This window comes from Salvelinus fontinalis, chromosome 34 (genome assembly GCF_029448725.1).
Source record: "Salvelinus fontinalis isolate EN_2023a chromosome 34, ASM2944872v1, whole genome shotgun sequence".
NCBI classification, from domain to species: domain Eukaryota; kingdom Metazoa; phylum Chordata; class Actinopteri; order Salmoniformes; family Salmonidae; genus Salvelinus; species Salvelinus fontinalis.
Genome location: NC_074698.1, coordinates 13,048,851 through 13,170,746, shown reverse-complemented (window position 1 = coordinate 13,170,746; position 121,896 = coordinate 13,048,851). Strand labels below are relative to the sequence as shown.

Genomic DNA, 121,896 nt, shown 5'->3' with positions numbered 1-121,896 from the left:
TAGTGTACTCTGCGCGCCCAACACATGTAAAATTCCGGATCTCTGGCAGCGTTTGGAATTGCCGATCTGCGGTCAAGAACACTGAGTTCATCTCAACCTATGCTGCCCTTCTTTCCCCCCCTTGCCTCTTTTGACCTCACCCTTTCCCAATCCCCTCCAACTCACAAGGCAGGCAATATGCTTGACTTCATCTTTACTAGAGGCCACTCGCCTACTAATCTCACTGCAACCCCCCTCCAGGTCTCTGATCACTACTTTGTTTCCTTTTCTGTCACCCTTTTCTTCAACCCTAACCACTCAGCCCCTACCCAGATGGTCATGCACCATCGCAATCTTCGTTCTCTCTCTCTGCCACTACTCTGTCCTCTTCTAACCTATCATCTCTCCCTTCTGCTAAATCCTTCTCCCTCCTGTCTCCTGATTCTGCCTCTTTGACCATACTTTCTTGCCTTTCCGCATCCTATGACTCGCACTGTCTCCTTTTCTCCCGGCCGGCTCTGCCCTCCCCTCCTGCTCTGTGGCTGAGTGACCCATTGCAAGCTTACAGAACAGGGCTGCGGACAGCTGAGCAAAAATGGAGAAAAACTAAACTTCCGGAGGACCTGATTCAGATGACCATCCTACCCATGCTAGATTACGGAGACGTAATTTATAGATCGGCAGGTAAGGGTGCTCTCGAGCGGCTAGATGTCTTTTACCATTCGGACATCAGATTTGCCACCAATGCTCCTTATAGGACACATCACTGCACTCTATACTCTTCTGTAAACTGGTCATCTCTGAATACCCGTCGCAAGACCCACTGGTTGATGCTTATTTATAAAACCCTCTTAGGCCTCACTCCCCCCTATCTGAGATATCTACCGCAGCCCTCATCCTCCACATACAACATCTGTTCTGCCAGTCACATTCTGTTAAAGGTCCCCAAAACACACACATCCCTGGGTTGCTCCTCTTTTCAGTTCGTTGCAGCTAGCGACTGGAACGAGCTGCAGCAAACAGTCAAACTGGACTCTCAATTTCTTTATTCAAAGACTCAATCATGGACACTCTTACTGACAGTTGTGGCTGCTTTGCGTGATGTATTGTTGTCTCTACCTTTTTGCCCTTTGTGCTGTTGTCTGTGCCAAATAATGCTTGTACCATGTTAGGTGCTGCTACCATGTTGTGCTGCTGCCATGTTATGTTGCTACTATGTTGTTGTCATGTTGTGTTGCTACCATGCTGTGTTGTCATGTGCTGCTGTCATGCTATGTTGTTGTCTTAGGTCTCTCTTTATGTCGTGTTGTGTTCTCTTGTCGTGTTTTGTCCTATATTTTTATAAAATGTATTTAAATGTTTCATCCCAGCCCCTGTCCCCGCAGGAGGCCTTTTGGTAGGCAGTCATTGTAAATAAGAATTTGTTCCTAACTGACTTGCCTAGTTAAATAAAGGTTAAATAAAATAAATAAAAATCATCCTTTCACTCCCTCCTCTCTACGTTCACTTCCTCTGTATCCGCTGCTAAAGCCACTTTCTACCCCTCTAATTTTCAAGCTTCTGCCTCTAACCCTAGGAAACTCCACATCCTCTCCCTCCTAAATCCTCCACCCCCTCCTCCCTCCCTCTCTGTGGACAGCTTTGTCAAACACTTTGAAAAAAAGGTTGACGACATCCGCTACTCATTCACTCAGCCTATTGAGTCCCCTGGTCTCACTCACACAGAAACTATGCCTTGACCTCGTTCTCCCCTATCTCTCCAGATAACATCCTGCGACTAGTGAGGTCTGGCCCCCCGACAACCTGCCAGCTCAACCCCATCCCCTCCTTCTTTTTCCAGACCATCTCTGGAGACCTTCTTCCATTCCTCACTTCCTTCATCAACTCATCCCTGACCCCTCTGACTTCAAAACGGCCCGAGTTGCTCCCTTCCTCAAGGAACCAACACTCGACTCATCTGACGTCAACAGCTATAGACCTCTATTCCTTCTTTCTTTTCTTTCCAAAACACCAGCATGCTGTCTCTGAACTTTCTCGTTATCTCTCTCAGAACGATTTTCTTGGCCCTAACCAGTCAGGCTTCAAGACAGGTCACTCAACTGAGACTGCTCTTCTCTGTGTCACGGAGTCTCTCCGCACTGCCAAAGCTGACTCTCCTCTGCTTTCATCCTCCTAGATCTATCCACTGCCTTTGACACCGTGAACTATCAGATCCTCCTCTCCATCATCTCATCATGGCCGCGTGTCTCAGGCTCCGCATCCTACCTTGCGCGTCGCTTCTACCAGGTGGACGTGGAGAGGATCTGTGTCTGCACCACGTACTCTCACTACTGTTTCCCACAGGGCTCGATTCTAGGCCCTCTCCTTTTCTCTCTATACACCAAGTCACTAGGCTCCATCATATCCTCTTATGGTCTCTCCAATCATTGCTATGCGGATAACACTCAACTACTTTTCTCCTTCCCCCCTTCTGACACCCAGGTGGCGACATGCATTTCTGCGTGCCTGGCAGATATTTCAAACCTCGACAAGACGGAACTGCCCGCTCAAAGAACTCTCCATCATGGTTGACAGCTCCAGTGTTGCCCTCCCAGAGTGCAAAGAACCTTGGTGTGACCCTGGACAACCCTCTGTCGTTCTCTGCAAACATCAAAGCAGTGACCTGCTCCTTCAGGTTAATGCTCTACAACATCCGTAGAGTACGACCCTACCTCACACAGGAAGCGGCGCAGGTCCTAATCCAGGCACTTGTCCTCTCCCGTCTGGATTACTGCAACTCGCTGTTTGCTGGGCTCCCCGTGTGTGCCATTAAACCGCTGCAACTTATCCAGAACGCTGCAGCCCACCTGGTTTTCAACCTTCCCATGTTCTCTCATGTTACCCCGCTCCTCCACACACTCCACTGGCTTCCAGTTTAAGCTCGCATCCACTACAAAACCCTGTAAGAGGAACTGCCCTTCCCTACCTCCAGGCTATGCTCAAACCCTACACCCTAACACGAGGACTCCGTTCTGCCACCTCTGGTCTCTTGCAGTTCCCGCTTAGCCCACTCCAAACTCTTCTCTGACCTGGCACCCCAATGGCGGAACCTGCTTCCCCCTGAAGCTAGGACAGCAGAGTCCCTGCCCATCTCCTGGAAACATCTGAAACACTACCTCTTCAAACAGCATCTTAAATAATCCTCCTCTTCACCTCGACCCCCCCCCCCCCCCCAAAAGAAAATCTTTACATTTAAAATTAACCAGCACTTTTACTTGACCTCCCTTTTAGTTCTCTACTGATAGCTACATTATTGAGGAAAAGTGTACTTTCTATGCCTGTGCTGTGATATGTGGTTGTCCCTTCTAGCTATCTGAAGATCAATGCACTAACTGTTAGTTGCTCTGGATAAGAGCGTCTGCTGAATGACTAAAACGTAAGTACTTCCCTCTGGACAGTGGCCCTGCCAGTAGCCTACATTTACAATCACCTGCTTCAGGGTCCTGGTAAATTGGTAACCCTTCACTCTCACTCACATTTTGCCCTCAATGCCACAGCGATGGCTCAGTAATGTATGCCAAGAATCTTGAAGTTGAAGTGTGTTGGCCTACTGAAAACAACACACAATGACAGCCTCCCAAGAGACTCACACAAAATAGTGCTTCATACAGACTCAAAGCACTGACAGAAATCACCAGTGAGACGTGTTTAGTGTCTAACAATATTGCAATCAAATATGACTTGTTTGTCATGTTCGCATGTCAACTGATTATTTTGTCAACATCAAGTTAGGCAAAAGCTAATCAGAATAACAAAACAGAATAACAATTTCCCTCTTTAAATGTGGGTTTGTTCCAGTCTCATTAGACAGGGAACCATTATCCAAAATATAGTCACAATCTGGATGGACTCTTGTGAATTTCTACCTCCCCAAAAGCATACTTATTTTCACACATTTTATATATTTTCCCTAGGAACATAAGTACACTTCTACTAACTTAAACTCAGTGCTTAATTTGTAAATTGGGAGGTTCCTGGACAAAAACTGAGCCCGAGAGCCAGGTGACTTGGGGGACGGAGGTACCGGAACGCATGAAAAGAAAAATCACTTTTATAATAAATCATTGCATGCATTATCATTTGCGTAATGGCATAGAGCAGTAGAGTAGAGAGAGGCGATTGCAGAAGTTACACACTATAAAGGCAAAAGAATTGCCTTTATAAACGCATTTCATACAATTCTACATAATTTTAAATGACGAGACTTTAGCAGAATCTTTTTTAATACCTCACAAATGCTCGAAATGACAGGCTGTACTTTGACACTGACAAACTGAGAATCTGAAATCAATGACAACAACCTTGTCTCGAATCCATAAATAGCCCAGGCCTAGGTGTGTGGAGACACACATATTGTACAAAAAAAATTGTCCTAAAAAAGCTTTCGTTTCACTGACTCACTCAATGATGCGCAGCTCACTCACCGGCAATGGCGGGTGTGCTCGTTCCAAAAGCTTATCTCTCTTGTTTTACTTTGTAATGCTGTTCGCTCAATAGGTCTATTTGGAAGTTGATAACTTGCTAGCCTTGCTACAGTACCTTCTCCACTATGCAATCTGGTTTCCGAGCTGGTCACTGTGTTAACTAACCTACAGACGAGCTTCAATGCCATTACAACTCTCCTTCCGGAGCCTCCAACTGCTCTTAAATAACAAGTAAACTAAATGCATGCTCTTCAACCGATCACTGCCCGCACCAGCCCGCCCGTCCAGCATCACTGGATGGTTCTGACTTAGAATATGTGGACAACTACAAATACCTAGGTGTCTGGTTAGACTGTAAACTCTCCTTCCAGACTTCCATTAAGCATCTCCAATCCAAAATTAAATCTAGAATCGACTTCCTATTTCGCAACAAAGCATCCTTCACTCATGATGCCAAACATACCTTCGTAAAACTGACTATCCTACCGATCCTTGACTTCGGCGATGTCTTTTACAAAATAGCCTCCGACACTCTACACAGCAAATTGGATGCAGTCTATCACAGTGTCATCCGTTTTGTCACCAAAGCCCCATTTACTACCCACCACTGCGACCTGTATTCTCTCGTTGGCTGGCCCTCGCTTCATATTCGTTGCCAAACCTACTGGCTCCAGGTAATCTATAAGTCTTTGCTAGGTAAAGCCCCGCCTTATCTCAGCTCACTGGTCACCATAGCAGCACCCACCCGTAGCACGCGCTCTAGCAGGTATATTTCACTGGTCACCCCCAAAGCCAATTCCTCCTTTGGCTGCCTTTCCTTCCAGTTCTCTGTTGCCAATGACTGGAACCAAATGCAAAAATCACTGAAGCTGGAGACTCATATATCCCTCACTAACTTTAAGCATCAGCTGTCAGAGCAGCTTACAGATCATTGTACCTGTACATACTGTACATAGCCCATCTGTAAATAGCCCATTCAACTACCTCATCCCCATATTAAAACATTTTTTCCCCCTCCTTTGCACCCCAGTATCTCTACTAGCGCATTCATCTTCTGCACATCTATCACTCCAGTGTTTAATATCACTCCAGTGTTTAATTGCTAAATTGTAATTACTTCGCCACTATGTCCTATTTATTGCCTTACCTCCCTAATCTTACCTCATTTGCACACACTGTATATAGACTTTTCTATTGTGTTATTGACAGTACGTTTGTTTATTCCATGTAACTCTGTGTTGTTTGTGTCGCACTGCTTTGCTTTATCTTGGCCAGGTCGCAGTTGTAAATGAGAACTTGCTCTCAACTGGCCTACCTGGTTAAATAAAGGTGAAAAAAAAGCACTGCTTAAGCTCAGTAGAAAACATTGGTTAATAGGGCTTAATGGTTAGTTCATACATCAGTGAAAGCAAACAACAAAGCCACCTAGCCCTGTTGTTGTAGCTCCAGAGTTGACACACACTCCCACATGCTGATGTGTGACCTGTTGACTGTAAAGAGAAGAGTTGTAGATGTAACCCTACTCCATTTTTTATTTTGTTCTGTCAGAGCAGTGTAGGCAGACTGAGATGCAGCCTTACATGGGTCTGTGTTGTTCCAGATAAGCCCACTAGGTGGCAACATCAATGCATTCCAAGTACAAGTGTAGTTCTACATTACAGTACTATGTCATTACATACTCAAACAAGAGTAGGGAAGAGATGTCCTTCAGTTACCACATGGGTAGGTTAGGTGGGGATTTCATAGTATTGCTGTCACATACTCAGTTGTATTGGAGTGTTGGTGACCTACAGTAGGAGACGAGGCAAGGATAGGGAGCCATTTATGAGTATTGGGACACAGCGTTGGACACCTTAGGCTGCGTTTAGACAGGCAGCCCAATACTGATATTTTTTTCACTAATTGGTATTTTGACCAATCACATCAGATTTTTTCTCATCAGATCTTTTACAGAGCTAATCTAATTGGTTGATCTAATTGGTCAAAATACCAATTAGATCAGCTCTAAAAAAAAATCTGATGAGAAAAGAGCTGATGAGAGTTGTTAAAATACCAGTTAGTGGAAAAAGCATTGGATTTGGCCAGGGATAATATAGGGTATGTGCATAGTAATGGTCATTGGCATCCAAGGAAAGGAGGCCTCTCTAAAAAGCCTACTCACTCTGAATGTATTTATCCCTCTTCTGTCTGAAAGAGCCATAGCTTTTGTACTTGCATGCGGGCCCTGCTTGAGAAATTGTATGACCGGCGTGCTACTTGTCCATGTTTATTGAGTATGTTAACAACCTGGTAATATTCACGCAATGCCTTGTTTACAACTAGATTATTGTGGTATTAGTAGGCTATGTATTATTATCCCACCTAAGTGCACACTTTAATATTCTGTTCACACTCAACAGTTCACATTGCTTTCCAACTGGTGAGCTTCCCTCTGTGTATGTTGGAATACACTTTCACAGTCTTATGGCAGGCATTTATGAGGATTGCTAAAGCCCTTGGAAAAGTTGCAAAAGTCACTAAGCTTTTAATGTCATTTCATATCAATTTCCTTGACCTTCAAAAAATAGGACCTCTGTTTATTATTCCCCTGTCAAGGCCCTGCCCCCTGCCCCGTGTCAGCTAAAGCAGAAAAGAACAGAGCGTATTGCACTGCCCGCCTCATGACGGGAGATGAACAAACCATTCAGCAGCAGAGACAGCAGACAGCAGAGAAGGGAGGATGACGCGCTGCTTTTTAGCTGGAATTGTGAAGAGTGCTGCGATTAGCACGTCGTCTACCGTGTGACCCATTTTCATGCTGTTTCATAAGGATTTTTGTGCTACTCCTCTTTTCTGGAAAGATGACTCGGCAGAAGCTCTCATCAAACATGAGTGATTAGCACCTGTGGGTGGCCGTCTGCTGCATTAGGAGCAATGTGTTCCTGCAGATAAGCTCCCCCTCTGACTGCTCCTCTCCCCTGCTTCCACACAGCCTCTATGTGAAGCTCATGTGACAGGTGGTAGACAGCTAGTTTAAGTCTCCTGGCAGTGTTAGTGAGGGCTATATCAGGTGCTGGGACTTGAGCTATCTATCTCCACGGTGCAAGCTCTTACACACACACACAGGCGTACACACACTCATGTACACACACACTGCCCTCTATGTTTACAGTAGGCTAGAGGGTGATACACACATTTAAATACATGTTGTATGTTACAGTGACAGGAGGGGATACACAAAGAGTCACTGGCCCTCTGTCTGTCTGTCTGTCGGTCTGTTTGTGTTTTACAGAGGCAGGCTGAGCACCTTCATCAGTGTCTGTGTCAAGGATTGTAAGCATATGGCAACACACACCGGTCTTCCCAGGAATCAAAGCCTTGGCACATGCTCTCACTGGCTGAGAAGACACTGACTGGAACTTCCCTGGCTGGAATCCTTCGTGTGAGGGGAATGGGGTCAGTATATCGCACAAAGTCAACAGTAAGGTGTGTGTGGCACTAGGCTAATGTGGCCTGCAATCACTTGGCCACACAACGCTAAGCCGCTCCTTCCACTTCGTCCCGGAAACCTGCTAAGATGAGGCCTCGGTCTGTGTCAGGGTGCTCACGTTAACCCTGGAATGGCCTGACACGCTAAACCTGGAATGGAGGAAATGTGCGTGTCTGTGGTGGATAGTGACTGATGACGATAATATACCTACTGGGGGTGTTTTACATATCTATTCTCAAGCTTTGAGTGATATGCTACTACTGTGTTATATCACAAGTAACTGATGAGAATTTGTGAGATGTGTCAAACAGACATGAATAAACCCCCTTTCCTATAACCACTATGCTATTACCCTTCCTTGACTAAATCTGCACACAATCCAACCCCCTATTACTGAGTTTATCATCAGACAAAAAGGGAATACTTGACTTGTGAGGACACTGTTGTAAACCTATTTTATAAGACAGTGAAACCTCTTTCAGTTTATCTGTATTGCTTTTGTCTCTGTGATTTAATTTCCTATGGAAGAGATTAGGTAGGTATAGCCTAGATTTAGATGGTCAGCTGTCTTTGTCTTTGGCTTAATCCAGACTTCTTTCTACAGTGCCACTCATTTCTACAGTGCCAGGATGGCAGGCTGCCAGGCAATTTTAGTCTGTTGCAACTTGATGTTAAGATGGATTAATTTGTTTTGCTGTAGTCATTATCTACATTTGTATCCTACCCACTATTTCATGTAGTTCACAATGCAACATTATGCAATATTGCTAAAGATAGTCACCACAGTCAACATCACCGATAAGCGTATAGCTCCTGTCTGGAGCTCTTAAATTACCTCAATAAAACAGTTATTATTATTAAGTTAATATAAGTTTTGATGACTCTTGTCCTCTATCGTAATAATTACCTTACAGTAGACATACAGTATAGCACAATATACAGGATAGTAAATCCAACATTCTAAACCAAAAGCTGGCACCTAAAACCTTGACACGTTGCCAGAATGCATTCATATCACACTTGGACCAAGATTCTTGTGACTTATTAGGCTACCTTGAATAGTAAGTTTGCAAGGACTACTGTACAGTATGCTAGGCTACTACGCACCACAAACTAACAGCTTTCTAATTTCAGAGTAAACCTCATTAGAATGTTTTATTTTTTTAGCAAATGTTAACTATGAAAATATATACCCAACAAAAATATAAACGCAACATGCAACAATTTCAAAGATTTTACTGAGTTACAGTTCATATAAGGAAATCAGACAATTTAAATGAATTAATGAGACCCTAATCTATGGATTTCACATGACTGGGAATCTGTTGGTCACAGATATCTTAAATGGGCCTCAGGATCTCGTTTCGATATTTTGTAGCATTCAAATGACCATCGATAAAATGCAATTGTGTTCGTTGTCCGTAGTTTATGCCTGCCCATAACATAACCCCACCGCCACCATGGGGCACTCTGTTCATGTTGACATCAGCAAACTGCTGGCCCACATGACGCCATACTTATGGTAGAGAAATTAAAATGTAATTATCTGGCAACAACTCTGGTGGACATTCCTGCAGTCGACATGCCAATTTCACGCTCCCTCAAAAATGTTGTCAACTGCACATTTTAGAGTGGCCTTTTATATTCCCCAGCACAAGTGCACCTGTGTAATGATCATGCTGTTCATCAGTTTGTGGATATGCCACACCTGTCAGGTGGTTAGATTATTTTAACAAAGGAGAAATGCTCACCCACATGGATGTGAACACATTTGTGTACAACATATGAGAGAAAGAAGCTTTTTTGTGGTATGGAAAATAAGCTTATTGTGTGTATGGAAACTTTCTGGGATCTTTTATTTCAGCTCATGAAACATGGGACCAACACTTTACATGTTTCGTGTATATTTATTGTTCCGTGTACATTCACGGGAACTATAGCTTCACACCTATAATAGTCGATTGTTGCAGCCAAAACACAGGATCCGAAATGTGTTTTTGGGGGTGGAGCCCAATGCCCATTGAGTGTTCACTGTGCGCTCGAGCAGTCTACGCGTTGTTGATACAGATTTATAAACCACATTGGGAGCGGACAGTTTGAGGACGTGCGACCAGAGACACAGTTTTTGGGAGCGGACAGTTTGAGGACGTGCGACCAGAGACACAGTTTGAGGAATACTCGGATTAATGTCATTTATTTTTCGCCTGTCTATGAGCAAGACCACGACCAAGTAAATTATATTTGGCGGATTTAAACAAGCACTTTTTACTAGGGAGAACTCGAGAACGACCTTCATTCATGTTGAGGTGAAGAGACTTGTCAGCACACTTGTTGATTGTTAAATATTTGTTTGTATTATTTAGCCAATAGTGTAATAGCCTATAGTTGAATTGAACAGAAAAAAATCGAATGTATAAACCAAATATGTAGACACTTTATCTGTAGCCTATACTTATTTTTGTCTCATTTGGATTTTTGTAGTTTTTTGCCCGTTTTTATTTTTTCGAAATAATCCACATTCCCTGCAACCTACGATGTTCCCTTGTCCGGTTTATGTTTTTGAATAGCCTTCATTCGGATTTGCACTATCCACTAGTTGGGACACAAGACCCCACCTGTTGCATTTCGAGGCAAAACTCAAACCAGAAATGTCACAGCTAGAGGTCGACGTGGCCGGACTGGGTTTCTCCAAATTACCTGCTGGGTTCGACGCCAACTCCTGCTTCCCTGGCCGAATACCACCAAGGCGAAGGAGACACTCGGCAAACTCCAGGAGAAACTCGTACAGGTTGAGCAAAATAAATACCTTGGATTTGGAGCCTGAAGTGTACGATGATGCCCCTCTCTCCAAAACGCACTCCTGGTCTGCTGATGATATTTTAGCAGAAACAGCGGCAGAGGAGAAAAAAGTGGACACATCAGTACCAGCCTCACCTGTCTCAAGCCCGGGAACGAGCACGTGCTCACCTCCTGGAACCCAGGCATCAGACCCCAAACAACCTCTTGATACCTGGGACGCGCCACAGCCCAGCTCGCAAGCACAGGGCACAAGTTCAGATTCCGAGGAAGAAATCACTGACAAAAAGGTAATTTTATCTCGAGCTCCATTTGAAAGACAACGGGAGCAAGAGGAAAAGGATGAAATTGAAACCAAAGCCGTGGCGACGTCACCTGATGGAAGGTTCCTCAAATTCAACATTGAAATTGGGAGAGGGTCGTTTAAGACAGTGTACAAAGGCCTGGATACGGAGACAACAGTAGAAGTGGCATGGTGTGAGCTGCAGGTAAATAATGAATCTGCTATGTTTTGTGTACTGATGGAGAACTCAAAAGAACACACATCATTCCCTTAATCTTATTTAGACTACCGCAAACAATTGTTAACGAAAGGCTTTCGCTCAGCCAAGCAAAGTTCTCTCTACATTGTGGAGTGGGTAACATGTGTGCTGTCTCGCTTTATTAACTGGGTGCTGTACTATATGTGACAATGACTTCAAATTAAATCTCAAGTTCAAGAACATTGGTAAACTGAGACACTTAAAAAAATACATAAGCTCATTTCACTTCTTTATTGTCGGGGGCAGGATAATGTGTTTAGGCAGTTATGCCTTCATCAGATCAAGAAGTGTGCCAAATCCATAGTTTTTATACAAGTGTTTAGGTGATAATTACAATTGCCCACACATTCTCTCGACATTATCAGCCGCTCAGATAAGATGCCATACATGACTTCATTTATAATCTCTGTGCTATTTTGGTTTATGCCTATCAGTTTTTATCTGCTGTCATTGAGAACTCGTGTGGACCTACTGAGTTTAAAGCTCTCAAAGTAATCATACAAATAGCCCTATAAAGGACACCGCGCTTCCACACATGGGTGTTTTACATACAGTGGGTTTTGATCAGAGGCGCTTGCTCTTGAAAATGCTTCGCTCCAGTGCATTGCTTCGCTTGAAATTTGCATGAAGTAGAGCAAAAAAAAATCTACCGCTCCGCTAGCAGAGTTCTCGCCGCTCACCTTCCCGCAATCACCTGCACATTTCTCTGCGTGCACTCGTAGAAAATGAATGGGGGTAGAACTTCTCCTGATGAATTCATTCTTGGTGAAAACAGCAGAAGTTCCACCTTCATACATTTTCAACGAGTACACGCAGAGAAATGTGCGGGGGAAGGTGAGCGGCGGCGAGAACCTTGCTAGTGGAGCGTAAGAAAAAGTTACGTTATGCAAATTTCTATTTCGAAATTTGCATAAAGTAGAGCACAACTCAAATGGAATCGAACCAGGGTCTGTAGTGACGCCTATAGCACGGAGATGCAGTGCCTTAGACCACTGCGCCACTCGGGAGCCATATTGAGTGACCTTTTACCATGGCCAATGATTCCTAGATACTGTTTCCATGTACTGTACTGAGGAAAAGCACTTTTCATGCTGAGAGTACCAGTACATTCTGTAATCTATCTATGTGTGACCTCATAGTGGGAAAGCTGAACCTTTTGGTGGTGCTTGGGACAGAGAGATTAGTGGTAGTGTGACACTCAGGGCCTGACTGTCATCCTGCCTGGCCATTTCTCTTTTCATTGAGAACCACTGGCGCCAGCCAGCACTCAACCAGAGCTGCTTCTCACACCCAAATTTGAGCAATACTAGTTTAGAACAGATACACAGCAAGCAACTTGTTATTACATGTATTTGTAAAATTTGCAACACAGTCATTCATTCACAGAAATGCTTATTACTGAGACGGACTGCCTGGCCTCCCGTTTATCTTCTTGCAACACTTGCCCAAGATCAAGATTACTCACACCAAAGTGACAATCAAGATTACTCACACCAAAGTGTCAATCATTGATTTTCAAGTTTTTGTCACATGCACAAGTACAGTAAAAGTTTTTTTTCTTGCAAACTCAAAACTAATATCAGCATAGCTGTGCCCAGGAGTTCCACCACCCTAGAAGACGATTTAGGGATTTATAGATTTATGTTTCACTCAGAAATTATTATGGTAAAGAAATCAGTGTTCAGGACAGATCCACCATCTTTAAAATGACTATAACTCATCTTAATCTCCCCCAATGTCCCTCAGCAGAGCCTCCACTGACAGCTTGCAGAGAGTTGTTTATAGCAGCAGCAGACTCCCTGGCCAGGCAGCAACCATTGTAACAGGAGCCGCCCCCAACCCTCCATGGGGCAGCTGGGAAGCTGGAGGGAATAGCAGGGACCAGGAGGCGTCATTCTAAAACAAGCCACATAATATAGTACAGGGGAGTGAAAGGCGGCAGAGACTGGTGTGTCATTATGAAACAGGTTTTGTGCACTGAAAGACAAAGTTGGTTGTGCTTCACTGACCCGTTGAGTGTCGAAGTTAGTTGACTACAGGGTTTCCAAGCAGGATGAGCAAGGTGCAGGGAGTCAGCCAACTCGGTTGAACAACCTCCTCAGCAATCAATCAAATTTCAATCAAATACATTTTATAAAGCCATTTTTACATCAGCAGTTGTCACAAAGTGCTATACAGATACTCAGCCTAAAACCCTAAAGAGCAAGCAATGCAGATGTAGGAGGAAAAACTCCCTAGAAAGGCAGGAACCTAGGAAGAAACCTAGAGAGGAACCAGGCCCCTAGGAGTGGCCAGTCCTCTTCTGGCTGTGTCAGGTGGAGATTATAAGAGCACATGTAAATTAAGGCCAGATTGTTCTTCAAGATGTTCATAGATGACCAACAGGGTCAAATAATAACCACAGTCGTTATAGAGGGTGAAGCAGTTCAACACCTCAGGAGTAAATGTCAGTTGGTTTTTCATAGCCGAGCATTCAGAGGTCGAGACAGCAGGTCCGGGACGAATTAGCACGTCCGGTGAAACCGGTCAGGGTTTTGATAGTGGCAGCACGACCGGGTGGATGATTGGGGACAGGGACAGGTAGTCCTGAGGCATGGTCCTAGGGCTCATAGGGAGAGATTGAGGTTGCGAGAGAGTTCTTCTGACTCCCTGGCCTAAAACAAATCACACTGTGCATAATTACAAGGTCTCTCTCTCCCTCTCTCTCTTGGAAGTCCTGTAATGGCCCTTGAGTTCCTACCTCCAGAGTAACTAACTACATGAGTAAACCAGAACAGCAACCTGCCCAGGCCATGTATAGTTATGTGTGTGTGTGTGTGGTGACCTTTATCTGTCCTGTGTTTGTTGGGCTTTTCTGTTCTCCTTTGTTTCCTGTACACTTCACACACTGGGAGTTTCAAGGAGAAGCCCTGCACTGTGGAATGTCACCACAAGATTGATTGTAGCAGCACCTGGGTTAGGTTAGGGATGTGTTGTCGTTTTTTGGGGGAGGTGAGGGGGTAAAGCACACGAGGCTTGCCATGAATATGTTCTATGTTGTTGTGATGCATTTGATTTGTCATAGTAGTTGTTTATGATTCCCATTGACATCTGTTATGTAAGTATTAAGACAGCGCTGGCCTTCTGACCTATGCTTTAGGTCAAGTGTTGACATAATGTCCCTTATGAGGTATGATTACATCAAAAATAGACCAATGCTTATTTAGGCAACACTGCCTAAAAATATAAAATCCGTATCTCTTGGATTATTCCTTTCTCTGTCTTATCTCTGTGCACTAATTGAACTCCATGCTGCCTGTGCCTGTGTAAGAGTAACTCAGTGCATGATATAGAGAAGATATCTGGTTTACCTATCCATGGCAAGGCTTGCTTGCATGTTAAAGACTTCTCTAATCAATCAAAACCTTTAGACACTCATTAAAATGACAGTTAAAGAAGACTAGATATTTCTTGGGAGATCTTGTTCTCAAGAACACACACTCATACAGCTGTGTTTCCTTTTTCAAAATGTCAAGATGTCAGTGGGAATCAGACCCATGGGGAGAGAGAGAGAGGCCGCTTATACAAAGTATGAGCTGAACTAACCGAACCCTCCCTTACCCCACCTCTAGAAGAAAACAAGGAGGGCTTTCAGGCCAGAACTGACATTAGCTGTAAAAGCATTTGCCATACTAAACATGGGACTAGGATTTACAAACCCCAGACTGAGGCCAGGAGTCCATTGAAGTGTCTCTCAGTCCCTCCGCCACTTGAATAAGCGTATTCCTGTGCCACGCTAGGTGACAAGAGACTTGGTGACTAGTCTGGAACTTCCCTGGCTGGTAGCCCCTAAATAATAAGCGTCCTTTACCCCTATATATTTCCCAAACAAAGACATTTTTTCCCTCCCGTGGTGTTACTGTTCTCCGGGGGACACATTCTTCTGCTGCTCCAGCTGGAAACTTTTTTTTCTTGTCAGCCTTTTCCACTTCAGAATGTGGCTCTTACCGCCTGTGGAGTGATTGAGCTAATCCAACTTGCCCTCTTAATTTATTTTACCCACAATACCCAGTTTAATTAGCCCTGATAAATTGCTGGGGGTCTCTACAAGGGCTACCATGGTGACGGTGGTCCGCTCTGACATCCCATGACAATCCCACACCCCATCCCTAAACGTGTGTAAGCGAGACAAACACTACTGTACTCATGGGCCTTCAGCGCAGCTAATGAGACTGCCCAAGGCTACCGGTAGTGATGCCACCGTGGCTGACTACGTGGCTCTGATCAAGGATAACACCGACTGGCTGGCTGACTGACTCAGCCTCTCAGCAGGCTTGCCCCCACACCCCCTGTCCATTCATTACCATGCAGTTTAGGGCTCATAATGTTTCATTGCCTTCACTGAGTGTGAAGGAAAACGGAGGGGAGCACTGCACACACTCAAGCAGCACTACATCCGTTTGGCTCTGGTTCATAAGCCGTGCTAACTGTGAAAAAAAGCAAACACCATTTAATTAAAACTAGCTATATTTAGGGGTCAACTGGTTTAGTGGGAGTGCTGGCCAACATGTCCAGATGACTTGGATGGAGCCTGCTAGCAGGAAAGCCAATCATCTCTCCTTCACCTGGGGCAGATTCAGTTTGCACAATGTCACATAACACTGCAGCCATGGAGGTAGAAATTGATTATAAATGCGGATTACTTCTATGATATCTATCATGCAGTGCTCTTAGTACTGAATATAGTCCTCATTCATCTCAGACTGCTTGATTGGTCGTGGCTGGGTAAGGGTTGGGAGGTGGGGCAATTTTGGTGGGACAAAGTAGGTGGGAAGTAGCTTTATCTTTATGTCTGTATTTTATGTATGTGTTGATGACAGTACCCCCTTACACAAGTCATTCTCTGTTACGTTTTGGGAAATGGGGCTTGGACGCCAGTTCTCATGAGGAACGAAAATGGACACTGACCCTGTCCGATCCAACACATCTCATAAATACAGTGCCTTCGGAAAGTATTCAGACCCCATGACTTTTTCCACATTTTATTTTGTTACAGCCATATTCTAAAATGGATTAAATAAAAATATAAACCTCAGCAATCTATACACAATACCCCATAATGATAACGTAAAAACAGGTTTTTAGCAAATGTATTCAATATAAAAACCAGAAATACATTATTTACATAAGTATTCAGAGACTTTGCTATGAGACTCAAAATTGAGCTCAAGTGCATCCTGTTTCCGTTGATCATCCTTGATGTTTCTAAACTTGATTGGAGTCCACCTGTGGTAAATTCAATTGATTAGACATGATTTGGAAAGGCACACACCTGTCTATATAAGGTCCCACAGTTGACAGTGCATGTCACAGCAAAAACCAAGCCATGAGGTCCAAGGAATTGTCCGTAGAGCTCAGAGACAGGATTGTATCTAGGCACAGATCTGGGGAAGGGTACCAAAACATTTCTGCAGCGTTGAAGGTCCCCAAGAACACAGTGTCCTCCATCATTCTTAAATTGAAGAAGTTTGGAACCACCAAGACTCTTCCTAGAGCTGGCCGCCCAGCCAAACTGGACCTCAGACTGGGGCGAAGGTTCACCTTCCAACAGGACAACAACCCTAAGCACACAGCCAAGACAACGCAGGAGTGGCTTTGGGACAAGTCTCTGAATGTCCTTGAGTGGCCCACCCAGAGCCCGGACTTGAACCCGATCGAACATCTCTGGAGAGACCTGAAAATAGCTGTACAGCAACGCTCCCCATCCAACCCGACAGAGATTGAGAGGATCTGCAGCGAAGAATGGGAGAAACTCCCCAAATACAGGTGTGCCAAGCTTGTAGCGTCATACTCAAGAAGACTCGAGGCTGTAATCACTGCCAAATCTGCTTTAACAAAGTACTGAATCAAGGGTCTGAATACTTACATTTTTAAAATAAATTTGCAAAAATGTATAAACCTGTTTTTGATTTGTCAGTATGGGTTATTATGTGTAGATTGATGAGGGGAAAAAATCAATTTAGTCAATTTTATAATAAGGCTGTAACGTAACAAAAGGCATTGTACATGGGTTTTTTTGTGACAAAGGAATTGTTGACTATAGATAAAATGCAGTAGTTGGTGGACAAAAAGTTGCCTTAAAGGGACCTTGTCACATCTCTCTTGTGTATTTCATACTCAGCATTGCACCACTCCTGTCCCTCCCATGCCTCGGGTTGCTCTCTCTCTCTCAGGATCCCTGGATTGGCCCTTGAGGAGGGGCAGATGAAACCGTTACTACCTCCAGAGTAACTAACCCTAAACCTGATTGAACCATAATAACGATGTGCAAAGGCCATGTATAGTTACTCTGTGTATGTGTGTGGTGTCCTTCTTTATCTGTCCTATGTTTGTTGTGCTTTTCTGTTCTCTTTTGTTTGCTGTACATTTCACACACTGGGAGTTTCAATGAGAAGCCCTGCATGGTGGAATATCACCACAAGATTGATTGTAGCAGCACCTGGGTTAGGGTTGTGTTGTTGTTTTTTGGGGGAGGTGAGGGGGTAAAGCACACGAGGCCTGCCATGAATATGTTCTATGTTGTTGTGATGCATTTGATTTGTCATAGCAGTTGTATATGATTCCCATTGACATCTGTTATGTAAGTATTAAGACAGCGCTGGCCTTCTGACCTAGGCTTCAGGTCAAGTGTTGACATAATGTCCCCTTATGAGGTATGATTACATCAAAAATAGACCAATGCTTATTTAGGCAACACTACCTTTGAGGTGCTTGTTTCTGTAATCATTGTTGATTATACAGTGCCTTGCAAAAGGATTCATACCCCTTGGATTTCTTCACGTTTTATTGTGTTACAAAGTGGGAATGAAATGGATTTAATTGTAACTTTTTGTCAACAACCTACACAATACTTGAATGTCAAAATGAATAGAAATATAGTTGTTGCATAAGTGTTCAGTCAATACATGTTAGAAACCCCTTTGACAGTGATTTACAGCTGTGAGTCTTCTTGGGTAAGTCTCTAAGAGCTTTTCACACCAGGATTGTGCAATATTAACCCATTATTCTTTACATAATTCTTCAAGCTCTGTCAAGATGTTGGTAATCATGGCTAGACAGCAAATTTCAAGTCTTGCCATAGATTTTCAAGTAGATTTAAGTCTAATCTGTAACTTGGTCTTGTGTTGTAGGTTATTGATCTGCTGAAAGGGGAATTGGTCTCCCTCTGTCTGATGTAAAGCAGACTGAAGTAGATTTTCCTCTAGGATTTTGGCTGTACTTAACTTCATCCTGTTTCTTTTTATCCTGAAAAACTCCCCAGTATTTGCGGATGTCAAGCATAGCAATAACATGATGCAGCCATCACCATGCTTGAAAATAAGGAGGCAGTTACTCAGTGATGTGTTTTATTGGATTTGCCCCAAACATAAATCTTTGAATTTAGGCCAAAAAGCATATTAATTTGCTTTGTTTTTTGCAGTATTAGTTTAGTTTTGTTGCATGTTTTAGAATATTTGTGTTCTGTTTATTTTCTGTTATTATTGTTGAGTAATTTATTTTTTATTTATCCCTTATTTTACCAGGTAAGTTGACTGAGAACACATTCTCATTTGCAGCAATGACCTGGGGAATAGTTACAGGGGAGAGGGATGAATGAGCCAATTGCAATTGCAAACTGGGGATGATTAGGTGACTGTGTTGGTATGAGGGCCAGAATTGGAATTTAGCCAGGACACCAGGGTTAACACCCCTACTCTTACAATAAGTGCCATGGGATCTTCAGTGACCACAGAGAGTCAGGACACCCATTTAACATCCCATCTGAAAGACAGCACCCTACACAAGGCAATATCCCCAATCACTGCCCTGGGGCATTGGGATATTTTTTTAGACCAGAGGAAAGGGTGCCTCTTACTGGCCCTTCCAACACCACTTCCACCAGTATCTGGTCTCCCATCCAGGACCAACCCTGCTTAGCTTCAGAAGCAAGCCAGCAGTGGGATGCAGGGTGGTATGCTGCAACGTTGATTCATCTTCAGTTTTCTTCTATCACAGCCATTGAACTCTGAACTCTGTAACTGTTTTAAAATCACCAATGGCCTCATGGTAACATCCCTGAGCAGTTTAATTCCTTTCCTGCAAAAAAATAAAATAAAATAAATTTGAATCCCACTTTGTAACAAAATACAAGGGGTATGAATACTTTTGTAAGGCACAGTAGAGGCATGAATGGGTTTTTGTAGTATTTCTTTATAAACTCGTGCAGAAAACATCGACCCCCTTAGGGTACCCCCCATTGTGGTCTCTTAAACCGTGAACCAGGTGTCCCGTCAACACGTATCCATTATGTAGAAGAAGAGCAACAGTGCCTCAGCTCTGCACTTTTCCTTTTGTTGTCTGACTGAAACCTGCTAAACATACCGGCTAAAACCACGAGTAGTTCTGTTCCTCAACCAACCAATATAACCCATTGCATGTGTAAAACTAGCCTAAATATATGCTGTGATCAGTCTTGTTTTTACTTGTAGTTCCTAATTGACTATAAGACGAATTTGAAACATGTTCTGATTCTGTTTTCATGTCAAAATCAGTGCCCCTGAACCTCATTGTCTATGAAGTTACAAAGAGAATTTGCATTGGTACAGACCAAGGCACACAGCTTTCGTAACTGATTTCATGCTGCTTTGTGCTGATAAACTATTATTTTAAAGCCTCAAAGTGGACAGGGATAATTGACAAATTAACTTGGCGGATGTAGGCTTCTATGATTGTGCTTGGGATAATGGGTGAGATTCTGTTTAATATGCTTTGCTTATCCCCCACTGGCACCTTTGCCAATTGAATAACATCATATTCCCTTAGCATTTTTTAAATTCACAAACATCACTTTGGTACTCGGTGTGTGTGTGGTGTGTTTTTTTCCCCTCCTTTCATATTCTTACAGAGCAGCATGGATCAGAGGAATGTTTTTCAGAGCTTAGTTTCCACTGCCTGAAAAAAATAAGCGCTTGCTGAAACGTTTTAAACGTGAAACGTGAAATTTGCAACTCAGCGTTGTATGTGCTGTGGATTGCACCCTTCAACATGGCTCCCCTTTTTCTCAGGACTTTGTCTTCGTATCTATCAAACTACCAGTAGAGAGAGAGATAGAGACTGAGAAGTAGCCAATAAGATAAACGTGAGGTGGGGAGGTGGGGAGGTGGGTTGGAGAGAGAGAGCAGAGTTTAATCATTTTAACTGACCTTAGAAGGCCCTGTGTATGTCACGACTTCTGCCGAAGTCGATGCCTCTCCTTGTTCGGGCGGTGTTCGGCGGTCGACGGTCTTCTAGCCATCGCCGATCCATTTTTAATTTTCCATTTGTTTTGTCTAGTTTTCCCACACACCTGGTTCTCATTTATTTCCCTCATGTGTTATGTATTTAACCCTCTGTTTCCCCGATGTCTTTGTGTGGTGTTGTTTATCTGTTTGCATGTATGCGCACGTTAGGCTGGGAGCGCTGGGTTATGTTAAACCCATATTTGTATTTTCGTGTTCGTTTGTGCCGTGTGCTTTTGGTTCGCTTTTGGTTCGCCAAATAAAAGGCTCCATTTTGCCACCAAGGGCTGACTTCCTACAGCCCTTCACGCATACCTTGACAGTGTATGTCTTTTTTAATCACCTTAGTTTTGCTATGAATGAGGATTGGGTTCTGAAAGCCTCCATTCCCATAGCTGCCAGAGTCTCAGAATTGAACGCTACAGTATTAGTACTACGAAGGTAGAGCTGAAAAGTGTCAATCTAGTCTCTGAGTTGAAGGCTATTAGCAGTACAAAATGTTAATAGAAGTCAAGTTATGATTTCCATGGTTACCTTAAGATATTTCACCTGTTCCTTAAACAAACAATGAACAACTGCCATGATTCAAGAGCTGCGTTAGCAGACTGCAGTGGCACAGCAACAGCTGCCAGAGAGAGAGAGAGAGTGAGAGAGAGAGCATAAAACACATTGTGAAACACTGTCATAACATGTTCCTTGTCCTGCTGGTTCCCCAGCTACCCTGTCTAATTATCAGTTAGACAGCAGGTAAATGACAGACCATACATGAAAGTTACAATCAGACAGATGTGCAACTAAAGGCTCACATTTGTTCTCTGTATGTCTTTGAGCTAATTTTCTGCTGTTCTCTGTATGTCTCTGAGCTAATTTTCTGCCGGTCGGATGACAAAAATATTTAGCTTATTGGGAAAAAAACTACAGCAATTCCCCAAGATAAAGTGTACTCTACTCTGTCTCTCTCTCACAATATAGGCCATTGGGAAACCCACACAAAAAAAAATGACGGAGAATATGATGAACTGGCATTACGTCAAATCAAATTCATATTTTAGTTTATAATGGACTGTATTGTGTTCTTTGCACCCTGCCATCCGGAGTTTGTTTGATTCTCTCACAAGGAGATACCACTAACTCTGTCATTACCGACCATATCATGTTCAATGAGACCAGTCCAGTTTTTACAAGTTCTCTACTGGCATTTGGAACTTCTGAAACTTTATCAATTCATAGTACATCTTTTTTGGATTATATTGTGCTCCAGATGGACAAAGGTTACTGGCTTCAAAGAACAAGAGCCACAGAGGTTTGACAGCTCATTTTGAATCGGCCTGTTTTAACACCTCGGAGGATGCCTTGTCCGTCGGTTGTAAATGTTTTTCATATTTCTCTATCATCACATTTTTTTGCTTGACATTAATTACCTTTGCCTTCAGAAATATATAATTTATGTTTCTCTGATCTGCTGTCTTTAGAGTATTTTACCTCCTTCAGTCTCTTCTCAATTAGGGCTCCTAAATTCACTATAACTTAATATGGATGATAAAAGCTATTTGTGTTAGCCATAGACCCTTTTGACATCTCATCCTAAAAACAATGACTGGACGTAGACCAGTTATTTTCCAACCCACCATCCATCTTTCTTGTACTCTGTCCTCCCCTCTCCTCCTCTCTTATGGTCTTTGTCGCTGTCTCTTTTCCCTCTCCTCCCATGGTATCTATCTCTTTACTGCGTTTATTGCCTATACTGTTATTACCTCCCAAATCATATAGTGCAAGGGGAACAATCTTGTACAATATATTCATCTTCACATATGAGCCTGGCTATATAGCTGTATGGTGTGTGGATAGCAACAGTTCCAACGGTACTGTCATCATCCTTACATGTCCCTGACCTTAACACCCTATTGGTTTAACAATCACGCCCTGGTCTGTTTCACCTGTCCTTGTGATTGTCTCCACCCTCTCCAGGTGTCGCTTATTTTTCCCAGTGTATTTATTTCCTGTCTCTCTGTGCCAGTTCGTCTTGTATGTTCCAAGTCAACCAGCGTTTTCCCCGTTCTCCTGCTTTTTGCATTCTCCTTTTTCTAGTCCTCCCGGTTTTGACCCTTGCCTGTTTCTGGACTTTGTACCCACCTGCCTGACCATTTTGCCTGCCTTGACCACGAGCCTGCCTGCCACTCTGTACCTCCTGGACTCTGGTCTGGTTTTGACCTTTTTGCCTGTCCACGGCCATTCTCTTGCCTACCCCTTTGGATTAATAAACATTGTAAGACTCCAACCATCTGTCTCCTGTGTCTGCATCTGGGTCTCACCTTGTGCCTTGATATTAACAGGCTCAGGGGTCCTTATACACTTACAGTTGAATGCTTACATGTGTACATGTATGTATCATGTGCTGTCTAGACATTGACATAGTCAGAAGGGGGTTGTAACAGACCATTCCATCTAGATGATCCTGGCAGTCGACACTCAGATTTAGCAAGAGCGACGCATATCGGAAATATCACGTGTCAGTACAGTAATGGGCTACATACATATGAGGGAGATATTCAGGTATAATAAATATGTGACAAAATATATTGCAGTTTAATCATTTTATGACCTCACTAAACTCAAAGAAATGGGTCACTTTACTTCGTATCATTCTGAGCTCCTCTAGGTTATCTGTGAATGACCCGGGGTCATAGTTCCACAACTCATACCATTAATTTTAACTGCTGAGTATTTTCTTCTATAGTTCTACCCTTTTACTTTCCTAGTGAACTGCATGAAAGGTGTCTCCACGTGTCACAAAAGGTGTAATGAAATAATCATTTAATTGTCATTGAGCTTTGTTTTGTGCTATTATAAGAGTGGGCATGGTTTGGCAGTGCTTATAGCATGTAGTGTTCTTTACTTGTGTAACGGCGGTCCTCCTCCTCTTCAACCGAAAAGGAGGAGTAGTGAGGGAACCAAAATGCAGCGGAGTTTGAAGACATGATTTATTAAACAATACGGAAAAAACACGAACTTGACTAATAAACTAACAAAACAACAAACGGTGTAGACAGACCTGGACGACGACGGACTCACATAACACGAATAACGCACGAACAGGGAAAATAGCCTACACATAAAATGACGATGAACAAACAAACCGAAACAGTCCCGTATGGTGCGACAAACACTGACACAGGAGACAACCACCCACAACGAACACTGAGACAACCTACCTAAATATGACTCTTAATTAGAGGAACGCCAAACACCTGCCTCTAATTAAGAGCCATACCAGGCAACCCATAAACCAACATAGAAACAGAAAACATAGAATGCCCACCCAAACTCACATCCTGACCAACTAACACATACAACAAACTAACAGAAATAGGTCAGGAACGTGACAACTTGAGTGGCAGACTTGGTTCTTGCCAGTTGCCATCACCTGTATATGTAATGACTCATTAAACCTCCCAGTTTCACATTCAACACACCTGGACATTTTATCACAAACACCTATGAGCTGTCATGACGTTTACAATGATGTTTACAAACAACAGAATATCTCAAACGTCATTCATATTCATGATTCACTCCAATTACAGGCCTGAAAGTCCCTTTGTTTTTAGCATGGAAGCACGCCTGAAATATGCCCATTGTTTACCTTAGCGTAATGAAAAGAAACAGCTGTTTGTGAGATTGGGATCTGATCCACTATTAACATAGTGGATCATTATTAACCTATTAAACCATGTGACTGGCCTGGAGTCTTATTTTCTGCACCCTCAGGCTGGTTCCATACACACACACCCACGAAAAAGCTTGAAAGCAGAGACACAGAGACACAGAGACACAGAGACACAGAGACACAGAGACACAGAGACACAGAGACACAGAGACACAGAGACACAGAGATGCAGAGACTGACACACAGGGCCGGCTCTAGCCTTTTGGGGGCCCTAAGCGAGATTTGGTCCCCGCCTTTTTTTAAAGTGAATTTTCTGCAATTCTACACATTTTGCCATCGTACAGAGAGAAATAAATGTCAGTTTTACAGCTAATTTACCGCTATTCTACACATTTTGCCATGGGGTGGAGATACATTTTTTCACTTTAAAGCTAATTCCCTGCAGTTCTACACATTTTGCCATGACTTATGCTATGTTAATAATATCTGAGGGAAAATTACTAACAAAATCAATGGGGGCCTCTGGGCACATGCCCTGCGTGCCTCATGCCCTGCCTGCCTGTTCGTTATTTGGCCATGATTAATACAATTTTAGATGGCTGGCTATAATTTACCAATCAAGGAATTGTTAGCTGACATGGCTAATTGATTGACTGTCAGTGACTGACATAACAAGAGAACAATTGCTGATCCACAACCAAATTTCAAACTTGTGCCTTGTGTATTCTGCTATTCTAACTCTCAATGTTAAGTTGAGATCCCAACTGAGGTCCTAAGAAATGTTTTATGATGAGTGTGTGGGTTGGGGGCCCCCTAGCGGCTTGGAGCCCTAAGTGACCGCTTATGTTGCTTATGCTTGGAGCCGGCCCTGCTGACACATCATATCACATCACATTTGTTTCAGATCATCATGCTCCATTACTCATTGACATGGACAGGACGGATAGACTGCACCGTTACCACTGTAGGTATTGCACTTGTGGATCTGTTTGGATGCAAATATCCATCTGATGGTATTTCTGTTTGATTTATGGTAGCGGAAGGAAATCCAAGTCTTATGCGACAGCGGATATCTAATTCTCAGTTGCCAAGAAATAAATCCTAATGAATTCAAATCCTAAGAGCTAAGGGCTTTCTTATATTAGCTGTGAGTGTTATCAGCTTAGCCAAGCTGCGTTATCAAGCCAAGGCTCTTATTTTGAGGGTCTGCAGTGCATATACAAACAGCCCAGGATTGAGAGTGTTATTGTATGGTGGAGTGTAACTTGACTATGAGTGTATCTCTTTCAGCCTGAATTAGGATACTAGGTGATAAATGTATTTTCCCAAGTTTCCAACGTAGGTGCACAGGTCGAGGGAAAAATTTGAGTAATCAAGGTGACAGACAGTGACACGTTCAATACCGCCTTGCACACACTTGTCTGCATCTAGCTGATCTAGGGTGTAATCATTAGTCCAACAGTTGCAGACGAGAGTTTCTTTTGGACGAATTCAAGTATGTTTATCCCCGTTTCATTCTAGTTGCTTACGTTTTCAAGAAACGTTTTTCGACAGAATCGGTGGAATGAATACACCCGTGATCACATGCAAACACAGTTCACTTTCATAGCAGCCACATACAAACAGCATGATCATTTTGCTCGTTGTAAAATTCCTTCTCGCATTCTCCTCCTCTCACCTTTTCCGTTTGCTTGTGGACTTCAGTGCACAACTCATCAGTTGTCTGTGACCAGGCGAAAAAACCTTTCCAAGCCAAACCTTCATATCATAACTATTAACCGCTACACACAGCCTACATCGTTGTCACCATATTAGCTAATGTCATAGCTAGTCAACATAGCTACTAAAACTAACGTGTTAGTAAACCCGCTACAATCATGCAGTACAGTGTACAGTCAGCAAGCAGTTAAGCAGTTACACCGGCGGGCCCGGTGGCAATAAATTAATAAAATCAAAAGCTTACCTTGACTTGGAATAGTTCCAGTGTTGGATAGCCATAGCCAGCTAGCTAACATAGCATCCCTCTCTGTTTGAGCCGGGTGTTTGAGTTGGCTAAACTAGCTAGCTGCATTCACTAGCAAAGTGAAAGTGGAAGAAAAAAATACAACAAAATATAGCTATCTCTCTCTCTTGCTTCTCCTTCATTTTTAAATAAATACATTTGTTCAAAAATGTGTTCAACTACTCACCACATGTAATGCACTGCAGTGCTAGCTAGCTGTAGCTTATGCTTTCAGTACTAGATTCATTCTCTGATCCTTTATTGGGTGGACAACATGTCAGTTCATGCTGCAATAGCTTACATAGGTTGGAGGGCATCCTCTGGAAGTTGTCATAATTAGTGTGTAAGTCTATGGAAGGGGGTGAGAACCATGAGCCTCCTAGGTTTTGTATTGAAGTCAATGTACCCAGAAGAGGACGGAAACTAGCTGACCTCCGGCTACACCATGGTGCTACCATACAGAGTGCTGTTGAGGCTACTGCAGACCTTCTTTGCAAAACAGTGTTTTAATCAATTATTTGGTGACGTGAATATATTTAGTATAGTTTTATCTAAAAATGCTAACTTTTTAAATGTTTCACTTAATGTTTCACTAAATTCACTGAGGAGGATGGTCCTGAGCGTCCACTGTCCCCTATGTCTTTTGTGTTTCTCAGTGTAGCTTCACTCCTGTTACCAGAGGTTGACTTAACATTCAGCACAAATTGATCTCCTTTAAAAAATATAAAGAAATATGCCGATGAGGAATCTGGTCGTTTTTTGATTTATTTTTGTGACTTGATTTTCAGCATCCTTCATGCAGTGACAGTGTTATGTTTGATGGGGCATAATCGTAATTGGAGCTGGCCTCTGGCACCATCCATTTGGGATTACCTGAGGTCAGAGTGAAACCAAACCAGTAAACAAGGAGGAGGATAATTGTAATGGGATTTAACTAGCAGAGCTCCTGGTAAGACGCTTCAGGAGGGTGGTCACGTGTGCTAGCAAGGCAGAGGTCCTGGGTTTGAGCCTCGGTGTGAGCCGAACAGGAGGAAGTGGACCTCGCTAAGCAAGCAACGTGACGTCCTTTACACCAGCATGACCCCATTCATACCATACACCCTTTAGTTCTGACGCTAAATGGCTTATCTAGGATCAAACTCTGCGATCAATAGTTCTTAACCTCAGACTTATTATTACACATTTACTATTAGTTGCTAGTTGTTAACCTATTTCTAGGTTAGTTCAACTTTGATTCAAAGTGGCAGGCGTGAAATGATCTGAAAACTCAATCTGCTACAAACTACCTATCAAAGTAAAGCCCTACAATATCTACAGAATCAGTGTTCAATAACTCCTGGATCTGGTAGTTCAAAGCGAATCTTGTCACCCTGTGTTTTAGTGTTTAACAGACACATTCTTGTTTCTCTGCTCTTCCTTTGTTCTCCTGGTGGACATGGCAATCCTATAGCCCTGACAGGCTCTGCTTCTGTACCTCCAAAGGCACTAGTTAAAGCCCTTGACGGGGAACATCTGTGGGGTAAGATTGCACCAGGCTTTTCCAGAGAACCCGGAGTCTTTACGAGACAGAGGCCGGTTTAATGAGACATTCTCAACTGCTCTGGCCAGGGCTTTGGAGTTGCCCGTCCCTGACACACCCTCACATGGCTTGATTTTCTATGGAGAAACTTTGGGGGGGCTTCAGGCCTTCACCTTTTACAGACCCGCTTTATTGTCATTTACTGTTTACTTCTTCCTTGGATACAGTTCAGTCTTTGTCTCTATATTGATTTGTACAAAGAATGGTCTGGTGTGACAGTATACGGAAAGTGTTGTTGAATCAACTTAATGGTGGTATTTATTGATGAAGACACAGGTGCACTGGTCTATGCCTGGTATAATTTGTGTCAAGTTGATAAGAGAACAGTGATGTATATATTTTTCTTTCAATATGTCACTCATTCTTATCATTTTCGTACATAGTCATTCCGAAACATTTTATTCGTCAACCTGTTTGGTTTGTGTCTGGTTCTAAGCAAATACATAACCTTGTTGGTCAGGGTTAAAACAGAAGATCCTACACCTCCTCCGCTCCCTCCACCCTGCAGATCTTTTCTGTGCTCAGAGACAAGGAGCGAGCCAAGGAGCAAGCAAGGCATGTTGTGAGTTGGCCCCAGCCCCCAAGGTCGATGAGGGAGATATAATGTCAGTTTCCTTATCAAATCAGCTGTGACTCGCTTTCTCTCATTGTTTGTTTTTTCTACTGATGTTTTCCAACGGTCGAAACATGCAACGTCAGTGCTTCTTTGGAGCATGAGCTGAGGCCTTAGCAGTGTTATTTGAGTCAGTTAGACCCTATGACATCAGTTTCACGTGTCTTAGTCAGTGATATCCTCTTCACTACGTCTTAGCTACCCCCCAATCAGGAACCTGAATGGCTTTAACAGGGGTTCAAGTTTTCAGTCTGGCAGATATCTCTCTCTCCTCCCTTGGATATTTATACCCCAGTGTGTGTCCCTCCAGCTGTTATTTACATGAACAAACACCACAGCCACAGGGCCTACTCAGTTACCCCTAAATGGTTTGTGTAGGTCATCAGAGCCACAGAGAAGCACCAGTATACCTTGTCTCTGGTTGGCTCTTGAGATTCAGGAAGGAGAAAAGTGGCTGTAGGTTAAAGAAGTACCCTGAAGCATTCCGCACAAATACAAAAGGACCCAAACAATTGGCATGATAATAATCTTATGTCTGTTTCATGGCCTTTCACGGTCAATAGCTAATGTCTGTCAGTTTGAACTGCAATCACGTGCAAATCAATACAGTAGTGCAGCAGGTTTCTCAGCAAATCTCTGCAGGTGGGTTTGACTGGTTTATTTTCATGGGAATTAAGATTTGTAATTTACCAGTAGTTAAATAGTTTAATAGTATTAGCTCACAAGTCTCTAATCTCTACCAGCCCCTAACCTCTAGTTAGTAGACTATGTATGATGAATTGCCTAATAACCTGCTAACACATTCATTTCCATGATGGCTTCATAGCTAATTAGCTGCTAATAGGCTACATACAATGTGCCTTATTCTAAAGTGTTACTTATCAGGATCTTTGACACTCACCCTTCCCACTCCCACCACACTCTCTCCCCTCCCAGCTGGTTGTGGGTTGCCAGGCCCTGCAAACCACCAAACAGTGCTTATGTAAGGGTGAGATGGCGTTCACCGGCCAAATACCTCCTGGCTTTGCGGCGCATGCCGAGGTCCTCTGGGACTAATAATACCCCCCCTTCAGCGTCCCAGAAAGGGGGGCTAGGTCCCTCCCCTCTCTGGGTTAGTTTTTGGAGGCTGACACCTCATGTGATTTGAGGACACTCGACCCAGAGGCTAATTTTGACCACCCTAGAATGGAGTGTGTGGGGAGTGTATATGCAGTTCAGACAGCAAGCATAGTGACCCTGTGTTTCCTTGGGATTACATAGTGGCAACTAACTGTCCAGAACTGTCTGGATTTCTGGGATAGATCCAGGCTAAATCACATCCGGGCGCGATTGGGAGTCCCATAGGGCGGCGCACAATTGGCCCAGCGTCGTCCAGGTTTGGCCGGGGAAGAATTTGAATTTGTTGAATTTGAATAAGAATTTGTTCTTAACTGACTTGCCTAGTTAAATAAAGGTTAAATAAATAACATCTGATTGTCTGTAAATATAAGTTAGTACATAAATGTTATGATATTAGTTAGATTAAAGAAGATATGCAAACATGTTTTTGGACAATTAGTTGTTTTTAGCTGCTTTGAGTTGTAGTTCCTTGTGCTCCTCCCTGAAGCTATGGGGGTCTTATACAGATTCTTACAGTAACTGACTGCACTACTGTTCAATCAGTAATCCTGCCTAGAAAATAGCTAAATGTTCTCCTGCCTCAGAGGCAAACCTAAAGCACAGTCATCTGAAGTAAATAGATTTTTCCTAATTGTAACATAATCTACAATGAAGCATTGTTTCTCTACTAATTTCAAAAAGACTGCAGTGTTTAACTAGAAATGTTTCACGGAGTCTCATCTGTATTTGCTGGAGTTCTTAAAATAACCTTAAGGGTCCGACTGGACTCGCTGAACAGATGTTTGGTATTTTAGATAAATCTTTGTACCTCCAATTATGATATGTTATATTTGGTATGGTTACCGAAGACAGAAGGTTAATTAAGACATTAACGATAGGAGGGAGGTTGGTTGGGGAGGATGGGTGGAAGTATCTAGCAATTCAAAGGTTGCGTGTCCGACTCGTGTTGGGGATAACTGTAGCATTTTAGCTAACTCTTCCCCTAACCTTTATTCTAACCTTAACCCAATAAACTTTTTCCGTAAATTCTCCTAACCTTTGTCTTTTGTTCTCCAAACCACCAACGTAAATTCTCCCTGTAATTCTCCTTTGTTGTTCCCATGCAACATGCAACCTGGTCTCAGAGAAATATGTATAATACAAGATCATCCGAGATGTATAATTCGTTACATCATCCAATTTGTATGCTATTGTACAACCGGGAATGACGTATGATATTACACGTCCTCTAAATCGTATGATATTGTACAACCGCTATTCCATTCATAATGTAACCTAACCTAACATAAAGTATCATACTAAATGGGACGACAGATTTACATACCAAATCTTACGAATTGGCCTGAGATCAGGTTGCATGGTTGGAGAAAAGGGGCATTGATGTCACCCTGGCACGGTGTCAACTCACTCAGGTTAAAATCAGCGTGTCCTCAAGAAAAAACAGGCTGTTCTTGATTAAGATTCAAACTTCCACTCCTTCTAGACTACCATATGTACACAAACACATTATGGAATAGCCTACGCACTGTTTTATATAATACTTACAGACTTATTACAATGCACAACATAAGTTACATTTCACACATTTTCACCTCCCTTTCTCTCTTTCACTCTCTCTCATACATTACACACAAACATGCACAGGCTCCATGGTGCTGCAATTGTGTTTCTGGTATTACTTTTCTGCTGCAGTCTACCTCAGGAAAGAAGGCATTAACAGTTAAAGGGCTGTTTTTTTCTGCTGCCTTGCCAGGGTTTTTTCTAGATCAAACTGGGGCTTAGGTGGTGGTGGGTGTGGCGAGGGTGTGGCAATGGTCGTGGCCAATGGTGCGGTCATCGACCAAACATTTTCGAGGTACTCCTGTTGGCCATAGTGACACATTTTTCCATGTGGCGGAAATAAAATGTTGCCGTTTTAAAGCTAATTTCCTGCAGTTCTACACATTTTGCCATGGCTTATGCTATCTGAGTGACTGAAATATTATAACAAAATCAATGGGGGTCCCATGTCATGACAAAAATACTCCTGAATCCATAATTTGGGGAATTTTTTATTCTCATTGATTGTCTAGCTTTTATTTTGGTGATTGTAAGTTCTCAAAGATGATCTTATTAAAACATGTAAAGGTCCATTATATTTTCTACATAGTTTTTATCTGGTTTTAGTCATTTATGTTAAAACTAAAAAACGTTTTCCATACCGAAAATTACTGTTTGGACATAGGCGGCACGCCAATACTTTTCTATGCAGAAAAAACCCTGTGTGCTCTTGCCGTCTTTCTGCCGGAATGTGTTCAACAGCACGGTCATCCAAGGAAAAACTACTGAGAATTCTCCTAAACCACAGCCACTTGGACTGATCTCCTGCTAATGATTCAGACATAGACCCTATACCCACTCTGTATGCATTGACAAAAAATATTCCCCAAAGCTACTGTTAATCCAGCAAGCATTCTCCTTAGTATTGGTTCCTTTGGTGGAGATGGACACTAGCCAGGGCACAGAGGCACATTCTCATAGTGCTATTACCTCTTTTGGGCTGAATTCTGACGTTCTCTCATAGCTCCTGGGCAGTGTTCTCGTTCTTAAAGATCTTTCCCTACTAAAAGCTTGACTTTGTCCTGGTCAAGTTTGGCACAGCAGGACTTGGGTATATTAAACCACAGCTTTGAAAGGCCAATTCAAATGTGAGCAGTATTTTATTTGAGTTATGGAGCCAGTGAGCTCCCCCTGCTCCCATTCACTTTCAACAGAAAATAAATCTCAGTTTCCTGTTAGATAAGTCATACTCAAACTAGCAGGTCCAGGAACAGGCACGGAGTGCACCTCTTTCTATAGGCAGATAAGACCCAATGTTGTTTGGCCTGTCTGTGGTCAGATCGTCATAGCAGCCCACAAGCTACAGTACACTCTACATATCTCTATTTGGAGCCAGAACAGTGATTTGACACTATTACAGAAATATTATTTTCTTAGACAGCGACCCAACATTTTTACATTACAGTGTTGACAGCCAACTCCATGGAAAACAACTGACAAAAGAGGATCTGTCAACTTCTCCTAAGAAGTGAGCCATCCTGTCTGTATATACAGTTGAAGTCGGGAGATTACATACACCTTAGCCAAATAGATTTAAACTCAGTTTTTCACAATTCCTGACATTTAATCCTCGTAAAAATTCCCAGTCTTAGGTCAGTTAGGATCACCACTTTATTTTAAGAATATGAAATGTCAGAATAATAGTAGAGAGAATTATTTATTTAAGCTTTTATTTCTTTCATCACATTCCCAGTGGGTCAGAAGTTTACATACACTCAATTAGTATTTGGAAGCATTGCCTTTAAATTGTTTAACTTGGGTCAAACGTTTTGTTCCACAAGCTTCCCACAATAAGTTGGGTGAATTTTGGCCCATTTCTCCTGACAGAGCTGGTGTAACTGAGTCAGGTTTGTAGGCCTCCTTGCTCGCACACGCTTTTTCAGTTCTGCCCACAAATGTTCTATAGGATTGAGGTCAGGGCTTTGTGATGGCCACTCCAATACCTTGACTTTGTTGTCCTTAAGCCATTTTGCCACAACTTTGGAAGTATGCTTGGGGGTCATTGTCCATTTAGAAGACCCATTTGTGACCAAGCTTTAACTTCCTAACTGATGTCTTGTGATGTTGCTTCAATATATCCCTCTACTTTTCCTTCCTCATGATGCCATCTATTTTGTGAAGTGCAGCAAAGCACCCCCACAACATGATGCTGCCACACCCGTACTTCACGGTTGGGATGGTGTTCTTTGCTTGCAAGCATCCTACTTTTTCCTCCAAACATAACGATGGTCATTATGGCCAAACAGTTCTATTTTTGTTTCATCAGACCAGAGGACATTTCTCCAAAAAGTACGATCTTTGTCCCCATGTGCAGTTTCAAACCGTATTCTGGCTTTTTTATGGCGGTGTTTTCTTCCTTGCTGAGCGGCCTTTCAGGCTATGTCGCTATAGGACTCGTTTTACTGTGGATATAGATACTTTTGTACCTGTTTCCTCCAGCATCTTCACAAGGTCCTTTGCTGTTGTTCTGGGATTGATTTGCACTTTTCGCACCAAAGTACGTTCATCCCTAGGAGACAGAACGCGTCTCCTTCCTGAGCGGTATGATGGCTGCGTGGTCCCATGGTGTTTATAATTGCGTACTATTGTTTATACAGATGATCGTGGTACCTTCAGGCGTTTGGAAATTGCTCCCAAGGATGAACCAGACTTGTGGAGGTCTACAATTCTTTTTCTGAGGTCTTGGCTGATTTCTTTTGATTTTCCCATGATGTCAAGCAAAGAGGCACTGAGTTTGAAGGTATGCCTTGAAATACATCCACAGGTACACCTCCAATTGACTCAAATGATGTCAATTAGCCTATCAGAAGCTTCTAAAGCCATGACGTAATTTTCTGGAATTTTCCAAACTTTTTAAAGGCACAGTCAACTTTGTGTATGTAAACTTCTGACCCACTGGAATTGTGATACAGTGAATTATAAGTGAAATAATCTGTCTGTCAACAATTGTGTGCATGACATCTACTGTCATGCACACAGTAGATGTCCTAACCGACTTGCCAAAACTATAGCTTGTTAACAAGAAATTTGTGGAGTGGTTGAAAAACGAGTTTTAATGACTCCAACCTAAGTGTATGTAAACTTCCGACTTCAACTGTATAGTGGGGTCCGAAATTATTGACACCCTTGATAAAGATGAGCAATAATTGTATTATATTATTTTATACTAATACAGTTACTCAGATAAATACATTATGTTCAACAAGTAATTGTATATTTTCTCAAAAAGGTAGGGGTCAAAATTATTGACACCTCTAAAGATTTTTATAAATTAAGTAGTCAAAAAATTTGGTCCCATATTCCTAACAAACAATGAATACATCAAACTTGTGACTCTACAAACTTGGATGCATTTGCAGTTAGCTTTGGCTCTGTTTTACATTATTTTGTGCCCAATAGAAATGAATGGTAAATAATGTATTGTGTCATATCGAAGTCACTTTTATTTTAAATTAGAATATGTTTCTAACACATCTACATTAATGTGGATCCTACCATGATTACGGATAATCCTGAATGAATCGTGACTAATGATGAGTGAGAAAGTTACCGAGTGTTAAATATCATACCTCCAAGACACACACATACACACTCTTACACATCATCTTCATGAACTTTTCCGATGGAGCCAGATCAAAGTTGCAGCAAATCAAAGTACCCGTCTTTTCCTCGAATTGGTGGCAGAGAGCTAGAGGTGGTAAGTTCACTGCTTCTGACGGCTCCCAACTAAATCATTTCACTGGCTGGTGTTTGATCACCAAATCCGTTCCTGGTGGGTTGAAAGAGATCTAGAGAGATGGGTAGAGTGAGATGAAGTGATTGAGTGAGGAGCCTCACACAGCTGTTTTTCTTTATGTGGGGTTCATTCCTGGAGGCGGCAAACCCAAAAATAGGTTGTCCAGTGAAGGAAGAAATCAACCCCCTGCTCTCTACCCCCATCACCCCTCCATCCCCCCACCAGCCAGTCATGACCTGCTCCCACTGCCACTCTTACATAAGCTAGGTGGCATCGTTGGACATCCCGCATCATCTTGACTCTCTGTGAACTTAGTAAAATGGAGTTAGTGTGTGCTGTAAACAGGACAACCCTCATTCAGGTTGACTTTGACACCCACTTTGCACTGTCACTGTGCATTAGTGTCACGATGCCCGGGTGCCAAATTCTACCAATAGTGCTCCTTATTGTTGTGAGCTTGGCTCCTGGATCAGGACACTTGACAGAAAATGACAGCTTGGTGTTTGTGGACAGAGCAGGCATGCAGTAGGACAGCTTGTGTTCTGAGAGGGACAGTAGAGGGCAGTGAGAACTACTGGCCTGATATCCCCGCCTTATTGTTGCGTAATCTTTAGAGTGAGTGTGGACAGTTGGTCTCCTACAGCACTTGTCTCCTGGGAGAGAGAGTGAGAGAGAGGCGTCTGTTGCTTTGTACTGAAAACCACCGGCTGGGCTGTTGTCGTGTGTAAAAACCCCATCAAGCATTTTGGAAACACAAACAAACACATGCTGCTAAACCTGTCTGAAACAATCACTTTTGTTTTCTCTATAATTGATGCATTGATTTCTGGGAATTCTGCTCTAACCCCCTCCAACGACATTGAAGCTAGAGAACACTTGGTGCCATTAGAGAACTGTTACGCGTCAGTGTTTCCAAGCCCTGGGTAGAGTAATGTGTGCCTTATGAGAGGGCTGGGGATGGCAGGTTTCTGGCTTGGCACAACTCTTCCTCTTTGGTCTCTGGCACTGGTCTTTTACGTCTCCTCCCACCACAGGCTGATAGTTAGAGTACTGGCTACTGTATCAATACCGTCATCTATTCACATCTAGATTTTTGTATATATATTTAAAGCTATGTCTGTTAATCTGCAAATATTATGCAGTGAACTCACACAATTGTGTAACCTTATGCAATGAAACCCAGCCACCTATAATTACATTGAGGGGCCTAGATACATTTGCAGGTTGCGTAATAGATGACTTAGCATTGGCCTGTACATTGTGTATTATATACTGTATGTTTGTGTCTCGTCCATTTCACCTCTAATCTCAATACTTCTGTATATAGCAATGTATTCTCCCTTTCCCTCTCGTAATGCTAAACTCAGCAAAAAAAGAAACGTCCTCTCACTATCAACTACGTTTATTTTCAGCAAACTTAACATCTGTAAATATTTGTATGAACGTAACAAGATTCAACAGCTGAGACATAAACTGAAGAAGTTCCACAGACATGTGACTAACAGAAATTGAATAATGTGTCCCTAAACAAAGGGGCGGTCAAAAACACAAAGTAACAGTCAGTATCTGGTGTGGCCACCAGCTGCATTAAGAACTGCAGTGCATCTCCTCCTCATGGACTGCTCAGATTTGCCAGTTCTTGCTATGAGATGTTACCCCACTCTTCCACTAAGGCACCTGCTAGTTCCTGGACATTTCTGGGGGGAAGGGCCCTAGTCCTCTCCCTCCGATCCAACAGGTCCCAGACGTGCTCAATGGGATTGAGATCCGGGCTCTTGACTGACCATGGCAGAACACTGACATTCCTGTCTTGCAGGAAATCACTCACAGAACGAGCAGTATGGCTGGTGGCATTGTCATGCTGGAGGGTCACGTCAGGATGAGCGTGCAGGAAGGGTACCACATGAGGGAGGAGGGTGTCTTCCCTGTAACGCACAGCGTTGAGATTGCCTGCAATGACAACAAGCTTAGTCCGAAGATGCTGTGACACACCTCACCAGACTATGACGGACCCTCCACCTCCAAATCGATCCCGCTCCAGAGTACAGGCCTCGGTGTAACGCTCATTCCTTCAACGATAAACATGAATCCGACCATCACCCTTGGTGAGACAAAACCGTGACTCGTCAGTGTAGAGCACTTTTTGCCAGTCCTGTCTGGTCCAGCGACGGTGGGTTTGTTCCCATAGGGGACGTTCTTGCCGGTGATGTCTGGTGAGGACCTACATTACAACAGGCCTACAAGCCCTCAATCCAGCCTCTCTCAGCCTATTGTGGACAGTCTGAGCACTGATGGAGGGATTGTGCGTTCCTGGTGTAACTCGGGCAGTTGTTGTTGCCATCCTGTACCTGTCCCGCAGGTGTAATGTTCAGATGTACCGATCCTGTGCAGGTGTTGTTACATGTGGTCTGCCACTGCGAGGACAATCAGCTGTTCGTCCTGTCTCCCTGTAGTGTTGTCTTAGGCGTCTCACAGTACGGACATTTCAATTTATTGCCCTGGCCACATCTGCAGCCCTCATGCCTCCTTGCAGCATGCCTAAGGCACGTTCACGCAGATGAGCAGGGACCCTGGGAATATTTCTTTTTATGTTTTTCAGAGTTAGTAGAAAGGCCTCTTTAGTGTCCTAAGTTTTCATAACTGTGACCTTAATTCACTACCGTTTGTAAGCTGTTAGTGTCTTAACAACCGTTCCACAGGTGTATGTTCATTCATTGTTTATGGTTCATTGGACAAGCATGGGAATCAGTGTTTAAACCCTTTACAATGAAGATCTGTTTAGTTATTTGGATTTTTACGAATTATCTCTGAAAGACAGGGTCCTGAAAAAGGGACATTTATTTTTTTTGCTGAGTTTATATTTGTGTCTACTCGATTGTACATCTATAACCTACTATGTGTATAGTCTCACCACTATAATAATGTATTCTCCTCTTCCTTCTCCAGACGCGGAGGCTGACGAAGGTGGAGCGTCAGCGTTTCAGTGAGGAGGTGGAGATGCTGAAGGGGCTGCAGCACCCCAATATCGTCCGCTTCTACGACTCCTGGAAGGACAACTGCAAGGGCCACAAGTGCATCCTTCTGGTCACCGAGCTCATGACATCAGGCACCCTCAAGACGTGAGTTAAAGGGATACAATTTGTATGTATCTGCATCCAGTATGAAGGAAGTTAGAGTTGGTTCACAAGCCAATGCTAACTAGCTTAGCACAAAGACAGAAAGTATGCTAGCTGTACCCGAAGACTTACAGTCTTGGTGTTATACTAGTTAACATTGGCTCAAGAAACTAGCTTTCACTTTCTTCATACTGGACTCAGATACATAAAAATACTTTCCATTAGTTCATCTGCCTCTCGGAAAATAGATAAAGGTCTTCATTGTCAAAATCCTAAACTATCCCTTTAAGTCCATCCACTGCCTGAGTAAATAGCAGATGGGGAAAAGTATGTGCCATTTTCCTACGTCATCTCCTTGTAAAAGGGTGTGCAAAAGACTTCAAGCAGATATGCTTTCCATCCGTGTTTTTCTGTTCATGTTAGTGAATCTACTGAATTGGTGTGTTAGCCATGTGGCTAACATGTGTCGAAATGGAGTGTCACTCTCAATTTGACCATGACAGGAGAAAATTGGTTCCAGTTCCTCATCCTCAGGCTTTCAGATTCAGTGTGAGCACCCCTGGTCCATGGTGCTCTGTAACTTAGTAACACTTGTTGCTTACACTGTTGTACCCCATGGTTCCAATCGCTCAGTTGGTTGGACACCAGGGTTTTGGGTTTGAGTCCTGCATAGTCCGCACGTACAGTACTCATATCAGCCTCACCCTACAGGTACCTGAAGAGATTCAAGGAGATGAAGCTGAAGCTGCTGCAGCGCTGGAGCCACCAGATCCTGAAGGGCCTCCACTTCCTCCACACCCGCACCCCGCCCATCATCCACAGGGACCTCAAGTGTGACAACATCTTCATCACCGGCCCCACAGGCTCCGTCAAGATCGGCGATCTGGGCCTGGCCACACTAAAGAGTGCCTCGTTCGCCAAGAGTGTCATTGGTGAGTCTCCCAACTACCCACAGCCACAGCACTTCAGTTGACACTGACACTCAGTATAATGGAGTGCATCAGGGCTCTATTCTAGACCCTGTGACTATTGAATATTTCTCAATGTAGGGTTAAAGCGTTCTGTTCCCACTACTACGGTTTTAAAGTGAGACCTACGTAATAGCTGAAACCTCATAGAGGATGTTAAAACTTTTTGCCACCTACAACATTTACTATTTGCTATTTGCTTTAATGTCTTTTAAAATTTGTATTACATAGATACAGTATTGTGTGAAACTGTTATTCAATATTTCAATAAATCATACCTTCCAGTGGCAAACACTCAGTGTAAAATGAGTCCCAGTCCCACTGCTACCTGTGTACTGCTGTCCCTTCAGTGTGGTGTGACCTTAAACTGGAGCAACTGTAAATAAAGCCTTCAATGCCATGTTTTAGGCTGGCCACTGTGTTTATTTATTTGGCTAGGTGTTTATATTTATACTGTCATGGTGCATGACGGCTAGTCTTTGCAGTGACGTCAGCACGGCTGCTCGACATGTTCTAATCTATCTCACTGCTATCACAGTGTTTGGTCTCAGTGACTTTTTAATAGTGTGGGTCATCTAAGTCCCATTTGGAAACCTTCAAACCTACAGACGTTTAACATTTGTTTTACATTATCACACTCGTATAAGATTTGGTGTTGTATCAATAAATAACTTATCTTTTGATTACCTCCTCCTTCTGTACCGCCTTTGATTATTTCTTTCCATTTGAATACACTTGTACTGTAAATGAATAGCAGAACAGTTTGTTGCCAATACACATGTTCTGCACTGTATTACAAGGCACACAGTTGGCTACTTGTTCCAAAGTGATCAGAGTGAGAATAAATAAGGCCACTGTATTGTGAAGTGTAATTGCAGACAGTTGGCTACTTGTTCCAAAGTGATCAGAGTGAGAATAAATAAGGCCACTGTATTGTGAAGTGTAATTGCAGTTGTCAGTGAAGTAGGACCACACTTTGCGCCATTCTCATAACCACTACCATCATACCCCCCCCCCCCCCCCCCCTCTCTCTCTCTCGGTAGGGACTCCTGAGTTCATGGCTCCAGAGATGTACGAGGAGAAGTATGATGAGGCGGTGGACGTCTATGCCTTTGGGATGTGCATGCTTGAGATGACCACGTCTGAGTACCCCTACTCTGAGTGCCAGAACGCTGCCCAGATCTACCGTAAAGTCACCAGCGTGAGTGGATTTCGCTGTCTCTGGTGGATTCTGTGTATCCAGTCCATGTTGTTCAGTTTGTCTGTTGTTTCGCTAGATGTCGGTCAGATCTGAAGAGAAACTTGGCCATCGTTCTGGTTGCAGTTTGCAGTTTGACATCACCACTTGTTCAGTGTAGTTCTGCTGGCCTCTGGGAAGAGGTAAGCAGGAAAGAGGCATTCAAAAGGCGTGCAACATGTGCAAGGATCATCATCTCTTGTTCCTTTCAACTAACTGCTGTTCTCTCTTTCTCTATCCACCCCCCTCTCAGTCTTTCTTTTGAAGTTGCTTGCTATGCATCACGAATGTGACACAAATAGATACCCAAAAACACGCTCAATTGAGCATTTTGTGGGTCTCTCTCCATTGTGAATGCCACCTACGTTCTCACATCCATCCCATCCGGTCGCCAAAAATAGAAACCCTCCCCTTGTACCCAACCCTGTTATCTCTGTTACTGAGTGTTTATCAGACCACTAATGGTAATGTACCATCTCTCATCTCTATGCAATGTTGCTGTGACATTTCTCCTCAGCAGAGTCAATTACAGGGTCTCTGTGGAGCTATAATGGTATTTACCAAGTGGACGTCTCTCTTTCACTGCTATAATCAGCTGTTGCACCTTAACGACCAGATTTGGAAGAGCTGAAGGGCTCGGACTTGATTGCTAATTACTGGAATTGGAATTATGCTTTAAGTCTTTTACTTTGCGGAGAACGAGGTCCACATGCAGGAATGGGAACGTCTCCACAATACTGGATTTTCTCCACTCCACAATTCTGGATTTCTTTGCGGTCATTTGGCCAAACAAACTGAAATCCCCAAGGACCATAATGCACGTTGTGGATTAATTTACATGCAGCTCTTCCAACGTGATTGACGCAGTAAGAACCCACGTGCTAGCTGTGTGTGTGTGTGTGTGTGTGTGTCTGAGCACGCTACAGCCCTGGTACAACATGAGCAGTATTTAGTGCTAGAGTCCAAAGGAGTGTTACAGCTTCGAGGAAGCAAGGCTCTCACTCCGTTATGGGTTTTCTGCCAGAACCACAAAAGCAGTTCGCCAGCCTCTGTATTCAGACGTTCTCCAGCCAGCCTCTGTATTCAGACGTTCTCCAGCCAGCCTCTGTATTCAGACGTTCTCTAGCAATCCTCAGTATTCAGACGTTCTCCAGCCAGCCTCTGTATTCAGACGTTCTCCAGCCAGCCTTTGTATTCAGACATTCTCCAGCCATCCTCAGTATTCAGACGTTCTCCAGCCAGCCTCTGTATTCAGACGTTCTCCAGCCAGCCTCTGTATTCAGACGTTCTCCAGCCAGCCTCTGTATTCAGACGTTCTCCAGCCAGCCTCTGTATTCAGACGTTCTCCAGCCATCCTCAGTATTCAGACGTTCTCCAGCCAGCCTCTGTATTCAGACGTTCTCCAGCCAGCCTCTGTATTCAGACGTTCTCCAGCCAGCCTCTGTATTCAGATGTTCTCCAGCCAGCCTTTGTATTCAGACATTCTCCAGCCATCCTCAGTATTCAGACGTTCTCCAGCCAGCCTCTGTATTCAGACGTTCTCCAGCCAGCCTCTGTATTCAGACGTTCTCCAGCCAGCCTCTGTATTCAGATGTTCTCCAGCCAGCCTCTGTATTCAGACGTTCTCCAGCCAGCCTCTGTATTCAGACGTTCTCCAGCCATCCTCAGTATTCAGACGTTCTCCAGCCAGCCTCTGTATTCCATACGTTCTCCAGCCAGCCTCTGTATTCAGACGTTCTCCAGCCAGCCTCTGTATTCAGACGTTCTCCAGCCAGCCTCTGTATACAGATGTTCTCCAGCCAGCCTCTATATTCAGACGTTCTCCAGACAGACTCTGTATTCAGACTTACATGCTTACTTGCACTGTTGTTTCTTATTTGTGTTGACCTCAGCAGATAAGGATCTCCATGCTTCGTACATACCACAGTTCTAATTCAGCCATGGGGCTTGACCTATAAAGGAATTGAATAGCAGATTATTACTGAGACTACAGCAAATGGCCACCATTCTCCTCCTACACTTGGCCACTGTCTGACATCATTTTATGACAATGTCTGTGTCATCAAATTATCTTGTTCCCTTTCTCAGAGCTATATATTTATGCTATGATAGGAGAGCTGTATATCTTTGTTTACCTGATGGTGAAAGAGGAACAAAGTGGTCTATTGCTGGAATAATATCACTGTCATGTTTAGAAGCCTTCACCAACAGGACAAATTAGCGGATATTATATATGACTCAAGTTTCCCCTGTGCTGTTTGATGTGTGAGATGAGATATTATACGGTATCTGCACAGAAAGAGCTATTTGTTTTTCCTTCAGGTGAGCTACAATTCCTTTTCAAGTAGGTGTAAAAGCTTTGTCCTCCCTCTGTGTGTGTGTGTGTGTGTGTGTTTTGCATGTGTGCGAGTGTGTATTGTGTGTGTTTGTGCATTCTCAGACACAATTGTTGAAATGTGTGTGTGTCTGTGTGTGTGTGTACTTGTGTCTGTGTGTGAACGTGTATCAGTATGAGCATGTGTGGGCGCACAAAAGCCAAGACAATACCCCCAAGTAACTTTCAAAAACAACAGAGGAAATCCTTTAGCCAATACACCTACAGCTAAGTTAACTTGGACAGTAACACTGTCTTCTCTGGAAGTTTACTGGGTTGAAGTGAGTTCTTACAGAAGCAGAACATTACCCAGTGCGTCAGCTGACGAGGGGTTGCCGCCGCTGACAAAGGACATTGATACGGTGAGCAGAACTGGCCCAGCATCACTCCTCCAACTCTTCAAACTCTTCTCTCTGTGCTGTGGTCTGACTGAGTGTGTGAGGAGACAGACACAGCCTTGTGACCAAGGCGTTAGCGGATGTCCACTGCGCCTCTTAAAAAGTATGTATTACCAGTTTACTGCTGTGTATCTATGGAGGTTACTGGCCTGTTAAATGTCGTCATAAAATCTATGATTGTAAGGTGGTCCTCATAAGAATGTACTCTAATTGGCTAAGGACTTGTACCTGTAAAGCCACCTAGGGACTTCCTAGGATAGGATAGCTGGTGCCAGCTATATACAGTACAGTACCAATTGGATACACAGGACCTTCCCTAGGACAACAGTACTAAGGGAGGTGTTTAAAGAGGTATACTCAAGGAGTGGCATACAGGTTACAGTAATCCTTTCTGGAGGGAATCCCAATTGTAAAGGTTAATGTACACAAACTTAAGTCACTCACTGAAGTTTTATTTCCAGATTTTCCCCTTTGTTATCTTGAAAAAGAGGCATGTATTGACTGTGTACTATCTACTCAATAATAGATACACTACATGACTAAAAGTATGTGGACACCTGCTCGTCGAACATCTCATTCCAAAAACATGGGCATTAATATGAATTGGTCCCCATGTTGCTGCTATAACAGCCTCCTCTCTTCTGGGAAGGTTTTCCACTAAATGTTGGAACATTGAAGCAGGGGGGTGTCTTGCTTCCATTCAACCACAAGAGCACTAGTGAGGTCGGGCACTGATGTTGGGCGATTAGACCTGGCTTGCTGTTGGCGTTCCGATTCATCCCAAAGGTGTTTGATGGGGTTGAGGTCAGGGCACTGTGCAGGCCAGTCAAGTTCTTCCACACCGATCTTGACAAACCATTTCTGTATGGATCTCGCTTTGCGCAAGAGGGCATTGTCCAAACTGTTGCCACAAAGTTGGAAGCACAGAATCCTCTAGACTGTCATTGTATGCTGTAGCGTTAAGATATCCCTTCACTGGAACTAAGGGGTCTAGCCCGAACCATGAAAAACAACCCCAGACCATTATTCCTCCTCCAACAAACTTTACAGTTGGCACTATGCATTTGGGCAGGTAGCGTTCTCCTGGCTTCAGCCAAACCAAGAATTGTCTATCGGACTGCCAGATGGTGAAGCGTTTCATCACAGAGAACGTGTTTCCACCGCTCCAGAGTCCAGTGACGGCAAGTTTTACACCACTCCAGCTGACGCTTGGTATTGCACATGGTGATCTTGGGCTTGTGTGCGCGGCTGCTTGTCCATGGAAACCCATTTCATGAAGCTCCCGAACGAACAGTTATTGTACTGACGTTGCTTCCAGAGGCAGTTTGGAACTCAGTAGTGAGTGTTGAAACTGAGGACAGGCGATTTTTACCCGCTTCAGCACTCGGCGGTCCCGTTCTGTGAGCTTGTGTGGCCTACCATTTCCCGGCTGAGCCGTTGTTGCTCCTAGATGTTTCCACTTCACAATAACAACAGTTACAGTTGACCGGGGCAGCTCTAGCAGGGTATAAATTTGACAAACTGACTTGTTGGAAAGGTGGTATCCTATGACGGTGCCACGTTGAAAGTCACTGAGCTCTTCAGGGAGGCCATTCAACTGCCAATGTTTGTCTATGGAGATTGCATGTCTATGTGCTCGATTTTATATACCTATCAGCAATGGGTGTGGCTGAAATAGCCAAATTCAATAATTTGTAGGGGTGTGTCCACATACTTTTGTAAATATAGTGTATGTTCATTCAATGTGCAGAATACAGAATGTTATACATTTCCATTTATCCTACCAACAACCTCAACACATTTGTGATTTCACATGGTAATTAGAAAATTGCATTCTAGGATTCTATGAATTCCAGGAACCTTTGTCGTTCCCTCCTCTATCAATTGTCCAGTGAGTAACAAATGACTGAATGGCGAGAGTCACCTCTGTGATGAATCTTGTTGAATCAAATGAGTAGATCTCAAGCACCATTGAGCCATTCATTCACCTTTCTGGAACAATTGCTAAGAGGATAAAGCTAAGAGGCTTGTGTGATTTCAGTAGTTCTGTGTGGTATGGTGACGTTTACATCACAGTATTGGGAGGTGTGATTGAAGGTCATTGCCTGAAGCCCCATACCTAAGCTCACAGTCTTCACTGAGTGGCAGTCATATTGTTTTCAACTTGGGGTCCAACTATGGGGTGAACAAGGTCTTACAATGCCTTGATTCAGATGGGTTGGGTTAAATGCAGAAGACACATTTCAGTTGAATGTTTTCAGTTGTACAACTGATTAGGTATCCTCCTTTCCCCTTATTGAACATGATCTGACTCCATACAATGACATCTTGAGGGCCAATTAAAGGCAATGGGAGAGTCAGACTAATCAGTACATTGCCAATTCCCTACGTACTGCCCACCCAATCAAAACCTTCCTGTACTAAAACAGGGGTACATTGCCTGTTTCCCTTTTTAGTGAGAGAGTGAGGGTGTGAGGGAACAGACACCCTTGGCCATGCCATCTATCCACCACCCCTGGCCATGCCTTCTCTCCACCACCCCTGGGCTGGCCCTCTCTCCACCACCCCTGGCCATGCCCTCTCTCCACCACCCCTGGGCTGGCCCTCTCTCCAACACCCCTGGGCTGGCCCTCTCTCCAATACCTCTGGGCTGGTCCTCTCTCCAACACCTCTGGGCTGGCACTCTCTCCACCACCCCTGGCCATGCCCTCTCTCCACCACCCCTGGGCTGGCCCTCTCTCCAACACCCCTGGGCTGGCCCTCTCTCCAACACCTCTGGGCTGGTCCTCTCTCCAACACCTCTGGGCTGGCACTCTCTCCAACACCCCTGGGCTGGCCCTCTCTCCAACACCTCTGGGCTGGTCCTCTCTCCAACACCTCTGGGCTGGTCCTCTCTCCAACACCTCTGGGCTGGTCCTCTCTCCAACACCCCTGGGCTGGTCCTCTCTCCAAAACCTCTGGGCTGGTCCTCTCTCCAACACCTCTGGGCTGGTCCTCTCTCCAACACCTCTGGGCTGGTCCTCTCTCCAACACCTCTGGGCTGGCGCTCGCTCCAACACCTCTGGGCTGGCCCTCTCTCCAACACCTCTGGGCTGGTCCTCTCTCCAACACCTCTGGGCTGGCACTCTCTCCACCACCCCTGGGCTGGCCCTCTCTCCACTACCCCTGGCCATGCCCTCTCTCCACCACCCCTGGGCTGGCCCTCTCTCCAACACCTCTGGGCTGGTCCTCTCTCCAACACCTATGGGCTGGTCCTCTCTCCAACACCTCTGGGCTGGTCCTCTCTCCAACACCTCTGGGCTGGTCCTCTCTCCAACACCTCTGGGCTGGTCCTCTCTCCAACACCCCTGGGCTGGCCCTCTCTCCAACACCTCTGGGCTGGTCCTCTCTCCAAAACCTCTGGGCTGGTCCTCTCTCCAACACCTCTGGGCTGGTCCTCTCTCCAACACCTCTGGGCTGGTCCTCTCTCCAACACCTCTGGGCTGGTCCTCTCTCCAACACCTCTGGGCTGGCACTCTCTCCACCACCCCTGGGCTGGCCCTCTCTCCACCACCCCTGGCCATGCCCTCTCTCCACCACCCCTGGGCTGGCCCTCTCTCCAACACCTCTGGGCTGGTCCTCTCTCCAACACCTCTGGGCTGGTCCTCTCTCCAACACCTCTGGGCTGGTCCTCTCTCCAACACCTCTGGGCTGGTCCTCTCTCCAACACCTCTGGGCTGGTCCTCTCTCCAAAACCTATGGGCTGGCCCTCTCTCCACCACCCCTGGCCATGCCCTCTCTCCACCACCCCTGGGCTGGCCTTCTCTCCAACACCTCTGGGCTGGTCCTCTCTCCAACACCTCTGGGCTGGCCCTCTCTCCAACACCTCTGGGCTGGCACTCTCTCCAACACCTCTGGGCTGGTCCTCTCTCCAACACCTCTGGGCTGGTCCTCTCTCCAACACCTCTGGGCTGGTCCTCTCTCCAACACCTCTGGGCTGGTCCTCTCTCCAACACCTCTGGGCTGGTCCTCTCTCCAACACCCCTGGGCTGGTCCTCTCTCCAACACCCCTGGGCTGGCCCTCTCTCCAACACCTCTGGGCTGGCCCTCTCTCCAACACCTCTGGGCTGGTCCTCTTTCCAACACCTCTGGGCTGGTCCTCTCTCCAACACCTATGGGCTGGTCCTCTCTCCAACACCTATGGGCTGGTCCTCTCTCCAACACCTCTGGGCTGGCCCTCTCTCCAACACCTCTGGGCTGGCCCTCTCTCCAACACCTCTGGGCTGGCCCTCTCTCCAACACCTCTGGGCTGGCCCTCTCTCCAACACCCCTGGGCTGGTCCTCTCTCCAACACCTCTGGGCTGGTCCTCTCTCCAACACCTCTGGGCTGGTCCTCTCTCCAACACCTCTGGGCTGGTCCTCTCTCCAACACCTCTGGGCTGGTTCTCTCTCCAACACCTCTGGGCTGGTCCTCTCTCCAACACCCCTGGGCTGGTCCTCTCTCCAACACCCCTGGGCTGGTCCTCTCTCCAACACCTCTGGGCTGGTTCTCTCTCCAACACCTCTGGGCTGGTCCTCTCTCCAACACCCCTGGGCTGGTCCTCTCTCCAACACCCCTGGGCTGGTCCTCTCTCAAACACCCCTGGGCTGGTCCTCTCTCCAACACCCCTGGGCTGGTCCTCTCTCCAACACCCCTGGGCTGGCCCTCTCTAGTCTCTACTATTTTCTGCCTCCCAACCAGCCGGTGTTGTGTAGATTTTGTAACTCCACAGCCCCTCCTCTACCTCTCTACTCCACTGCTGGGTTATAATTAGCTAGCAGAGCCATGGACGCCACCACACCACCTCCGTCCCTCCTCCTCCACATGTTTCTGCCCACACACACCGAACACACACCAGGCAATAAGGAGTTCTGACGCACTTCCTTTCTGTGTGTGTGTTTGTGGTGGTGGTGGTGGGGGGGTAGGGGGGGTAGGGGGGGGGGTGTTAAAGGGTCTGTCGCTGATCCAGAAATGTTCTGTTCTTCCTGATTGTGTTTCAAATCAAATCGAATCAAATGTTATTTGTCAAATGCGCCGAATACAACAGGTGTAGACCTTACAGTGAAATGCTTACTTACAAGCCCTTAACCAACAATGCAGTTTTAAGAAAATAATAAGTATAAAGTAAAAAAATAGATAAATAAAAATAGAAAATAATTAAAGAGCAGCAGTAAAATAACAATAGCGAGGCTATATACAGAGGGTACCGGTAGAGAGTCAATGTGTGTTTCAGAGCTTGTTTCCAGTGACAAAGAGAGGGAGGAGGGAGATTGGTGAGATGAAGAGAGACATAAAGAATAGAGAACTTAATTAGGGTGTTATAATTGACATAGATATCCCTGTTTTAGTGGTCATCTCCCGAGGCAGACCATACTAACACACGTACTCTACACACACTTACATTGTAATATTGTATGGTGGTATTTTACGTTTGTATTGTAGATATGTAGTGGGGTAAAAATGTTGTACTGTTTTATTTATTTATTTGTATGTAATGTAAGTGCCTTAATGTGTTTGGACACAGGAAGAGGAGCTGCTTCCTTGGCAACAGCTAATGGGGATCCCTAATAAATACAAATACAAAATACAAAATACAAAGACCCCTCTCAAAGAGAAAAAGAATAAGAGTGTGAGAAACAAACATAGAAGGAGCTCTCTCTGTCTGTCTCGCTGTCTCTCTGTCTGTCTCGCTGTCTCTCTCTCTCTGTCTTGCTGTTTCTCTCTGTCTCACTCTCTCTCTCTCTGTTTCGCTGTCTCTCGCTGTCTCTCTCTCTGTCTTGCTGTTTCTCACTCTGTCTCTCTGTCTGTCTCGCTGTCTCTCTCTGTCTGTCTCGCTGTCTTTCTGTCTGTCTCGCTGTATCTCTCTGTCTGTCTCGCTGTCTCTCTCTGTCATGCTGTCTCTTTCTTTCAATTTAGCTGTCTCTCACGCTCTCTCGCTTTCTCTCTCTGTCTCTCTCTCTGTCACTCTGTCTCTCTCTGTCTCACTGTCTCTCTCAGTTTAGCTGTCTCTCACGCTCTCTCGCTTTCTCTCTCTGTCTCTCTCTGTCGCTCTGTCTCACTGTCTCTCTCAGTTTAGCTGTCTCTCACTCTCTCTCGCTTTCTCTCTCTCTGTCTCTGTCTCTCTTCGTCTCTCTCTCAAATTCAGATTGCTTTATTGGCATGAAATACAATTGGTAGGTATTGCCAAAGCAGTATAGTGGTACAGCATTTCAGTAAATACAGTGCAATGCAATGAGGATAATAAAATACAGTTAATTTAAGTAGTAATAATAATAATACATATAATCATGTGTACAGGTACAACACTTCTGCTGTTGTATTGTGTAATCTTCGGTCAGTACATTTAATTAAATACAAATAAGATTATAAAAAAGAAAAAGAAAGAATGGCTAATAAATAAACAACAGAATGTACATGATGATTGTTACACTATGTATTACTAGTAAGTTATATACAATGTAAATACTACAGGGAATTAATGGTCATGGGATGTCCCTCAGACTATGGCAGTCATATACATATCTGGCAGTAATATTTGCGGTTTCTCCCTCAACCAGAATAATTCCCAGCTTTATGTTATTAGTAAATGCACAGAGGTTGGGAATTGATTAAGTTTTTTTTTTAAAGATAATCTTATTTGGGAGTATTTCTCACAGTAGAGGAAAAAGTAGATCTCTGTCTCTACCTCCCCTGTCTTGCAGTGACCACATAGACACTCCTCTTTGGGTAGCCATGTCTTTTGATGTCTCTCTTTTTCTAAAGCCAATTGGTGTTCGCCGAGCCTGTATTTGGTCAGGATCTGTCTCTGTTTTGTATCTCTGACAGAGTAGAGATATTCTGCCAATTTGTATTCTCATTTGAGGGCCAAATAGCAATTTAGTTTATTCTGTGTTTTTGTTTCATTTTCCCAATTTGTCAAGTAAGAGGTTTTCATTTCTGTAACAGTGTGATTGATTTCCCTGTGTGTGTCACGCCCTGACCTTAGTTATCTATGTTTTCTGTATTATTTTGGTCAGGTCAGGTTGTGACGAGGGTGGGTATGTGTGTTTTGTCTTGTTTAGGGTTTTTGTATATCTATGGGTTTTTTGTAAGTCTAGGTTATGTAGGTCTATGGTGGCCTGAATTGGTTCCCAATCAGAGGCAGCTGTTTATCGTTGTCTCTGATTGGGGATCATATTTAGATTGCCATTTTCCCTTGGATATTCGTGGGTTCTTGTCTATGTGAAGTTGCCTATCAGCACTCGTGTTATATAGCTTCACGTTAGTTTGTTCAGTGTTCATTCGTTTAATTAAGAGAATGTACGCATACCACGCTGCGCCTTGGTCTCCTCACTACGACGAACGTGACGGTGTGATTGGATAATAGGGTTGTGTAGTGTTTTAACAACTGACACAGGGAACTCTTTTCAGGGTTCAGGTCTTGGTTTTCCAGTGCTTTGAATTGTAAGGATGTTTTGGGGGTTAATTTCAAATGGTGCCAACATTTTAGTGTCCTTTTCTTTATATTTACAGTTAAAGGGAATCGTCCGAGTTCCACCCTGCATGCATTATTTGGTACTTTCTTTTGGATATTTAGGATAATTCTAGATTTTCTATTGGGTTTTTCTCCCAGTGCTTATAATTGTTAATTGGTGGACCCCAAACCTTGCTTCCATATAGTGCAATTGGTAACATTACACTATTGAATATTGTGCCCCAGATTTGGATAGGAATATAACATTTTTTGAACTCTGTCTCTCTGTCATGTGTGCGTAATTAGAGTATCCGTGTAATTGACATAATTAATGCTATCCGTCTCAGAAAAACTGGCTGTTTTAGTGGTCATCTCCCTAGGCAGACCATACAAAGACTCTCTCAAAGAGAAAAAGACTACGAGCGTGAGAAACAACCGTAGAAGGACCTCTTTCTGTCTCTCTCTCTCTGTCTCTATCGCTCTGTCTGTCTCTCTGTCTCTCTTTCTATGTCTCTCTGTCTGTTTCTGTCTCTCTCTGTCTCTCAATTAAATTCCATTTAACAGGCTTTATTGGCATGGGAAACATATGTTTACATTGCCAAAGTAAGTGAAATGGATAATAAACAAAAGTGAAATAAACAATAAAAAATGAACAGTAAACTTTACACAAGTTCCAAATAAATAGAGAGATTTCAAATGTAATATTATGTATATATACAGTGTTGTAACGATGTGCAAATAGTTAAAGTACAAAAGGGAAAATAAATAAACATATAGGGGTTGTATTTACAACAGTGTTTGTTCTTTACTGGTTGGATTTTTCTTGTAGCAACAGGTCACAAATTTTGCTGCTGTGATGCACACTGTGGTATTTCACCCAATAGATATGGGAGTTTATCAAAATTGGATTTGTTTTCAAATTCTTTGTTGGTCTGTGTAATCTGAGGGAAAAATGTGTCTCTAATATGGTCTGGACCTTTTTGGAAACACCATTATTTTTGTCTTACTGAGATTTACTGTCAGGGCCCAGGTCTGATAGAATCTGTGCAGCAGATCTAGGTGCTGCTGTAGGCTCTCCTTGGTTGGGGACGGAAGCACCAGATCATCAGCAGACCCTCATGCCAAATTGAGTAAAAAGCTTTTTTGAAATCAACAAACCATGAAAAGACTTTGCCTTTGTTTTGGTTTGTTTGTATGTCAATTAGGGTGTGCAGGGAGAATACGTGGTCTGTCGTACGGTAATTTGGTAAAAAGCCAATTTTACATTTTCTCAGTACATCGTTTTCATTGAGGAAATGTACGAGTCTGCTGTTAATGATAAAGCAGTGGATTTTCCCATGGTTGCTGTCGACACATATCCCATGGTAGTTATTGGGGTCAAATTTGTATCCACTTTTGTGGACTGGGGTGGTTCCAAATATTGGGTAAGATGCCAGTGCTGTGGATGATGTTAAAAAGTTTAAGTATGCCTCCCGGGTGGCGCAGTGGTCTAAGGCACTGCATCGCAGTGCTAGCTGTGCCACCAGAGACTCTGGGTTTGAACCCAGGCTCTGCCGCAGCAGCGTTGTGTCAAGAAGCAGTGCGGCTTGGTTGGGTTGTTTTTCGGAGGACGCATGGCTATCGACCTTCGCCTCTCCCGAGTCCGTACAGGAGTTACAGCGATGAGACAAGACAGTAACTACTACTAATTGGATACCATGAAATTGGGGAGAAAAAAGGGGTAAAATAATTGAGAAGAAAATTGAAAAAAAAAAAAGTTTAAGTATAGCCCTGCTTTGTGTTTGTGCTTGTGTTTCCCAATAAGCAATATAGTTTTGTTTTGACTGTGTTGTAATTTGGTTTATCCTGATTGATCGGATGTTCTGGTCCTGAGGCTTCAGTGTGTTAGTAGAACAGGTTTGTAAACTCAGCCCCAGGACCAGCTGGATGAGGGGACTCTTTTCTTTGCTCAGCTCTTGGCATTGCAGGGCTTGGTAGTGATATGAGAGGGGGTCACTGTATTTTAGATGTTTTCAAAACTTAATTGCTCTTTTTTAAATTTTTATTATTAGTGGACATTGGCCTAATTCTGCCCTGCATGCAGTGTTTGTAGTTTTCCTCTGAACATGCAGGATAATCTTACAGAACTTTGCATGCAGGGTTTCAATGGGGTGTTTGTCCCATTTGATGAAATCTTGTTTTGTAAGTGGACCCCACAACTCGCTGCCATAAAGTGCAATTGGTTCAATGACATATTCAATTAGTTTTAGCCAAATTTCAATAGGTATTCCAATTTGAATTAGCTTTTTAATGGCGTAGAATGCCCTGCGTGCTTTCTCTCTCAGTTCATTCACTGCCTCATTAAGGTGTTCAGTTGAGCTTATTTTTAAACCTAAGTAATTGTAGTGTGTGCAGTACTCTATATATTTTGTACCAATTGAGAACTTTGATCTAATTCCCTGAGATCTGGATCTTCTCTGGAAAATTATTATTTTAGTCTTTTTGGAGTGTACTGCCAGGGCCCAGGTCTGGCAGTACTGCTCTAGCAGGTCCAGGCTCTGCTGTAGGCCATGTGCTGTGGGTGACAGCAGGCATAGGTCATCTGCGAAGAGTAGGCATTTAACCTCTGAATTGTGGAGACTAACACCAGGGGCTGAGGATTTTTCTAGGATAGTGGTCAATTCGTTGATGTAAATATTGAAGAGTGCAGGGCTCAGATTACAACCCTGACGAAGGCCCCGGCCCTGGTTAAAGAATTCAGTTATTTTCTTGCCAATTTTAATGTTGCACGTATTGCCAGTATACATTGATTTAATTATGTCATTTGTTTTACCCCCTACACCACTTTCATTAACTTTGTAGAACAGTCCTGTATGCCAAATAGAATCAAATGCTTTTTGGAAGTCGATAAAGCAAGCGTATATTCTGGTATTATTCTGGTGGACATGTTTATCTATCAGGGTGTGTAGGGTGTAAATCTGATCAGATGTGCAATGTTTTGGAAAAATCTAATTTGGCTTTTACTCAAGACATTGTGCTTATTAAGCAAGTTTAAAACTCTTACATTTATAATACTACAGAAAACCTTCCCCAGGTTACTGTTCACACAAATGCCTCTGTAATTGTTAGGGTCAAATTTGTCTCCGTTTTTAAAGATTGGGGTTATGAGTCCTTGATTCCAGATGTCAAGGAAATATGCTACACTCAGGATCAAATTAAACAGTTTTAATATAGCCAATTGAAATTTTGCACTAGTGAGTTTGAGCATCTCATTTAGGATGCCATCAGGTCCACATGCTTTTTTAAATTTGAGAGCCTGAAGTTTCTTATAGAGCTCCTGGTCAGTAATTGGGGAGTCCAATGGATTTTGATTGTCCTTTATAGCTTTTTCTAATCCATTCAACTTCTCATGAATTTGGCGTTGTTCTGCATTTGTGTCAGTTTGAATGATGCTGTAGAGTGTTTTAAAATGGGTTGTCCATATTTCACCATTTTGTATTGCTAATTCCTCTTGTTTAGATTTTTTAAATTTTTTTCTCCAATTTTGCCAGAAGTTGTTTGTGTTTATGGACTCCTCAAGTAGTGTCAGCTGCTTGCTGTTGTACTGTGCTTTTTTTGGTTCTGAGTGTACGTTTATAGAGTTGTATCTTTCTCTTTCTGTCTCTCTCTCTGTCTCTCCCTGTCTCTCTCTCTGTCTCTCTCTGTCTCTATCTATCTGTCTCTCTCTATCTATATCTCTATCTGTCTCCCTCTCTCTCTCTCTGTCTCTCTCTTTCTGTCTCTCTCTGTCTCTATCTATCTCTCTCTCCCGCTTTCTCTTTCTGTCTCTCTCTATCTCTCTCTTTTTGTCTGGCAGTCTCTGTCTCTCTCTTTCTATCCCTGTGTGTGCACATTTATGCATGTGTGCATAATTAGAGTAGCCGTGTAATTTACATAATTAATGCTATCCGTCTCAGGCAAGCTCGCTGTTTTAGTGTTCTCTCTGTCTGTCTGTCTCTCTCTTGCTATCCCTGTCTCTCTCTCTCTTTGTCTCTCTCTTTGTCTCTCTATCTATCTCTCTGTCTCTCTCTGTCTCTCTCCCAGTCTCTCTCTGTCTCTCTCTTGCTCTCTCTCTCTCTCTCTGTCTATCTCTCTCTCCGTCTCAGGCAAACTAGAGTCTGTGTGATTGTTTTAAGGAACACGCGTGTACACAGACCTGTGGCCCATATCATCCCACACATGTTTCATACATATACATACGTTTCCCTGACTGAGTTAGATTATGGTTCTACTCTAGTTTTGATCTCAGAACCACTAGCATTATACCCTTGTTTTAGCAGCAGGGAGCCAGCCTGTAAGCTTTGTATTAAAAAGGCCAGTAGTGCAATAACTTTTGCAGTGGTCTGCTCATAAAACTTCAGTCATCAAGTCATAGTATTTCCATGGGAAACATTTTCAATTTGATCGTTATTTATTTATTTTACGTGAGGAGATTAAAGCATCCACATCAAGCCATTTTTCAAAGGGCTTTCTGAGTGCTAGAAGTCAAGAAGCTATGGCACAATGGAAAGTGGAGCCTTTTCATCTCATTACACAAGGTGCTCTCACTGTTTGTCTGTGTTAGAGGCAGTGTTTCTGTGTGTTGAATTTGAGTTTGTGTGTGTTAACTCCAAATTGTAGAGCTAATTAAGTCAGTCCTCTTCAAAGTACATCTAGCTGGACGGGAACAACATGCTTATGTTCTGTATACACCCATCAGTGCTTCTGTGTTTTCACCACCTAAAACATTGGTGTTCTTGGAAAGCTAATTTGTGTGATTAGGATGATTTGCTTGCTGTCAGTGGGGATTATGGAGAATATTTGTCATTAGGAGAAAGAGAGAAGGGGAGGGAGACACAGAGATAAAGCGAGATAGTTCTGAAAAATAAATATTCCTATCCAAATCTGGTGCAAAATATTAAATAGGGTAATTTTACCAATTGCAATATATGGAATGGAGGTTTGGGGCCCTAGTCAAGAGACCCATCATCTCTCATTAACCTTCAGTTTGACATTGTTCTTGCCATGCCTTGGAGATTGGATCATAGAGAGCGTCCATAATGATGTCTGTCTCCCAGAAGATAATATCCTCCAAAATCTCTCCATCTTCAACTCATCTGCCTGTCTCTCTCTCTCTCTTCTAAAAACAGACTTTCCATTCATTCATTCTATTCATTCAGGTGGGGGGAGTGGTTGGCTCTGTATCTCAGGACTTCATGTCCTCAGTACACCTCAGAGTCCCGGTGGGTCAGGACGTTGGGGAGATGTTGGGCTGATGTCACCGACCAACAAAAGCCACTGTACAGAGCAAGCTCTGTGACTCCTCCCTAAGCCCCTCTACAGACTGAAGGGTTTATTCATGTCTTCAGATGGTTTTCATATCAGCCATTAAGATGGAGACCATTTAGCTTTTTTTTCTCTCAATTTTTGTTACTTAGAATGTCTTGTTTGTTTTGTTATTATGTCTTTTCCCTTCCCTTTTCTCTTACGTAGTTAGACGCTGCAATTATCTGCTCAGATAACACCAGAGAATTCGATAGAGTCCATTTTCCATTAGTAAGTTCCGCTGCCTCCCCTCACTTTAGTGGGAAAAGAGGAGCATTTGGGGCCACTGTCGTCACCACCGGAAAAAAGCACATTTGTCAAATCTCATTGGTCCTCTCCAATTCTTTTTTTTTACTGCTACGTATTTCACACTATTCGTCATATGGAACCAGTTGAGCAATTTAAAGTTCCTCCACAAATTTGCCACTGTGTTCTTTAATCCAATATAATGTCACATGGTTTGTATAGTCTTTTTTTGAGGAGTTATGTAATAAAAACAAGCTGCATTACATCACTCACTTTGTGCAGACAGGTTCCTTTTGCTGAAAGCCTTGTGATCAACTCCGCTCACACTCTGTGCTCTGTGTTAAACGATTTATGTGTGTGTGTGTGCGTGTGTGATAAACGAGGACCAGGCTTCCCATTCCGTTTCACGTTGCCGTCATCTTGTTTCCGCCTTGTACATTTTACACGGAGGAGGTTTACCTTGCTTTTCCGCTCAGTAACTCCAGACCTTGACCCTCCAGGCCTTGTTTTATCTGTGGAGACCATGGAGGCGACAGACTGTGAAATAGTGGTATATTTCTCTGTCGGGGAGTCTTATCACCTCAATGAAATGTGTTAATCTCCTTCGCTAGACTTGCGTGTTCTGTTCATGAAGCTTCAAAGGGGAGAATGACTCAATCGTTTCTTGTGGTAATACCTCTTCTTGAAGCGTTTATCCTCTTTCCACCCACACCATGTTTCCCATACTTTCACAGAAAAGACCTGTGGTCTAGTGATGTGGCCGTGTCTGTATACGCGTGTGGTTCTGTGTGTGACATTGGCTTTATAGTGTGTGAATGTGTTTGTTCATGCATATTGTTCAGTAGGACACAGCTCTGTTGGTTGTTTCTCTCACCCTACCGGAACTCCCTGCGCTGTGTCTGGAGGTAAGAGCATATTGGCCATGCATCACCTCTAAGCATTAACACACAGCATTACAGGAAGTATCCCATTTACCTGTGTAACCCAGTCACTGTATTCACCGCCACACATGCTAAGGCTACTATGTAGTGAGTATCTGACTGCTGCTTGGTATTTATGCTCACGCTACGTTAGCTTTTAGCTAACAGCCCCATAGGAAGTCTCTCTCTATTTGTATCCGGTCACGACAGCTACTGTATGGACACCTGTTATACCCATCACTATCCTCTAGATGGTTTTGTACATTTTGTATTATGTCACTGAACATTTGTGTCTAAACCAAATAAACATGAGCTATGAGCTGACTACCCTTTAGGTAAACCACATGGTTATTAGTACTCAGTGCTCTGCATTCACACAGACCTGCGTGCTCTGGATGGTTTTGGACATTATGTATCATGACCTGAGTGTTTGTGTACAAAACCATTAGCTAACAGGCTAGCACCGCAATACTCTTACACACACCACCACTCTTTCACGACATTCGAACTTTAGTTCTAACTGGCCGTAGAACTCAGAGAGAAACTTAACAGTGAACGGGTTGGGACACAGTCAAACCCTCCTCTTTGTGTGTGTGTTGGTGCGTGCGTTTGTTCGTGTTTGTTTGTGTGCATAGCCATGCTCCATTATGTCTGAACTCTATGACGATGGCCCACAGAGAATGTCTCTGACGGGAACACCATTGAACTGTGGGCCACTGTTTTTTGACATTGTGCCCCTGGGCAGGGTGTCCGGGCAACTGTTACCGATGACAACACGACCTAAAGTTACCGATAACAACGAAACCTTTAACTCCATTTAGATATTTATCATATATATATTTCATATTTAAAGGTATTCCACTCAGGAGATCGACCAATGTGAATAGAGGATGTACATCTACTGTGTCTCTGAAGCATAGAGACACACCTATAAAGTATTCCATCCATCATAGTGGTGTAGGGCAGGCTAGGGAATAATCTCCACATTGTCCCTCACTCCTCACTCCTGTATCATCCTGGCTCCTTCAGGACAGAGTAGGTGAGCGGAGTTGAACTGTCGGCTATCCACTCATCGCTCATGGATCACCGCTTCGGCACTCCATGTCCTTTCCAACCGCTCCACTAAAAACCTCTATGCACTCACAGAAAAAAAAAATGCCTTTCCAAATTCGCTCCATTCATTAAAATCACAATTGAACCAACACCCATCTATTTTTGTGATTACCTGGACCTACCATTTGGTTTTGAAGTATTGAAACCAAACCATACACAAGCATTTCGCTACACCCGCAATAACATCTGCTAAACACGTGTATGTGAGCAATACATTTTATATGATTTGAATGAAAAGTATTTTAATAAACATGAAAAGGTGAATGTAAGAAGCGCTCATCATTTCAAATAGGCTGCATGTCATATTAAACAGCATATTAACACTCTAAATAGGGCAGGCGCCAGGTCAGGCGCCAGACAGAGACTAAGAAGGAACAAAAAGGATTATTTAGGCTGTATTATTTCAATTATTTCAAGGCTATAACCTACAAAGAAATAAATTGTGAAGCATTTGTGAATGTGACACACTAGGCTGGTAGGGAGTCAGGGACATTAAGTGCTCAGCATTTAAACAACATTTCGTTGTATTAAATAATTATAGTCTATAAATTGCCTATATAGGCTGTGACTTACTTAAGCAAGAAGGCACGAGGAGGTGTAGTATATGGCCAATATACCACAGCTAAGGTCTTATGCATGACGCAATGCGGAGTGCCTGGATACAGCCCTTAGCCGTGGTATATTGGCCATATACCACAAACCCCTGAGGTGCCTTATTGCTGTTAAAAACTGGCTACCAATGTAATTAGAGCAGTAAAAATAAATGTTTTGTCATACCCATGGTATACAGTCTGATATACTACGGCTGTCAGCCAATCAGCATTCAGAGTTCGAACCACCCAGATTATAGTTAGAATTAAATGAAAAATGCCTTATTGGGCTCAGTTTACAGTGCCTTTGAATTCGTTTTTAGAAACCCAAATTTTGACAGAGTTTGTGGCTTCAGGCTCATTCCAGGGTGCCTGGAGAGCAGGCCAGCAGCAGATAATATGCTCTCCGAGCTTGCAGAACCACTGGGGAAGCTAATCAACCTTTTGGCCACTCTTGCCAGGCTGTTCAGGGATGTTTTTAGGCAAAATTACCCAATCAAAACAGAAAGCTCCTTGAAAGTTGGAATATGCCAGGCTTATTGGGCCCAAATCAATTATGGCCTATTGTATAAATAATAGAACAAAAATGAAGGAATCTTTTAAGAGATCAGATTTTTTGTTTATAAATACTTTGCTACAATGACACTTAATTAGCTATCCACCTCATTCCTTTCTTTTGGCATATGCACGTAGTAAGTAGCCTACACCATCATGCTTTCGGGATATTTGTCTTTTCAGATTCCACAATGATTCTTTAGTTGTGGACACTACATCACCACACTCCCTCTCTTGCTCTTGGTCCTCATCTTTGTAAGTCACCTTGATTTTGCACCTGTGTGTTTTTTAAATTAAAATATTTAGGGAACTCCATGACAGTAGCTAAAGCAAGGGGTTATAGCAGCACCCAAGTAACTACAAATGCATGCTGAGCCGGGCATGCCCTGAGCTCGTGAAGTGAGCAATACTGGAGCGAAATTGGAGCGGGTGCGAAGGCCGAAGCTCCAGCCTTTGGGAATCTCGCTCCTCACTCCTCATTGGGCACGCTCCACTCCCCACTCTGCTCCAACTCTGCTCTGCTCACATACTCTGCTTCAGGGGTCCTTCTGCCTGCGTCAGTCCTCTCCTCTCCCAAATGGTGGAGTGATTGACGTCGGTGACATATCTAACAGTTCATCTTTTCCCCTCTCCTTCTTTCTCCTCACAGGGAATTAAGCCGGACAGCTTCTTCAAAGTAAAAGTCCCTGAGTTGAAAGAGATCATAGAGGGATGCATCCGCATAAATACAGACCAGAGGTAGAGTAATCAGATAGGAATTCTCTTTACTCACCTTACCTCAGGCATCTGCTTTCAGTCTGGCACTTCGGTGGTGTGGTATCAAATGTTGGATAGATTCTAGGTCGACGTGTGTGTGTCTATTCTTAATGTGTGCAAACATTAGACAGACAGTTTTGTTCCTCCTAGACGAAGGATATTATACCTGTCAGGCTAGTTTGTCTAGAATCTTTGTCGCTCTCTCTCCAACATTAATCTAAGGGCACTGACATTGGAACAAAATAAATTGTATCAGTCTCAGCCAACAACTGTGTAAATGCCCTCAAGAAAACAGTTTTATGATTAGCTTTTCTATTTTCTCATTCTCTTTCAAAGCATTGATCGAATTATGTTATGAGCTAAAAATAACAGTGAGAAACGACTTCAGACATACATAATTCAAATGTTGCCACATTACTATGGCGAGGAAACTGGGTGACACACACATCGACCATCGTTAATGGTGTCAGGTTTCAGGCCCCCTGGGGTTCTAATGAGATGATACCTGACCTGCTGTTAAATAGGGACACATTACATTACACACCTATCCATCTCTCTCCTTTGGCTGTGTGTCAATAGTCTAAAGTGGCACAAAGTCTGACTCACCACATCCACCCACCTATAGTAAAATACTGTTTTTGTCCCCCATGTTTAGTTGATGACTATAAAAAGAGCAGACTGAGAAAATACATTAAAATTCAATTTAATGGATTATAGAACTAAGAAAACAGTGGCCTCTCCAGGTACACCATCCAAGACCTGCTGGAGCACACCTTCTTCAAGGAGAACAATGGCGTCCATGTTGAGCTGGCGGAGGAGGACGACACGGTGAAGTCTGGCCTGAAGCTGTGGCTGCGTATGGACGACACCAAGAAGCTGCATGGGAAGTACAAGGACAACAACGCCATTGAGTTCCTGTTTGAACTCTACAAGGACGTACCCGAGGAGGTGGCTCAGGAGATGGTGGGTTGTTGATGGATTTACGGACCCCTTTCACATTTTGTGGATCTCAAGTGTCAAGTTCACTGATTGCTCTCCCTCTCCCCCTCTCTCTCTCCCTAATCTTCTCCCTCACCACCCCTTTCCTTCCCTCTCCCTCATCCTCTCCCCCCTCCCCCTAGGTGGTGCTGGGCTTTGTCTGTGAGGCAGACTACAAGCTGGTGGCCAAAGCCATCCGGGACCGCGCCACCGCCATCAAGCGGCAGCGGGAGAAGCAGCGCCGGATGGCCGAGGAGGCCTTGCGCCAACAACAGGAAACTGTCATTGAGGAAGAACCAGAGTTGGCCCCCGAGCCAGAACCGCCCACCCCCAAACCTCAAATAGCCCTTCCCATTAAACCGCCCAACCCCGCCCCTGTCTCGGCACCCCCTGCCCAGACCCCGCCCACTCCGACGGTGTCGGGGCCGGTGATGTCCATGGCTAACGGCTCGGGGGATTCGGGGATAAACGCCAGCTTCACAGCAGAGACGGAGGAGCAGGAGGCAGACCAGCGGCTGCACTACAACATCAGAGACGCCAGCTACTCCTCTGCCACGTGTGAGGATACACTCACTATACCAGTGGTTCTCAAACTTCTCCTTCGGGACCCTCGGACGTGAACTAGCTCAACTGATTCATCTATTCAAGGGCTTGGTGATCCTTTAACAAGTTGAATCAGGTGTGCTAGCTCTGGAGCGGCTGGAGGTATCCGAGGAGAGGTTTGAGAACCACTGCACTATACTGTAATCACATGGTCATATATAGCAGACGCATTTATCCCAACCTTATGTCGCTTCGTAGCTGAGCTCCTGAAGCTACACATTTGCCCACAGACAGCATGTACAGTCGAGCCTTCTCATGTCTAGACAACATGCAAAGTGCATTGGCCTGGCCAATAAGCATGACGCAGATAGATAAGCATGGTTCACAAGTTTACCATAGACAAGATATAGAATACAGATACCCTATTCACACAACCTTCAAGATTAGTACCTGGGGCACATACTCGCTGATATATGTGGAAGGTTTACCCAAAACATGCTTCAAACATTCATTGCTGACATGCTCATGCCCTGGATTCGGTATTACAGTATCACAGCTGCACTGTGTGTGCATGGGCCCACGTGTTTCCTTTTATCTGTACAGCTAAAGGGGTATCAGTGGAGGGTGTATTGGAAACTGTTGGCTCAACAGACTTTGCCTAGGGCACGTGCTACATAGCCCTGTGTAGATCCCATGTGTTTTTTATATATCTCTTATTAAGTAGGCTAATCTTTTGCAGTTATGCCTCTGTCCATTTGTTGTGGTTACCTTCGAGCCCTGCTACTCCATGTAGCCGTCCCTCATTGTGTCTGTTAGTGGAGCCCAAAAAGGACCCCTCCCTCAGGACATGTTTGGATTTTTTTTTCATTAACAAATAACAAGAAACATTGAGTATACATTATTTCCAACAAGACTTAACTTTTACAGTTTATGTTGAACACAGTCAGGGTTACATGACATAAAGAATGTTAATGTTAACGCCTGTCTGTCTCTTCCCTCCCACTTCCCTTCCTTTAACCATGATGTCTCCATGGCAGCCGACTGCGAGATGGATGGCTACCTGAGCTCCTCTGGCTTCCAGGATCCCGGGGATCCCCATCTCCAGCCTCCTGTTAACTCCGCCCCTTCCTCCATCACTCCTGTTTTGTTGCCCCTGGAGATCCCTCGCATCGAGGCCCTGGCCATCAAGGCTCCTCCCCCTGACGCTCCACCAATCCCGGCTCTCCGCTTCCCCTCGGTAGGTATCCTGTATGAAGGTCTTGAGGTTTATATTTCTATGGATGTAGAGCTCAACAGTCCAAATATTAATTATCATGACTTCTTATAACTGTTATAATTAAGCAATAAGGCCCGGGGGGTGTGTTATATGGCCAATATACCACGGCTAAGGGCTGTTCTTACACACAATGCAACGCTGAGTGCCTGGACACAGCCCTTAGCCGTGGTATATTGGCCATATATCACAAACCACAGAGGTGCCTTATTGCTATTATAAACTGGTTAACAACGTAATTAGATGTTTTGTCAAAAAATGTGATGTTTTGTCATACAGCTGTCAGCCAATCAGCATTCAGGGCTCGAACCAGCCAGTTTATAAAAGGTGTTATAACCAGTTAGGACTCTTACACAACACCTTACCAGGAAAGTTTCTGGGCCCTACTAGTTATATAGCGGGGATATGTGTTTATGATTAGAGTGATGAGTGGATAAGCCATTAATACCCAGAATAGCCATGAGTGTGTAATTTTAGCACCCTACCTCAACAGACTATTCTGACCCTCTGTCCCTCCCCCAGAGTATCGCTGTATCCAACACTACCATGCCCCAGTCAGGAAACGCCAGTGGTTTCTCTTCTCCTATCGACAGGTAACCCAAACACATGTAGAACCCCTCTTCCATGATGGGGGTGTTGTTCAGGGAATAAAGAAAGGCAAAGGCCTGCACCACACACCTTATGGCCAGTATCTAAGTATAATGTGATGTGTATATGGCAGTGTTGCAATCAAGACAACAAAGGCCCAACAAAGGAACAAACATTTCAAATGTACTATAGAAGTATACAACCACTATACGAGCACTTTGCTGCTTTTAACTAGTTAAATAAAGGTTCAATTAAATAAATACAAGTAGAATGGACAACTTCTCTGTCTAATGGGTATCCATGCAGTTAACACACAATTCCGGTAGTATTTATTAAAACAGGACAGGTGTGTGTGAACTTGAAGGGGATCTTTTTTAGAGCCTGTGTGTGGTTCTCTATCCCCATGGGAAATAGCGAGCGAGTCTGACGTGGCGAACAACACTTTGATGAATGATGCCACGTGAATGTCTGTTTAAAGCGCTCCGTTGGAGTGTGCTTCCTTTTCTCCTGTGACTCTCCTAACACACACACACACACACACACACACACACACACACACACACACACACACACACACACACACACACACACACACACACACACACACACACACACTCTCTCTCTCTCTCGCCCCCATCCTCCCCCTGCCCTCATCCTCCAATTACCCCATTTCCTGTGTGCAATTAGAGCGAGAGTGGAGCAAGAGGCATCAGAGCACTTCCTTCCCTTCAGGTGCCTTTCTGACTGTAACCCATAATGGTCTCGGGGGAGAAGGTCAATGGTCTTAAAAGGCTTTTCCTTCTGGGAGCTGGGTGGGATGGAAATAACCTTTTAATAGGAGTTAGAAGACTCTCAGTGGTTTGTTTGGTCATACACTACAGCCTCATTAATAACCAGTTCTTTATTAGTTGTGTAGTATAAATAAGACTAAAAGTAGACATTAGTTGTTGTTGTTGTACTTTCAGTAGTAGTAGTTGTATTGGTACTGCAAGTGCTAGTAGTCAACATTTTTGTAGTGGTGGTAGTAGTGTAGGTGTTCTTATAGCAATAGTTAGTATTATCAATAACAAAATGACAGTATTACATCTCCTGGGCAGTTGTCATAACCCACTTCCTGATTATCCCCACAGCTATGCCTCTGATGTGACATCAGGCTTGAGTGATGGCAATGAGGGTCTATCAGAAAAGAGTGCCAACAAACGTACCGGTACCAAGCTCTTCAGGAGGAGAGCCCGCTCACGCTTACGAATCACTGGGGTATGGAATGTCTGTCTGTCTGTTTCTCTATCTCTCTGTCTGTCTGTCAGTTAGCAGTTGTAATGAATTAATCACATACAAAGAGGATTGCAATCCAAGTCATCCTTGGTCTTGTCAAGTGGCTACGTGTTCTGAGTGAATAAACACTCATTTTTCTCCTGTCCTTCCAGTTGTCTGACAAAGTGGACCGTGTGGTGGAGTGTCAGCTCCAGACTCACAACAGTAAGATGGTGACCTTTAAGTTTGACCTGGATGGAGACAACCCGGAGGACATTGCTGCTGTCATGGTGAGTGCACTGTATGTGTGTGTGTGTGTGTGTGTGTGTGTGTGTGTGTGTGTGTGTGTGTGTGTGTGTGTGTGTGTGTGTGTGTGTGTGTGTGTGTGTGTGTGTGTGTGTGTGTGTGTGTGTGTGTGTGTGTGTGTGTGTGTGTGTGTGTGCGTGCGTATCATCAACTCAACTAATTACTATCCACTGAGCTACTGTAAGCTCATCCAGTGTTACAAAACATCGGGCTTTTTTCAAGCAGAACTGTAACTTCCCAGAGAACACAGAAGAACACTGCTTGCTCCTTGAGAATATAACATCTAATTATCAATCAATGAAATAGTGTTTACTGTGTAAGAAAGTGAAACTGACCATGGATTCCAGCAAGATCTCTCACAGTTTTGGAAAGAATGTTGTTTGGCCTTGGCCCTGGGAACGCATGGTTAACGGTTTTGATTGAATATGACCCAGTCATGGGGGAACATTTCTCTAATCCTTAAAACTTCATAGCAGTTGCTCACATCATGGAGTTGATGGGATTAAAACAAGCTGAAAATGACCGCAGAGAACAATTTTGAATTGGTGCACTGCAAAAAGTGAAATCTAAACAAGCCGAAATGTCTTATATTGAGTGATAATTCATACCAAGTGAAATTATCGAACGTCATTGGCAGATTGCTTATTTTAACCTATGAAAGGCTTAATACAAGTAATTTATCTTATTTCAAGATATTTTCCAAGATATTTGACCTTAATATGAAATAGTATAACATATCTTGAAACATTTATTGAAATAAGATAAATCACTTGTATTATACCTTTTTTAGGTTCCATAAGCAAATGTATCTACCAATGACATTAGATAATTTAGCTTGGTACAAAAAAATGATATCTTTTTTTATCATTTAATATATACGATATTTAGGCTTGCTTAGATACTGTTTTCTCTCTTGTCATCTGAATATGGTGTCCTGTATTTTATGTTGTTGTGTCCATCTCATCTCAACATACAGGTAACTGCCAAAATAATGGAAACACTTCAAATGAGGGATACAAAATATACTAAAAGTAGGTGCTTCCACACAGGTGTGGGTCCTGAGTTAATTAAGCAATTAACATCCCATCTTGCTTAGGGTCATGTACAAAATCCTGGGCAGGCCATTATTTTGGCTACCATGACTATGCCCCATAGGATGACAATGCCCCCATCCACAGGGCACGAGTGGTCACCAAATAGTTTGATGAGCATGAAAACACTATAAACCATATGCCATGACTGTCTCAGTCACCAGATCTCAACCCAATTGAACACTTATGGGAGATTCTGGAGCGGTGCCCGAGAGTGTTTTCCACTACCATCAACAAAACACCAAATGATGAAATTTCTTATGGAAGAATGGTCTCGCATCCCTCCAATAGAGTTCCAAACACTTGTTGAATCTATGCCAAGGTGCGTTGAAGCTGTTCTGGCTCATGGTGGCCCAACGTCCTATTAAGACTAGTAGAAAGAGGAGGAAGGGAAGCGCTACTAAGGTACACTATAGTACATTTTGGTAGATAGAAGGTGCTCTTTTGTAAAAGGGGTAAATTGGTCATCAAAAAGAAAGGAGGACCAAGGCACTCTTCATATAAGACTATTGGACCAGGTCTCTCATGGAAAAGAGATGTTATCTCAATGAGAAAAACCTGTATAAATAAAGGTAAAATAAAATAAAAAGACACTTTATGTTGATGTTCCACTTTATTTTGGCAGTTACCTGTACAATGCACTTGGCATTGTACTTGCAAAACTAGTTTCAAAACTAGTGTGTATGAAAGCTATCGACTCACTGCTCTAATAGCCATCTGCCTAAGTGGTAGCCCTGACACATGGCTATAGACTCCTATAGCGGCTACGAGACTACAGCCATGTTTCAGGGCTAGCTAAGTGGGTGTCTGTTATGAAATCTTTACAATAACAAGCAAAGATGATTGTTTACGCACATTCAAAATCTTCCTCTCTTTCTTCCCTGACTTTGTCCATCTGTGTCCGTGTTTTTCTCAATCGTCAAATCTGTCAAATCTACCTGTTCCTTCACTCATATCTGTTTTATTGATTGAATGATTAATTTACTGATTGATTGACTGACTGATTGATTTAACTCCCTCAGGTCCACAATGAGTTCATCCTTCCCTCTGAGCAGGAGGGCTTCATCTACCGCATGCGTGACATCATCAAGCGTGCAGAGGCCCTGATGAGAAGGGGTGAGCCCCTGAGTCTGGGGGACGCTGCCCAGCAGCTCTACCCCTACCTCAGCGAAGTGGGCACCCTGTCCGCCTCGCAGGTCAGTGCCATAGACATATACATCATTGGTCAGTGCCACAATGCCAGGTTAACCACTGCTGCTGCCCATTGTTGGCATGGTCCACATGTGCATACAGCTGTACACAGACCAAACACAACACAATACAGTGTGTTAAAAACCTGTACTATTACCACCAGTAGAACCTGCTTATCAATCATTTGTGAAGCATCTATGTAGGGTTTATGATAACTTAAGCCTTAAAAGTCTTATTTTTTATGTGGGACCAACAATAGTTACAAAACCAACCATCTATACTGAACAAAACTATAAACGTAACATATAACGATTTCTACGATTTTACTGAATTTGGGTTCATATAAGGAAATCAGTCAATAGAAATAAATCAATTAGAACCTAATCTATTGATTTCACATGACTGGGCAGGGGTGCAGCCATGGGTGGGCCTAGGAGGGCATAGGGCCACCCACTTGGGAGCCAGTCCTAGCCAATCAGAATGACTTTTTCCCAACAAAAGGGCTTTGTTACAGACATAAATACTGCTCAGCACCTCCCTCCCCCTCCTCAGACGATCCCGCAGGTGAAGGAGCCATATGTGGCGGTCCTGGGCTGGCGTGGTTACTTGTGAGATTGTGCCAGTTGGATGTACAGCCAAATTCTCTAAAACAACATTGGAGGCGGCTTATGGTAGAGAAATGAACATTACATTCTCTGGCAACAGCTCTGTTGGACATTCCTGCAGTCAGCATGCCAACTGCACGCTCCCTCAACTTGAGACATCTGTGGCATTGTGTTGTGTGACCAAACTGAAAATTATAGATTGGCCTTTTAATGTCCCCAGCACAAGGTGTGTGTAATGATCATGCTGTTTAATCAGCTTCTTGATAGGCCACACCTGTCAGGTGGATGGATTATCTTGGCAAAGGAGAAATGCTCACTAACAGGGAAATGAACAAATTTAGAAAAATAAAACACTTTAGAAAAATAAGCTTTTTGTGCATTTGGAACAATTCTGGGATTTTTTATTTCAGCTCATGGAAATGGGAATAACACTTTACATGTTGCATTTATATTTTTGTTCAGTATATATAGAGTTGAAGTCGGAAGTTTACAGACACTTAGGTTGGTGACAATAAAACTCGTTATTCAACCACTCCACAAATTTCTTGTAGCAAACTATAGTTTTGGCAAGTCGGTTAGGACATCTACTTTGTGCATGACACAAGTCATTTTTCCAACAATTGTTTACACACAGATTATTTCACTTATAATTCACTGTATCACAATTCCAGTGGGTCAGAAGTTTACATACTAAACTTTTACATACACAAAGTTGACTGTGCCTTTAAACAGCTTGGAAAATTCCAGAAAATGATGTCATGGCTTTAGAAGCTTCTGATAGGCTATTTGACATCATTTGAGTCAATAGGAGGTGTACCTGTGGATGTATTTCAAGACCTACCTTCAAACTCAGTGCCTCTTTGCTTGACATCATGGGAAAATCAAAAGAAATCAGCCTCAGAAAAAGAATTGTAGACCTCCACAAGTCTGGTTCATCCTTGGGAGCAATTTCCAAACGCCTGAAGGTACCACGATCATCTGTACAACCAATAGTACGCAAGTATAAACACCATGGGACCACGCAGCCATCATACCGCTCAGGAAGGAGACGTGTTCTGTCTCCTAGAGGTGAACCTACTTTGGTGCGAAAGGTGCAAATCAATCCCAGAACAACAGCAAAGGACCTTGTGAAGATAGAGGAAACAGGTACAAAAGTATCTATATCCACAGTAAAACGTGTCCTATATCGACATAACCTGAAGGCTGCTCAGCAAGGAAGAAGCCACTGCTCCAAAACCGCCATAAAAAAGCCAGACTACGGTTTGCAACTGCACATGGGGACAAAGATCGTACTTTTTGGAGAAATGTCCTCTGTCTGATGAAACAAAAATAGAACTGTTTGGCCATAATGACAATCGTTATGTTAGGAGGAAAAAGGGGGTGGCTTGCAATCCGAAGAACACCATCCCAACCATGAAGCACGGGGGTGGCAGCATCATGTTGTGGGGATGCTTTGCTGCAGGAGGGACTGGTGCACTTCACAAAATAGATGGCAACATGAGGAAGGAAAATTATGTGGATATATTGAAGCAACATCTCAAGACATCAGTCAGGAAGTTAATAAAGCTTGGTCGCAAATGGGTCTTCCAAATGGACAATGACCCCAAGCATACTTCCAAAGTTGTGGCAAATGGCTTAAGGACAACAAAGTCAAGGTATTGGAGTGGCCATCACAAAGCCCTGACCTCAATCCTATAGAAAATTTGTATGCGAGCCTGGAGGCCTACAAACCTGACTCAGTTACACCAGCTCAGTCAGGAGGAATGGGCCAAAATTCACCCAACATATTGTGGGAAGCTTGTGGAAGGCTACCCGAAATCTTTGACCCAAGTTAAACAATTTAAAGGCAATGCTACCAAATACAAGTTGAGTGTATGTAAACTTCTGACCCACTGGGAATGTGATGAAGGAAATAAAAGCTGAAATAAATCATTCTCTCTACTATTATTCTGACATTTCACATTCTTACAATAAAGTGGTGATCCTAACTGACCTAAGACAGGGAATTTTTACTAGGATTAAATGTCAGGAATTGTGAAAAACGGAGTTTAAATCTATTTGGCTAAGGTGTATGTAAACTTCAAACTTCAACTGTAAGTGGTGCACACCTCCAGTCCTTGAGGGCCACAGTCTTGATTTTCGTCTTGAATTCAACAATGGGACTGATTTCTACCTGGGAAAGGAGGTATTTGCACTCTCCAGCTAATCAGTAACATCAATCAACTGCCTGGTGAAAAATCTCATCAGCACGACTGTAGAACTCAAGGACCAGAGATATGCACCCCTGAAACAGATGGTTGGCTTTGTCAGTTGTTGTTTTGTAAGTTGTGCACTTGTTGGTCCCACTTACAATGAACAACAACTTCAAGGCCCTGGGTTATTTGCCCCTGATCTTTATAACAACTTAACAACAAAAACAAGTGCATGGCAATCCTCTGCAGCAAGACAGCATATGACATGGAGTGATTTTAACGGTTGATTGGTTGACTTGCTTTGTGATTGTATTTCAGCCAAACTTACACGCGCATGGACTGGAAAGGACACATTCCTCTTCATCTTTGCCCGGTAAGGAAGATTCCCTGTGTGCGTGTGCAATATATGTATAGATGTATGTTTCTATAGTGCCTATAGAAAGTCTGCACCCCCTTGAACTTCTTTCACATTTTGTTGTGTTACAAAGTGGGATTGAAATAGATATAATTTTATTTTTTTGTCGTTGATATACACAAAATACTCCATAATGTCAAAGTGAAAAGAAAATTCAGCAAATTTTTACAAATTAGTAAAAGGTTAATAACTAAAATATATTTGTTGCATAAGTATTTACCCCCTTAGTTTAGACTAGCCATTCCTCTGTCCCCCGTACGTACAACATCTGTAAGGTCCCTCAGTCTGGTATTGAATTTCAACCACAGATTCAACTACAAAGACCAGGGAGCTTTTCGAACGCCTCATAAAGAAGGGCAGTGATTGGTAGATGGGTAACAATAACAAATCAGACATTGATGATTTTACAGCTACACCTACAGTTCAATGGCTGTGTTGGGAGAAGACTGAAGATGGATCAACAACATTGTAGTACAATAATGACCTAAATGACAGAGTGAAAAGAAGAATACAAATATACAGAATACAAATATTCCAAAACATGTAGATGTATGCAACGAGGCACTAAAATAATACTGTTAAAAAGAACACAGCAAAGGACTATAATTTTTGGCCTAAATGCAAAGCCTTCTGTTTGGGGCATATCCAACACAACACATCACTGAGTAACTGCCTCCTTATTTTCAAGTATGGTGGTGGCTGCATCATGGTATGGGTATGCTTGACATCAGCAAAGATGGATGAAAGAAATGGAGTGGCCAAGTTACAGTTTTGACTTAAATCTGCTTGAAAATCGATAAAAAGACTTGAACATTGCTGTCTAGCCATGATCCCCAACACCCTTGACAGAGCTTGAAGAATTTTAAAAATAATAATTGGCAAATATTTCACAATCCATGTAACCGATGTGAAATGGCTAGCTAGTTAGTGGGGTGTGCGTTAATAGCGTTTCAATCGGTGACGTCACCCGCTCTGAGACCTTGAAGTAGTTGTTCCCCTTGCTCTGCAAGGTGGAGCGATGGGTAACGATGCTTCGTGGGTGTCAGTTGTTGATGTGTGCAGAGTCCCTGGTTCGAGCCCAGGTAGGGGCGAGGAGAGGGACGGAAGCTATACTGTTACATGTGCAAAGCTCTTATGAGACTTACCCATGAAGACTCACAGTTGTAATCAGCGCCAAAGGTGTTTCTAACATGTAGCAACTCTCAGGGGAGTGAATACTAATCAAGGAATATGAGTGTTTTATATTTCATGAATCTTTGACAAATGTTAGAATTTTTGTTCCACTTTGACAATACAGAGTATTTTGTGTAGATCGTTGACAAAAAATGACAATAAAATCCATTTTAATCCCACTTTGTAACACAATAGAATGTGAAGAAATCCAAGGGGGATGTAGACTTTCTATAGGCACTGTATGTCTGTAACTATAATGTTGTACTTTAGGGACCATAATGGAAATAGTTATCTGACTTTATTGCGCTATCCCTGTCACGTTTGTAAATGTATGTACTCTGTGTATATGTACTTTTTAAACCGGCTAATAAAACCAATCAATCAATCAACTGAGATGAATTGGTAACCGAAGCAGCACAGTGACGTCCATCACATATAGATTTGTCATCAGTCCCCACAAACACATCGATACGGTATGATCAATGTCACTTTGGTGTATCTGCGCATGTTGAAGGGTTTATTTGTCTCTCTGGGCCAGACTTTGCTGAGGGCAGCGTTGCTCAGCTCCGAGGCTCGTCTCCTGTGGCGCCTGTTGGAGACTTCTACATCGACCCAAAGGCAGTCCCTTCTGTTCGTCCCCTCCGCTCTCAGTCCTTCCAGACCACGTCAAGTACGTACCACACTCCAACCCCAGAAAAACTGTCTGCCTGCTCACCATCAACCACAGAAACAAAAACCTTTCATTTATAGCTGGAATCCTTAATAGGTGAAACTGCCATGTCAGTTTGGGATGCTACAATAACAAAAAAGTTACTGCAAGCAACAAACACTGTTTTTTCCTCCTCGGACATCAGACTTTGAATGCTTATTACAGTAGTAGTCTGAGTAGCGGTATTGATATACTTTGATATTGCCAAAGTATATTTTTGTTTACCAATCGGGCATTGAGATAGGCAGAAGAAGGTTTCCATTAGAACCAATAGGCCTTCTGGCAATTGGAGACAAAACATGTGATACTCTATATGGGAATAAGGTTATTTGAAGAACTGGTATCCCCACTCAGACACACCCACTCACCTCTAGTGTTCAGGTTTGCTGTAGAGCGGAATGCTATCAGCTAGCACTGTGCGTCACTTGGTCCTCTCAGGCACCTCAGAGTCTGAGTTTGCCCCAGAGCAGGGTCCCCTGGGTATTTACCTCAACCACCCAGAGGGGGGACGGTTCAGGCCTAAATTCCCTCTCTTATTCTGCAATGTGAAAGAGGAGTTAAGTGAGTTACATAATCCATTCATCATTGACACGTTTTAGCTTTTGTTTATTTTTGTGGTCTGTAATTACTTTTGACTCTCTGGGCGAGTCAAATTTCCTTTTGACTGACATGACTTGATTTCATGGGAACCTGTGTTTAACTGAGCTGAAGTTGTGCTGCAGAATGATATCTCTGTCCATTGGTAAGAATGAAAAAGGAAGGAAGTATCTACATTTGTGAGAGGAAAAGCGAATGTAACCAATACTGTGTCACTGTATCTGTATCTGAGTGAAAGTAGGTCTTTCCTCAGGTGGTCCAGTTTGATTTATGTTGTAAATAACTGATTGGTTACTTTAGATGTGGTGCTAGGCAGAAGGGAATGCTGTCTATTTAACATGAACTCTTTAGAACAGGTCTTTATTCTGTTTGTGGATGGAACCCATTCAACCAGTCATAAGTCAGATTGTTCCCCTGCTTATGAGTCTAACCCCAATATTCCTTATGTGTCTTCCAGGTTCTTCCCAGACCTTCCACCCGCCTGCTTCCCATTACCCCCAGTATTCGCACCCCAAGGCCGTGCCCCCCGTGATGCCCCTCAATCAGCTGCTTCCCCTGCCCCAGCAGTACCCCAAGCCCCCCTATGTCCCCAACACCCACTTCCCTTTCCCTTACCCTGTCACCCAGACCTCCTCAACGCCCGCCAGCGCCCCCCTCACCCCCGAGACCCTCCACCGGGTCCTAAGCAACTCCAACCTCTCCTCCTCTTCCCCATCCCCTTCCTCCTCCCCGGCCAAGCCGGCCACCCCAGGGCAGCAGCGGGGGGGTGAAACATTACCTCTGAAGGGTGTGGTAGTGGGCAGTACCCCCCAGCCCACCCCTTCAGCCCAACAGCAGCATAACCCAGGCATGTGGCCCCCCAACAGCCACAACCAGCCCCTCTTTTCCCTGGCCAACGTGTTGTCCCTGGCCATGAGCGTCGCCCAGTCCTTCATGCCCCCCACCTCCATGCCCAGCGGTCTGAACCCAGCCCAGTCTGGCTCCTACCACCCCTCCATGTTTGGCCCTCCCCAGCTGATGCCAGGGGAGGGCCCCTACCAACCCCAGGGCCAGATAACAGCAGGCCAGTATCTGGACATGTGCCAGCAGTATGCAGACACCCAGGCTCTGCACCAACAGGGCCTGTTGAAAGCCAACGTAGCCCCAGGGTCACCCCAGCCTAGCGGGCTAGTGGATGGGACTGCTTTCAGGCAAGCTGGCTCCAGCCTCTCTCCTCCAGGATCCAGGGCGAGTCCACAGATGTATTGCCAGCTGGGGCCCAGGGTGGGGTTCCAGGAGCAGACAGACAGCTCAGCCTCCACCTCTATCACCAGCTCCCCCTCCTCCTCCGCTCCAGCCAGCCCACAGAGCACCGTAAGTCACTTAATAAATATGTGCTCATATACATGAAGATGAAGTGTATACAGTAGGATATGAATTTGCTTCAACCTGTGTTGCCTTACCTTTAAAACCTCAAACCTGTTCCTCTACAGTGTTGTATAGATTAGACACGCCTGTAACATGTTCTGGCATAGTGTATTATTACAGTACTGAGCTGGTAAAGCTGAAAAAATGTTGTTGTTATTTTACCCTGCAGGTGTCTTCACCCAGGCTAAGAACCTCTTCACCCCTGGTGGTGTCAGAGTCGGGAGCAAATGCTGCCAAAAACAGACTGTCACCTATCTCTGAGGGTAAGCTCTCTCTCTCCATGCCATACACCTTTTCATTGTGTATGCATTTGGCATGATGAGCTAATAATAGTCAATCACGTCAATTCATTTTTAATTAATGTACATTTTTAAAGCACTGTCTGTTTCTAAGGTAGCCGATATGTCAGAAAAAAACACAACACCTGCTGTGTCCATGGCAACTTAATATACGTGTAACGGCAGCCTTCCCTCTCTTCACGAGAAGAGGGGATGAAGCAGGGATCGGACCAACACGCAGCGTAGCCAGTGCTCAACATGTTTAATTAAACAAAAACAGTGAACACTTACAACGAACAAAATAACAAAATGTGGCAAACCGAAACAGTCCTATCCGGTGCAGAATACAAACACAGAGACAGGAAACAACCACCCACAATCCCCAACACAAAACAAGCCACCTATATATGATTCTCAATCAGGGACAACGATTGACAGCTGTCTCTGATTGAGAACCATGTTAGGCTGGACACAGAAACAGACTAACTAGACACACAACATAGAATTCCCACCCAGCTCACGTCCTGACCAACACTAAACAAGCAAAACACATAAGAACTCTGGTCAGGACGTTACAGTACCCCCCTCCTGAGGTGCGGACTCCGAACGCACCCCTAAAACTCAAGAGGAGGGTCTGGGTGGGCATCTGTCCGCGGTGGCGGCTCCGGCGCAGGACGAGGACACCACTCCACCACTGTCTTTGTCCCACTCCTTAGCGTCCTTTGAGTGGCGACCCTCGCCCACGACCTTGGCCTAAGAATCCTCCCCAAGGCCCCACATGATTTAGGAGGTAGCTCAGGACAGAGAGGTAGCTCAGGACAGAGAGGTAGCTCAGGACAGAGAGGTAGCTCAGGACAGAGAGGTAGCTCAGGACAGAGAGGGAGCTCAGGACAGAGAGGGAGCTCAGGACAGAGAGGGAGCTCAGGACAGAGAGGGAGCTCAGGACAGAGAGGCAGCTCAGGACGAATGGCAGCTCCGGACTGAGTGGCAGCTCCGGACTGAGTGGCAGCTCCGGACTGTAGGGCAGCTCACGACTGTAGGGCAGCTCACGACTGTAGGGCAGCTCACGACTGGAGGGCAGCTCACGACTGGAGGGCAGCTCACGACTGGAGGGCAGCTCACGACTGGAGGGCAGCTCACGACTGGAGGGCAGCTCTGGCGGCTCCTGACTGGCTGGCGGCTCCTGACTGGCTGGCGGCTCTGGCGGCTCCTGACTGGCTGGCGGCTCTGGCGGCTCCTGACTGGCTGGCGGCTCTGGCGGCTCCTGACTGGCTGGCGGCCCTGGCGGCTCCTGACTGGCTGGCGGCCCTGGCGGCTCCTGACTGACTGACGGCTCTGGCGGCTCCTGACTGACGGACGGCTCACGACTGTAGGGCAGCTCACGACTGTAGGGCAGCTCACGACTGTAGGGCAGCTCACGACTGTAGGGCAGCTCACGACTGTAGGGCAGCTCACGACTGGAGGGCAGCTCACGACTGGAGGGCAGCTCACGACTGGAGGGCAGCTCTGGCGGCTCCTGACTGGCTGGCGGCTCCTGACTGGCTGGCGGCTCTGGCGGCTCCTGACTGGCTGGCGGCTCTGGCGGCTCCTGACTGGCTGGCGGCTCTGGCGGCTCCTGACTGGCTGGCGGCCCTGGCGGCTCCTGACTGGCTGGCGGCCCTGGCGGCTCCTGACTGACTGACGGCTCTGGCGGCTCCTGACTGACGGACGGCTCTAGCGGCTCCTGACTGACGGACGGCTCTAGCGGCTCCTGACTGACTGGCGGCTCTAGCGGCTCCTGACTGACGAACGGCTCTGACGGCTCGGGACAGACGGGCGGCTCAGATGACGCTGGGCAGACGGACGGCTCAGATGACACTGGGCAGACGGACGGCTCAGATGACGCTGGGCAGACGGATGGCTCAGATGACGCTGGGCAGACGGATGGCTCAGATGGCGCTGGGCAGACGGATAGCTCAGATGGCACTGGGCAGACGGATGGCTCAGACGGCGCTGGGCAGGCAGGCAGGCAGCTCAGACGGCGCTGGGCAGGCAGGCCGCTCAGACGGCGCTGGGCAGGCAGGCCGCTCAGACGGCGCTGGGCAGACGGATGGCTCAGACGGCGCTGGGCAGGCAAGCAGTGCAGGCGGCGTTGAGCAGACGAGCAGTGCAGGCGGCGTTGGGCAGACGAGCAGTGCAGGCGGCGTTGGGCAGACGGCCGACTCTGACCTGCTGAGGCGCACAGTAGGCCTGGTGCGTGGTGACGGAGCTGGTGGTACCGGACTGGAGACACGCACCACAAGGCTAGTGCGGGGAGCAGGAACAGGGCACACTGAATTCTCAAAGCGCACTATAGGCCTGGTGCGTGGTACCGGCACTGGTGGTACCGGGCTGAGGGCACGCACCTCAGGGCGAGTGCGGGGAGAAGGAACAGTGCGTACAGGGCTCTGGAGACGCACAGGAGGCTTGGTGCGTGGTGCCGGAACTGTTGGTACCGGGCTGGAGACACGCACCATAGGGAGAGTGCGTGGAGGAGGAACAGGCCTCTGGAGACGCACTGGAAGCCTGGTGCGTGGTGTAGGCACTGGTGGTACTGGGCTGGGGCCACGCACCATAAGGCGAGTGCGGGGTGCTGGAACTGGAGGTACTGGGCTGTGGCGGGAAGGTGGCGCCGGATATACCGGACCGTGCAGGCGTACTGGCTCCCTTGAGCACCGAGCCTGCCCAACCTTACCTGGTTGAATGCTTCCCGTAGCCCGTACAGTGCGGGGAGGTGGAATAACCCGCACTGGGCTGTGTTGGCGAACCGGGGACACCATGCGTAAGGTTGGTGCCATGTACACCGGCCCGAGGAGACGTACTGGAGGCCAGATATGTAGAGCCGGCTTCATGGCACTTGGCTCAATGCTCAATCTAGCCCGGCCAGTGCGGGGAGGTGGAATAACCCGCACCGGGCTATGCACACATACAGGAGACACCGTGCGCTCTTCCGCATAACACGGTGTCTGCCCGTACTCCCGCTCTCCACGGTAAGCATGGGAAGTGGGCGCAGGTCTCCTACCTGACTTCGCCACACTATCCTTTAACCCCCCCCCCCCCCCCCCCCAATACATTTTTGGGGTTTCTTCACGGGCTTCTTACCGCGTCGTCGTGCTAACCTCATTCGCCGGTATCCCTCTGCACATTGCTCCATCGAATCCCAGGCGGGCTCCGGCACTCTCCCTGGGTCAACCGAACACCTGTCTATTTCCTCCCAAGTGGTGTAACCCAGATCCGGCTCCTGCTGCCGAGCTAGCTCCTCGAAACGCCGCCTCTCTGCTTTTGCTGCCTCCAGCTCTGCTTTGGGACGGCGATACTCCTCTGGCTCTGCCCAGGGTCCTTTTCCGTCCAACTCGTCCTCCCGTGTCCATTTCTCCTGGTCCCGCTGCTGCTGCTGCCGCTGCTGCCCGTTGCTACGCTGCTTGGTCCGAGTTTGGTGGGTGGTTCTGTAACGGCAGCCTTCCCTCTCTTCACTATAAGAGAGGGTGAAACAGGGATCGGACCAACACGCAGCATAGCCAGTGCTCAACATGTTTAATTAAACAAAAACAGTGAACACTTACAACGAACAAAATAACAAAATTTGGCAAACCGAAACAGTCCTATCCGGTGCAGAATACAAACACAGAGACAGGAAACAACCACCCACAATCCCCAACACAAAACAAGCCACCTATATATGATTCTGAATCAGGGACAACGATTGACAGCTGTCTCTGATTGAGAACCATATTAGGCTGGACACAGAAACAGACTAACTAGACACACAACATAGAATTCCCACCCAGCTCACGTCCTGACCAACACTAAACAAGCAAAACACATAAGAACTCTGGTCAGGATGTTACAATACGATACTGTGGATCATTAATTTATCAATTCACTTTTTACTGTGTACTTGTATGACCCCAAGGTACTCTCTCAAGCAACATGACTTAAATCATTGTATAGTTAAGTCTGCCCCCCAAGTGCCCAACCTGTAGTATGAACTTTGATGAGAAATACTTTGTTGTGTAGATGAGTAGGCTGGCTTGATGTCAATGACTCTTTCTAGACACCATTATAATGGGTGTCAATTACGTAACGTGACATAAATCGCGCTCTCCCCCCGCTCTCTTCTCTCTCTCTCTCTCTCTCTCCCTCCAACAGAGAAAAAGCCTACAGTTACCGTCGGCCGTTTCCAGGTCACACCCAGCAGAGAGATCCCTGCAGACTCCGCTAGCCCCGCCCAGGATCCTCCCCAAACCCACCCACAACACCAAACCCCGCCCACAGTCACCGTTAGCACCAGCCCTTCCTCCCGGGACAGTGAATCTGATACCAGCACCGAGGAGCAGGGGGGCGAATCAGAAAGCAGCGTTAGCACTGTAACCGTGTCCCCTCCCCAGCGATCCCCCGGCGGGCCACTGTGTAACATAGACATCGCCCACTCCTTGTCTGGAGGCCCTAAGCAGACAGAGCAGGAGGACAAGCAGGAGAGTGAGGAGGAGCCAGAGAAGGAGCCAGACAAGGAGCAAAAGGAGGGAGAGAAGGAGGAGGAGGAGGAGGAGCTGAGGAGAAGGGGGGGGCGGAGGCTGAGCCTGAGCCTGTGGGAGGGTACAGCGGGGAGCCCCCAGTTCAGCGGGAGCAACCTGAACCAGCCCTGGATGAGCTACACACGCAGCGCCTCGTATGTCAGCAGTGACGAGACAGAGAGCGAGAACGAGGATATGTGCGAGGAGCTACAGGAACTCAGGGACAGGTGAGTGGAGGAGAGGAGGCGCACCATTTCTGGTTTTGAAGTTAAGTCTCTGAGGTTGTGAACAAACACACAGTCAAAGTAGAAAACGGTCACCGGTTCCTCCCCAGTCCTCCAAAACAAAACAAACGAGTTATGGCCACACTGTTGATAGGAAATAGAAGTGTGTCTTTATCACTCTAGTTGAATTAAGAAGACTTCTAAGAACTGTTGACATCAACATGTGTAATAAGGTCATACGCATCGTCATTCAGTGGAGGCTGGTGGGAGGAGCTATAGGAGGATGGGCTCATTGTAATGGTTGAAATGGAATCAATGGAACGGAGTCAAACATGCGGTTTCCATATGTTTGATACCGTTCCATTTATTCCATTCCAGTTATTACAATGAGCCTGTCCTCCTATAGCTCCTCCCACCAGCCTCCACTGTCATCATTAGAGCATGATATAAGGTTTTGAACATTCTTATAACTTAGTTTGTCAACACTAAATGGTCATTAAACCAAAATGATCTTCCAAATTCCTGACCTGACTGTGAGAACACAAACACCAATTAAAGCTAACTTAATAAAACTCTTTTTGCCCCTGACCTTGACCATCTTCTCCTTTCTCAACTCTTTCCCTGTCCCATTCACTCTCTCTTGTATTCCCTCCTCCTCTTTCTTCTTCTCCCCTCCCCCTCTCTGTCCTTCCTCCCTTCCTCTCTTTCAGGCACCTGTCAGAGGTGCAGGCCCTCCAGCTCACTCAGAAGAGGGAGATTGAGGCGCTGTATGAGCGGATGGGAAAGGTGCCTCCCCCTGGCATCGTGTCCCCTGCCGCCATGCTCAACAACCGCCAGAGGCGTCTCTCCAAGAGCGGCAACTACCCCGGGTTGCGTAGGAACAGCCTGCAGAGACTGGATATACTGCCCCCTGCAGGTCAGTTGGTATTGTAGTAGTTATGTTGCTGTCTGGTTGGGAGTTCGTTATGACTTAGCTATTCCCTCCATGTCTTACAAACACAGGGATCATGCGTAAAAACTCAGTCAGTGGCAGCAGCAGTGGCTCTCAGGAAAGGTCCAGTAAAGGGGTGACCTTTGCCCCCGACTACAACCGGATGGTGAGCAAGCACCCTGTCTGACCCATGATCCCTGAACCCTGACCTTGTCAGTCTGAATAATAACATAGAACATTTTGACAGGTGTAATTCTTCTAAAAACCTGTGCAGTGATGAAAATAATATGTTAACGTAGTCACCTTGATTTTTCTTGTTACCTGCTTGGTTACTTGGTGAACACACTACGCCCTCTGACCTCTAACCTCTCTACTACTAGTGAGACGCGTCTCCCTGTGTGATCCGGAGGATTGGGGGTGGGGGCAGGTGATACTGTGGCCAGCCGCCTCCCCTCCCAACCACCAACCAGGAAGAGAGGGAGCCCAATGATGACCAATAAGTTGCCCAGCCCAGTGCTGAACAGATAGCTCCCAGCCTGAGCCTTGGGATGGGGAAACCGAATGGCCAGAAGACATGGGCCTTTTCTCAATTGGATTTGCTCAATTCCTGCGTCCTCTTTCCTCTGTCCTCTCTCGCCTCCTTTTGAAAAAGGTAATTGAGGAGAGGTAGCAAAGAGATTGAAAGAGGACGAAAATGGGCTTGTAAGAAATTAGACTTTTTCTCCACTCAGGCAAATGACGTTTACAGGGATGGATCCCAAAATAAATTTGTTGAGTGATAAAAACAAATGAAGTTAGTTGTTCAATACATTTTATAGATACAACTATAACTAGCATATTGTTTGTAAATATGTGCATGCTTTTCTCCATCAACAAAACAAAAGCTGATTCAAAGGGGGTGTGGCAGATTTATAAATTATTTCATGAAGGACTCCTGTAGGACACACATGACTATCATCTATGAAAGATAGCTAACAAGGAGGAAGAACACTTCTGTTCGCCTCGACCACTTATCAGTTTCTGAGTCACGGAGGAGAGAGGACAAAGGAGAGGTTGGAGGACAGACTTTTTCCCAAATGAGAAAAGGCCATGGTCATCCACATGATGAGCCTCACTAAACACTCCTAACGACGATGAATAAGGATCCCATTGTCAGAGCACCAAAGCATCCTATCTGCCATCTGGTCCATGTGCAATACCATGAGTTAGTATTGTGACACCAAGCCAAGGAAGTCCCCCTCCCGATCTTAAGGATGCTAAGCTTATATAGCTGTGTGTAGCACCAGGTCAAAGTGAGCATAGGAAGGCTAATTGTGTGTGTGTTTCTGCATGTGCTCTTATGCGGTTGCTGCCTGTGCTAGTCCTGGAAAACACACGTCCCAGAAGCTCTGCTCTCCTGCACCTCGTCATCCAACTGCTGCAAGCAGGAACTCCCCTTAATACAATATGACCCTATTCAATCCGAAGTGCTGAAGATCTGCTTAATGTTGAAATTGCCAACTAAAGGCAATGTTCCTGCGGTCGCGGAGACTGCATTCACGGTAAACGCTGCATATGTCTGCTCAAAAAACATTTGCGATACTTCGGCGATATGGATCAAATCCAGCCCTTTACTGTCCAGATGTTATGAATCAGGAGATAAGATAGCTTAAGCAGGATGAGATGTAATCATTGCCTTCAAAACAGTGCATTTGTAGGGTTTGTAATATTGTTTGAAGTTGGTATTAGAAGGGTTTTCAATATTGCGTAAGGAATGGGATGAACAAATATGCATCTAATGTATTGACCGGCAAGTCAGGTCAGCAGTTTTCCATTTTGCAGCTCCGCTTAGTTGGTGTGCCGGGTGAACTAAAACAAATACACCTAAATAAGAGTCAATCCAAGCTGCCTGCAAGTATCAGCAAAACATCACAACTGAGTTTGGTGTGAACAAATGTTCATGAAGCAACACAAATCACACACGGTGCATGAAAAACTAAATGTCACTTTATTGAACGCACACTGAACAAAAATATAAACGCAACATGTAAAGTGTTGGTTTCATGAGCTGAAGTAAAATATCCCAGACATGTTCCATATGCACAAAAGCCTGCTTTTCTAAAATTACATTTGTTTACATCCCGGTGAGTGAGCATTTCTCCTTTGCCAAGATAATCAATCCTCCTGACAGGTGTGGCATATCAAGAAGCTGATTAAACAGCATGGTCATTACACAGGTGCACCTTGTGCTGGGAACAATAAAAGGTCACTCTAAAATGTGCAGTTTTGTCACACAACACAATGCTACAGATGTCTCAAGTTTTGAAGGCATGTGCAATTAGCATGCTGACTGCAAGAATGTCCACCAGACCTGTTGCCAGAGAATTGAACGTTAATTTCTCTGCCATAAACCGACTCCAACTTCGTTTTAGAGAATGTGGCAGTACATCCAACCAGCCTCACAACCACCTACCACGTGTATGGCGTTGTGGGGTGAGTGGTTTGCTGATTACAACATTGTGAACAGTGTCCCATGGTGGCGGTTGGGTTATGGTATGGGCAGGCATAAGCAATGGACAACGAACACAATTGCATTTTATCGATGGCAATTTGAATGAACAGAAATACCGTGACGAGATCGTGAGGTCCGCTGTGAGACCCATTTTTTATAAAGGTATCTGTGACCAACCGATGCATATCTGTATTCTCAGTCATATGAAATCCATAGATTATGATCTAATTAGTTTATTTGAATTGACTGATTTCCTTATATGAACTGTAAACCAGTAAAATCTTTGAAACTGTTGCATGTTACATTTATATTTTCGTTCAGTATACAAACACTCCAGGTCTTATAATATACTACACGTTGTTCATTTGTTACTCACTCTCTATGGCCTAGTAGTAAAGATACTGGGTGTCACTTATCAGCCTTCATTTTTTAAGCATAGAGTGGACGCTTATGGTTTAAAAACGTATTTTATCTTCTTAATCTATGGATTGATACAATGCACTTTCCATAGGGGTCGTTCACTATTGCTATTGAACAACATTTCACCCTATAAATAATAGCGGGGTAAAGATTATAGTTATATATTTTAAATCGGTATGCGTGCCTATGCATTTAATGTTGGTAATTATTTGATTCATGACAAAGAACTGAAGCTGTGAAGAATTCTGAGCTATTTGCCTTAAAGTATGCACATGGGGAACGATTGCAGTAGAACACATGAAATATATTACTCAGATTGTGTTCTTCTAAATCAAGACATCAACAGTAAATATACAATGAAATCTATTTTGTTGTCAATCATGTTTCTAGAAAACATACTGCCATGCAGATTCTGTGCCTTTAACATTTTTTTTAACGTTCCAAGCGTGATTGTTTCCTAAATCATATTTGTAAATATTGCTAATAAATGACTATTCAACATCATGCACTGTTTTGAGTTTTCTTTCCCTGTAGGTTGATGTCCAAAATCATCACGCATTGACTTTGAAAACTCAAAACGGGTACACCGTCAAGTAAGTAAATAATTTATTACACACGAATCATCTGATTGCAGCTTTACGTTTCATTTCATTCTATAACATCCAAATATCACGGAATAGCCCAACACGTAAGCTTTCTCCTATATTACGAGGCCAATTAGTTGCACAATACACAAACCATGTAATATTCTTAAACAACCTCTTATTATATAACAAGTTATATTATATTCAGAAACCAGTTTGCAGGGTATCCAGGTCTAGAGCATGTGCATGGTTACATCTATCTCTACAATGCATATTGAAATAACAGAAATTGATGGGAGCCTCCACCTTTCAAAAACAAGTGTGTATCTTTTGGCCACAGTTGCATATGGCAGATTGACAGTCCAGTCCAGTGTGAGCTCAGCTTCCACTGTTCCTGTGCAGGTGAGGGAGCTGGGAACATCCTTAAGAGTTGGTCCCGGTCCTGGGGCCTCTGATGTAATTGATCTTTGCCTCGTTATCAATGTCCTCCATGATCCTCTCCTGCTTCACTGAGAGGATAGTGTAGCTGACTGAAGACAAGAAATGGTTAAGGTCACAAAACAGGCAGGAGTAACCTTTGCCTTTTTCCTCTCAAAGAGCATTTCAGTATATTTCTGAGAGTTGTGGTTTTCATTACAGCACCATATTGAGTGCTGTGGATCCTTTTAGAGCAGTGAGAAATGATAAGACACACACACCACACACAAACTAGCTAGGAACCTATTTGGTGACCATGACATGCTAACGTTAGCAGCTAGCTAGTTATTAGATCTGAAAAATATTGCCTAGGCAGACCATTGCCACTGTTACAATTGGCTGAAAGGTGTTACTTAGATCATGTAAAGCATAGACCAGATCATTTTCGACCAGGGCTATAAAGTGCAACCATTTTGGTTGCATATGCTCCTAAATTTTTTGTTGTGCGACCTGCCATTTTATTTTGGGAGCACCGTGCACCTAGAAAAATAATCACACAGACAATAATTGTTGTAATGATTAAGCTCCGCTGTACCGTTGTATAAGTGCCCTAGAAATAAAAGTGGGTGTAGATTCGTTACTGTCATGACTGCACCATTACTACTGAGAAAAATGTAATTGTAATTGTCATGAATTGACTATACATTCATAAACCAGTTCGCTATTAGAGACAGTGTACAATTTTCAATGTAATGTACCCAGTGGTGTAAAGTACTTAAGTACAAATACTTTAAAGTACTGCTTACGTTTTTTTTGTTGGTATCTGTACTTTACTGTTTATATTTTTGACAACTTGTACTTTTTACTCCATACATTTTCCATGACACTCAAAAGTACTTACATTTTGAATGCTTATTCCAATTCACACACTTATCAAGAGAACATCCCTGGTCACCTCTACTGCCTCTGATCTAGCGGACTCACTAAACACAAATGCTTAATTTGTAAATGATGTCTAAGTGTAGGAGTGTGCCTCTGACTATCCATAAATTTAAAAAACAATATAATATAAGGAATCTGAAATGATTTATACTTTTGATACTTAAGTATATTTTAGCAATTACATTTACTTTTCATGCTTAAGTATATTTAAAACTCAATACTTTTAGACTTTTACACAAGTATATTTTACTGGGTGACTTTCACTTGAGTCATTTTCTTTACTTTTACTCAAGTATGACAATTGGGTACTTTTTCCACCACTAAATGTACCTCAATAGGTAGTGCTTTCACACAATGTAGAAACCTAATATTCCACAAATGACTAATTTCAATGACAGGTTTTTGTATCAACATTTTAGCTTTTTATAACAAACAAATGTCTTTATAGTTTATAGGGCTCAAAAGTAGCTAGAAATTAATATAGGTACAATAGAATCAATAGAAAAAAACATTCTGGTGCTTCTAAATGTTATGATCCTAACTTTAAATCGGGTGCACCTGTACTACCAATGAAAACTTTTAATTTAAAGCCCATTAAAGCCCACAAGGAAGCCCATTTTTCTACCAACCTACTTTCCGATACTTCCTCAATTCCTGACTTGGAAGACAGCGCATGTCTTCTAAACGTCAATGGCTAGATGCAGGTGGCTTGTTAGAATTTATAAAATAATTGTTTTTAAGTAATCCAACAATGTGTATACTGTCATCTTGTCTATTTCAAATCTTCTCTCATTGATTGAGACAGCTGGGTGTCCACCCCAAAGGCCCTATATCAGGGTCACAACTTTGGTTTTAGAAGTGGCGGGGACAATTATTATATTTTTTTATCCAGTGGGATACACCCTGACCGCACGGAGGCGTCCGCATGGTCCTAAAGCACACCATTGCTTTGTTCTGTATCACATTTCAATGATAAAACTGGGGGGGACAAAAATGCAATTTCAGTATGTGCCCCCCCTTCCCAAGTGAAAGTTGCGCCCCTGCAATATATTGACCAGATGCTCAGTGGCCGCTCTAACAATTAAAATAAATGTTTAAAAAAAATTAAAGGCAGGCAGGAGGCGGCAAATCAGGTGGGCCCATTTTAGCCAACAAGAAGGCATATGCAAGTGAACAACAGGTACAACTCCGATATAGTGTTTTTAATCTAAGTTGCCGGGATGTCCTCCTTATATCAGTACACTCGTACCAACCTTTGCTTTACAAAACCTTTATTCAATGAGCCAGAAGTAGCAAATAAGCCACTACACGTTTTGTTAACCAAATTCAACACACATTGACCTCCATACAAAAACTCCTCAGGTAGTCAGCAGAAAAAAAAGGAAAACACCAGCTGCTGGAGAAGACAGATTTGAGCCCAGTTATCCATCTTGCTTCACCTCTTCCTTTCTGACACTCACCTGTCTAGATCAATGAGTGTTAGTGCTAACTTGGGTCCTTAGGATGTCCCTACCCTTTACATTAACTTTAATGGGGGGTGGTGACATCCCAAGGAATCCGGATTGCAAGGACCGTCAATGAGAAGATTTGAAGTAGACAAGATGGTAGTGTACACATTTTTGCTTTACTTCATGGAGAACAAAAATGTACATAATAATAGAGCATATTCTAAATGTAATTATAAACTGGGTGGTTCAAACACAGAATGCTGATTGGCTGACAGCCGTGGTATATCAGACAGGTATGACAGAACATGTATTTTTACTGCTCTAATTACGTTGGTAACCAGTTTATAATAGCAATAAGGGTTTGTGATATATGGCCAATATACCACGGCTAAGGGCTGTGTCCAGGCACCTTAGCCGTGGTATATTGGCCATATACCACACCTCTTCGGACCTTGTTGCTTAAACAACCCACTTGCAACTTGCCAAGGAAATGTAGAAGACATGCGTTGTCTTCCAAGTCAGGAATTGAGGAAGTATTGTCAAGTAAATGTTTGACAAATTATGTGTTACGCTTTACACTACCTAAGTAATAACCGCTATCATCCAGCTGGAACAGTAGTAACGACTGAGATATGCATGACACCCTAGATGGAAGGATACACATGCCGATGACAAACGCCCCGATAGCTAGTCCAGTTATGCGGTTGCGACTACGTATTTTTAGCGCGTTTTTCTTCCAATAGTCGAGATCTTGTCTTTTCCTGAGAACTTGTTTCTGTGCCACTGTAAGTTGCTCCTTAGAAGCGATCTCTCCAAATTCTTCAGCCGCCATTTCAGTGTTGTTATGTGTCTGATAGAAGTGACGTACGTTTTTTTTACGTTCTTTGGTTTGTGACTGTACATGACAGCCCAACAACTGGTGCATTTCCGCCCTCTATTGTTTTGGAGTACCTACAAAGACCACACATTCTGGCTGCGTTCCAGCACGTTTTTATTGCAGTCGCGCTGCGCAGATCACCAATTAGTGGAAAGTAGACTTTACTCCAACCATTCACAGTTCAGAATAATATCATGTTAATATCTAAACGTTGTCTTCAAAATCAAATCAGATTTTATTGGTCACATACACATGTTTAGCAGATTTTTATTATGGGTGCAGCGAAATGCTTTGCAAATACTTCCAAACTTTGGGGTAATGATTTGCAGGGTGATATAGGCTAGTTATTGTCATCATGTTATCAATTTAATTCATCCTCAATCATTTTCAAGGTTAAATAAATAATTGCAAGTGAGGACTTGGTGGACTGTATATTCTTTAGGTTAGGTTTGTGTGTCCGTTCCTGTGTGCTGGTAAGGGCACAGATGACAGACAGGTAGGATTACAGTTGAGGTGGTTTAATAATGCTGAAGATGCACCAGCATGAAACAGCACCACACAGTGTATGTAGTATGAATGAGCTAAGGCACATAGCGGTCTGGCAACTTGCTTTAACCAAAGTGTGTGTGTGTGTTGTATATTAACAAGGAAGCACATTGGGCTTGGCTAACACAACGAAATCTAATTGGTGGGAAAACACAAGGATGGCTCATCACATGCTGGAGGCCATGTTGGGAGGTCAGGCCACTCACTGTTGTCAAACTGTCCATCGCAAGCCGCATCTTCTTCGTTGGGAGATGGCTTTGTATGCTCAACCAGCTCTGACGCGGGCCGTGGTGGTGCCAGCAGACCTCTATCTGCTGGAAGGGTACCTCGGGATGAGGGCTCTGTAGGGGCTGGCTTAGTGGGAGAGAGACTAGCTATAGACTGGGATGTGAGCTGTGGCAGCACGGAGCGGAGAGTCTCAGTGAGCTGTACCATCTCTTCTTGTTGCTCATGTGACTGAGTGAGCCTGACTTGCATAGCTCGCTGGGACTGCCGCAGCTGGGCTTTCCCTTGTTCGATGTACTCTCTCACTAGCTCGTTCTCTGTAGGTGGCTTCCTGTGTTCCCAGTGACTGTAGCAGACCATGGACAGACCTCTATGTTGCTCCTTACTCTGCTTACAGTAGCTCATCCTTCTGCTCTCATGGGTCAGATGAGGGTTTAGGACGGACCTGTGCTCTCTAAAGGTCTCCCACTCATCTGGAGTTGTGTCCCATCTGGCCTGGCTGGAGAGGAAGGGACTGGGTGGAGTGAGGGGTGTCATCTTGGCAGCTCCCGCCATGCGAGGTTGAAGGTCGTCTTCTTGCCCATGTACATACTGTGCTACTATAACTTGGATAAGGTGAGGCTTGGCGCCTTGGATGATCAGACCTGGTCCAGGCTTCACCGGTAACTCAATGCATCTTGATCCGGGAGTAAACACCTTTATCCGGCTCGAAAGGACCACAATGTAAGTGAGGACTTGGTGGACTGTATATTCTTAAGGTTAGGTTTTACTTCATGTGTTCGTTCCCGTGTGCTGGTAAGGGCACAGATGACAGACAGGTAGGATTCCAGTTGAGGCGGTTTAATAATGCTGAAGATGCACCACACAGTGTATGTAGTATGAATGGGCTGGCGACTTGCTTTAACCAAAGTGTGTGTGTGTGTGTGTGTGTGTGTGTGTGTGTGTGTGTGTGTGTGTGCTAACACAATGAAAGCTAACTGGTGGGAAATGACAAGGATGGCTGGAACTTTCTCTCACTACTGATCTTATTACTCTTACTCTGACTTCTGATCTTATTCTCTGAGCTGTAGATCACCCAGCATGCTCTGCTCCACTTCACCGGTGGGCAGAGCTACAGCTACATTTGATGAACTAACATTACTGATAGGATTAACCACAAATACTTCACAGCCTTTTGGACAGAAACATTGACAGAAATTACATTATTTTATTAGAAGAACATTCATTTATAAGGTGAACTCTTATGTACAGAGAAAAAAGTTGTTCAAAATATCTTGATATATTGTTCTTATCCTTGTTCTGTAATAACATTAATACTATAAAACAACCATAATGTACAGTTATGCTCTATCATAATATATTTTCATATGTACTGCCCATAACGTACAGCCACGTTATGCATAATGAACCACAATATAGTCGCAAGTAGTATTCCTTGATAAATCCACAGCCTTTTTCTAAATTAGGAAGTAATCAAATAACTGTACAGTCAAGGCCGAGGTATGAAATCTGAATGGCTCACCAAAAGGAAAGCAACAACAACCATTTTAATTGGTTTGATAAGGACGATCTCATAGTTGTATTGTTGATAAGGTAACATTTGGGAAGGTATACAATATTTAATATTTTTCATAGACTTTAACATATAGTTAAGAGGTCATCCACTAAAAAGACCAATCTGTCTCAGATATGTCACTCCAAACCATGGATACAACATGAGAATATTCCCCCAAATACATGTACACCTACATGTAATATATATTTTCTTCGTAAAACTAAACATGATGCCTAATGCCAGGTATTGTCATCGGATCCATGGTAAACTTTGGTATGTCAACATGTTCATCCATTTTCCCTTTTTCCCTCAACTTCCTTTTTGTCAATGTTCTTTTGAGTGGAAGTACCAAAACAGATGGATGAATGGATGCGTGGACAGCACGAGTTTGAAACTTGGGATGAAGGTTGAAGACTTGGAACTACCACAGTTAAAGGCTAGTTCACTGACAGAAAAAAAAACTCCCTTTACCAAATCTAACAACCCATGTAACCATCAGTCTTTTCCAAGGACTTGACAACCCCCATTGTCTCCATCCCTCTTGACTCATGGATGCCATAGAACATGTCTCAGCTGGGGGCAAACACTGTCTCAAACTCTTTGAGGATGAGCTCCACAATCTGGTTCTGGAAGACCATGTAAACGGTTATGTTGGCCGACTCAGTCTGGGGCCTGAGTAACGTAGGGCCAAACACGATGGCCACACTCTGGACTGACATACGGTTCTTTTCCCCAAACTCAATCACTCTGGAAGAGAGGAAGAGGAGGGGATGAGGAGAAGAGGGTGTGAAAGGAAGTATGAGGAGAGTGAAAAGTGTTCAGTTATTTATATCGTTTTTATAGTTTTATGTAAAACAATAGAATTATATATGTATATATACAAAAAAATGCCAGTTTCTACCACAACAAGCACTCACTTGAGGAGATGTTTGAAAAGGAGGTGCATGGTATCGTGGTTGGGCAGGGGAAGGGACCTCACCAGGTCACGGAAGTACGACACCTTCTGAGGATAGTCCTGGATTTCTACCAGAGAAAGTCAATGTCAATTTATTCACATCCTTTCATGCTATATAGGTCAGACTATGTCAGTTCATTACTATCATGTAATTTGAGTCTGACTATTGAGATGCATCCAGAATGTTTCATTAGGACCTGGCCTAGACTTACTGATGGCAGCGATAAACTTGTCGAAGAAGCTGAAAGGGAAGAGAGGTTCAGGCAGCTCCCTCAGGAAGAGCTTCAGCGCCCCTGTGATCACATGTATCTCCTCCCACTGACCATCCTCTAGGTCCAGATTTTCCTCTGGAGGGAGGGAGGGAGGGAGCATGAGGACAGAGAATATGGTTGATATAAAAATTTGATTTGATTTGATTTGATAATACTGCAAGATGCTCCATCTACAAATACATTACTAGTCCTTGAAACTTGCTTTACCATGATCTGCTTTGTGGCGTAGTCTCTGAATGACAGCTAGATTCCCACTAACTCTGTAGATCCCATCAATGTCCAGACCTAAAGGGAATGCACAATTGCGTTGCCTCTTTAGAGGTGGTAAAGGTAAAGGTTGATATTACGGTCTCAGGATAAAGAAGGAATACCTACCTCTAATCTCCACTGCCCTGATGCACTTCTCCACAAACCTGGGCACAGTGCTGTTCTCTCGATGGCACAGCGTGTCCAGATGACAACCAAACACATTATCTAGAGAACCACGATGAAAAACATTCTGAGTGCCGTAAAGGTATCATAGAGATACAATAAGGTTACTCTGCTATGTCATATAAACATGCTATAAAGCCCAGTCTTACCTCTTATGTAGCCCTTCTCCTTCACTGACTGCAGTGTGGGCCTCTTCTGGAGGAACTTGCGTAGTTTGGTGCGGACACGCCCCTGATCTGATGACTCGGCACTGATGCCTGGCGTAATTTTAGTGGCTGCTGGAGAGGGCAATTTATAATGGGTGCAGCTTTCGTTAACTACCTAATCTAATGCCCAGTTATCAAATATTGACATTTTACACCTATTTCCACCTGGTGGTTCGTAACAGTAGGTTATAGGACACTCATACTTACAGCTGGTCCTCTTGTCTCTGTCTGAAGCAAGTGGAGATTTCTCCATAGGCTCCTCCTCTTCCTCTTCCGACAAGTGATCTTGGTCCTGAGAGAGGAGAGGTTATACTTGGCCTACTCTAATTAGAACTTGTCACATAGACACCTCCTGGATACTCACCAGCTGTCTGACGGTGTCCAGTATGATCCTGTGCCAGTCACAAATGATGCTCTCTGTGTCGTACTGGATCAGGTACTCACACCCATGACGCGTTTTCAACTGGAGCGGGAGAGGGAAAAAGCCATACCAAGAGTTAAATTCAATTCATTTTGATTCAGTTCCTGAATTCAATGAAATAGAACTGACTTCAACCCTGACAGACGTTAAACAAAGCCCATACCTCCAGAACGTTCTTCTTGCTGGACTTGTCCTTGGGGGCCCAGCCCACAGTGGCTCCCCGCAGCTCCACTGTGTACTCTGGGGTGATCTGATTGGTCTTGTTCTGAGGAATCACGGACCAATGACATTCATTCAACAGACCTGGTGGTTCGTAATAGTAAGTTGTAGGACACCCAATCCTGACAAGCAAGCAAATCATTCTTTACGAATGCAATGAGCTTATTTTCTATACTGGTGGTTGTGAGTGGTTACTGTAGCAAAATGTTCTTACAGAGTTTCCTGAGGATGCATATTTTGGGTCTTTGTGAAACGTGAGAATGCCTCCATGCAGCACTGTCCATGACGGACTCCAATTCTTCCTATTAGAAAACCAGAAAATAAGGAATCATTGGTCCATTGCGCAAATCACAATGTGTTGTAATTTTTGTGGTTGACTTGACATTACCTAATTCTTTTCCCATTGTCGGCCACCTTGGTTTTGTTCAGGATCCCTGCCTTCTCCAGTAGATGTGTCTAAAACGAGCAAAATAGAGACAAATATTAACAAAATATCACAAATGACAGAGTTAGAGTATATGAACAGTTCTACTAATGGTGATTACCAGGAACCCACAGACCTCAGATCAGGTTTAAAGATGTTGTTAGTTATATTGTACTGTACGCACATCAGTGGAGGCTGCTGAGGGGAGGACGCCTCATTATAATGTCCGCAATAGAGTGAAATCGTATCAAACACATGGTTTTCATGGTTTTCACTGACATACATAGGTAAATGAGTTAAGCAGTTAGTACCCACATTGGGCCATATGCTACTGGACTTGCCCATAGGCCTACTTGCTGATATGAATATTGGACTGTTCATGTTAACAGATTATTGTAATTGTGGGCTATACTTCGAGGCCTGGATAAAGTATTGCTGTGACTTTGCAATGCATATACTAGGCCACTAGGTGGCAGCAACAAATGTTTGTGTTGGCAGTGTTCCAGGTTATGCTGAATTCTTGGGCTATGAGCGCAGGTAAAGAGCAAAGAGTATAAGTAGCAGATTCTTTACACCTTTGAAATGTGAGTCAGGTGTCAACATGGGAGTGGTCAATCTTAGTATATGTGTGTGTGTGCATCTTTGTGCATGAGTGCACAGTTATACATGCTTGGGCGTGAATATGTTTGCATTGATTCATAAAATGGGAAATGATCCTTTGGGGTTGACTTTGCTTATAGCATTGACATTCAGCACTTTGACATTACTGTGCCTACTACATAAGACAGCGCCATAAGTACATTCAGCACAATGCTTTGAAAGGCAATGCAATAAAATATGGTGTCAATCAGATCTGAAAGTACTACCCAACAAGCCATCACTTGCAAAGGTCCAACAAAAACAACTACAAATGCTCCCTCTCCCCACTAGGGGGTAGTGTCAATGGTGGTCTATCATGACATGATCATTTAGTACAGGGTTGATTCAAATAATAAAAGTTTGATGATGAGTTGGTTATTTGAATCAGCTGTGTAGTGCTAGGGCAAAAAACAAAATGTGCCCCCAGGGGGGAGGGGGGCTGGGGCAGGACCCTGATTTAGCCCTGATTTAGCCCTGATTTAGCAGATGCTTGTTATCCAGATAGCTTTCTTATCCACACACGAAGTGAAGAGAGAGAACAACCCATTCAAAGTTAGTAGTTTCACTTAAACACCACATAAGAAACTCTTATTCAGCCCTTTTAAGAGCATACATGTACATAGTATGTACTGTAGCCAATATCTAATCCATTAGCTCCCCTTCCCAAGCGCCATTAGTTCTCCTATCCAATTCTATGTCATAGTATGTTAGTTAGATCAGAACACCCACACACCACCAGAATACAATGCCTGTCTGGCAAACTACACTATGCATCTATCAGGCCTGACGTGGGCCGTAAGAACCTACGTGCTCATGATGTGAGTCTGTGCTCAGATGTGACAGTCTACTCCGTACTCCCAACCTATCAGTCTTTATGGAGAAAACAATACAATTCTTCAATGAATGGAACAATGGGTCTTCAGGCTCTTTGTCATTTAGAAGTGCTTGTGTGCTGTCTGTACAGTAGAGTACATTTTATTGAGTTAGTAGTAGGGTTGGGGTCAATTCCACTTCAGGAAATTAATGAAATAAAATTCATAAAATTAACAATAAAATCATTGTTGAAAAATAATGCAATTTCCAATTCAATTATTGTGTGTACTAGTCCAAACACGACAAAGATCCCTATGGATTCAAAACCTTATCGTGTCGTATGTTCTTACTGTACTTACATGGTGTGGCGTCTCGGGGGAGTTGCCTGAGCTGGATGCTTCACTGGTGATGTCCGAAACGTTTCTCCTATGTGTTGGAAAGAACCTCTGCCAAACGCAAGGGAGGGAAGTGGGTTCAGGTTGGTTAGTCAACAGTAGTCGATAGGAACTTATTGTTCAAACAGAGCAGAAATCCTGTCAAATTTTATGAGTCATAATTCTATCCGCTTTCTCCCCTGCCCCCTCCATTCTTGTTGTAGTTTCTCCCATTTCGGTTTGTAAGTGACCTCCTGAGAGGAAATCAACTAGGACAGGTGTTTCCATCTCCTGTTGAGGGGGTCGACAACGACACATACACAACGACATCCTTCCACAAGGGCATTGTGCATAAAGCTGTGAGGGCCAGGTGTCTCATGTCAGGGACTAGTCCTAATGGCTTGTTTGCTTGGGACTACCAGAATGGCCAATGCTGCAGTTTCTATGTTCCTATACCGTAGTGCCAAATTCAGTCTAGATTCCAAAAAGAGATTCTAATGGCCCATAAACGTCTGTTGCTATACCAACGGTGTGAAACCTCCCTCAACGTCCCTGTCCATGCTCTGGGCTCCCCAGCTACTCACGTTGTCTTCTTGGGAGGGGCCAAACTGAGCTGGGCCGATGGTGTGTCTCCAGTTCTTCAGAACCGGCGGACTGTCCTGGTCCACTCCATTCCTCACCTTAGGCAGACTGGATGCAACTGGGAGCTGAGAGGGTTAACAGAAACAAACAGTGTAAAGGCCCTGGCCTATTTAATCAAACCCAACTTATCTGAGGTAAGGGCATATTTTTTTCACCTATGTGCAGTACAGAGTTACCCCATACAAGCTCTTACAAGCTCTTTGAGACCTGGTAAAAAGACACTCAACCATTCCTTGAAATTACAATATTGCTTCTCTTCACCTCTGCTGGAAGGTTCCACTGGGATCTGGAGCCGTCTCTCAGGTAGTAGTACGTCTTTCCTTCTTGATCCACAGACTTGAGCCACTGCCAGGATACACACACACACAGGACAAAACAGCATATGACACACACTGCATGGTTTCTCAAACCGCTACCCTTTCAAAGCTCTGTACCTCCATTCAATACACTTACCTGCTCCTGTGTGCGTTCGCTGGTGAAAACGGTCTTCCCATCTGCATCCATGGAGCGCTTCCAGCCCACCGGGACACTGTCTAGAGTGGCCCGAGGTATGACGGCCTGTTTAGCCTGTGGCATTGGCAGGAGGTCTTTGGGGAACACCGAGGAGGAAGTGTCTGGAGCCTCATGGTCTTCTGTCAGGTAGTCTTCCTTTGGGAGAGGGGGCTGAGGAACAGAAGATTTGCAAATGCTTTTAAGATGGAACTCAAACTGAGTGGCCAATTTCTAAAAAGTTTATGACATGGTTCATAACATGCTAGCAATTCTGCTCAAATGGCAAACGTTCTTAGTAACTTGGCTAGTAACACTGAGAATAAACAGCAAAAAGTATGTGTATGCCATAACAGGCTTAAGACATAACTAGCTAATGAACTAACAAAACAAGACTACCTCAAGACCATGAAGCAGATGTTAATGCGCTGGTGTCTGACAGAGACTGCTTTAGCAGTCAACAATCCAACAACACTTTCCACGGTTCTGTATTTTAGAAGCCTTATCTGTTGATGAGCTTGAAACAATGGCCATATTAGTCAAATAAAGCATAAGCTAACCCCTACCGGTCCTCTGTCTGGGAGCTTCAGCACAGGAGGCTCAGTAACAGGAGAGGAGGGGGCGATGGGCTCCGGAGCTCCCCAGGACGTGGCCCCAGAGGTGGGGTTATAGAAGTAGTTTCGACCTGTGGTCTCATCCAACACCTGTTCCCAGTTGGAACCCTGGGATGAGGCTGGGGACAGGCCCGGGGAAAGAGCTGGGGACAGGGCCGGGGACAGGGCCGGGGAAAGGGCCATGGACAGGGCCGGGACAGCCAACGCCTCCTTGGGCAGCTCCATGTCTGTGGAGGGGAGGGTGCTGCGGGGGTCGGCCCAAGTGGTTTGGCCCGTGGCTGGGCGGTAATAGAACTCTTTCCCGCTGTCCTTGTCAGTGTGCACCTGCCATCCCTCCTGGGTAAGAGGCAAGTCAGGACTCAGAGCTACTAACGGAGGGGATTGTGGGATGTTTTTCTTCAGCTCGGTGACGTTGGCGTAAACAGCAGTGTTGGGGCTGGCATTTTCCACCTGAAGACAGAGATGAAAGAAAAGTCAGGTCAGTCATCAGGAATAACATGAGGAATAAATGTTTCACCCCAGTCCTAAATGGCCACCGAGCCACTAGTCAATAATATCTTGTGCTCTATATGAACAGAGTACTGACTGCCTGCATAGTACTACCCAACCTCACCTTATTTGCGGTGAAGCCAATGGCCCCATCAGCCCCTATGAGAACAATCCGTGAGAATCTCCACAACACAAAAGACAGAGGGGAAAAAAGTTCTCTCTACCTCCACCTCCCTTTACTCCCATCAAAGCACTGACTTGGGATCAAATATCATTCTCCCAAACCCTTTCTTTGAATAGGCTGTTACCCAACTCATCACAATATGCCCATTCTTACAAAGTGCATGCATTTAAAGAGCTATATGTGGATCTCGCTTTTGAGTGTTTTTCTTTCTTTCTTAAAAGAGTACAGACAATATCAACATTCAATTGTAAGCCTTTTTTCAGTTTTAGAGGAAATGGCCATACGGCAGTAATATCTGCATCCAAAAAAGTGATCTGTCCTATTAATGTCTTTCCCGAACCCTACATACATCTCAGGGATGTGGAAGTGAAGAGCAAAACATCCCATCTCAAACAGAGGAGATTTCCACCACGTGGAGGTGAGTAGACCACAGGGAGCTGTGTGGCAGACCGTCACTTCATAGACAAACACATTTCAACATGAGCCAGACATTATAAGAAGCTATAAAGACCGGGGAAGTTTTAACGACAACGCAGAGGATGTCACAGCTAAATACTGAATACTATAGGCCACATATACATTTCAGTAATTTAGCAGACACTCTTATCCCGAGCGACTTACAGGAGCAATTAAGGTTAAGTGCAGACAGATTTTTCACCTAGTCGACCTTTCGGTTACTGGCCCAACGTTCTTAACCTCTAGTGTACTGTACCTGCCGCCCTCACATGTAGGCTAAGTACTGCAGGCATAGAATTGAACATGTAATTCAATTGGCACAGACACAAAAATTGGGAGTGGCTGAGTGAAATGACCATGAAGTCTTAGATTAGTGGTCATGAAGGAAAATACCATAATTGGGATGCACACCCTTAGGTACTTACACGGGAGACACCCAGAAAAGTCACAAGCCTGTGCCTGAAGCTACGGCAAGCCTTGAAGATCATGTCGGTCATATTCCCTGAAAAAGGCACCTCTTCGAATTATGTAATGATCAAATATGTTGCATCCCATCAGGGGATATAACATTTTAACTAATAGATCCAAAAGCAGAAGTATTGGCAAGGACATACCACATGTTTTTCAGACCATGTACCAGTTCCTTCTTTTGATTACTACCTGGCTTGAAGAGGGACTTGTTTTTAGCTTTGAATACATTTTTAAGAAACAGTGAAAAACCCAGAGACCAGGGAATTACTGTCTTCGGGTTGCCCAATTCGCACCTTGTAAAACAGACATTCTTCATGAAAAAATAGCTTTAAAAGAAAAGCCTGGCTCAGAGGTAAGGTTTCTTTCATATCGGCAAGACTCTTCTGTGTACCACACATGGACGTACACTGGCCTGAACACACAGACGGACTGTACAGACCTAAATACTTTCAAGAAAAACACAAATAAGATACATGACTGGGTGGAGGATGGGAGTCGACTGTCCAACTGTCATTTCCTCTCAAGACGGGCTAATGGAAGTTTTGAACATAAACACACATCCCAGTTGGGTTGTTTTTTTGTATACTGCTTACAACATCTCGGCCGTAAAGTACCTGCGTAATACTTATGCAAGTATGAAGTAAAACACCAGAACACGTTGATACATACACACACCTCTATACCTGAAGGTACTCTAACGTCTAAAATGTGCACAATGAGAGTATTAGTTCTGTGCTGGAATGATGCTGTAGCAGATAGCATGGATAGTGTTTCTTTGTTCTGTGACATCACCTTCTCTGCGACCTGAGGTGTCTGTCAGAAGCTGTGGATCCCGGTTTGGTGGTACCTAAAGGTCAACCTGTGATACGCGAGTCTGCCCACTGTTCATGTCCTATGAACAGTGGCATTGATTGTACAAAACATTAGGAAATCCTGCTATTTCCATGATATAGACTGACCAGGGGAATCCAGTTGAAAGCTATGATCTCTTATTGATGCCACCTGTTAAATCCACTTCAATCAGTGTAGATGAAGGGGAGGAGACAGGTTAAAGAAGGATTTTTAAGCCCTGAGACAATTGAGAAATGGATTGTATATGTGTGCCATTCAGAGGGTGAATGGGCAAGACAAAATATTTAAGTATGGGGTATGGTAGTAGGTGCCTGGTTTGAGTGTCGCAAGAACTGCAATGCTGCTGGGGTTTTCATGGTCAACAGTTTCCCATGTGTCAAGAATGGTCCACCACCCAAAGGACATCGAGCCATCTTGACACAACTGTGGGAAACATTGGCGTCAACATGGGCCAGCATCCCAGTGAAACGCTTTCAACACCTTGTCGTCCATTTCCCAACAAATTGAGTCTGTTCTGGGAAAAAAGGGGTGCAAATCAATATTAGGAAGGTGGGTATGTGTGTGCATGACACAACAGATGACAACATCATAAAAAGAACTCCAGACTCTTGTACCAACATAATTGTTTTGTTATTCAAATGGTACCTCCGACAGACACACCCTAGAAACCACCTGGGTTACAAAGCTGCTGGATAGAGGTTGATACTCACAATCCTAGAATCACTATACAGTCCTGCTTCATTAGACAGAGTAATAAACGCTACAAATTAATAAACATGCCTTGGGCAACGCAGAGCATGGGCAGCAGTAAATATGCAAGTAAAACTAAAAACAAACACTCACTCACCTTCAGGTTTCGGTTAACACCACCTGATAGGTTCTTCTTTGCGGTGGGAGAGTTGTCTTTGGAATGTGGCAGTGACTACTGACTACACATTCAGGTTAAAACATCAACACCTGGCTGTGGAAAGTTTTTCTAAAGTAGATGTTAATTAAGCCTAGCCTACCCATCTTCCTTTACAGTAGTAACACAACAATAAGCTTCAAGTGCAGGTGCGTGTAGCAGAAGAATCTAAAATGCTATTAATAACAGATGCATAATAGTAATAAAAGTGATTGTGGTGATGATTCTTTCAATCAACCGGAAGGAAACACATTATTTCTTATGCACTAAAGCCTCCAAGCTAAATAGCATACCAGCCTCCTCAAACCAAAGTAAATGGTAAGGATACCAGAATGACTGGTTCACACACAGCAACGTGAACATTTTCTGCCAGTCAGCAATACCTGTCATGCCAACCATTTGTTTGGAGTCAAAGTGGATAATGGCAATAGTGTGACTTTTTGTAATCTCTCTAGGATAGGCCTACTGTCACAGAAGGAAAAGAGATAACATACCTTTACATCAGATTATGTTCCTGGCTGCGTGTATCCAAGCAGGTTATGGTCAAGTATTAACTTTCTGCTTGTGACTCATTGTCAATGATTGATATCTACTAGCAATGAAAACCAAGATGGCATTCCTCCCTTGTAGTTTGACCCCTTCTCCCTGGCAGGGCTGGGGCAAACCTTGTCATGCCCGTCATCATAATATTATCACACTTACAATTACATCAAGCCTTTTGAAACTGCATAAACAGGAACAAGGAAGTCAAAGACAATTTAAGATGTACATACTGGACCCAATGTGTCATTTATGATAATGTAATTGCGTATAATGTGCCAGAATATTCGAGAAATTACAACTGATTGACACTTTACAGTTTAAAATGAACTACAACTGATTGACACGTGATGGTTTAAAATGTACTATTGTAAAATCACTGTAGTGGAATAGAGATACACTGAGTGTACAAAATATTAGGAACACCTGCTCTTTCCATGACATAGACTGACCAGGTGAATCCAGGTGAAAGCTATGATCCCTTATTGACGCCACTTGTTAAATCCACTTCAATCAATGTAGATGAAGGGGAGGAGACAGGTTAAAGAAAAATGTTTATGCCTTGAGACAATTGAGACATGGATTGTGTTTGTGTGCCATTCAGAGGGTGAATGGGCAAGACAAAATATTGAAGTGCCTTTGAAAGGGTTTTATGGTAGTAGGTGCCAGGAGAACCGGTTTGAGTGTGTCAAGAATTGCACCGCTGCTGGGTTTTTCACGCACAACAGTTTCCCATGTTTATCAAGAATGGTCCACCACCCAAAGGACATCCAGCCAACTTGACACAACTGTGGGACCCATTGGAGTCAACAAATCTGTCGTTCTGTACCTGAACAAGGCAGTTAACCCACTGTTCCTCGGTAGCCCGTCATTGTAAATAAGAATTTGTTCTTAACTGACTTGCCTAGTTAAATAAAGGTTAAAAAAATAGAAAATAAACATTGGGACAGGATCCCTGTGGAACGCTTTCGACACCTTGTAGTCCATGCCCCGATGAGTTGAGGCTGTTATGAGGCAAAAGGGGATGCAACTAAATATTAGGAAGGTGATCCTAATGTTTTGTACACTCAGTGTATATGGACAGATTGGAACTATATAAGAGCATAATCTCAGTCTCGCTTTATACTGTCTTCATCTTAACTCTTCGAACGCTCACTCAGTATTGACCCTAGAAATCAGATGAGGTGACTGAATGCTGCATGGCAGTGAGTGCCACATGGTTTACTGGTTGATGTGCCTTTCCATTCAATCAACAGTGGACTGACTCATCAATTCCTCATATTAATAAACAGAAGAAAAAACAGCTGACACTATCAAGGTTATGGACCCATATTCAGCCTGTAGATATTTAGAGTAATAGTAAGTAGCCTATAGAGCATGACATAAATACCCCCCTACAGAACAAGAACATAATGGTCTGGGCTAATGCATAATCACAATCTATACCTGAGCTATTTTGCATCTGAGGGTCAAACACTGTGTATGTCAGAGGTCATTGACAGACACTGTGGTCTATGCCATTTTCACATACAAATATACAGTATATTGACAAGATAAGTCAACTGGAGGAAGGTAATGTTTTCAAAAATCAAATGTGTGCTCAAATAACACTAGGCTATTTGATAGAAATTAATGTTTACTCTGAATCACTGTAATTTACACCACATGTATAATACATTTATTAAAACTGTTACAGTTAGTAGCTATTAATGCGCATACAATCCTATTTAATCAGACCAAAACCTCAATCCAAATCTAAACAACAAATGGAGCCATCATCGACCATAAAAAGTGCAAATTACCTGTTTAAAGTTTGTTTGGTTAATCCCAGGCTCAATGTAGAGTAGACTATCCTTCAAATATATCATTTAGAAGATACAGACTTCAGTTTTCCCTTTATCCAGTTATAAAATACAGTATTCACCTCGCTATTCCACATTGTACACTCACACACTCCATGCTTTGTCAGGTACGCTACAGTACAGTTAAAGCCACTGCCTAGCAGCAGCAAGTCTTGGGAGTGGTTGCAATGTTCCTCAGTTTAACCCTCTCTTTCCTGCATAGATCGCGAGCGCACAGAATGCAGCCAACACAACACTGATAACTTGCATAACTAAACACTAACGTTTTAGAAAAGCATGTGTGCGTGTAATTGAGATACACTGAAGGGAGTATCTTTACTCAAATCGCCTGTTTACATTTAGCTAATTAAATAATTATGTCATGAGAGCATTTCAGGATTCAGGAGCTCTGCAAACAGTTCTGCTCAAAAACTTGAGTGTGTGTGCGTCAGTGTTTGTGTGCGGACTGGTGTGGCGTGGGGGCTAGCCTATTGGAGTGGAGTATGGAAATGTGTGTTTGTTTCCAGTTGTTTGGGGTGAGGCTTGCAGCCCTACAGTACAGGAAAGGGCTCCTCCTTTGTTTGTAAACACAGCACAACGGCCCAGGGGTGCTGCTAACTGAGTACTATGGCTGGGTGGGTGTACCTACTTTCTACCAGTATGTCACATGTGCAACTTTACTCCACACACAGAGACGTGTACAAAGCTCTCCCTCGCCCTCCATTTCGTCAATCTGACCATAATTCTATCCTCCTGATTCCTGCTTACAAGCAAAACTCAAGCAGGAAGTACCAGTGACTCGCTCAATACGGAAGTGGTCAGATGACGCGGATTCTGAACTACAGAACTGAATTGCTAGCACAGACTGGAACATGTTCCGGGATTCATCCGATGGCATTGAGGAGTATACAACATCATTCACAAGCTTCATCAATAAGTGCATCGACGACATCATCCTCACAGTGGCCGTACGTACATATCCCAACCAGAAGCCATGGATTACAGGCTACATCCGCACTGAGCTAAAGGCTAGAGCTGCCGCATTCAAGGAGCGAGACACTAATTTGGACATTTATAAGAAACCCGTTATGCCCTCCAGCCAGTGGTGTAAAGTATTTAAGTAAAAATACTTTCAAGTACTACTTAAGTTACTTTTTGGGGTACTCGTACTATACTTTACTATTTATATATTTATATTTTTAACTACTTTTAATTTTACTTCACTACATTCCTAAAGAAAATAATGTACTTTTTACACCATACATTTCCCTGGCACCGAAAAGTACTTTTTACATTTTGAATGATTAGCAGGGCAGAAAAATGGTCCAATTAACGCATTTATCAAGATAACATCACTGGTCTTCCTTACTACCTCTGATCTAGCAGACTCACTTAACACACCTTTTGTTTGAAAATTATGTCGGAGTGTTGGTGTGTGCCCCTGGCATAAATAAATTTGCTTAATACACTGCTCAAAAAAATAAAGGGAACACTTAAACAACACAATGTAACTCCAAGTCAATCATACTTCTGTGAAATCAAACTGTCCACTTAGGAAGCAACCCTGATTGACAATAAATTTCACATGCTGTTGTGCAAATGGGATAGACAAAAGGTGGAAATTATAGGCAATTAGCAAGACACCCCCAATAAAGGAGTGATTCTGCAGGTGGTGACCACAGACCACTTCTCAGTTCCTATGCTTCCTGGCTGATGTTTTGGTCACTTTTGAATGCTGGCGGTGCTCTCACTCTAGTGGTAGCATGAGATGGAGTCTACAACCCACACAAGTGGCTCAGGTAGTGCAGCTCATCCAGGATGGCACATCAATGTGAGCTGTGGCAAGAAGGTTTGCTGTGTCTGTCAGCGTAGTGTCCAGAGCATGGAGGCGCTACCAGGAGACAGGCCAGTACATCAGGAGACGTGGAGGAGGCCGTAGGAGGGCAACAACCCAGCAGCAGGACCGCTACCTCCGCCTTTGTGCAAGGAGGAGCACTACCAGAGCCCTGCAAAATGACCTCCAGCAGGCCACAAATGTGCTCCTTTATTGGGGGTGTCTTGCTAATTGCCTATAATTTCCACCTTTTGTCTATCCCATTTGCACAACAGCATGTGAAAATTATTGTCAATCAGTGTTGCTTCCTAAGTGGACAGTTTGATTTCACAGAAGTGTGATTGACTTGGAGTTACATTGTGTTGTTTAAGTGTTCCTTTTATTTTTTTGAGCAGTGTATAAGCAATTTAAAATTATTTATACTTTTACTTTTAATTTTGATACTTAAGTATATTTTTGCAATTACATTTACTTTTGATACTTAAGTATATGTAAAATACTTTTAGACTTTTACTCAAGTAGTATTTTACTGGGTGACTTTCACTTTCACTTGAGTCATTTTCTAATAAGGTATCTTTACTTTTACTCAAATATGACAATTGAGTACTTTTTCCACCACTGCCTCCGACAAACCATCAAACAGGCAAAGCGTTAATACAGGACTAAGATTGAATCTTACTACACCGGCTCTGATGCTTGTCGTATGTGGCAGGGCTTGCAAACTATTACGGATTACAAAGGGAAACCCAACTACTAGATGCCCAGCGATGCAAGCCTACCAGACGAGCTTAATGCCTTCTATGCTCGCTCTGAGGCAAGCAACCCTGAACCATGCATTAGAGCACCAGCTGTTCCGGGTGACTGTGTGATCACACTCTCTTTAGCCGATGTGAGTAAGACCTTTAAACAGGTCAATATTCACAAGGCCGCAGGGCCAGATGGATTACCAGGATGCGTACTCAACGTATGCGCTGACCAAATGGCAAGTGTCTTCACTGACAATTTCAACCTCTCCCTGACTGAGTCTGTAATACCTACATGTTTCAAGCAGACCACCATAGTCCCTGTGCCCAAGAATGCCAAGGTAACCTGCCTAAATGACTACCGCCCTGAAGCACTCACGTCTGTGAGTGTGCTTTGAAAGGCTGGTCATGGCTCATATCAACTCCATCATCCCAGAAACCGTAGACCCAGTACAATTCGCACACTGCCCCAAAAGATCCACAGATGACGCAATCTCTATTGCACTCCACATTGCCCTTCCCACCTGGACAAAATAAACACCTACATGAGAATCCTATTCAGCATTCATCACCATAGTGCCCTCAAAGCTCATCACTAAGCTAAGACTATACAACTCCCTCTGCAACTGGATCCGGGACTTCCTGACGGACTGCCCCCAGGTGGTAAGGGTAGGCAATAACACATCTGCCATGCTGATCCTCAACACAGGGGCCCCTCAGGGATGCGTGCTTAGTCCACTCCTTTACTCCCTGTTCACCCACGGCTTTGTGGACACGCACGACTCCAACACCACCATTAAATTTGCCAATGACACAATGGTGGTAGGTCTGATCACCGACAACGATGAGACAGCCTATAGGGAAGGGATCACAGACCTGGCAGTGTGGTGCTAGGACAACAACCTCTCCCTCAACATGAGAAAGACAAAGGAGCTGATCATGGACTACAGGAAAAAGGGGGCCCATTCACATCAACAGAGCTGTAGTGGAGCGGGTCGAGTGCTTCAAGTTCCTTGATGTCCACATCACCAACAAACTATCATGGTCCAAACACACCAAGACAGTTGTGAAGAGCGCACAACAATGCCTATTCCCCCTCAGGAGACTGAAAAGATTTGGCATGGGTCCTCAGATCCTCAAAACGTTCTACAGGTGCACCATCGAGAGCATCCTAACTGGTTGCATCACCGCTTGGTATGGCAACTGCTCGGCATCCGACCACAAGGCGCTACAGAAGGTAGTGTGCACGGCCCAGTACATCACTGGGGCCAAGGTTCCTGCCATCCAGGATCTCTATACCAGGAGATATCAGAGGAAGGCGTGATATCAGAGGAAGGCCCTAAACATTTTCAAAGACTCCAGCCACCCAAGTCGTAGGCTGTTCTCTCTGCTACCACACGACAAGCGGTACCGGAGTGCCAAATCTAGGTCCAAAAGGCTCCTTAACAGCTTCTACCCCAAGCCTTAAGACTGCTAGATAGTTAATCAAATGGCCACCTGGAATATTTGCATTGACCCATTTTTTATGCTGCTGCTACTCATTGTTTATTATCTATGCATAGTCACTTTACCCCTACCTACATGTACATATTACCTCAATTACCTCGACTAACCTGTACCCCCGCACATTGACTCGGTACTGGTACTCCCTGTATATAACCTCGCTATTGTTATTGTATTGTGTTACTTTTATTTATTTAGTTTTAACAAATATTTCCTTACTTACTTTAAAAATGTCAAAGAAAGGGCTTGTAAGTAAGCATGGAAATGTGCACACCTGTTGAATTCAGCGCATGTGACAAATACAATTTCATTTGATTTGTATCAGAAACAGAGAAGAGGGCATTTATTGCTTAAGAGTTACAGAAAATGTTATAGTACTGTGAGTGAGACATGATCAGATGATCGAAAGCTCATTGAGTCATACTGCATGTTACATCCTGTCCAATATGCATGTTGCTGATTATACCTGTACCCCAAAGTATCTAGCAGTTATTTATTCTCATGTTGCAGTCAGACACAGGCTACATTTAGAATTACTTAGCTATTAAGGCAATAAAAAAAGTTCACGCTCTCATGACTGTCTACACCTGAAGAGTTTATTTACAAAATGCTATATCCACCCATTTTTCATATTTGGGTTTTTTCATCAGAAGTGGTTGCTTATGGGTACCTTCATGTGTGTGTAAAATATTACTGTTCTCAGATTTTTTATCAATAGATTTTAGATGTGTATAAAAATGTGTTTTTTTGCTAAACGTTATACAGTATATCCATTCTTTAGCCGGAATGGAATGTTCGTATCCTGTATATTTGACTGTGATATCTGGACGTCTCACCTAGCAATCTTAAGATGAGTGCACTTATTACAAGTCGCTCTGAATAAGCAATGACTAAACAATGTTTGTATATATTGATATCACAAATGTATCATTTGTACATTTCTTTATACAAAATGTAGTTATTTGTTATATTTAAATGTGTAAAACCTAGCAGTACTACTTATTTATCTGAGAGTGAGGTGGATATATAATATTTAGCAAAAACATTTGATTATTTGTCTCTCTGAAATGAAACCATCAAGCGATAGATTTTAAGCAAATACATGTCTGTCATTGAACAACCCCATGCCATGATTAGATAGTGAAAAAACACACCAATCTCTTTCATAATTTCTTCAAACAATAAAAGCTAATTTACCAACATTTCTGAAAATGGATATATAGCGTAAAGTTTTTAACTCATACAGCTTGGCTGGTTTACAATAGTGAGTTATCAGGTTAAAGGGGTGCATACCTAGAATTATTTGGATACAGTCTTTATAAATGATGAATGGATTCTTCCTTATGTAGCTGCTTACAGAAGTTGACCAACTCATTGGCTGTCACGTTCTAAATATAATGTCCACTACTTCAAATGTAATTGAATGACTCCATGCTTCTCAGCCATGATAAATGATCATTTAATTCTACATGTCACCTACAGTTCGGCTTCCATATAACAAACATTGTTTTCCTGTGCTGTAAGTAGACCAAGTCACTTGACGAAAGGCCACAGAATCAAAAGCCGAAACCGAGGAATCACACAATGTTGAGGTGAACAGACACAGAATGTGGCTGAAATCCAATCGATTGTTATTGTGCAGACATGCATAGAGTCCTTTTTAGTGAGTGGCCATGTTTTAAAGACACTTCAGTTTGTTTCTTACTGCAACTCAGGCTTCTGTGTACCTGCTTAAATATAACAGAAATCAAACTGTGCAGGTGAGAATGAAGCAAATACCTCTAAAACAGTGGAGGCTGCTGAGGGGAGGACGGCTCATAATAACGGCCAGAATGGAGTGAATAGAATGGTATCAAACACATATGTGTTTTCATGTGTTTAATACCATTCCATTAACTCATATGTGTTTAATACCATTCCATTAACTCATATGTGTTTAATACCATTCCATTAACTCATATGTGTTTAATACCATTCCATTAACTCATATGTGTTTAATACCATTCCATTAACTCATATGTGTTTAATACCATTCCATTAACTCATATGTGTTTAATACCATTCCATTAACTCATATGTGTTTAATACCATTCCATTAACTCATATGTGTTTAATACCATTCCATTAACTCATATGTGTTTTCACGTGTTTAATACCATTCCATTAACTCATATGTGTTTAATACAATTCCATTAACTCATATGTGTTTAATACCATTCCATTAACTCATATGTGTTTAATACCATTCCATTAACTCATATGTGTTTAATACCATTCCATTAACTCCATTCCAGACATTATTAGGAGCCATCCTCCCCTCAGCAGCCTCCACTGCAGTCTAAAAGTAGTACTATGTTGACTAAAATGTAACCCAAGGTTACTAATCTTTGTGCAGGTTCAGATATTCCACAGTAGTCTATAGGCATGTGGTGACTTGTCTCAGTTCTGCTCAAAATGTATTCAGTGTCAGCAAGTTTTGTAACAAGAAGTGTCAAAAGTTGAGTAGTCAATAAAAAGATAAGATGTTGAATACATAGGATGGTTACATGTGAATTACTTTACACAGATAGTAGGCAGGACAAAGAGCGTTACACACATTCAATGGTTAACTTAACACTGGTGCAGCAGGTTAAACATAAAATGCAGATTCATTTAAAAAAAATTATCATCAAAGAATTTAAAACAGGCAGGCAATAATGACTCGAAAGTCAAACATTAAACTACTTTTTACTATATTTAAATTACATTAGTACAGCATGAACTTTGAACTTACCCTGGCTCTATCTATCGCATTCTGTCTCACAAGATCACGAACTTCTCACATAAATGCCTGTCAATTTTAATCCAAACTCAACAAAACCATGGGACTCCACTTTTGACACCTGAATAAGTTTGCCTCTTTGAGCCTGAGAGATCTGAAGCCTTTGACCCTCCTCTCTGCACAACATACTGTGTCTGAGCGTTGTAATTGCATGGTTCCTGCATCATAACATATCTCCCTTCCCAGTCAGATCCAAGCCTGATAAAGTTCCTTTGGGAGAAGAAGTTCAGGCTTTCTGAGGAAAATGTGTATTTCAAAGTATCTTGCCCCATAAGTGAATGTGTTGTTTGACGGTGTGTCTTTTGTCATGTTGTTTCAAGTGACAACATTAGACTGCGGTGTAATGCATATCATCTCTGCAGTTCATGTAAAGCGGTGATTCAGGATAGCTTATAAGTTATTTAATATCGTGCACCAGGTAGGCCTATGTAAACAGTACAAGCATCAATCACCAAAGCTGTTAACTAGTAGAATTAGGTGTGCTCTTGCTGTGCTAAAACAAAAATGTGCACCCATGGGAGGCCCCCAGGAATGGATTGGGCCAATTCTACACTAGCAGGAGTGGGAAATATTTTGGGTAACTCAGATTGTTCTAGCAATTCTCACATAGTAACTTCATTGGGGGGAAGGATGTTTGACATGATTTTTACATTTGTATCACAAACAATTTGTTTAGAAAATCATGATGAAAGTGGCCATTTTAGGCCCTTTTTAGACCTACACATGCCTCCTGTAAGACCCTATGATCTGTGAACTGCACATGATACCGACAACATCTTGGTGTCATTATCCTCCTTTATAGTGTGCTCTAACATATGGAGTATGTCTAGATTCTGAAGTACTATTTTCACAAGCATTTATTCAACATGAAAAATATTTATAGGATTATCTCCAAAATACCCTTTTTGATTTAGCTTATTTTTATTTAAAACAATTGGAACAATATACTCTTTAAACCCGTCCAATTTCCAGAGTGGCTCTCTGATACTTTTAATGATATGACCCATTTTATACATAGACATTGACAATATATAGGTCATTAACCAACCACAGCAGAGGGCATTCCCTTTGAATCTGTTTACCATCCATTGTATTGGTGGTGCTCATAAAATGTATCATAACTTCAGAATTAACAGAGTCCACTCAGGAAATGTGATGTACTTGTAGAATATATGTCCTTAAATTAACAAAATAAAAAAGGGTCGTTTTGAGATATTAATATTTTTAATGTTGAATAAATTAATGTGAACATTTTGATTTCAGAATCTAGACATACTCCATATGTTAGAGCACACTATAAAGGAGGATAATGACACCAAGATGTTGTCGGTATCATGTGCAGTTCACAGATCATAGGGTCTTACAGGAGGCATGTATAGGTCTAAAAAGGGCCTAAAATGGCCACTTTATCATGATTTTCTAAACAAATTGTTTGTGATACAAATGTAAAAAGCATGTCAAACATCCTTCCTCTGAAGTTTCTATACGAGATCTGCCAAAACGATCTCTTTGCAAGATTACACCCGCTGGCGTGGAATCGCCCACTGAACAACCCTGATATAGATCCTTCCTAATCCCTCTCGTCTCTCCTATAATTTTCCTATTATCTGACCTAAAAACATGTTCATGCCCTTTTTACAGCTCTTTAAATGACTGTGAGCGTGAGTGGTATAACCAGAGAACTTTTACATTTTCATATGTTTGAAAAGTTGAAAAGCATCCTGGATTGATTCCCTTCTTCCCCTGGAGTCAAACTCACCACTTCCTGCCGCCACGGCTCAAAAAAGCATATTCTCCGTTGACGTCACCTCAGCAGTGTAACTGACCCTCTTTTCCTTTGTCTTCCATTGTTTCCTCTGGCCTCCCTATTTCATTATCTCTGTGGCCAAAGCATTAAACGGACTGGCCACAACCTCATGACTAACGCTAGCAGACAGAACCTCATGTGTTTCTCCTGACTATTACGTGTGATGCCACTGACCGCAGTGGTCATGCTAATCACCATTGTATTCCTGCTCTTTTCTTCTGAACACACTTTCTTCACCGCTATTGGCAATTGAGGAGTCACAGAGTCAAGACTGAACTATAGCTATAGTCTCCTGAGAAGTTGAACTTGTTCAACGAATCAGTTGACTGCAACTTTCAGTGAAAAAGTCAAGTTACCAGACAGAAATACGATAAGCAAATCTCTTCCTGAAGTTTTAACTTGAATATTTAATTGCATTCGTCACATGCTTCGTAAACAACAGGTTTAGACTAACAGTGAAATGCTTACTTACGGGCCCTTCCCAACAACGCAGAGAGAAAGAAAATAGAGAAATAATAGAAAAGTAAAACACTTAATAAGAAAAGTAATAATAAATACATAATGAGTATCAATAAGTTGCCTATATACACAGGGTGCCAGTACCGAGCTGTCGGGAGCTTCATGAAATGGGTTTCCATGGCCGAGAAGCCTAAGTTCACCATGCGCAATGCCAACCATCAGCTGGAGTGGTGTAAAGGTCGCCGCCATTGGACTCTGGAGGAAAGGAAACGCGTTCTCTGGAGTGATGAATCATGTTTCACCATCTGGCAGTCTAACGGACAAATCTGGGTTTGGTGGATGCCAGGAGAACGCTACATGCCCCAATGCATAGTGCCAACTGTAAAGTTTGGTGGAAGAGGAATAATGGTCTGGGGCTAGGCCCCTTAGCTCCATGGTTTGGGCTAGGCCCCTTAGCTCCAGTGAAGGGAAATCTTAACGATATAGCATACAATGACATTCTAGATGATTCAGTGCTTCCAACTTTGTGGCAAAAGTTTGGGGGAGGCCCTTTCCTGTTTCAGCATGAAAATTCCCCCGTTTACAACACGAGGTCCATACAGAAATGGTGTGTCGAGATCGATGTGGAAGAACTTGACTGGCCTACACAGAGCCCTGATCTCAACCCCATCAAACACTTTTGGGATGTATTGGAACACTGACCGCGAGCCAGGCCTAATCAGTGCCCGACCTCATTAATGCTCTTGTAGCTGAATGGAAGCAAGTCCCTACATCAATATTCCATCATCATCTAGTGAAAAGCGTTACCAGAAGAGTGGAGGCTATTATAGCAGCAAAGGGGGGACCAACCACATATTATTGCCCATCACTTTGGAATGAGTTACCACATACTTTTGGTCATGTATTGTGTGTACATATAACTAGGAATATTATGCCCGATAAAAACAGTAGTAGCAGCGCATGTGATGAGACAAAAAGTTTGTGCAAAAAGGGTCAATGCGGATTGTCTGGGTAGCTATTTGGTTAACTATTTAACAAACAATTTAGCAGTCTTATGGCTTGGGGGTAGAAGCTGAATATGTGGATGTTGCCAGGAACAACCTTGATTTCCTCAACAACATTTAGTTGCAGACAGTGCCTCACTGTGGTATCTTAAGCAATGGAGGAAAGAAAATGTCAACCATCTGTGAACAGGTTCTTCAGCACCCTGCCCACAGTGTTAATTGTCTGACTTGATATGCTATTCCAACTATTTGCTTGGTCTCTGTAATTGCTATGTACAACACCAGTGAGTGTCTGTCTATCTGCCTGCCTTGCTGTATAGCTCAATGGACAACTCCCCCAACCTTCCTCCCATTCTTACTTCCTTGAGACAGATGGTACGGAGTAACTGCCACAAAAGGAGGTCAAATTGTTCATTTTCATGCTTGACCGTTGGGGCCTCACAATATGAAAACATGATCTCTTCTAAACAATGTATTCATAAAACAGCTGCATTTTACCAGACAGACTAATCCAACATGTATCCTATAATAACTAGCCACTTCCTATGGAAGGGCCTCCCAGATATTGAACTTCATGGGATACTATTACTCTATGAACTGTAAAAGGCCCCGTAAAAGGCCCATGTAATGAAGGGCCTCACCTTTAATCATCCCTTCATAGGCACATACATAGTGTGAGGGAAAGACTGTGGCCCCAATGCGATCAAAAAGGAAAATTGCCCTGCAGGTTCACTACTTACAACTACTTTACAGATAATACTTTTACCTGTGTCTGTGTTGGAGATGGAGAAGTGGGAGCAATAACAGGTGTAGGTTCAGCCACAGCAGCAGGACTCACAGTCGGGGTCTTCTCCACTATTATAGGGTACTCATCCAGCTTCAGGTCCAATATGGATTCATAAATATTCTCAGTGTCCTCCTTCGATTCGTCCTCAGGCTCCACACTAGATTTCTCCTTTTCTCCCTCCTCCAGCTCCAGAGGACATTCCGGCTCTTTCAGAGGTTCCTGATGGGGAATCCTGCCACCGGTGACCTCGGCATCAGGAATGATGGACGTCTCCACTGGGATGGCCTGGGAGGGCCGGTGGAGGGGGTCAGCTGGGCTGAAGCTGGGGGCTCGGGGGTTCAGGGATAGAGGCTCCTCCACCGACAGGGAGGAGCCGAAGAGCACACTGGAACTCAGGCTTAATTGCTTCTTGTGTTTGGCACTATTGTTGGCTTGAGGCGAGGGCACTGTTAATGGAACCTCAAGGGCAACGTAGGAGTGAAGGCCCGGCAGCGAGTCGTTCAGCCCGCCGCGCTTCAATGCCCCAGGAGACGGGTCGTGGAATTCTAAGGGTACGCCAAATGTGGACATGCGGTGCTCAGTCTTCTGATGTCTCTTCGGGGAGCGGAGGCGGATAGTCACCTCATCTCCCACCCTCGTTTCTGCCCGGTCTGGTACGGAGTGCTTTGGGACTGGCACTGGCACCGGCGCATGAACCGGGACCAAATCAGGACTGGGTGGGTCAGCAAAGTCCAGCGGGGATGGGAACTCTGCGGGGAGCTCCTTGACGTATTTAGCAGGTATATAGAAGGGCCTTGCTTGCTCGTTCTTCCTCACGTGCCACCAGTGGTCATTGGTCTTGGCCAGCAGGATGTAGCGTTCGTTGGGCTTGATGGACACCAGGCCCCCATCGCGGCCCATGTACTCATACTCAAACTCTACCAGCACCAGCCCCATGTTGCACACCAAGGAGGACATTGTGGCAGCGTGGTGGCCGTGACCGTTGTGGCCACCCACCACCCCCCTTTCCCCAAGGACGGTCAAGGTTCCACTGCAGCCCTCCTAAAGGGAACACAAATATATAAAAATTGGTTCACTACATTACTCATATTTTACAAAAGTATTGCATTACCTTACTGTTCTTGTAAATATACAGTATGTTCTGTACATATACTGTACATCTTCACATTTTTAAATATACATATTGCAGTACACATGATCTTGTCACTATCAAATGCTAGTATATAAGTATATCTGTACATGGGAATGTGTACATTAGGTCATTCTAGTTGAAGCACCAACACTACAGAATATGTGTTCAGCAAACACAGCAGATCTCTCGATGGCCACGACCCACTGTCAACAGATACTGTTTAACTTCAAAGATTACCCAGCTGCCAAGTGGTCAAACATACACTACCAGTAGATCTAATAGTCAACCCCCTATAGCTCTATATCATGACAGCACATAGATCACTGCTTGTGACATCTGGACATCTGTCAATCCAGCAAATGTGGAAATGACATGTCATGATAATGCTGTTCTCCATTTAGAAGTTACATATAAGTCCTTTAAGGAAGTTGGTTGGAATGCATTTGATTTGGTTGATATGCATGTCCATTTTAGGGCTTAAAATGTACTGTTTTAAGCCCTAAAATGGACAAGTGTTATGTCATGAAAAAAGCAGAACATGTCATATGTTCCCTTTTAGCTTTCCTAAACGATTGTTCTGACTATGCATGTCACCACATTGTGTTAGCCTGTTAAGCTAAAACCTAGGTATTATCTTGGGGAGCCAATGCAAGTATTCAGGTCTCTGGCAAGGTTACTCATCACACAAGCGTAGTCACCTCTTGTTGCACTAACTAACTAGTTTGGTAGAGTATGATGTCATTTGGTAGAGGATGATATTTTCATGGTGTTGGTCATTGTAAATATTACAGATTTTCCCTGATTGGTGAAAAATCCCAGCACCGGAAGCCTTTGCTAAGCTTTAAACATCCTATAAATACCTTCTGTCTCTCCTCTCCTCTCCTCTGCGTGTTTGTTTGTCCCAGTCAATCATTTGGCTAACCCTTATTTTTAGGACTTTAATGAATATCTGCATTGCTTGATTTGCGAGTGTGACAGTTTAGTGGTAGTTCCATCCTCTCTTTGGGCTGGCTGGGATGGCTGGGCTGGCTGGGATGGGGCGTACACAAAGAGAGAAGCAGGAAAAAGTAGTGTCGTTCTCAGCAACATGATAAAATATATCATAACACCGACCAGTTCGTGGCGGGCCAGACATCATGAAACAGGATGTGCTCGCGATGGAAGTCGTTCCTCATCATAGATCTGGGAGCAGCATACCCTACACTAATAAATACCCTAGTACTAACTGTAATCCTTAGGGCTCAAAACTGACCTTAGATCAGCTGAAAGGTCACATGCATGCACACACACACACACACACACACACACACACACACATGTGCGTAAACAGACCTGACACACAATAGGAAAATTACATATCCATTCTGACATCAAAACCTGTTTTGGTCTTGTCTATGAGTAGCTTACCATGACGTGTCAAAGTGAGAACGAGTTGACCTCTCTCCTCAAGGCCAATTTAAAGCAGTCAAAATATGTCGTCATAGAAATCAAGTGACCCCTCTTTCTCTCACATCTTAAGAATATCACACAGACATACACCCACACACATACATGTCTCCCTTATCTCAGACCACAACGCTAAACCACATACTGTCTACCACTCAAGGAAACACAACTCTTTTTAACCTAAGGGAAAGGGTGGAATTTGCCTATTTGAACACTGAAAATGAAAATATATTGCATTTGTATGCTTGCTCTATGTTTTTATGTCAGTATTCTCAATTGCAGGTAGATTGAACGGCTATCTTCATTATTACTAATGACTGACACTCTGCCTACTGCTTGCCATTGTGAGCAGGCCCAAATACCAGTAGTCAAACACAGTGACAGTGAATTTTAACACTACATAGCATACAGCATGTTCTTGTACAGGTGTCTCCTCTCAATATATTTGTCTTATGCACCAATATTCTCTTAGAACAACACAGTGCAGCTTGAACAATTCCCATAGACCAGTAGAACAGCCCACGGAGCACGTCTGCCAATGCTACAACGTGTCTGGCTTGTATTTCTGGTCTAACCTGATTCTACTACGTGATCAGATGTGCTCACTGCTCAGGTAATTAACCAGTGACGAAGGACTGACAATCAAAAATAACTCTGGGGAGGGAGAGGGGACAAGGCAGGGCTAGTCATGTGATACGTATATCCTTTCTGTGTCTGTCGCTGCAATGGGAAGAAAGAGAGATGAGAGAATTTAGAGAAAGAGAAAATGAGAGAGAGGGTTTAGAGATAAAGAGAGAGAGGGGAGAAAGATAGAGAAGGAGTAAAGAGAAAAAAATAATTGGCTGGCTATTCCCTTTTTCCCTCTCTACTTTGTTTACACTGTAAACACTGGCCCCTTCCGGCTCCACCTCTACATAGAACCTGGAAGACACTCCCATCATTCACTCCAACCTAACAACAAAACTGGTTAACAAACTGGATGACATATTAGATGGGCCTCCAGTGCAAGGCAATGCATTTCAATTGAATAGCCTACACCATTCCATAATCATTTTTAGGCCTTGGGGGTATTTTGTGGATTATCTGTTCAGAGTCAGACCTACATCTGTAGCAGCCGAGCCATCATTCCTATATCGCTGACAACCTGCTCCAGCATGCCCGCATAGCAGAGTGGGTCCTCTGCAGAGGGCAGAACCACCACAGCCCGAGAGAGCAGAGGGTGGAGACGGAGAGAGCGGAACAGCCCAGCCTCCTTCTACACTGAACAGAAGGAGGGAGTTAGCCCACCGGAATAGCAATCCTGTGGTTTACCAAAGGAACAGAAACCCCAGAAGGGAGCGCCTAGCCCGGCTCCAGAGATAAAGCCACACAAACTCTCAGTGCCAAGCTCACTGCTCATGTATCCATATCTCGTAACATGACATAACAAATAAGGCTTTGTGAAAATTCAGAGTTTCATTGGATTGAACTAGGGCGCTTCTAGTAGAGAAAAGTAACCTGTTTGACGACTTGATAACATTTCAGTGACTCCCTCCCTCTGGGAAAGAACAGAAAGGGAGAAGAATGATCGATATGCTCAATGCAGTGACTCATCATGTCAGTGCAAGTCAGAAAAGAGTGCCCGTCCCAGCAAACTTTTTCTGGGTCTCAAAACGTTCCCAAAATGTTTATAAAATGTTTTCAGAACAGATTCTGCACATTGTTCTTGCCTTTCACTGTACCATTTCAATCACACACATGCATATATTTCTTACAATGCACAATGTTTTCATAACGGAACTTGTGTTCAGAAAGAGTCTGTTGTAGCATTAATGTCTGTTGTAGCATAACACTTGCTCAGAACTCGAAATAACAAATACAGTATCTAACACTCAACAAACATCCTTGCTGGGTTGGTATCTATGCTGTTGAGGAACACCCTCCAACTCAAAAAGGCTGATGAAAAGAGAGAACAATTGGAGGAGGCAGATCCCATTCAGCCTGTGTTTAAATACGGAAACCTCTCTTTTTCCTCTGGTTGAGCTCCCTTTGACCTCGCTCAGTGTCTCTGGTTCCTGACAGGATGTCCAGGATGGAAAAGAGTAAGGCTGCACTGCTTAGCTTACCCCTGCAAATATGGGACACCTCTGAACTGTGGCGCTCCACACTCCCAGGCCTCGACACTAAACCTTGTTCCAAATTTAGAACCGCTCTCTATTCTCTGATTTTGTTAACCTTTTAAATAAGGCTATGCTGAGCTCAAGGCAGAACAACAGCACATAATCTTAGAGCTTTAAGGATTCAGGAGAAAAGCAGTGATGGTGGTTAATACAACCACATTAACCAGGTAGCCTAGTAGTTAGAGCGTTGGGCCAGTAACCGAAATGTGACAAGGTAAAAAACAAAGGTCGTTCTGCCCCTGAACAAGGTAGTTAACCCACTGTTCCCAGGCCGTCATTTTAAATAAGAATTTGTTCTTAACTGACTTACCTTGTTAAATAGATAAAAGTAGCCACAACCAATGGTTCATTTCTGCCATTCAAAAATTCACCAAAACACCTGAACAAAGTGATGTTGGTGTGTGTGTTTGTGAGACAGAGAAGTGTCTCAGTAGGAGGGAGGGTGGACTTGCTGGAATGTGTCCTGTACAGATGTATGATCTTTATTTGAACTATAATGTCACAGAAAATTAATCCTGCAGCAACAGGACTTGAAAGTTTAGTCCATAATGTTGCTTGATCGGTGGTTATGGTATTAGCTGGCCAAAAGTAGGCTGTATACGTGTGTTTTCAGTGAATGTATGTAAAGCTCATCTGCATTTCCTGCAGTGCAGGAACACTCCCAGCAACAAAAAAGGGATCTAATTAAGATCCTGCACCTGTATGTGTATAACCGAGCCCGCAGCACTACCCTTTTTCCCTCCACACCCACCCCAACCAGGCAGGGGCAGGAATGTAGTGTGAGCGCTCCAGGGACACATACACTCAATATGTTCCTGTCCTGTAAACACACCCAACAACACACTCAACAACACACTCAAAACAGAGAAAGAGAGGAATATAAAGGGACACCCATACCATCTCTGAATGTATGGCTGTCATAAAAAATCAAATGCTGAGATTAGCCACAGAAAGCGATGAAAGATTTAACCTGAAGATGAAGGTTTAGATATGAATATGAATCATGACCACTGGGTTGTTGACCAAACACCACAAGATCATTCTCAGAGATCAACATGTGACACAATCGTAATTTTCCTGAGTGATTGGCATGTGACAGAATCACAACAACATCCATGGTGAACTTTCACCCTTTCACTAAGTATGTGATTGGTCAAACACAGACAACAACAGCCAAACAGCAGTCACACACTGGGCATCTAATGTTAAACATGTGTTGTTTTCATACATTCGAATAAGAGCCCTCGCCCCTGGCTTGTTAAAAAAAGGTCCCACTTCTCTACAGAACCCTCAAACAACATTACTGCCATGGCAACAAAAAAAGCAAAGCATACACTTCTGAGTAACAAGGTATGATAAGGTACAACAATCACCACATAAATAAGTTCTCTGTTAAAAGGTTTTTGCAGAAAATGTACCTGGAGCAAGAGGACAGCAGAACCATCCTATAGCCTGTGTTCCCAGCTCCCACGGTTTCTTCAGCAGAGCCCCAAATCTCACTAACAGGTTGCTCTAGTCTGTCTATCACTCTTTTCTTCTCACTGATCCCCCCCTGCCCTCTCCTTCTTCTTCCTCTGGCCGGCCTCCACTCCCCTCCTCCGCTTTCTGTCTTTTCACCTGGGGCTGAAAGGTTCCAGCTCTGGTTGGAAGAGCTCTGGGCAGTGTGTGTGTGTGAGAGAGAATATGTGTGTGTGAGTGTGAGTGCTCTTTGCGTGTGTGCCGGTCGCAGCTTGCCTGCCTCTGCTGTCTGCATTCATTTCCTGTTCTAGCATGCACATCCCCGCTTCAGAGAAGTGAGAGGCAGAGCGTCAGGAAGAAAGAGTGAGAGAGAGAGAGAGAGAGAGAGAGAGAGAGAGAGAGAGAGAGAGAGAGAGAGAGAGAGAGAGAGAGAACAAACACCATTGTAAACACAACCCATTTTTATGTTAGTTTGTTTTCCATTTTGTACTGTAACTATTTGCACATCGTTACAACACTGTATATAGACATAATATAACATTTGAAATGTCTTAATTATTTTGGAACTTCTGTGAGCGTAAGGTTTACTGTTCATTTGTATTGTTTAATTCACTTCTGTTTATTATCTACTTCACTTGCTTTGGCAACGTTAACATATGTTTCTCATACCAATAAAGCCCTTAAATTGAATTGAATTGAAATTGAATTGAGAGAGAGAGAGAGAGAGAGAGAGAGAGAGAGAGAGAGAGAGAGAGAGAGAGAGAGAGAGAGAGAGAGAGAGAGGGCAGCTAGTCTCTCATTCACAGGTCTTTGTAAGATTCTGATGAATAGATAGAGAAAGCCATATGACTGGCTGCAATGAGCTATTATCGACAACAGCATTTAAATGATTGAAAAATTGCAAAGTTGATTTGGTAAAAATGATTTTAGGATGTAGACAAAAGGGAAGTAGTTGTCTTTATACAGTTGTAGATTGAGTGATAAAAAGCATTAAACAACAGATTGTCTATCCAATCAGTTTTATAAGGATAAATAAATAATAATGAAATTCTGTGTCAGTTGGCAAAACAGAAATTCCCCTTTAAATGCCCTATTTTATCCTAGGGGAAACATTAATTTAGTGTGTGAGCCTAATAAATTGATTTAGGTTATAAGTGAACACATAATGTAGCCATCTTAGTTTTTTTCCTGTGGGAGGCAGCAAAAATCAAAAATGATTCTGCATCATCTGACTGAGTTTGCATTGTGTGCATAGCTGCAGGAAGTAGGGTAATGAGGGTGCTGCAGCACCCCTTGCATTTTTTTCTTATATAAAATGAAATATATATAAATATATATGTTTTTATTTTAGAAAAATAGATTAATTCACAAAAGTAGTGCACTCAGCCTTTAATAGTCGCAAACTATTCCAGCAGCTATGGTAGACTAGGCAGTGTAGTAAGACACATGACTAATGGACAAGAGACAACACACACAGTCAGCGACTCTGGCTTGATGACTGGGATGCCCATCAAAAATAGAAACCTTGCAGATGGACCATGGAGCTAAACAATTATATAAGTAGTTTCCAGGGGTGACATTAATTCATACCAACCAACGATTCACACCCATAAGGACTGCATTTGAACCACCATAGAACCGCTATCATTCCGTTTTTATTTACTATTGAGGAAAGCATTGGCGTTATCTAGTGGCCGTCTTTGTCATCGCATGAAAGTAGTCCATGGTGACGTGGGTGAACGAAACAGTAACAAATGTATCAAGCTTCCTCTAAAAACTGCAACAATATCACCCCTGTAAACTCCTTTAATCCTTGCTAAGCATTAAGTTAGTCTTGTAGCTAGTTAAGTAAAAGCAGCATATTGTATGTTAGCAACTATTTATTATTTCTGTAATTAACTGAGCTGATGTTTATATAAACCATAACTTTCTGCAAGATGCTAGCTAGCTAGTCTGTCTAGCAAGTAACTATCTGTTTTGATTAATGTTCGCGTAGCTCCATCATGGAGTTTGTATTGTAATTATGTTTAAGGAAAGCATTGTTTTTTCTCTGTAATGTTTTCACAGTTCACAAATTTGACAGTTCGCAAACTTTTGTGGATTTGATTGGGTTTAGCTGACTGTCTAACTGTTAAGAAACACAGTGAGGACAGCAGGTATATTTTTCCACAGTTTCACAACTGCTAGATTTAACACAGAAATATGCCAACTTTGATTCATTATTTTTCAATTATGCTTTTAGATGCTAGTGTTAAATATGTCAACAATCCTTCCTCTGAAGGACTATTCTATGGATCACATTTCGTGAAAATCACCAAAATATTTGTTTCTCTGGGTTTTGTGAGGAATCACTATTTCACCCTAGCCAAAACCTCCCTCCTAGGTAACATACTCCACTCCCTCCATGTCACCCTCCTACATGATGTCTTCCCCAGCCTCACTCCTTTGCTACTGTTAGACTATTCCTCCAACTCCACTATCTTTTTTCCCCCTCACACAGACCACATCCTTATTCTTCCTATCAACACCTGCTATAATTATAATCCCTCTCACAAAGATAAAATCCTTGCATGAAATGGCTTCAAAGATAAGCAGGAAATATCACTTTTGCTCATAATATAGATACTTTTTGATGGCAAGTGTCTAATGAATTGTGCACCTTATGTCGACAGTAGTTCTGTTCTCTTGAATTTTGTTCTCAACAAAGATAAGCTTCGCCTTTTCCCGTCTGTCTTCACCAATGATGTACACTACATGACTAAAAGTATGTGTACACCTGCTCGTCGA

General features: G+C 43.7%; 3 protein-coding genes across 5 annotated transcripts; 1 reads left to right on the top strand and 2 right to left on the bottom strand.

Moving 5' to 3' along the window:
• The first annotated feature begins 9,981 nt into the window (after positions 1–9,981).
• Positions 9,982–83,629, top strand: LOC129833143 (serine/threonine-protein kinase WNK4-like). Its single transcript, XM_055897471.1, has 20 exons — positions 9,982–11,195; positions 37,807–37,979; positions 38,688–38,908; positions 39,988–40,145; positions 59,821–59,909; positions 60,671–60,890; positions 61,049–61,463; positions 62,486–62,685; positions 63,244–63,314; positions 64,440–64,566; positions 64,737–64,853; positions 66,983–67,156; positions 70,267–70,321; positions 72,075–72,206; positions 73,300–74,195; positions 74,419–74,512; positions 78,695–79,286; positions 79,994–80,199; positions 80,286–80,380; positions 80,595–83,629. Exons 1-20 carry the CDS (start codon positions 10,560–10,562, stop codon positions 80,595–80,597), a joined length of 4,674 nt encoding a protein of 1,557 aa, XP_055753446.1. The 5' UTR covers positions 9,982–10,559; the 3' UTR covers positions 80,598–83,629.
• LOC129833170 (cytochrome c oxidase assembly factor 3 homolog, mitochondrial-like) lies at positions 82,183–87,401 on the bottom strand. Its single transcript, XM_055897531.1, has 2 exons — positions 87,177–87,401; positions 82,183–84,239 (listed from the first exon to the last, which is right to left on the bottom strand). Exons 1-2 carry the CDS (start codon positions 87,346–87,348, stop codon positions 84,133–84,135), a joined length of 279 nt encoding a protein of 92 aa, XP_055753506.1. The 5' UTR covers positions 87,349–87,401; the 3' UTR covers positions 82,183–84,132.
• A 1,950-nt stretch (positions 87,402–89,351) lies between these two features.
• On the bottom strand, positions 89,352–119,443 carry LOC129833146 (rho GTPase-activating protein 27-like). Of its 3 annotated transcripts, none has more exons than XM_055897477.1 (19): positions 119,070–119,443; positions 112,894–113,955; positions 96,166–96,669; positions 95,570–95,779; positions 95,378–95,461; positions 95,059–95,181; positions 94,460–94,546; positions 94,095–94,157; positions 92,613–92,680; positions 92,439–92,526; positions 92,169–92,270; positions 91,949–92,047; positions 91,792–91,876; positions 91,528–91,653; positions 91,322–91,420; positions 91,154–91,231; positions 90,887–91,021; positions 90,637–90,742; positions 89,352–90,466 (listed from the first exon to the last, which is right to left on the bottom strand). In XM_055897477.1, the coding sequence occupies exons 2-19, from the start codon at positions 113,869–113,871 to the stop codon at positions 90,289–90,291; spliced, it is 3,213 nt and encodes a 1,070-aa protein (XP_055753452.1). In that variant the 5' UTR covers positions 113,872–113,955; positions 119,070–119,443; the 3' UTR covers positions 89,352–90,288. The 3 variants fall into 3 exon arrangements, with proteins under 3 accessions (XP_055753452.1, XP_055753451.1, XP_055753453.1); XM_055897476.1 differs by having other exon boundaries at positions 91,528–91,656; positions 119,070–119,442; XM_055897478.1 differs by lacking the exon at positions 94,095–94,157 and having other exon boundaries at positions 91,528–91,656; positions 119,070–119,439.
• Positions 119,444–121,896: the final 2,453 nt, after the last annotated feature.

Coding starts and splice junctions, on each gene's coding strand:
- LOC129833143 (XM_055897471.1), top strand. CDS start 10,560: ATGTCACAGCTAGAGGTCGACGTGGCCGGACTGGGTTTCTCCAAATTA. Junction 11,196..37,806: donor TGGCATGGTGTGAGCTGCAG/GTAAATAATGAA, acceptor TTCCTTCTCCAG/ACGCGGAGGCTGACGAAGGT. Junction 40,146..59,820: donor TCTACCGTAAAGTCACCAGC/GTGAGTGGATTT, acceptor TTCTCCTCACAG/GGAATTAAGCCGGACAGCTT.
- LOC129833146 (XM_055897476.1), bottom strand. CDS start 113,871: ATGTCCTCCTTGGTGTGCAACATGGGGCTGGTGCTGGTAGAGTTTGAG. Junction 95,780..96,165: donor CAGACAGAGGACCGGTAGGG/GTTAGCTTATGC, acceptor TCTGTTCCTCAG/CCCCCTCTCCCAAAGGAAGA. Junction 92,048..92,168: donor GCAAGAAGAACGTTCTGGAG/GTATGGGCTTTG, acceptor CTCCCGCTCCAG/TTGAAAACGCGTCATGGGTG.
- LOC129833170 (XM_055897531.1), bottom strand. CDS start 87,348: ATGGCGGCTGAAGAATTTGGAGAGATCGCTTCTAAGGAGCAACTTACA. Junction 84,240..87,176: donor GGCGTTTGTCATCGGCATGT/GTATCCTTCCAT, acceptor TCTTGTCTTCAG/TCAGCTACACTATCCTCTCA.